The sequence below is a fragment of the Epinephelus lanceolatus genome, chromosome 5 (assembly GCF_041903045.1).
Source record: "Epinephelus lanceolatus isolate andai-2023 chromosome 5, ASM4190304v1, whole genome shotgun sequence".
NCBI lineage: Eukaryota > Metazoa > Chordata > Actinopteri > Perciformes > Serranidae > Epinephelus > Epinephelus lanceolatus.
Window position 1 is genome coordinate 17976072 of NC_135738.1, and position 144179 is coordinate 18120250.

Consider the following 144179-nt stretch of genomic DNA (forward strand, 5'->3'; position numbering starts at 1 on the left):
AAAAAAAAAAACAACAAAAATCAATGTTCAGTCTTTTAATTTTTTTTATCTCCTTTTCCCATCGTGCAAATCCTTCTTTCGTTCCTTCTTCCTGTGTAGGCTGGGCTTTTTTTCTGCCCTGCCCACAGCTGTTCCAGATAAACGAGGAAAAGGAAACAGAACCCAGCACCCCCCTCCCCTCCCCCCCTTAAAAGCATATGAATTAGTAGAAAACGAACAAACAAATGAACAGAACACCACAGTCAACTCATCACAAAAAGAACCCACAGACACACAGAACAGCAAGAACACAGTACTCTTTTTTTTTTTTTTTTGAGCTTCTTCATCACCGTTATTCCTCGTAATGGTCAGTATCGTCGTCGCGGTCTTTCTCCTGGCGTACTGGTTGGCGGCAGTGGAGCGGCCCTCCCTTCTGACGGCTCAGTGGAACTGGGAGGCAACTCTCCAATTGGCTGGTCAGTTCAGCAGTGATATATTATCTCTCAATTTCACAGTGTGGTAGGAAAAGGAGAATGAGGGGAGGGAGGGGGAGTGGCGGGGGAGGTAAGCCAGAGGGAGGTGGGAACAGGAATCATAGGAACCACAGCAACAATTAGAAAACAACTAGAAACCCCGACCATCCATGAAAAAAGTAAACAAAATGGCCGCTTCACTCCTTTCTTCTGAGTTTCTTTCCCGCCGACCCGTGTGGTTGGGAAGGCCTTGATTGGCTGGCGTAAGCTTGATTGGATGGCCTGTGTTTGTGGCAGAAGGTAGGGAGAGATGGGTGAGGGAAGTCTAAGGCTGACTGGAATCCGCTGGTGGATGGGACTCGACAGGGCGATATGTCGTCAGGAGCAAAAGGATGGGCGTGGCGGGTCAATGTGTGGTTGGCAGGTCAGAGGGCGAATCCCTTCTTGGTGGGTTCAGGCACGCTGTTGCAGTGCCCTCCTCTTGCGGCTGTAGTAGTGACGCGCGCCGGTCTGTCGGGCAAAGTTCATCATGTAGTTTTGTTTACGGGTGCTGCGGGGATACAAAGACAGTGAAAGAGGGGGGGGGGGGGGGGGGGAGAGGAGGAGTGTGAACATTAGTGACCGAGTAAAGGGCACTAAGAATCCACACATTCCCATGCGCACACCCGTATCCATGCACGCAAACACATGAATGGTTGAATGCGGCTTTCGTACTCACTCACATCCATGTTCATGCTGGCATTTTTAACCATGTTTCAGCCGTAACCTCAAACACTCAACACCTGTATGGGTCTCATGGCTCGGAGAATGGGTTGCGCTATTCTACACAACTGGATTTGTTTACGTTCTGCACAAATGAGATGCAGCTAGATGGTGAACATGGTGGTAAAACTACACGAATCTAAGACCAAATGTCACAGGACAAAGACATGGGACACAGAGTCTACAAACATACTACCACAGATGCTAAAGGGGGGGACACTCTGACACTGAGTGTTTGAGGTCAGAGTTAACAGCCGTCACTGGGCGAAAAGAAAAATAAGTAAACCAAGGCCATAAAAGTGCAGGATCGTGAGCAGAGAAGGGGTGGTTTTGAAACTAAGAGACACAGAGAAAAGCTGTGGAAGATCGCTCTTGCTTAGCCTGTTCATTGCCTCTTCCATCCAGCAGGGTGGTGCCAGTGAGCCAGGAGTGCAGCCAGGGCAGGCAGGGGCCTCTGCGAAGCGGGGGGGATCAGGAAGGGTGGGGGTGGGAAGGGGATGTGTGTGTGTTTGTGTGTGTGATGGTTGATGCTGTGGAGGTGGAAGTGTGAAAGCAGATGGGAGGAATGGCTGGTAAACTGTATGTGTTTGAGCGTGTGTGTGTGTGAGTGTGTGTGAGCACTTGTTTGTCAGAGTTGTGGTCAGAGGGTAGTGAGGAGGGAGCTCCTGGCTCAGAGTCATGTTGTTGTTGTCCACAGACAGACAGACAGCCATGAGTGAAGAAGGGATGGAGAGCTGTCGCAACAGTCGATCCGTAAAGCCATGCAAGGAGCTGGATGGAGGAGGTTAGTCGGATGAAACTCTCCCACCAAATGGGCCATCATTTGAGATTAATGATGCGAGGTGCCCTGCTGTGCAACTGATGTTGTTAAATGAATGGAAAAAAATAAAAAATAAAAAAAATAAATCAGTGCTTGGGCTGGAGTGTGATCAATGCTGGACCCACAAACAGCAATCTTTCTCAAGTAGGATCGTTGAATGGTGCGTGTCGGCTTGTTAATTAGCAGCGAGGTCGAAAACACTGCAACAGTTTGCAGCAGAGGTAGTAGCAAGAACAAAACAAACAGATATAGGTATAGTGATGGGTTACATCACACATATACACACAAACACATTGACATTTGTGTATGTGAAGTATTAGATTAAAAATGCCTTGAGGACTGTGTGAACTGCACATTCAAAATCAACGCCATCAAAAGGATTTTTTCATCTGGTGACACTGAACCCTTTTGGAGGATGCATTTAAAAAACTGTCGAATAAAAATCTGCCACCACTCAAGATTTAAACGCTATGTTTGTCCCTCTGTTCACTGTGTTGTTGTGAAAATATTTTTGAGCTGTCTCTGTGTGTTGGATCATTTTGTCAGCGAGCCTCCACCTGGAAACTGTGAGCAGCTGGCCTGCTCGTTGACCTGCCTGTGGCCTGAGTTAAGGCGAGGGCATGAAGATGACCGTGGCGATGATGAGGAGGGCTGGGTGTGTCGGTGGAAGTGTGGGAGAGTGTGCACAGTGTAACAGGGGGGAGAAGAGAGGGTCGGGAGGAGGGGTGAGGGAGGGGGCTGCATTCAGGAAGAGGCGGAGAACTTACCTCACACTACAGCCATGCCAGAGGGAGCAGAATACAGAAGAGAGCAGAGGTTAGAGCGCGAGAGGGGAGAAGCAGGAGGAGGGGACTGCTGTCTCGCAGAAAGGTCTGGGGGGGTAGGAGCCCCGGCCTGGGGAGGCAGGGGCCCAAAGCGGGGAGAAGGGAGGAGAGAGAAGAGGCATAAAGATAGTCAGAGGTTAAAGGAGGAAGAAGTGATAGTGGGTGGGAGAGATAGAGAGAGAATGAGGCAGAAAGAGGAATGCAGAGCAGAAGAGTGAAGAGAAATGTAACAAAGATGGAGGGAAAGTGAGAGATAACCACAGGTAGAAGAGAAGACAGAGAGCAAGATATACAGCAGTAATCCATCCGTTGTATGCCAGAATGGGAGGAGGAAAAGGGAAAAAGGGAAAGAGCGAGTTTTGAGGAAGGAAAGGAGGATGTAAGGTAGGATATGATGCGGCACAAGCAGAGGAGGGAGCATGATCAAACACGTCAGTGACATTAAGCAGCAGGGAGGAAAGGCGTGTGGAGCAAAAGAAAAGATTGAGCAGGAGTAGGAGTGAGAGGAAGAATGTGTGAAGGAGTGGTGAACAGAGAGAAATAAACAACAGAGCAAAGTGTGAGGATCACGGTCACTCTTTTCAGCAGACACTGTTGAAAACCGTGCAAGAGCGAGGGAGGGAGTGGGACAGGTCACGACCACGTAGACCAGGGACAGCTCAGGTTAGGCATAAATGTTTGTGTGTGTGTGTGTGTGCAACTTTGCATCAGTTGTACATGAAATATCAGAGTGCCTTACGTGGTTGTTGTATGCAGCATTTGAAATGCATTGGGTACACATCTGAATGAACAATCAGCACCCACATCAGAGGGAACATTGCTCTGATACCCACAGCAACATGCAGAGAATGCATTCGAAATGCTTTATGATATTGCCATGTTGAGAATATGCTAGCTGAGTATAGACCATGTTCATGATATCTTCAGTGCCCTGCAGAATCTCCAGCTTTGCCACTTTGATTTGAAAACTGGCCTTGTCATCCACATTGAGTAAATGTTTACTGATCCTGGTTACAGACTAAAATTCACTATAAATGTAAAAAGGGGAAGAAAGAAAGAGAGAAACAATCAGTAAATCAGTGCAGGGTGTCGGCAAGTTCCATCAAAACAAAAGGAAAAATTTCTACGTTTTTTTGTTCCCAGTAGAATGAAATGCAGGACTATTTTTGCACATGAAATGATGTGAAAATGAAAACAACAATAGACCAGTCAGACTAAAGACCTGTCTGACAATGCTGACTTCACAGCAGGACAAAGACACACTGTCATAGATGTGAAGCCACCTTCACAGTTTCTGTCTTGTGTACAGCATGATCTTGGTTCAGCACCCTGTCATGGCTTATAATTGCTACTGAGGGGCAGGTGGGGTCACTGTGAATGCAGCCCAGTCTCCGGAGGAAAATGCTGGCATTGGACGTTTCTGCAAACCACAGATTCGTTACATATCAACGTTTCTAAGGTAGCATATTTCTGATTATGTGAGATAACTTTGTTTTTGGGAGGTAGAGGAGATGGTGGATGGTGTGACACCTAGATGAGACAGCTGACAAGCTGCAGACCACTGTTCGAGACCAACAGGCAATACAATTGGTTGTTCATTAGGAAGACACTGAGGTGTGTCCACCGCCTTCTGCCACCGAACCTGGGTGTTTTTAGCAACACATTGTGTCATCTCCACTGGATGTAGGTGTTTTTATAACGACCTGTCACTGCATTTCCGGTGGCATTTGTGTCATTGAATGTGGGTGTTTTATAATAAGTCATCACTGCATGTTCACCAGGGTTTGTGCCACCAAATCTGGGTGTTTTTTAGCAACACATGACAGCGTTGCCACTGGCTTTAGTGCCACCAAACGTGGGTGTTTTAAGTAAAAACATACACCACAGTAGGGTTGGGACAGTTCTCGGTAATACCAATTCGGTCCGGTGTTCCATCTTGGACCAGGTTTTATTTTTTGAGACCGACCGGACCGCATACTCGGGCAGAACATACGCGGAGGTCCGCCCGGTAAAAGTGGATGTCCGCAAGCCCTGTGTGTGCAAAGCACGACCGCGTGGACTTCGCTCCGCGCACCAGTGTCACACAAAAGACTGTTTGGCATGTATTTTTCACGACGGGGAGTCGATAATGGCGGACAATTTAGTCTCGAAGAAATCAAGGAATGTGCCACTATGGCAACACTTTGGCTTTGAGCCAGACAAAGGAGGCAACCCTTGTTTGCACTGATTGAGTAAGTTGCAAAATTTATTTGTAAGGAATAAAAGAAACAACTTGTTACTGTCACTCTGTTGTCCTAAGGTCGTTTTTTATTTTAAATGAGTCAATTGCACCCCCAAGTGGCGAAAATCCGGTATTACCGACTTGATGCAGTTTTTTACAAAAACTGGACCGTTTTTTTTTTCTCATACCGACCCAACCCTACACCACAGTGTTGGTGAAACGTAATGAATTGATAGTTTCAAAGTATCTGCAAAATAATAATATACAAATGTAACATACGTGGTTAAAACATACAATGCTGACTTTTATTCTGGCGACAGGGTTGGTAAATTAGTGAATACTGTAAATTATTAATGAATATGTGAATGGGTTCTTCACATCTAAAGAGTGCTTCAGTGCAATACAGAACATTTTATCAATGTTTTAAAAGCCTTCAATTGTTTAATGCATCTATACCTATGACCTTTGAATGTTTTAAGTATACTTCTCAGACTTTTTAGACATGTCATTAAGAAATACATAAATTCTTGAAGAGTTGTTGTTTGTATGGGAGATGCATGGGTTCTACAAGACACTGAAAATATGATGATCTGACAGCAGGAGTTGATCTGTCGTACACAGAACAGCCATCCACAAACAGAACTCTACAGCAAAGCACACTGCAGTCATTTTTCTACTCTGCTTGCCTCACACCAGAAGCCGTGATGAGCATTTTAAACAACTGCTGAGAGGTCGGTTGTAGGTCGTAAGCAGCACACGTGTGGATGTGCTCACAGTATATGTATGTTTGGACTGTATCCCTGTGTTTGTGAGGGGACCGTTTCTACAGGTGAGGCTGAGGCAGAGGTAGAGGCGGGGGCAGATCGGGGCTCTTTTGGGGGCCAGTCTGGGGAGCCGGGGGCCGGCTTGGAATTGGGTACTCACAGAACTACTTCCACATGGTCCAACGCCCACTGGTCATGTCCTGCACCGTCGTGGCGTGGCTGCCACCATCGCAGCATCACCCCTTTAACCCTCGCCTCTCTGGAGAGACCATGGGAAACATTGCAGGGTCAGTGAGGGTATGTCAACAGCTATAGTCCCTTCAAACCAGCCTGATGAAGTTTACCACACTGGTTTAAACAGTACCACTTTCTAATAAGGCACCCTTTAGAAAGGATTCAAAAGTTGAAACTGATGGCTTCATTAATGACGAATAAATCATTTAAAACACTGTACTGATCAGTTATGAACCATCATAAAGGACAACTGAGGTTGTGAAATAGCTCTGGCTGGTGTTAATCCTCCTACCTTGTGACACTTGCACGGTCTATTTAAATTGCTTTTCTTTATATTTATCTTTAAAACTCCTCCAGACGGCTTACCATCTGGAAAACAGCTGCAGTGCAAATCAATTTATTGATGTCTACAAATGCAGATTTGAGGGGGATGTTGTTAAAAATATATTAACAGTGAAAATAAAAGTTTTTAACCTTGTGCATATGGTGTTTTTTATGCTACAAGACATACAATGAGAAAAATAAGTAGTCAGTGTCATAGCTTAGCATTTTCACCTTGGAACTGGAGTGCAATTCATGGCTGAGGGGGTGAGGCTAATATTCATTGATCCATGCATACTAAATGAGGTAGAGGTTGCAGAGTTACATTCAATCAATCTTAAGGCACGAAGAGATGTTTTTTATGGAAAAAAACCTTCTAAATGTGTAATTCTGATGAACAGAGATAGGTTTTTAGGGGGTTAATCAATGACCGGAGAGAAACTTTAATTACTTTTTTTCAATTATAACTGCAGATTACCTACTAGCTGATGGTTTATTAGAAAGTGACTCCATTACCATTAACATTTGTAACAATTATAAAGCATTAGTAAACGATTAAGTGACATTAATAGAGCCATTAGTTACACCTTTATAAATGGTGCCTTATTAGAAGATGTTTAATGTGTTAATGTTTGACCTGAGTGTCTCTGTGTATCACTCACAGTGGAATGTTGTAGGAGACTCTCTGGGCCTTTATGAAGTCTTTGGGCTGGTGCTGGGCGATTACGTGCCAGCTGACTCCGTTGTTGACGCTGTACTGCAGCAGCACGGCCCGGTCGACTGTGTCAGCCTGATCGAGAGCTATGTTACAGCTGTCTGTCTGTGCCACGCTGCCAATCTGCAGCACAAACATGATCTTACTGTAGAGAGACAGAGAGGGACGGAAAAGAGAGAAGGTCGAAGAAAGGGAACATTAAAGGTTGATACTACAAATCCTGATGTGGAGAGAATTCACCTAGCTATGAGGTAGGCAGGTGTACGTTTATTTGATTAGTTTATGTACAGTATGTTTTGCTAGTACCTGTACCTGGCTCTAGTGAGGTCGAGCGGTTTGGTAACTGCCTGCCTCATCTTACAGCCATTGAAGTAAAGTGAGTCTCCGTGGGCATGCGGTGAGAGCTGCCCACAGCCACTGCCCACTCCACCACCCTGGATCAACTGCCAGCTCTCCTGAGACACACTGCCTGACTCAAAGTTGTCCTTGATGGAGCTGGGCAGGTCGCTGCTGGAGAGGGAGCAATCGTCACCTGTTGAGGTGAAAGGAAGCAGAGAGGAGGTGATGAAACCGGAGGAAATAAAGTTGATGGTGGGGCTGACATACAACAGTGCAAGGCCATGTTTTCAGCTTCTGTGATGTATGTGTGTTGAAGACGTTTCTTCAGAAAACCTGTCACATTTTGTTCACTTTTGTTGCAAATTTTTACTTTGTTCACTTGCATCATTGTACTTCACAGAGACACGCTACTTAGGAAATTTCCTCTGAACAGTACAGATGAAAAAGAGCTGTGTATGTATCTAATAGTTTGAATACAATATGCTGTTTGTGGCCCACCATGGTGTCCCTCATCACAGATGCAGACTACTCCATTTGTGCAGTAGCCGTGGCCGCTGCAGAGCCCCGGACAGGCCTCGCCAATGTAAACATGGTCCACTCCCCAGCTCTGCCGCTCTCCTGTCCCCTCCTTTTGAATCCAGCGGAACTGGGTAGCCCTGGAAATATACAACAATTCACAAAAGGCTTATTCAACTGGCAACAGAGAGAACATGGAAACACTTGAATTACACTTGAGGAGCACAGTCCTGCACCGAGGCCAAATGCCCTTTCTTACAATGTGAATAAAAATAGAAATAAAAAAGCTGCACCCTTTCAACAAGTTTCATTAATATCAAGCCAATAGTTTCTCCATTATCTTAGCAACAAACAGACAAACTGAAAACGAAATCTAGCAGAAGGATATTTTGTGAGCTCCTACCCTGAGGAGACGTGGTCTGGCAGCTGGACAGTGACCCTGGTCCACGTTGAGCTGTTGACTGGACTGTAGATTGTGGACTCGTGGAACTGGAAGGGAGAGCAGCCCACATTGTTGACTGAAGAGGGGAGGCACTCTGACTGTACCAGCTGCCACGAGTCAGACCTAAAGGCAGAGAGTAGAATACATTATATGATATAAAAATAAACATTTCAAATAATGTTTAGGTAAATTGTAGTGTAGAGTCAGGCTATGGTTTAGATCATGTCATGGCACTGCCTGCTCTGAGTGTCAAGTGTTGACTGTTGGAATAGGAAAGATACACCATGTGTGAAGGTGTTTTCCTTTATTCCAACCTCTTCTTACCTTGCATCCTTCCTGTACTGCAGCAGGACAGAATGATGGTCTTCACAGGTGTCTGCTTCACAGCCGACAACAATCTGCATCAACAAGAGATATGTACAGTTAGGGACTAAAGCCTGCATGTGAAGGGCAAAGAACAGCTTTTAATATAGCACATTTGTTGCACTACTGCACCTTAAACTGTAGAATATATCCAGGTTGCACTATGAGTTCTCGAGTGGCCAGGATGTTGTGTGTCTTGTCTTGGTTCTTGTTTGGCCAGTACAGGTGGAACGAGGGGTTTCCACAGAAGCCAGCTGTGCGCACAGCGTTAGGGTAGAAACTCCAGCTTTCCTCGTGAGAAACACCCTCTGGTGAAAGGCACAGACATAAAAAGAGAAGAGGAGGAGGAGTCACAGATCTCCAGAGCATGAATTCATTTGTCATGACAGGTGAGCTGTGTTTTCTGGTTACATCAAAACAAACAAACTCACCATCATCAAAGGTGTCAAGCAGAGTGGACGGGTTGATGTCTGACCCTCCCACCAAGATGTTGTCTATGGCCCACTGGGCTCTCTCCAGGCTTGGGGTGGCGAGGCCAGAGGAAATAGTAAATGGCTGCCACCACCGCAGACGAGTAGCATTGGTCAGAGCTCCTTCTGGGAGGACGATGTAATCTCTTCTCACTGACACATACTTCAGATAGTCCATCTCATGCAGCAGTGTCCAGGACACACCTGAAGAACAGATATGGACAGAATAAAAACATGGAAGAAGAGAAGAAATCATAAACAGATTGATGATGAAATAGAAATAAAAAACACAATGCTCAGTATGCACGCATGTTATTAATGCACCTCCATCAGTAGAGTAGTCCAGCAGCACTCCCTCTTTACGACAAGTTGGACGGTGGCACATGGTCATGTTGTCTTCACTTCCAATCCGGGCCCAGTACTCCACAAACCTAGCCACAATAACACAGTTCAAAATGCACTTAGAGCAGCACAATATTAAAAGATAAATAGAAAACTTATTGTTGTAGTTGACAGAAGATGAGTACTAACTTTGCCCCACGGAGATCCAGATCTGCAGTGACAGCCTGTCTGGCATCAGCTCCTCCAAAGTACAGGGCTGTCCCCTCTACCAACACACCACAGTCTGTACAGGGCCTACCACCCTCCAGCACTTGCCACTGAGGGCCTGCTGTCCCCTCCCAGTCAAAACGCTCCTTCAGAGATGCCTACAGAAAAAAAGACAAGCATCTTAATCTGGACCATCTTTAACAGCTAAATTCCACTTGCCAATTTTCTTTTATAATCCGAGATTTTGTTACTGAGTGAGCGCCCGATTCTACCTTCAGGGCAGTGCTGGCGTAGCAGTTTGGTCCAGTGAATCCTGGGTCACAGAGACAGCGCTGATCCAGACAGTCTCCATGTCCCCCGCAGTGGCCGTCACACGCTGGCCCGATGTAAAAGTTTTCCACACCCCACTGGATGTCTGAGTGCTGCTGGAAAAACCTGAACCGCACCGCACTGAGGAGAAGACAAGATAGGTTAGTCAAACAACATGCATCTATTTACATAATTCATATGACAATGCTTTTAATAATTTATACGACAATAATTCGATGTATCAATAATTTAGGCCTTGATGGTACAATTAAATATGAAACAGTACTGTATGTTTTGTCGAAAGCATGTGAAGGTGGATATGAGGTAGGATCTCACGTGTCAGCCAGGCTGTCGGGCAGTGGATAGACTGCTCTCTTCCAGCCTTCGGCAGGGAAGAAGACTGACGGCTGGGAGACTTGACCTCCACATCGGGGGTCAGCAGGCAGGCACTGGGGCACCAGGTACTTCCAGGTCACTCCAAAGTCCACTGAATACTGGACATGAATTTGCCGGTCTGCATGACGCTCCAGCACGCTGCAGCCTACTGCAATCTAAATTAACACACAGATATTAACAAGGTCAAAATCATAGCAAATTCATGGGTTTAAATTCATGCAAAGATGAAATATATTACTGTCATGGAAAAGATGTATTAGACATAGAGAAATTTATGGTGTGTGCATTGGCATGGTGTGGTGTTTTGAGAGACCCCAGAGTCCTTCACAGTTGGCATGCTTTATGTAGGGAGTCTAGTGCCTGAGGTAACAGATAAGACAGGCCCCATGGTACAGTCTGGACCAGACCAAGGGTTACACAACACTGTTTTGCATTCTACCAGTGTTTGTGATTATACATGATTCTGTATGACGTGGTATATGCTGTATACGTTTTTGGTGTATTTGTGTTTATGCCTATGAACTGTGCCAAGATCTACGACTCAACGAGTTATTCTTTCATTCATCAAAGTGAAGTTTGACCTGAAGTACAAATTTTACATATCAAGTTACAGTATGATGAACTTGTTCCACCAATGCAGTGGTTCCCAACTGGTGGGTCACAGGTCCATTCTGAATGGACCGCAAGTGACTTGGGAACATGTCAAGTTTGTGAAAAACACACTTAACTTTTCAAGTACAGTGAATTTCCAGCCCAAACTTTTATTCTAACGTGCCGTGTGAGTGACTAACAGACAGTTACCTAAGTGAGACAGCAAACTAACTCAATGACATGGCCAAACACAATTATGTCACTGAATATATAAAACTTTGTGGACCTTGACCTAATGACAAAGGAGCAATCTGGACTAACAGACATCATGTAACACAAATATGTGTTTATTTTATTATATATTAAGGCTCATTAGTTACCTTGAACTGCATGACCCAGCCCTTGTCTGGAATAATATCGTGTGTGACAGCATACACCTCTCTCCCATCTGCATTGCCACACACCATCACTCCATCAGGGGAGCTGCAGAATCGCTGCACTGAGCAGTCCTCTGAGAACAACCAGTGATCGCTCACTGAGAACAAAGACATGAGGAGAAGCAAAAAGGGCCAAGAAGCTCTGTTTAATAGCGATAGAAACAATATGACATCACTGTAGAGTGTTTGAAGTGGAAACAGAGAGCTTTTTAACTATTCCTGCTAGCATTTCCAAGTGGTATTACTGTTGGCGCCACTGCTGCAAAGACAACTGAATTGCTTTCCATTTTCCTCAAAGCCTAGCAACTACAAACAACACAGGATACACTGCATTTTGTTTTCCACAGTAATGTTGGTTGTTTCATCAACCAGCATTTCCGCTACTGAGGATATTTACTGCAAAGAACAAACAATGATAGTCTCTGGTAACAGAGGATAGCTACTGATAGCTACAACAGAAAAAGAAAAGTGCTATCCTTTTCCTATTTCGCAATGGTTGACGCTTTTCCTTTGAACCGAAAAATGAGCCATGATGGTACTCGAAAGCAGAAACAATTGCATAGTGAAAGCGAGGCTTATAGAAAGCCAAAATATATGCTGATTGTGTCATTAATCTGTGCATTGTGCAATCAAAATTTACTTCATAATGATAAATTAAAGCAAAACTGGTCTATTTCCACTTTAATTGAGGTACTGATTCAGAAATACCTATGGGTGTTTCCTCCTGCTCGCTTAGCTGCCCTATCCTTCCTGAGGTCCCGTCAGCAGGAGCTCTCTCATGGTTGGGCAGTGCCACCCCTCCAAATGTATCAGATATTTGTGCTCGTGGGTCTGAGCCTGCGATGAGGACGTTATCCAGAGCCCAATCACTGTGATCCGCTCCCTCATGCTGTGGCTGCCACCAGCGCACACGCACTCCTTCCTGACGGGCAGCAGGGGGCAGCAGCACATTGACAAACCTGAACACAGACAAAAAGCAGGAGTAAAGTCACAGCTATCCTGCATCTCTCTTCATTTAGTTGCACGCAGGGAGTTATGTGTTCATAATAAAACTCACCCAGGCTTGGTATACAGATCGTAGAAGATCTCTGTCAGCAGGTGCCAGTTGATCCCTCCATTCAAACTGTACTCCAGGAGCACACCCTGGTTACGGTTGCTAGGTGGGATCATGCAGCCGTACATGAAGTAGAACTGGATGAACTCAGCGTTGGTCAGGTTCAGGTCCACTGTCACCAGCTGACGGCTGCAACTCTATGCACGGACACATAAAGAAATGCAGTCTGGGTAAATCAGAGCTCAGCCAGTGTAAGCCTGTGATGGATGGAAGCCTGTTTGTGGGTCTCTCCTTCCATTTCTCTATTTGTCACCCTTCTGTAAAAACAAATCCAACAGGTTAAAACATGTTTGTTATTTTCTATTACAGCGAGCATTCAGGGAGCCAGCAAAATAAAACTGACTTCACTGAAGTTTGAACTTTCATCAAAGCTGTATTTATCTTGATAAAAGCTTAAAGCAGGACCTTTATCGGTTGCTCTTAAGAGGTTTCTCTGGCAGTGTGTCTGTCCACTTTAAGATCAGCCTGTCAATAGGTATCCATTTACAACACTGCTCTAAGTGCCTTGGGAAAACTTAAGCTGGCATAAAGTCTGACAGCTACTTACTCTGTGGTCTTTTATTTAACAGATTGATACTTCAATCAGCATTTTTCAGACACTGTTAGATGTGTCTCTTGTCTAACTATATATTTCTGTCATCTGTTGTTGCTTTAGCAGCCTTTATTGTCTTTCAACCCCTACTTAGCATGAGTGGAAGGTCGGTTACATTTATTTCAATATATAAATACATTTATTTGAATTTATCCTCAGTCAAATTCCTGGTTTGAGAGTATCTCAGGATAGAAAATGTTCTAAGAAAGTAAAAAACAATCAAATAACGAGGGCTGATGTATATTTACCCCACTGAAGTGCAGTGCAGCTCCAGAGGCCACGGCTCCACACACAGTGCTGAGCTTCCCACCAGTCAGTACGTGCCAGTGGCTGAGTGAGGGAGCGCGACTGAAGCTGTCCTTCAGCTGGGAGGGCAGAGGGACCACGGGCTCGTCGCAGTACTCTCCACCCCACTCTGGGTCACACCTGGGGAGGATGGTGGAGTCAGATATAAATAATCAGATTCAAAGACAAGCTGGTCATCAAGTCACTGTAAGTTTAGAAACACATACATACTGTATACTGATACTTAAAAATATAAAGCATTTTTTACACCTTATTGCTCATTACAAGCAGACATTAACTACTACTACTATTCCAGACATGGACATTAAACACTTTGGTGTATTCATGCATGAGGCTGCTGTTACTTACACACAGGAGCTCTGTTGGCAGCGTCCGTGTCCAGAGCACATATCTGGGCAGCCATCTCCAATGTAGAGGTTATCCAGAGCCCATGTCTGCTGCTTGTCAAAGGGAGCCTGCTGGAACCAGCGGAACCTTGTGGCTGGAGACCTAAAGACATAAATCAACATCACAAATACTTCAGACAGTTTAAGTTGAAATACACAGTGGCAAAGAATGAAACTAAATTCTGGCATGGCAATTTCTGATTTTGTATCAGATTGTAATGTTGCCTAACTGTGTTTGAAATGGAGCCGCTTCACCACAGCCACTTATGAGCTTTGTTAGAAAATCAGATCAGAATCATGATATTATAAGCGACACAAGTTTGTCAGTGTGTCTGAGTGAAGTTTAGAGCAGTGCTGACCTGGCATATGATGGGATAGGCAGAGTGATACGGCCCCACTTGTTGTAAGTGTCAGAAACCAGCAGCCTCTGCAGGGTGTACGAGGAGCAGTCGGGGCTTGTAGGCAGACAGTCTCTGACCACAGGCTGCCAGGTCAGACCCAGATCCAGAGAATACTCCAACTCTACGGCTGCAAAGAAAGAAGAGAAACACAACTGTCAACATTATGTATCTTCAAGAAACTGCATTAACAACTTTAAACATAAACAGTTTGACAGTCTAAACAGTAAGTTTAGAATGTCAGGACTTGTTTTAACATCTTTATTTAACTGTATTTCACTAATTATGGCTGTTTTAGTGAAAACAACTAGAAAATTTTGAAATCACAGACATGGGAACTAAACAAATAGTTGAATTTACATGTATTTGATGATTATTTCAGTAATTTTTTAAGCAAAAATGCAACACATATGCTAATTCCAGCCGCTCAAATGTGAGAATTTGATTCTTTTCTTTGTCATTTATAACAGTAAATGACATTTTATGTACAAATTAATGAAATACTTGATTGAAAAAAGGAATCAGTAGTTAAAATAATTGTCAGTTGCAGCCCTTTTCATTATTGATTACTATTTACAGTTAATTCATTATTGCTTACAGTAGCAGGAGTTGGTGACAGAGCAGGAAGCTGAGAAGTCAAACTGGATGAAGGCGTCTTGACCCAAGCTGATGTCAGTGGTAACAGCATAGCGAGTGTTGGACTTCTCTATGAATGCAAAAGCAGGCCCATCTGAGCCACAAACAGGCATTCGAGTTCCTCCAGGGTGGAGGAGCCATGAGCGTCCGTCAATGGAGGAGAAATCATCTTCCAAAGGTCCCCAGCCACTGGCACTGCCCCCTACTACCACCTGGGGAATATAAAATACATGTTTGCAAAGTAAATGTGAAGAAGGAAGAGAAAGTGGATTCATCAGAGAGATGAAAAATGAAAGTCTGGTTGGATAACAGCCATGATGTTTCAACGCTTGAATGAAAATGATCATGAGAGTAATAGATGGATTTATGGTTGGATGGATCCTCACTTACTGTACCTGGTCAATGACCCATGGGCTGTAAAAGTGTCCGTTCTCAGAGGGCTGCCACCAGCGGAGGCGAGTGGAAGGAGTGCGGGCACGCAGCGGGATCTCCAGGGCCACCAGGCGAGCCTGATTACTGCTGTTGCTGAAGAGAAATTCTTGCAGGAGGCCCCAGGTAAGACCTCCGTCCACAGAGAACTGCAGTAACACCGGCTGGGAGCGAGGGTCTGGAGCCGCCTTACCACAGCCAAGACGGAGGAAGAACTGAACAAACCTGCAGGGTGCAGCCATTAACACATGAGGTTATTACTGAAGACTATAAAGTCAACAAGTTTTTTTTGATGGTGTATATGTATATGTATTAAGTTAGTTGGTGCATGTCTTTGTTTGTGTGTGTGGCTGTAGCTATACCTGGCATTTGCCAAGTCCATGTCATTGGTGACCAGCATGCGCAGGCCATCCTCGCTAAAGAACAGGTGGTTCCCGCTCGACATGATACCACACTTTCTGGATGGTTTGCCACCGCTCAGTAGTCTGAAACGCTCAGCATCCACAGCTCCTCCTGGAGACATAAGTGTGTCCACAAACACACACAGAGAAAGCAACAAAACAGTAAACACACAATCATGAATTCATCATATACTGTATAAACAACAAAAGGGAAACTGAAGTCCAAATAGGACCTTTATTTACAGAGCACTAATCAAAATAAGGTGACAAAAAGGTCTTTTGGCATGCAGGAGATCGTCGTCTTAACTCTACTAAAGTATTTAAAAACAAAAATATTTTAAGGGCGTAATAGGTGTGCAAGAATTTAGCCTAAAACTCCAACATCATGCATCACATTCCATTCCAGTCCACATGATAATTCTCAGTGCATTATTACCACAGACTAGGATTTCTCATAACTCTTATACAATAATCCATCAAATGCCCTCAAACACATACATTCTGAATGAACTGCCTACTTCCTAATAGCTTTTTGTGTGCATCTGTATGTTGGCGTACCTTCAAAGTCCTCCTTCAGGAAATCAGGGTTGGGAGTGTCAGGCACAGAGCAGTCAGGTCCAGAGTAGCCAGGGTCACACACACAGTGGCTGCCACCCACACACGCCCCATGACCATTACACATGTCCTGACACTGTGGGCCGATGTAGACGTTGTCTAATGCCCATGTCGGAGGAGCAGAGCCAGTTGAAAAGAAACCCTGATACCAACGGAACCTCACTGATCTGCAGGTGCGTCAGAATGCACGGATTAGAGAGTGAGACAGACAGATAAACAGATATTATCTTGTTAGCGTTAAAAAAAGATTTATGTCCAGTCCTTACCCACAGAGGCGAAGCTTTCCAAAGTGAATGACCTCTCTCCTCCAGCCCTGGGTTGTACCAGGGAAATAAATGCTGGCAGGGTGGAGCTCTGTGGAGCACAGTGAGGAGGGCTGGGGCCCACCGGCACACAGCGGCACTAAAAGGTGCCATGTGGCGCCAAAGTCCCGTGAGAACTCAAGGCGCACTGGGTGGGCGGAGGAGCTGTCAGCTGTGCAGCCCACATTAATCTGCAGAGACATAAATATACATAACATCGGCGAAGATGACGAACCATGATTTATGTTCTGAATGAGTAAGTGTTTTGATTGTTACTTTGGAAAAGAAGTCATCAAGGCTGTGTTTGTGTACCTCAAACTGGATGATAGTGTTCTCATTTACGTCAATGTCCCTGGTGGTAATGGAGTGCTCACCAAGCTCGCTGGAGACAAACACCATGGCTGACTCATCCTCCTCCCTGAACCAATCACACACACCAAGATTAATCAAGGGTATTAACAGCTTTTGCATAAAATCCAAAACACTGTTAAGACAGGATCATTGTCAACATGCAAAACTGTTTCCTTACAGTCCAGTCTTCTGGTAGGGGCAGTAGAGGCCAGTGTTCCCACCAGGGAAGAACAGCCAGTTGGACTCATTGGGACCTTCCTCAAAGCTGTCTATCACCACTGGTGGGTTGTGTAAGGAGCTGCCATCAATGATGAGATCATCTATTACCCACACCTCCTCCTTCTTACCTGAAGGGCATAACAGCGTGAAGATTATTACACACTGATTCTACTGGTTCAGGAGGCATGAAGAATGTGGTAAAGAAACAGACAAGACATGTGAAGAGCATAGACTGTGTGAATTTTAGTGTGAAACAACACACAATGTGTCCACTAACCGCTGTTGTAAGGCTGCCAGAGTCTGAAGCGGGTGGCGTTAGTCTGAGCACTGGCTGGCAGCGGCAAGTGGAGGAACAGAGTGTCAGTGGAAGCTGGGAAGTAGAACTCATCCAACATCAGCCAGCTAATTCCTCCATTCACAGAGTACTGCAGCAGCACTGAATGGGAGCGCTCTGGAACACCTAGAAAAGCCCAAAAGAAAAACTATTTCAACATTATCCTGAGAAAAATGTGTTTTAATCAAAACTACAGTTCAATCAATGTGATCCCATCAACTCCTTTAAATTGTGCTGCTTGAGTCTGGATGGTTCTGGTAATCCATGATTTCTGATTGTCGAATGATTTAACTGTCCACATGTGCCGACCTTAACAAGACGCTTGCACGGTCACTTCTCCTGAACACAGGCAGCGCCGCTCTGCAGCCTCCTTTAAATCATGTAACTTCATAGCAGTGATCCAGGATCAGAACAACACTCTACCTACACACTAGTCCTCATTCACTGCAAAACACCCTCCTCTCACCAGAGTTCTCTACTGTGACATCCTGTTGGAAACTGATGTGGCACAGTGGTAGTTCAGTTTATTTCCAACATCTGTACAAGGAGTAGCAGGATGCTAGCTCAGCTGGTGCACCACAGTCCAACACCAGCCACAAAAAGCACCATCAAGACTTGCAAAATAGACATTTGAGGTTAAATTTAGCACAAATTTAGCAGTGCTTGCATCAACAAACATTAATTACACATCACATGCAGCCGCTTTCTGCCCCGTCTCAAGGCCTGATTCAAAAAAAATACTGCACTAATGATATTACAGCATAAACACACCCACAAAGTTTTGCAGCTGAGTGCAATTTTCTCTTTCTTTGCATGTGATTACAATTACCCACCCATGTGGCAAAGTTATTAATGTTGCCTCTGTGCCAAAAACACAGTGCAGAACACTAGCAGAGAGAGAAAAAGAAAACTAAAATATTCAATCTGTGAGCTACAGGTCCTGGACAACAACATGCAGAGGCATTCCTCAAAACTAGAGGCAGGGAATTTAAAGTTGACAAAGGGAAAGGGTATTTGGGGTCAGTCAGTGCGCTTCAGTTATCATCAACTCTTTGAAGACGGCGCTAATAATTTCACTGTGACTGCATGCGGCCATAAGTGCTGAGCTTTGCAAATTGGACGGTTTTTGCAATTATGCTTATTTGCATAGCAGGAAATTTTGTGCCAAATGTATGCATATTGCCTTTTTTAAATACATGCAATCAGCACAGGATGCTATTTTGTGGGTGTTTTGAGAATGACGAACTTTGTTTTTGTCTCTTTTGTGCAGGTTTAGAGGGAGCAAAATCCTTTTATGAATTTGACTGTGAGTTATGTTTTACCTTTAGTGATGAATTTGAAGGAGAACTGGATGTAGAGAGTGTTGGTGCAGTCCAAATCTCGTGACACTAACATTCGTAGGCCATCCTGCAAACAGATGAGGATTACACTGTTGGTCAGTTATGAAGAGTCAGTCATCTAAACATATCAAGCTGTATCAGTGTGCTTTAATTGTATTATTATTGCTCTGTATGCTCTCTGGATGGTGTTTAGGAGCCCTACCCCTTTGAAGATGAGGGCAGTGCCAGATTTAAGAGGCTCTCCACTCAGAGTTCCCCTCTCTGCTCCGTACACCTCAGGCCACGTCTCCTGCTGCAGGTTCTCATTAAAGTCCTCTCTCAGCACAGATGGCAGTGGGGCCAAAGGCACACAGTGTGCCCCGCCATAACCCTTGTCACACCTGTGTGAGAATGGGAGTAAAAGAAAGGTTAAGTAACATTTACATTTAGGCAGAGGAGTAAAAATGACAGAAGATTAAAACTGATCAGCTGTGCAGAAAATCCTGTTTTACTTACACACAGCGTCCGTTGTCACACAGACCATGTCCAGAGCACATCCAGGGGCAGCCAGGGGCAAGTAACACGTTATCTAGAGCCCATCCTTCTGCCCCTGGGGTGAAGTGGGTCTGGATCCAACGGAACCGAGTTCTGGGTGAACTAACGAATACAATAGCAAGTTATAAAGAAAAATATTGCCACGACTTAATGCGCTTTCCGAGAAAATACCAATACTGTCTACTTATTTTGGGTATAAAAGTTAAAAAATGCGTACTTAGCAGCACTGGGCAGGTAGACAGTGATCCTCCTCCAGTGTTTGTACTGGGTCGAGGTATAAATGGAACTCTGAGTATAACCAGCGCAGCCAATGGCTGGGGGCACACACTCTGGGGTGATGAGAGACCAGTGATGGCCGCAGTCTGTGGAGTACTCCAGTCGCACGCCATGGGAGAAGGATGTGGACTTACTACAGCCCATACTTAGCTCGAACTGCAGAAACGAAGAGCCTGACACCTCGAAGTCCCAGCTCTCTGCATATCTTGGCTTCTCTGCAGACACAGTGTAAAAGCAATGTTTCATTTTGGCATTTACTATAGCCTGATCTTAGTATCCATAATACAATGATATATATATATATATATATATATATATATATATTTCTTAAACAGTGCCTCAACAAGATAACTTTTATGTCTGCTCATATTTTAAAATTTGGTTCAATCAAATTTTATGGCCCCTCCATAGCCCTGACAAAATAGGCTAAGGGCTGTTATGTATGTTCACTCTAAATTCATGTGCTAATTTCCATGTTGTCAATGCAACATGAAATGATGAGTGTACACCAAAAAACAGTCAATACAAGTCCAAATCCAACTACAGCCTTTAAAATAATAGGTATTGTTGAGGTATGTGTGAAATGTGTGCATGTTTCAGAGTATACCAGAAAAGTCATTGATTCCGACAATCAGTGCTTCGAGTGTTCACACAGGGACATGTGAGCTTTAGGTTTCTAAACGTGTTGCCAAATTGATCTGGCTTTGCACGCTTAATGAATGAGACCTGCTGTAATGCAATATTTGTGCAAAGTAAATCTGCTCACAGCTTGATGCGAGCATAAACAACAGGCAGGATGTTCATTCAGGTTTGCTCTCATTAATAATGCAGGACCCACGGCGCCACAGTAAATGGGTGATTCAATTTCAGTCCTTTGTGTGGGTAATACTGTGATGTCACTGCAGAGTCGTTTATGTGGTTTGTTGTGAATTTATGTGTCAGTTGTTTACTGCATGTGCATAAGCATGTATGTTGTATCTGTTTACCATTTTTTTTTATCATGCAAAGTCATCTGTTCAGCTGTTTTACAGGAACATCCTGCTTTACGTTGATTTGAACACATTTACACTGCAGCTTCACTGAAGCTGTTGGGTGTTAAGTGTCTTACACTGGGGCCACTTTACAGTGATTGTTTAGGGAGTTACTCCTTCATCTTCCATGCAGACACTTTCTGAGCCAGTCTAGGAAGTACAATTGACAGCCCTGCAGTTGTAAGCCCTGTTCTCTAAATACACATGTGCAGCAAAACGTTTGTGTGACTCACTGTCAATGGCCTCAGAGTTGAAGGTTAGTGCTGTGTCCAGAGACAAACAGTCCACAGTCACCTCCCCTCCCTGAATGCGGTACCAGTTGTGCCTCAGAGGCGTTGTGCCATCAAACTTGTCATGGAAACCTGTTCTGGAGCTGTCGTTCATACCAATCAAAACATCATCCAAAGCCCACTGTGCTGAGTGTTTCCCTACAAGGATGGAGAGGGAGAGGTAAACATGAGCATTAAAGCTGTGATTTCAAAAAGATATTGTAAAGGCAGTATTGTGCACCTTTATCATGCACTAACCTTGCTGTGGCTGCCACCACCTAAACACTGTGTAGGGGGTTTTGGCTGCAGGTGGCAGCTCGATGGTCACCACCTGGGGCTCCAGGAAGGAACTAAAGTCCAGTTCCCTTATGAACTGCCACTGGACACCATTGTTGGTAGAGAACTGGACAATGACACCTAGAATCACAGAAAACAGTAGAGTTGATAGTACTTCTAAATGGGAAAAACATTTTTTTTACAGACAGAGATACAGACCTAAGTAAATTTAGACAGAAATAAAAACAATACAATATAATGCAGTGGAATCAAACAACAGTCCAGAGGCTCTGATTACTACAGATAAGCTGTTTAGGAGGCTGGCAGTGTTTTATCTGACACTGCAGAAACAATCAGACTGAGCCTTCAGCACTGCTGCAGGCTAAAGACCCACATTCTGCTGATGGGTGAACAGAATAAAACAGACAATACTACACTTTGATTCTCCATTAGAATAAACACGCTGACAATGAGGACCAGATCTGTACCTACACAGCTTTGGCTGAATCACAAGACTGATCAAAGACAAAGCGTGAGAAGGAACAAATGGAGACAAGCCAGTGGTGAACTGATCAGATTAGATGTGGAGCAGCTCTCCACAGACTGCACTGTTGAGGGACAGCCACATGAATGCAGCAGAGGGCCTCAGTGCTGCGTGTGATAATTACCTTCGTTTCGGGAGCGCGGCCTGGTGCAAGTTGGCCCCAAACTCTTGCTGCCGATTCGGATGTAGAACTGAACCAACCTATATGTAAACAGTAACAATTTCATTTCAATTTCACATTGAACAAACAGCTTTAACTGATCTAACAGACAAGAGATTCACAGGTGTGAATTCCACTCACCGTGTGTTGGTAGTGTCTAGAGGCACTGTGCGTGCTTCTCTCCTCCCAGGGCTACTGAAGTAAAGAGCTTTGCCCTCACCGATGATGCCACAGCCGCCTCCAATTTGTCCCCCACTTAGGCTCTGCCAGAGTGGACTCAGCTTCCCCTCAAAGCCCTCTGTAAGTTCTGTGGGACTGGCTACAGATGGGACACAACTGTCCTGCTCCACTATGGGAAAAAACAGGGGCTCATAAGCTATAAAACATAAAGATAGATGAAACATATGATCTTTTGTAATTGTTTTTGGTTTCATCATTGTACCTGTGTATCCCATATCGCAGAAACAGACTCCAGAGATACAATCTCCATGTCCCCCACAGTGGTTTGGACAAGGCTCAGAGATGTAGACTCCGTCTAAGGCGAAAGCTGGGGCATCTCTGTACATGCTGCTCTCCTGGAACCAGCGAAACCTGGTTTTACTGGGAAAATGAGGGGAATGGGATTAGGGAATAACAGAGATACAGCTGACACCTATATTGTACCAGTCAACTACTGTAACTGCATATTCTGCGTCTTAAGAAAACTGATAAATCACTATTACAACTTAGCAGATCCAATTGCATGCCTGTTACTATAGCTACCTGGCCGCAACATTGCGCGGTATGACCACAGTGACCCTGGTCCATTGTTCATAGTCTCCAGTGTTGTATACAGTGGGTTCTCTGAGCTCACGACCACTGCCCTCACAGACACCTGCCCCTGGGGTTCCTGGGTAACAGCCCTCTCTCACCAGTGCCCATGTACGACCAGCATCATGGGAGTACTGCAGCATGACTGGAGCAGAAGCGCTGAAATCTGACTCACAGCCTATGTTCAACTGGTAGAGAAAACAGTGGAGAGAAATGAACCAACAATTTAGGTCTGATAAAGTGGTACTGTGTGTCTGTTTCTCAAAATTACAACAATAGAAATAGAATGGATAAAAAGAACACTGAACTGTCAGACTACTTCAACAGATAATGGCGATTGTTGTTGACAACATGCACACATTGGTAGGGCCCTAAAACGAGTCACACTCACTAGTTTGGGAACACAGTTTAGGTCTAATGCCGCCATAAGTGATCAAATGTAATGACATCTTTGCACAGTGAGTAAATGTTTTTAGAACTGGCATTGTTGGGGGTAACGTGTTACAAAGGAGGTACTCAGATTACTTTATTTATGTCACAGGTAACATAACCCATTGGTTCTGCGATTCAAGTAATTAGTTCTTTAATTACATTTTTGAAAAAAGCAGTCTGCTACTTTTAAAGGTCCCATATTATTCTCATATTCAGGTTCATACTTGTGTTTGGGTTTTAAAGAAAACATGTTGACATGCTTTAATGTTCAAAACACCTTATTTTTCATACTGTGTGCCTGAATATACCAATATACAAAACCTGCTTTATTTTTAAGATAGTCAGTTTGGTGAAAGAAAGAGACTTGTATTGGTGTACAGTTGCATTTTTCTGATTAGAAAGGAAAATTTTATTCTATTTTGTTAATGAAGATACACACACAAGTAGTTAAGTCCCTGCACGGACACAACCCCCAGCCATAACAAGATAATCCTCTCTAGCAGCGAGGCACTGGAGACAGTGCACAAATAACACCTCTCCATGCTTTACACTTCTACACTGCTCGTTTGGTCATTACTGCAAAACCTCACCTCAGTGTGTTTGTGACTTGCCAAAAGTTGGTTTAAATTACATGAAAGTTATACAGAAGTTAGCCCGCTACAAAGGCTGCAATGACAATGGTACATATAAAAATGGCCTCCGTTCTGACCATCCTGCTATGTTAATTTAAATGGGGATTTAGAATTAGAGAGCCTTTTCTGTCATTGTATTATGCAGGAATGAAATGATGACGATGAAATTTGGAGTGCCACTCTTGGTTGGTGGATAAGAGTTAAAAAGAAAAAAGGGCACATAGCATACAATATTAAAAACATTAAGCACACTGCAAAAGCCACATTGCACATAATGTAAAAGAGGTAGCTATAAAGTGCCAAAGCCAATAAATATAAAGTGCCAAAATCAGCACAGTAGTTACTGCACAAGACCCGGTAGTTATTACCATGTGGAAATAAAATATATTGAGTATTGTTGTGAGAGTGCACTATGACTCTTCATTTTGTATGTTGTCTGATAGGAGAGCAAAGAGCTGCTGCGCTCATGTGCACCGCCATCTTGTTACCCTTAGCTCCCATTTTATTTCTATGATTGCAACTTTAAAATAACTTCTGCCTTTCTAGTTTTCACACTTTCCATGTGGGTACCTTGAACTGAAGGGTGTATCCAGGGCGCAGAGCCAGGTCCCTGGTGACAGCTACCCTGTCCCCATCGGAGCGCCCGAACACCATGGCTGAGGGTGTTGGAGCACAGAAGCTGTTGTTACTTTCCCTCTCCATGCCTTCATTACCCAGCATCAGCCACACACTCATCTGGTTCAGAGGGTAGTCGAACGCTGGCTTCTCGTAAAAGTTCTGTAGAGACAGAAGACAGGCGAGCTTTACTGTAGTGTTTGGTGTTAACGGGTGACAGTGTCTGCAGCAGAACATATTTCTCATAAAATAAATGGAAACACTTCTGGAAAGATTCAAGACCTTACAGCTGTTCTTTCTCAGTTCAGCTGACACTTTCCATTACAACAAAAGTGTAGTATCTCAAGATGATGCACGAGGTCAGAGCACAAGTTAAAGGTAGAACAACTCATATTGATTTCTAACCTGTGGTAGAGTTGGATTGGCCATGGGGATGATGTGTTTCTCCCTCTCTGACAAAATTATGACATCATCAATTGCCCACTGGTCATAGCCGTCCCCAGAGTGAAGAGGCTGCCACCAACGAAACCTTGTGGAAGGTGTCTTCGAGGCCAAGGGAAGCTCATAGTGGACAAAGCTGAGAACAAAGGAAGAGGCAGGTCATTGAAGATTCTCTTCCAAAATTTAAAATCATTATAGCCACATCCAAAACTTTTCATCCCCAGGTTTCTTACCGAGGCTTAGTAAAGTCAGTGAAGTACATCTCAGCGATGAGGCCCCAGCTGATGCCTCCATCATTACTGTACTGCAGCAGCACTCCTTCCTCCCTGCTGTCTGCCTGGTTACACTCTGCCCAGTCTCCGCCCACTCGCAGGTAGAACTGTACAAACTCCGCCCATTCAGTGTCCAGGTCCCAGCTCACCAGCTGCCTCAGCCCAGCCTGACAACAACACACACATGTATTTGTACATATTAAGGAAAGGAGGATCAACTAGGAGCTGCACAACATAATGTGGGTAAAGGGTAATATTGTTTGTTGGTATTGTGGGGCAACACACTCTTTAAGTGGAAACTTTGTTTGGCCAATATGTTTGTCAATCCTAGAATAAGTGTTACTGGAATAAAAATGAGAGGCTGTTCCCTGGAAACAGCTGCAACAAGAAGAATTCCAGCTATGCGTACTAAGAGCTGACAGAGCTGACTGAAAATTGCATGTACACATATTCTATAGAGCCATGATGTGATTAAATAAAATCTATACATTTTCAGGGAAGAGGTAATCAGAGGTCAAAGGTCAGCAGTTTTTGGCAGGAAAAACTAGAAAGTAATCAGAGATTGCATACTGTTCCTCTGCCAAGCTTGCACAATCCTCTAAATTAGGTGTTCTGACAACACAAAAATATTTTTACATTTGTAATCTGGATCTGGATTTGCACCAAAACACACAGGGACGATGATCAGATTCATGTGTCTGATTTATGTCTTAGGTGTAAGTGTCATAGTTTACGGAAAAATCTAAAATTGTTAAAAAATGCTGTGTTCTTGCAATATTAAGAAATTGTTTAAAAAGTTCTTGGATCTGCACCTGGATCTAGGTTTTTATCAAAAAGATTAATCATTTCTTTCTTTGCCCGTTGCTTAACTTTCCACCAACTTGACCTCACTCTTTGTTGGATACACTGATACAGTAACTAACAGAAACACAAAGGACCAAAAACATTCTTGAAGAAAGCAATCTGATATTCACTTTACCTTGCTGAAGTACAGGGACGAGCCAGATGAGACCACTCCGCAGCCCATATCAGGGGTGACCACCTCTCCGCCAATCACCTCCTGCCAAGTGGCCAGCAGTGCATCCTGGGACTCAAAGTCAGAGAGTACACTGGAGGAGAGGGGGGAGGAGGGCTGGCAGTCCGTTCCAGAGAAACCATCATCACACCTACAACAGAAGACAGCAGATGAACTTCTTATCTTTGCTCTGGGCTCATCTTTGCTTTAATGAATCCCACAAACATCAATCAAAAGTTATTCATGCACCTCCCTGTTGAGTTATGTTAAAAGTTTTATAAAGTGTGCGGCTGAGTTAAAAAATCCACACAAAGGTGCCATTTAGTACATTAAAACAGTGTGTGAGATATCATTAGCATGTCCAAAACCTTAGTATGAAAGCAAGAGTACGTGAACTGCATATTATTTCCAGTGAAATATTACAGTATGTTAACACTGGACACTACGGCGGCATGAATATCCCACAGTGCAGTGCAGTGGTGACACAGCCTTCATAACAGACAACAGTGGGCAGTGACCAAGGCAGCTCTGTAACATCAAATACGCTTATATCTGAGTGTAAGCATACAATCTCACTTTGTAAGGCATAAAATATTTTTAAAATAAGTTCACACCTTATTATTTTCACAGATCACTGTTAGGTAACATCATTGTATGTAAACCGTTGAGTTACCATGGTTATGTGTCTCCAACTGGCAAGAAGGCTCTCAGGAAGTGAGGTGGTAGTTACAACTTAGTGTGTCCAAAAAAGAACCATACTACTTTTTGTGGATACAAATCTATATTAAGTTATAATAATAACAATATTAATTTAATAGCTTTACTTGTATTGCACTTATCTAAACAAGGTTACAAAGTGCTTCACAAAGAACGTGAAAATAAAATGATAGAAATACAGTTGCAATAATAAAAACAATGTTAAGAGCTAAGGAAAATTTAGGTATTAAAAGGATCACGTCTTCTATAAAACTATGTTTTAAGCAATGATTTAAAAACGGGCAATGTGTTAGTGAGCCTCTTCTGCTTAGGCGGAGAATTCAGCACCTTGGGGCTATGATGGTAAAAGCCTGGTCACCATTGGTAACCAGCCTTGACCTATGGATGACTCGCGAGGGGAGGCTTGAGGACCTCAAGATACAACTTGGAGCATAGGGATAGTGCACATTTTGGGTATGTAGTGTGTGAAAATTGACCTGCAGTGTCCATGATCACACCAGCCATGTCCGTGGCACATGTTGGGACACTGTTGGCCAATGTAGATGTCATCCAGGGCCCACTCGTCCTGTTCTCCGTAGTAGTTCTGGATCCAGCGGAACCGTGTGGCACTGGACCTGAACACAGAAGGTACACACAGACACAGAAATACTTTAACTAGATTCACACTATAGAAGCTAAACAAAATGTAAAGAAATACTGTACCTTAAAACTGATAAAAAAAAAGTAATATAGTGTTAAAGATGCATTACGTGATCTCATAAATCAACAGTTGTTGCTTGCATGACATGTTATGTTATACCCACCAATCTACTTCTCTACAGGGGATAGAGATTTGTAGATGTAGTGTTCTGGCAGGTACAGATTAACCTTATCACATGTGTGCATGCCTATTTTTTTTCCCGCGTGTGTGTGGGTTCTGCAGTTGTGTGAGATGAATGTCAGAGCGAGGGCAATGTCATCATCACATCATCTCTGTTGAAGGTAGGCTGGTGATGTGAATGCATGTGCAGTCAGTCTGGTACATGTTTGTGCATGTGAGTGCCATTCGGTGCTTGCAGTTCAGTGTATGTTCAGCGATGACAAATGGTTGTAGAGGCGTAGATGGTCAGGTATATTGGGAATTTTATAGCAGGGAGGTGTCCTGGCCCACTGATTCGTTGACCCATATCAACTCAGACCACCTCCTGATCATACAGAACTGGCCGCGACTGTTTTATTATCATTTACTGCCATGACCTTGTGACCTCTCATCACACCCTGCAGGAGATTAGACCACTTTTATTTAGGAGCTGGGTGGCAGAATGAAATGGAGGTGAAGGTCATGGTGCTCAGTGTGGAAGGTTTATGTGATTGTTTGAGTTGATGTATGTGTGAGCCAGGGATGTAACAGTACATGTGTTCCCCACGAACTGTTCAGTGTAGGATGACTGGTTCAGTATCAGTCTTGTTTCAGTGCTGTTTGCCCTTTGAACTGAATGATCGCAGTCTTAATTATTAATTAATCTTTATAAGATGTAATAACAGTGCTCGTATTGGCACACACAGAACACAGATTCAAAAGTCTGAGTTCATCCAGCAAAGCTCTGGCAGTGTGTCGGGTGTGGACTCTTAGCAAAAGCATGGTGGTCCGATTATCTCAGCTCACAGAGTGGCTTACATCCCTGATATTTCAAACACAGATGAGAAGCCAGAGCTGGAGGAACCTCCTATATTATCTTACCTTAACATTTAGATTCCATATTTAGGAGAACTATGCTTTTCCAGACAAGAAGTTGCTGTCACTTTGAGCAATTGTAAGCAGTATTCTTGAAGTCACATTTTTTTTTGTATTCAGCACACATTCAGCAGCGATAATATCCATGTAGTATGTATGTCATACTTTTTTATAAATACCTGGTAATAAACCTGTTGTAAAGAAGTAATTTCAGAACTGTGCTAGAAAGTTAAAAAAAAATTACCTCACTCAGACTGTCACAAAGCCCTGTGTCTGCAACATGCATGTGGACAGAGGGCTTTGTGGCAATCTGTGGATATTTGACCATACTTACTTGGCTATAAGGTAACCCCCTGATCCACGTTTCATCACTTTAACCCAAACCATGATCTATCCCTAACCCTAACCAAGTATATTTTGTGTCTAAACCTAACTAAACCTTAACAACAGCGTCATCACACCATAAAGCAGTGAGATAAGAATAGAGTTTCACAAATGTAGGGTTACCATTTAGCCATGACTCATACTCAGATGATTAACAATTGTTTTGCCTGTTCTGCATTCCTTCAAAACTACATTGTTTTGTTACTAAGTTGAAGCAACACTGACACACTGCTTTCTTTTAAATTACCAGATTGACCAGATATTAATCAGTGTTAGTGTTTCTCAAAAATAAATAAAAGGAAATGTTATCTATTGTTTTGCCATCTGCAGCAAAAACATACCAAACCAAGACCCAGAAAATGAAGTAAATATATTAGATGATATCTGTGTGGATGTCTGTGTGTGGGGGGGTTGCAGAAGAAATGTAATTGTTACAGTGCATTAAACCTTGGTGCGTTTTTTTTTTTTTTTTTGCTGAAATAGTGTTGTGCAATATCAACTGTTGAAAGTGCTTGTGAACAAAGCATGCTCCATTTTTTGAGTCAGGCTGAATGTAAAATCATTTGCGCACATCTGTAGCTATGTATGGATGTGTGTGTGAGAGGTGTGTGTCTACATTTTTATGTGTAGACATGACGCTATTAACAATAATAAGTAAGGACGCTTCCCAGTGTCCTCTTTATCAGATTTACGTTACACATCAGACTGTATCTCAGGTGCATTATGCTTCTTAACTGCAAAAGACAGCATGAAAGATCAGATCAGAGGACGTATTATCCCAGAGGGCACTTTGTGAATCTTTTCTTCTGTGTGTACTGTACAGATGTGAGTTACTTACCATGTCTTCTGAGGAAGAGACAAAGTGATGCGTCTCCAGTCTTTGAACTCTGATGGGTGGTAGACACTTGGAGCTGTAAACTCAGAGCAGCTCGGCATGCCAGGCAGACAAGCCTAGGTGAAAGAAACGAGGGCTTTCTTTATAAGACATGATTCATTATACGCCCGTTTGGGCGGAAAAGGCAATGCTGTATGTTGATTACTCAGAATTCGTAAAACAAAGTTTTTAATTCATCACTGTGGATTTTGTTTTGTATCAAAACTCTTCAGAAAGAGCACGATGCACTGCGGACACACCCTGAGGCTGCATTAGCCCCACAATGTATGCATATAAAAGGCTAACGGAGGATTACAGTATCTCTGACCTTGAACACTAGAAGACACGCAAGGATTAACAGTACAGGACATTCACTGAGTTACATTCTGCACTTGCCAGATGACTGCATTTTCATGCACATGGGAGAATTAGAGAAGATTCACTGATGGAGGACTCATTACGCCCTATTCAATTCCAAAGGCAATAAAAATCTTGGCAGATACTTTGGTGCCTTATGAATATTTATGAGCCAGTTGTGATCACAGAAAATCTTTGTTGAATCATGGGAAGATAATCTGCTTGCTGATTCAAGTATTGCCATGTATTTGCTAATAGTAGGATGATAAAAAGTAATTGCGATAATTTCTCATCTGAAACAAAGTGCCACATTTAAAGACTCTCATTATTTACACATTATTACGGAGGCTGTAATGGGTGAATCAATATTCATGATCATGAATAAATGATATGTTTCCTCGTGTCTTTCCAGGATGACTTCTACAAGTTTTTTGTCATAAGTAAAGGTGTGAGACGGGCTGCGAGAACAAAAGGTGTTAACAATGTGAATAATCGCTCAACACGGGAGACAAAGTTGAGAAAGTTTCACGCTCCTTACCTCTTTGACCAGGTGCCAGGTGAGGCCATGATTGGTGGAGAACTCCAGGCGGACCTGAGTGTCGATGTGAGGGGAGGGTTCACGGCCACAGCCCATGACCAGTGAGAACTGCAGACTGTAGGAGGCTCCGATCTGCATTGACTGAGTTTCCACATAACGGATACTGGAGCCAGGGCTGGGCTCACCAGAGAAACTAGAGCAGAACATGGAGGATACCATACGTCATATACTGTGGTACACAATCTTAATACTGTGTGTGGAATTTTTATGTGATTGTAGCATCTTTCAAACTGTTCTGATAGTGTCAAGTTTGGTTTGCAGGAATATAAGGCAATCATGGTGAAAATAAAACCAGAACAATCTGCAAGTAGTAACACATTTTAACTCATGTTCAGACCCAGTGGACAACCTGTCACAACATTAAATACCAATACAGAATGTGTCTCCTACCTGAGGGTCCAGTCATGTTGGCAGTAGGGCTGGACATGACCGAGATAGAAACCAAGACTCTGGGTGACGTCCAGCACGTTGCTGAAGTCCAGACTTATGGTGTTGAACAGCACAGACGTCATGCTGATTTCATCCAGGGCCCACACATCATGACCACGACCTGAATGGTATGGCTGCCACCAGCGGAACTGGACGCCAAACTTACGAGCACCAGCCGGGAGTTCGACTGACACAATCCTGGTTGGGTTGGGGGGGAAAGGGATTAGCAAACTGAGCTTCGCTGACACTTAATGGAAAGTTTGCATGACGTGAGCAGTGCATGTGCCATGGTCACAACCGCAAAACTGTGAGAATAATGACATATATTTGGGGATACGTTCCAAAATGACATTTTGGATGGAATTAATTACACAAGCAACTGTGACTCAGACTGACTTGGATCTAAAGCCTGCATAATCGCAGTCTGCTTGGACAATCTTAAATAGATTCTGACACAATGCAGATGGTCAACATAACCAAGATTTATGAATACAGCATCTTGCATCACTCTTTGGTTTCTTTTAGCCCACTCTTTTGGCCACAGGGACCTATTTTTCTCTTTGTCAAGACTGATTCCTGCATCTTGGTGTTCTGTACAAACATACATGTTGATAGAGTATGAACCTGGACTTACACCTGCAGGTCATGTAGTTGTGTAGACCTTGTCCGTGACTCACTGGCCCCTGTTGACCTTTCTAGTGGTGATGAAGAGCTGTGAGACCCGACCTGTGCAGCTGGAACCCAGCCCACTTTGTCTTCATTACACAAATAGATAGCTCTAACTGACTCAATGGGTCCCAGTGGCTTACACCTCCAGCACGCCATTAGCAGCACAAATGTGTGTGTTAATGGAGTCATAGTGTCTCTGTGGAATCATAAGCATCTAAGCCAGTGTACACACACACCACACGCAGACACACACTAAACATAGGAGGTACCTTGGTTCGTGGAAACCTTGGTAAGCATAGTGCTGCAGCAGCGTCCAGGTGATGCCGTTGTCTGAGGAGTAATGCAGCAGGACGCCCTCTCCTGGCTGGTCCGGGGCAGGACATGAGCTCAGGGTGCTACGGCTGCCCAGGCGAAGCGTAAACTGTAGATACCTGCAGAGGATTAAAGCAAAAGAATGAAAGCAAGACGGAGCAGGGCCAGTTGGAGAAATAAAGGGAGTACAGCAGCAGTTGAGACAGATTAGGTGCAAAAGGAGGAAATGACAGAGAAAGTGAGAAAAGGGCAGGTTGATAAATGAGAAGAAGGAAAAGTAAGGTGACCAAGAGTTCTCGGGAAGGAGAGGTGAGCGAGAAAGGGGTAAAAGGGTAGACAAACAGACAGTCATGCAGAATAGAGAGGTGGGAGGGAGGTGGCAGGATGATGGATGAGATGATTAAATGAATGAGGACAAAATTAGATGAGAGGAGGCGGAGGGAAAGTAAGAGTAAGATAGAGACTGTGAATGAGAGTCAGAGTTCATATCCATGTATTCATGTTAACTGTACATAGCTTGAATGTAGCACGAGTTTTCTTCTTTATGTGTTACTCTATGTACTTACAGACAAATTATCATCTATACTAATGTAATATTTATTCAAATTTCCATCATCTATCTTGGGCTGCCAGTCACCCCCCAGCTCTCTCTGTCCTTGGCTGAGCTTTGCTTTCAAACAGCAGCGCAGTTTCCTCTTTCAGGCAGCTGTTCACTCAATCAGCCAGGAAACTGGCATTAAATATGGCCATCAGGTGGCACATTGAGTGCCGCAACAGGCATAATCAATCTAACACAGATGCCATATCTAACTTCACCGTTCCCTCTCTATCTTCTCTCTCTCACACATTTTCATCCTCTCCTTTCATCTCTTCTCTCATCTGCAGTCCTCCCCATGATCACAATCCATCTCCCAGCTCAGACTATGAGGGAAAGAGAGATTGAGGAAGGAGGAAAGTGGATAGCTGACTGGCTGAAACATTTGCAGTATCAATCAGAGGTAAAGACACCCGATGAAGGCAAGCCATGATTTTACAAAGTAATCTGCTGGTGGCAATATCAGCAAAATCACAATCTGCTTGTGTGCATGCTAAACATGTGCGTGTATGTACAAGAATGTACGTGTGAGTTCCCTCATGTCTCTGCTCGTGTCTGTGTGTGTGAAACAATTTAGTTTTTGTTTGAACATTCACGATCCAGTTCATTTTCATTACCTGGCCTGAGAACTGTCGAGCGGAGCAGTGACTAAGTGTCTTCTGCTGTCCCTGTTGAAGACCAAGGCCTTGCCACTGGCCAGCACCCCACAGCCAAAGCTGACCTCAGCTCCACGAAGGGAGGAGAAGCTGTGGTAGGAGGAGAGGCGTGGGCTGGAGAAGCCCTCTGACAGGAAAGCTGGGAAGGTCTGGGAGGCAAGCTCACACGCTGGACCACTGAAGCCTGGGTCGCATCTGAGAGAAGGAGAGGAGAGAGGAGAGGAGAGGAGAGGAGAGGAGAGGAGAGGAGAAGCACAAAAGGCAGTAGGGGAAGACATGAGACATTAAAGAGAGTGAAGGATATAAATGAGAAAAAGAAGACAGGGATAATGAAAATCCATTAATAAATCATAACCATAACACAATTTGATTAATTTTGAATGGTGATTTGTGCTGTAAGGCATTAGGTGGATAATGAGCAGACTCATTTTGAAGGAGAGACATTGGATTTATTTGATTTAATAAAAAGCAGATCCTTACTTGCAGCCAGTGCGAGAACAATGTCCTCTCCCAGAGCAGAAACGAAGGCAGGCTGGACCAAGATACACTGAGACAAAACACAGGCAATGGAAATTACATTTTCTTTCCTACAAAAAGAGTCATTTTTGCATATTTAGTTGAATTGTAATAAAAATGTTTGTGACCCTTAGCACATCTGTATTCAGCAGGTTGAGAATTTAAAGGAGGAGGTTTTCAGCCTCTTTGTGAGGTCCATCCAAACAAGAAAACTGGCTTTTTATGACACTGAGTGTGTCATGTGACCTGTATGTATAATACTGACCATTGTCTATGGCCCACATGTTGCCCAATCCAGTGCCGGACTGTTTCCAGCGGAACCGTGTAGTCTCTGTCAGAGCAGCGTTTGGCAGAGGGATGGAGATTCTGGTCCATCTGGTGAGACAAAATACAACATATATATATCCATAGTGACCATCTGACAATGATATATGTACATGAGAGGTGTACGAGACATCATTATCTGTATCTGTATCTGTTGAAACAACGAAATTATCTGTTTCTGTATCTGTTTTCGGATAGAGGACCAGGAGTGGGCGTAGGTCACGTTAAATTGGGCAAAAGTTGTATTTTCTAAGCTATCATTTATTGGTAATTAACTTGCTGTGCCTTCAAAGCATCAAATTGATTTAATAATAGCAAATAATTAATCATGAAATTTATTTCTACACCCTCATAATGTAATTTTTAACTCTATTTTCATTTTAACTAAATTGAGTTTTATGAACTTTTTGTATGCCTTCATGCCTATGAAATAAATGAGGAAATAAATATATAAATACATTTTGATATAAATATAACAAGTAAATATAGCTAAAAAAATATATAAATATATATTTTTAAAAGGACGTTAATAAAGTACTGCTTTGCTTATTTCACAGGACTTTTACTGCCTGATGCCACACTTTTTCTCAGCTCTTTTTATTTCTATCTGTTTAAATAACTATTTATAACCAATACAGAATTTGTATCAGACTCCCTATACCTATATAACTATAATATTTGGTAGGCTGTTAATGAAGGCTGTTAATGAACGTTAAGTCCAAAGTCCATGAAACCTACGGCTGATACATACAACATACATCATAAATGGCTGAATAATGAATGAAATACATGGTAAAGGTGTTTTTAATGGAGGGAATCATCACATACAGCTAGAAACTGCAGGTTCTAAGCTTTATTTTGATGTATTATTTGTGGGGGTTTGATGGAAATCCAGCTCAGAATATAGCGATAACTTTTCAATAATGTGTATTAACTGAAACAACTAGTTAGTGAAATCAAAGTCCTATGCTGCAAACAGAATGGACATTTTTATCTTGCGGACAGCCACAATGATATGAATCAATCTGAGGGAACATAATGCACAGACATGTCAGTCCCTTGCATTATTTGTGCCTTCCTGAATGACATATTCAGATACAGGTACATCACTCATATACGTACAAGCACAGTCACACACATGCAGATGTGCAGAATCATTCATACCCGCTGTAGTTGTCTGAGGAGTAGATGGTGCTGTGAGGTAGATGGGGTCCAGCACAGAGCTCTGGCAGACACTCGGTGTGGAGCAGAGACCAGGAGCGACCTCGGTTGGTGGAAAACTCCAGACTCACGCTAATGGAAAATAACAGAGAACGTCTTATCTTAACATTTTAATTTTCAAACTAAAATAGTCTAAAATGACTGAAGTGCTGAGAACTTAGATTAGATAAAAAGTGATGTCTTCTGAGACTCCACTGTAAAGCCTATCCCTTTACTCTTTCTACTCTTTTATTAAAAAGCACTCTGCAATTTAATACATTTGAAGCTTCAAATGACTGCAAGAGCTTGAACCTTGAGGATTGAAATACGCAGAAGAAATGTAACAGGATCTTAGCAAACTCCTTGAACTCATATTTCTTATTCTTAGAGACCAAGTGAGTTCAGATTTCTCTAGATGCTGCTGTTCAGAAGCGTTAAAAAACTGCGCCCTTAAGTTCCCTGTGTGCACCATTTACCATTCTTGACACCAGATAACTGACTGAATCTAGAGTGTCTCACTTGGCATGTGGAGGTCTCCTTTGTTGCAGCCCAATTTCATAATTTTGACTCAAAAAGTGGCAATGTTTTCACATAAAAGCACAGCCTAACCTAGTTTTAAATTGTGTCACACCTGTTGGCAGGCTGGTAGGAGCCACAGCCGAGGTTGATGGAGAACTGAGCAACATGTGTGTGGGTGCCAGGCAGCACAGGGAGCAGCTGCATGAAGTCCACTGCCCATACATGGTGGTTGGCACCACCATGTGACCGCTGCTCCAGGCAGAACTGCGTGACTGGTGTTTGTAGCTCAGTGGGCAGCGCCACCGATACCACCGCAGGAGTCTGAGATAGAAGAAATGGAAGACTGAATGAACATATCAGACCAGAGGGAACATACTAATTAGAAAACAGTGAAAAGCTGCCAAATATTTTACAATCACAATACCCTAAGGCTTAAGATGGTGTCTTGAAATTGCTTGATTTGTTTATCCAAAACCCAAAGATATTCAGTTTACTATCACATACAAAGAGAAGCAGCAAATCCTCACAGATGAGAAGAATAAATAAATGTTCAGCATTTTTGCTTACATTAATCAGCTATCAAAATATCTGAATTACTACTAATCTGTTAATCATCTAATAGTTTCAGTACATCAATAAAATCTAGGAATGCACTTGTTTAGTGAGAAACAAAATGACGGAGGGAAAGTTCAAAAGTTCAAATGTGTTTTACACACAATCAAAAGCTATTCCCAAGTTTTATCTCTTAACTGATTCTATAAATTTCACAACACTGCTGTTGTGATCTAAAATATGTCATCAATAAACAGGGCTTTATAGTTAATCACCTAAAAATCCACCACTATAACATGCTGCCACTTCATTAAAAGTTTGAAAAATTTATATGGTGGGATAGTTGGACTCGGAATAAAATATAACTGTGATGATATCAATAGTAAAAAGCTGGTATGCAGTAAAGTGAGCACTTCAGATTAATTAACTCTTTTGCTTTGATGAAGAGTTCAAATTTTTTTGTGTGTGAATATGCTGTGTATGACTCACCCTGTAAGAAGAGTATGGAAGTGTGTCGAGCATTACACGTTCCCTCCTGCCCTCAGACCTTCCAAACAGAATCACGTCGTTCTCGTGAGACTCTCCTGGATCACATTCGCCACCACCTGAACACAAACACACCTTACTATTGCCGCATTTTTACTGCCTGGTACGACATGGCTCAACTCAACTTGACTCGCTTTTTTTGTTTTTTTTTTCATTAGCAAAAGTTGTGGATAATACCTGGTACTTTTTTGGAATCACCTCAGTTGAGGTTCAGAGCCAGCTGAGCTGATAGTAGAAGGTGGAATTAAAACACTGCAGACTACTGATCGGCCAGAGACACTTGTCACATCAGCAACATGGGACATCCTGCTGTACTACGCAGTACAATTGAGGAAGCGCAGACATTCCATTGTTTCATTGAAGATTAAAGGATTTAAGGAGTGTCACATTGAAGATGATTACATGGAAGTTTCACATGGTGTCGCTATGGCAATCAGCTGTGAATCCTGCCTAAACTGAGGTGGTACTATCTGCAGTGGAAAGGGAAATAAAGAAAACTGCCTGGTACCAAAAGTGAGCTGAGTCGAGTCAAGTCAAGTGGAACCATGTAGTGGAAATGAGGCATCAGTTTCTGGAATTAAATACACATGTGCAAATAATATTGGTGAGGGCACCACAAAGAGACGGGCCGTGTACCCAACAATGTATTAAGTAACACTGCTGCTGTCTAATCCAAATAAATGACAAAGTATTATAGATGGATGGTTTCCATACCCATGGTAAAGTAGAAGCGAAGGTTTCCGTAAGACGTGGTGTCGATGTAGGGGGTGCACACTCTCCTTCGGCCTTCCCTCTCAAACACTAGTGCTGAGCCCGACTCAATCTCTCCACACTGCATCCCATAGACAGCTCCCTCTATGTCCCAGCTGAGTAAAAAACACAGACACAAAGGGCTGGTTTAGTGGGTAAAATAAGTTTCTCAACTGAAATTGTTTATGACAGAATGCTGTATATTCATTTTTTTAAAGTGGAAACAGACAATTTCCCAGGAGATCATACCTGGTGGCAGACAGAGTTGCATAGTGAAAGTGAGGCTTACAGAGAACCAATCTAAACACTATTAGTAACTTTATTTTGAAGCCACTATATTGTGCAATCAACCTTTACTTCATACTGATAAGTTAAAGCAAAAAATGTGTCTGTTTCCACTTTAAAATAAGTTGTACCTGAAATTTATGAGGCAGTATTTCAACCACTTTAATACTTATAAAATCACGCCACACAACATGTATTACTCTTAAAAAAACCTTTAATAATTTCTTCATAGCTTATATTTTTCTTAGTCAGTTGGTTTATGAAAGCAATATATTTGCGAGAGTAAGTTTAGTTAAAGGAGAAAATGTTGACCTCAGGAAGATCAGACATAATCACACTCCTATTTTCATCAGTCGGTTGTTGATAGTTTTAAGTTTCTTGGTTCACACATCTCAGACACCTTCACATGGTCAACAAACACCAACAGCATCCTCAAGAAAGCACAACAGAGACTGCACTTTTTGAGGTGTCTCGAAAGGTTTGGCATGAGCCCAAAAACTCTAGTGAACTTTAATCAAGAGTGTACTAACAGGCTGTATTACTATGTGGCTTGGCAACCTGACTGCTCAGGACTGCAGACGGCTACGGAGACAGCAGGAAAAATCACCGGCACAGAACTATTTACACCATACATTGCAAAAGGAAAGCCTTTCATTAAGGACACCTGCCATCCTGCTTCGGCAGGAACATCATTACCAGAGCATCAATTCACACAGCACCTTTTTCAGTAATAGCTTCTTTGCCTTGGCAGCTATGTTGCTCAACAGTTGACGCATCCGTTCGCAGTGCACATTGTTGCTTGTAGAGCCTATGTACTGTATATTGTGGGTATTGTTATTTATTTGTTGTTGTCTGCGGATGTGTGCCACAGAGCACAAACATTTCAGTGTAATTGTTTACACATGATAATAAACTTGAACTTGAAAAATACGCCTGACATTAACAACATACTGGGAATATATAATTTACAGTTAAGTAAACAGAATTTATTGGGAATTTTAAGCACTTAAAACTTCGCCAAATATTAACCCCAAATGAGACTTTATCAACAGAACAGCACACAGACACAGAAATTATTAGATGCAAAAAACTTGTGTTTATAGCCTGCCTCTTTTGCATCTCCCTCTGGAGTATTACTGAAGTCAGTAAACTGTTGCCATAATTCACAGCTCGCCAGTAAACAAACACACAATGCCAGGAATGTGGCATAAATCACCTGGGAGAGGACTTACACATACAGGACAGACACACACCCACACACCCACACACACACACACACACACGTGCAGACCCATATTTCTGCGCAGTGGAAAGAGGATCCTCATTAGCACTGACAGAAGTTAACTCAGTATGTCAGCCCTCTCCTGTGTTCCTCTACCTCCCCTCCCTCCTTATCGCCCCTTCCATTTCCCCCCTGTTCCTCTTTATTTTCTGCCATGCAGCATATAAGCTACTGCGGCTCTGTCACAGCCAGCATTGGGTTAAATGACACTTAGTGGAGTGTAGCATTAACACAAGCACAAACTCTCCCTGCCTTCCTAACACATGTGTCAGCCCATGACACCTGATGGGTGAGAGCTAGCATGCAGTGTAGCATGCTGGCGTGCTGCGGGAGGCTGCGAGGGTGCAGGCCGGCCGTAGAAATGCCATCCTATTTGAGGTCCTTCTCATTAATATAAAAACGTACTGACAGACCTGGTGCATGAGGCATGCTAATTACTCTCTGGCAGTAACACTATCTATCATCTCACCTCTTTTATCTCTCTGCCTCTTGCGGTGCTCCTGACAGTGTTTCCTTGCTGTCTGCTGTCCAGTGTGTGTGTTTGCAAGCATGCGTGTGTGTGTATGTGTCTTACTCTGAACAGATGGACCGCTGTCTCTGTAGCAGTCAGTGGTATGGCATTCACCTGTGTCAGCCCCCGAGCTTAACTTAAACTTGTGCAACACGCTGCATGTCACATCACTTGACATATGACATGTGACAGGTGTCAAAGCATGTGCATGTATACACACACAGAGAAATGCCACAGCACTGATATGACACCAAAATAATCTTTCTCTGTTTACTCTCTCTTTCCCAGCTAATATATGGCCTGGTGCTAAAATGAATGCATAAATTATCATCCCAAACTGACCCAACATTCACTACAGATGATGTTTTCTTGGGTTATTTTGGTTGTGAATTCAGTTGAAGATGCCTCTTGGTTACTCTGAAACCTTTATGGCTTGGCGCTGTTACATATTTTGATCTTTTGACACCATAAAAAGACTCATCTGTCTCAGGTCTGGCAACCAAATGCAGTTTTACTATATTAGCATCTTGGCTGTGGACCAAACACCCCCTCAGTATCAGGTCAGCTGAGTCAGTGCCACATTTTAAAAAGCTTCTTTATAAGAAAAAAACAACCTGTAAATCTGTATACACTGGCATTTTAATACAGTAGTATTTTTGTTTGTATGATATTTAGTTTTAATTGTCTAGTTCGACCTTTTCCTGGAATTATTTTATTGCATTTGTGGTTTTATGTGCACTTGTGAAGCACTTTGTAACTGCGGTTTGACAGGTGCAATAAAAAAAAAAATTACCCACTTATTTAGTAGATATATTGTGATATAATGGTCACGTAAAGGGGGATGAAATGACACCATCACACTGACTTACTTTGAGGGTGGACTTTCAAAGTCTTCCTCCCAGTAGCTCCTTCCCTCCTCACGATGCAGGTCGATGTCTCTGGTGGAGGCAAAGCTGTGGCCAACTCCTTCACCACCATGGAAATACAGGGCATTGCCCTCGGACTGACAGGCATGCTGGCCAAAGAGATCACAGGTGTTAAAACATACAACAGGTAATCACATTTGCAAAATTGTGTTTTAAAGGAACAGTTCATCCCTTAATGAAAAATACGTATTTTTCCTCTTGCCTTTAGTGCTACTTATTAACCTACATTGTTTTGGTGTGAGTCGCCGAGTTATTGAGTTGGCGATATTGACTTGGAAACGTCTGCTTTCTCTCCAGTATAATAGAACTAGGTGGCACTGCTGAAATGACTTGCTGAAAGCCCCAAGACAATGCATTTGAAAAACTGCTTGAATCAACTTGCTGTTGATTTTTTCAAATGCGTTTTTTGGCGCTTTGAGCACCACAAGCTAAGTGCCATCTAGTTTCATTATACTGGAGAGAAGCCAGACATTTCTACAGATGATATTCCCAACACTCAGCAACTCACACCAAAAAAAATCAAGATTGATAAATAGCACTACAGGTAAGAGGAAAATGTGTCTTTTGGATTTTGGGGTGAACTGTCCCTTTAAAAAAGTTTAAAAAGAAGTTTTAAGTTTAAAAACCTGTCGCAAGTTTCTTTATACATTTGACTGGTTATTATGCTTTCTATCATATTTCCAATCACAGGGCTTTGGTTCATTTGTGAATGAAATGTGTTTCACGGTTATTGCTGTACCTTGACAGTAGCACCAGGGAAGAAGAGCCAGTTGGCAGTGTCTGGAGGGTCCAAGTTGTCCTCCATGAGGGGGGCTCTGTGGGCAGCATTCACCAGCAGCACATTGTCAAGCCCCCAGCAGGACTCATAGCCTTCGGGGCCTTGGGGGGCCTCCTGAGACCAGCGGAGACGAACGCCATCAGCCCTGGAGTGATGTGGCAGGGGAAGCAGGTGGACGACGGTGCTGCTGTTGGTCGGGGCTCTAGAGGTGAGAAATACATACAATGTAAGGGTCTTGGTGAATGTCTGTGTGGCAGCTGTTTTATGTGAGTAAGTGTTACGTATTTATGCATTGAATGATAGTTATTAATGATTAAAATGAGGCTGAAATAGCTGAATATGGAGAGACGCTGCATGCCCTCATGGTGGAGTGAAACTGAGAGAGAAAAGTGGATTTCACAATGAGTTCAAGCGAATAAGCCGTTGATTTATGAGTTGGTTTCTGTGTATACACAAAAGCATAACATACACTTACTGCAGCTAAATATTGTAGTTAGAGGACTGTATCATTACATTACGTCTCTGTTTGTGAGCTGACTAAACAGAGGGAGGCAGGGATAGAGGGATGAAAAATAGGGGGATCACAGAGAAACAAACAGGAGAAGAATGACAAATTGAGAGGGGGAGGTGTCAATGAGGGAAAAAGGAGAGGGCGGGTGTTCATAACAGATGGAGGGACTGTGGGATGGATGAGGAAGAAGAGGAGAGAGAGAAAGACCTGATCTTCTCCAGTGTGATCCAGTCATCTGAGGTGTTGGCGTTGCCACTTAGGCTGTATGACACAGTGATGCTGGGGTCTGAGTAACTGAACCGACAGGAGCCTGAGCCTGGGGAATATAAACACACACAGAGGACAGACATGTAGGACAGTTAAGGGGAGACTTTGATGATTTTCAACCAGCCTTGTATCATAACAATGTGGGCAATATGTATAAATGAAGTGTGGTAAACCTCCCTCCATTCTACCAGCGCCCAGACCTCCCTGCTCATACCTCAGCTAAAATCCACCAGCAGATGAGTTTTACATCTACAGTTGTTGCTCGAACTACAGATTGTACTTCCTCATTTTCATATGCCGCCCACCACCACAGACATAGAGTATAGAAGCATATCAAGAGAGAGGCCCGCCCCTCATTTCTCTCTCAATCTCAGTCTAGGCAGTGCTGAGCAAATGTAAACTAAGAATATATCACTTTGCCTATTTCTCACCTAAAATGTTTCAGAAATACAGTATATTGTCGTGCACTGTTTGGCTGTAATAGCGAGAGTTTGTAGACAAGAAGCAGATGCCATACTGTTTCCTGCATTGTTAAAACAGTCTGAAAATACTAGGATCAAACAGGAAAGCTAGGCAGTGCTGATCAAATATTAACTGAAATTCTGTTACTGCCTACGTCTCACCTCAAATGTTGAAGAAACATATTTCTACCATTTCACAGTAATATGAGAAAATTTGTTACCAGGTGGCCACCATATTGTTTTCTGTGGAAAAATGGCCAAGCCTGCATTAAGCCACCCACAAGCAGGGGCATTTATTGGACAGGTGCAGCACAGTGCATTCTGGTGCTACCTCTTGAGTAAAAGCAAACACCATAGCCCCTTTTCTCTGTTTTCTCTGGTCATGTAGCCCCAAATTCATCAGTATTTGCGTCTTTCTACTGCATAGAAAGAAAAGACGACAGAGGAAATCATTTCTTTGTTTGTCCCTTGAGGGGAAATGCAAATTTTTTTATCTGTTGGTATTTTACAGATTATACACACAGGCCCCAAAAATGGATAAATGCAGACACAATACCTATACGTGTATTACTGGAGACATGTCAGAGTGAATGGACTGCCTATGGACCTCAGCAGTTGAGGGTTTGCTGCCATACTTAAGGAATCCTTGGCAGTGCCCAGGAGCATGAACTGGCACCTCTGCAGCTAGCAGTCCACACACTGTCCATAACTTGAAGTGGGGACCCTCGAGTTCCCAAGGCAAGTACCCTTGGACTGAGATATTGCCTCGTTTTATGAAAAAAAAAAAAAGACCATCTTTTCAGCAGTGAAATACTTCTTTAACACACTTCAATTGAGGAACAGTAAGTGTTAACTATTTTTTTTAAACAACTGAACTTTGTCAGCAGGGCAATGATCCTTAGTTTGCCCTGAGGGGCAGCCATGGTGGCTTTTTCTGAATGGTTGCTCCCACATTCCCCCCTTAGCCAAGTGGAAAATTATGTCTAAATGGTGTCATGGTGGAACTAAGTGATCAGCAGCTTAACAGGGCTGAGTAAAGTTAAGAGGCAGTATGAAGGGGTTGTCCAGAGGTGATCAGAGGAGCTGACACAGTACCAGAGACTCTATAGGTACCAGCAGCAGGACACTGTCTGTATCTGCGTGCCCACATTCTTGTGCATTTCTGCTTGACAAGTTTGAGTGGGATCAGACTGTTTTTGTGACTTTAAAATGCAGGTTTGTATGGGTGCTGTGGGAGCTGGCGGGGTCAAAGGTTGCTAATGGACAAAGCAGGCTAACCCCCACATCCCCACCTTTCCTTTCCCCCTGCACAGGGCCCATGTCCTGTCAGTGTCCTGCCGTGCTGCTCCATCCCCAGTGAATACAGCCATGCATTAACCTGCTACCACTTCATTGCACTGCTCAACTGAACTGCTCCATACACAAGCGTACTGCATAACAAACTCATATTAATGACCTGCAAACAGGAGCTCAGCCAGACAGAATGAGAGAGAGAAAGAAGCATACAGGGTGGGGGGAGGGGGGGGTCGTTACAGCATGTACTCTTATTTCCTCCCAGTCACGTTCCCATGAGAACTGGTGGATGCATGTAATGGACATGAAAAATACAACACCTCTAAAAACTCTGCCATGGCCTTCTGTGTGTCTTTCGAGAATATTGTAAATCATTCAGTATTGTAACAAGAGAGGCAGGGAGACAGAAAGAAACACAGGAATATACTGTGTACCGGTATGCTTACTAACATGTAGCGGAGCAAAGCCTGCCTATTTGTTGAGGATGACAAAGAGATCTATTATCCGAGCTACATAACACTGTTGCATGCAGAGCTAAGATATTTGAACAAGGTTTCAAAGGTCTCACACATAAGCCTGTTATACAGAACTGAATAGTTATTGTTTGCAATGTGTGTGGAGATTTAATACTCACCCAGAGCAAACTGCAGGACTGAGGCTGTGCTTGTGTTGAGAGGTACAGTGGTCTGGGGAAGATATACAAGACAGTTTAGGATATAAACCATACATAATCAAAATCAATATGATTTGTTGCACTGAATTGTTTCTAGCTTAACACCAGGCAGAAAAGCTTTGTTTCACTGATGTTTTCTGGTTTAACATATGAAGTCTGTCGCACTTGTTACCACATCTAACTATGATGTAAAACAGCTTTCACACCACTGCACAGCAGCCGCCCTGACAACCCCTCTGTGACAGAGTTCCCCAAAAAATAAAAGTGCTTTCAAAAGCGGTTTATGTCACTGCCGGATGTGCAAACTAGCTCGGTGTCGTGTAAATCAATAGGCTGCACTCATTGGTTAATACCACATATTGAAGCAAGACAAAGAAAATCATTGAAATGACAAAAGATTTCTACATATCTGGATAATTTACCAGTTATCTGAAGTTGCTGGCATCGCGTTGCACAACTGCGAATATTCAGATATCAAAATTATCAGCTCTTTCAACTTGTCTCCTTTCTGCGTCTGGGATGCCCACTAGAGGTTCAACACAGGGAACTCCAGGCAGCAAAGTCCGTGTATGTTCACCTGGGCAGCAACGGCTTCATACTCATACTGCCACCTCCTCTTCACTGAAATGTGTGAGTCTGAAAGCCCCTTAAAATGTTTTCGATATATTACTACATCATATTGTGATGGCTGACAACTTCAACCACTGGAGAAATATGTTCTGTATTTATGTTTGCCTGTGTGTACATACTGTATATACAACATATATATATATCTGTGTGTGTGTGTGTGTGTGTGTGTGTTTGCGTAAGAGAGACAGAGACTGAGAGAGATGCAAACGATAGGCTGAGTGTACATGAATGTATGTACTCATTGCTGATGATTGTTGTATTTGAAAATATCCGTGTGTAAATGTCTCTGTGTGTCTGGATGTGCACGCTTGCTGCGCTTGACAGAAGCGCTGCCAGGCAGCGGCATCAAACATTTGGAGCAGTGACAGACAAAGCAACTGTTTATCAGAGAAGTAAATAGAATCATGAGGCACTAAACACTTCTCTGCTGTTGACTGGCTTTCATCTCTTAGGGCAGAATAAACACTCTGAAATCAACTTTGTAAAGATAGACAGAGGGCATGAAAAGGTTTGATAGGCAATTATGAGTGGATGTGTATATGTGCCACACTGCATCTCAGACAGTATTCTGATACTACCGTGCTTTAATGTAAAATTAACATTTCATTTCACTTTTAAATGTTACATTATGCATGTCATTCTTAAACTTCTGTGGCGTGCAGGGGTACAAGAAGTCAGTTGTGGCTAAAAATGCTGGAACAAAAACTTGCAGACGCAGCATGATTTTTAGTCTAAGTTGGCAGATGAATGAAGGAAAGCTGTTATAGACAAGTTATTTACTTTTTTTGGTAACCTGTTGACACAGAAGAATGGAAACAGAACAAACATATCATTAGACCCATAGAGTTACTTTTGTAAATGTACACGATCACTTCTTCAGGGTTCTGACACATTTTCATTGGACAACATTTAAAAGTTTTCCATGACTTTTCAAGGACCATAATAAAATGTCCATGACACAAACAGAACTGTATAGTGTACTTTACTCTAAATATTAATTACATATCATAAACAGCCTGCATACACAGAAAAGCAGAGCTCCCAGAGTGGGGAAGTGACAGCTGACCGTGACAGCTTAGTTGGCCTGCTTGTCTATTTGTTTGAAAAGGAAAAAAAAAAGAAAAAAAAAAGAACAACACCAAATTCTCCGTACCTTCGAACTACTAAAGTGTGCACTGGTGCTCTGAGTGACAACTGAATGCACAAGGCTGCCCATGTTAATTGCTCTAACTCAAATATGTGGTACAATTTTAAATCAGTAGTGCGGCAAAGGTTAGAAACTTCACAGCATTATATTTCTTGCCCCACTTGCCTGGTGTTATTCAAACATATCAGATTCAAGCTCTAATCAAACACATGTAGGGAGAGATGGAACACGGGGAGAAAAAGGTACGTGATGGTAAACAAAACGCCCTCTATCAACGTGTAGTTGAGCTCTGTTACGTCAACAGCTACAGAAAATAAATTCGCCACTATACCACATTAGGTTATCCACTGCAGATTACTATAACAATTTTATTACACACCACAAAATTCCATGACTTTTCAAACACTTTCAAAGAGTTGACTAATTCCATGACTTTTCCAGGCCTGGAAATCAAGATTATGTAATTCCATTAAATGTTCAGGTTTGCCATGACTGTGGGAACCCTGCTTCTTCTATTTCCACACTACAATCTTATTTTTGTAGAACTACTTGGTTAAATACATTTATCATTTAGTCACACAAAAATCAAACGCATGTGTGATTTTGTTTCATCTAAGCTTGCTTTTGATGGTTGGATAAACAAAAATGTTTTAGCACGCACTATAAATGGAACAGAGAATAGCAAATCACAAAATGTGTTATTTGTTTTGTTGCTAAATGCATGTTTTTATTTTGAAATCTATTTCCAGAAAATAAAAGACAGGCACCATTTCCAGCCCTTTACCACCATCATACATCACCTCCTTTGTTAGAATGGAAAAGTAGTGTTGAGGCTGGTGGAGAGTTTATAGAGATGCAGATGTTTAAACATGAGACCCCACTGTGGTCACAGCCAGTATGCTGTAATTTACTGTAGCTGTGGTTGTGGCTACTGAGTGGTTGGTTTGGATGTATGGTCAATGGGCCGTAAAATGTACAGCAGTGGCAATGTGGTCAAACATGGCAGTTACCAGCTCTCGTTCTCCAAAAGGCTCACAGAAAGTGACTGCTCTGCCATGCATCAGTACGCCACACTGCTCTCCCACCTCACAGTTACTGCACTCAGACCTGAGAGGAGAGGAGAGGAGAGGAGAGGAGAGGAGAAGAGAGGAGAGAAAACAGAGTTACAACAAAAGCAGAAAGTGTTATCGCAGTTGTAGACAGTGACTGCACCCTAAGACTACAAGAGGAGTTGTAACCTTTTCACCCACCAGATGCTCGGGTCCAGCTCTCCCTGGAGGTTGGAGTCAAAGTCGTCACGCAGCACAGCGTGTTTGCCATGGAGCTCCACTACACAACCACACACACACAATGTGATCCCAGTTAGGCAGTCTGTATGATACCATGTCATTTCATGTTGTGATTAACTGTGTGATTATAATATCTTACTCACCAAGACTAGGTCTCAGTGGGGACTCGGTTGGAGCTGAAACAGACAGAAGAAGACAGTTAGTATTGTGAGTTATACAGTACAGTGGCAACACTTTGCATGTACAATACAGGTAGTTTGATGCTTGTCTCAGACCAGTCCTTGTCCTAACTAGCATTTAGTTTTCCAGGGCAGATGGAGAGCTGTAGAGGGGAATGTATTAATCTTCAAGTTGATATATAAACAAAACTAAATGTTAAAACTACACAGACTTTTCCTATCTGTAGAGTTTTGCATTGTTAATTGCATGGAAAAGTGTGTGTTAGTAAGTGCAGGGCCCGTTCCTAAATCATCTCTGAGTGAAACAAACTTCCTCTGTGTCCTGGCTGGCCATGGCTGCAGTCTCTTGGCTGCTGATGTTAATTCCTTTCAGTAATGAAAGGCCGCGCGGCCATGATTAACGGTTCAATGCCAATTAACCGCCATCCTCCCAGAGGCGCCTGTGTGCTGTAATCTGTGGCCACTGCCTAGCTTACACACTCAACCATCAATCTCTCCCAGGGGATACACAGCTCTGAGGGGAGGAGGGAGGTGAATGAAAGGGGGGTAGTGAATATTAAGACTTAATGAATCAAAAACACTGGCTCTAACTCAATCACTGAGGACACTTTGTAGGATACAGTCTGCATCCATATTCTAGATAATTATCGCAAAGTTGCAGAGTATGGGTGTAACCTTTGTGCTGGAAAAGATGGAGGGGCTAGAACACAGTGAGTTTTAAAGCTTGATAAATCAAATTGAAAACATTTGATAGATTAGTTTGGTGGAAACTATTTCATTAGCTGGTGCACACAGAAAAAACAAGACAATAGAGATGTGACAAATAACGCAGTTTGGCTGATATCATTTACTTAGACTTAGACTTAGACTTAGACTTAGACTTCCTTTATTGTCATTGCACAAAAAAAAAACACAGCAGTGAGATTTTGGCAACGAAATGTCGTTGCTTGGCTTCCGGATTACAACAGAGATGGAATTATGGGGCAGTTTAAAAATTAAAAATATAGTCTATGTAACTAAAAAACAAGAACAAAAATAATAATAATGAGTGCAATAGAGAATAAATAGATAAACAGAATGTAAACAACAGAATAAATAAATAGTGCAAAACAGAATAACCAGTATATAAACAGTGTAAACAGTGTAGTGCAAAACAGAATAACCAGTATATACGCAGTGTAAACCGTGTAGTGCAATAACAGAAACCAGTATATAAACTGTGTAAACAGAGACATTGTAGCAGCTGGGGGGGGGGGTTATTGCACAAATAAGAGGTAATTAATTAATTAATTAATTCTCCTCAGGCCCAGGGTGTGTGGCCCAGTGCTGGGAGACTCCCCTGGGATGAGGAGAATTAATCACCAAAACCATACCTCCATAATAATATTGCACAGAAATATTGTCCATATGAAAAAGTGCACTGAGAAAAAGTTGTCCATCAGAAAGATATTCCGATATTGTCCGTGGGGTGGGTGAGTGGGTGTGGGTGTGTGACAACCAAGTGCGAGTGCATCTCATTTACATCCACCTGGCTGTTGGCACATATGTCTGTCACCATCCTCCTAGAGTGTCGGTGTCGGATGGTGGGTCAATGTTGCTGTGGTGTGTACATCAACTTGAAAAAGTTGAAATGTGAACCGAAGCAGACAGTTGTTGCTATGAAGACAATACACTGTCACGTTTAGTCGTATTGGTGTAAATTGGAAGGTTTTCAGGTTGTTGCAGATTGGCGCATTACACGCAGTTGCAAGTTTAAACTCATTCATCGCAAATGTTTGGTTTGAACATGGCTCTAAACTTGCACTAAAAAAGGGTGCACTAGATGATTATCAACAGTACTGCTGTGTATTTGAGATTCAGCACCTGAGAAGTTAAAGTAAAATATCAGTTGCACACCTGTGTTTCATCTTAAGTAAATTTCCAGAGTTTATGTTGCACGTCCATATTAGAGAATTTGAGTTTAACCTTGTTTCGTGATCAGTCCCTGCTGAGTGGCACAGTGGCTTTAACCTTAGTGAACATGTCACCCTTCAATCCCTTTGAGCTTCTTTACTCTGCTCTGGTAGGTGTTGTTCTTTTTTTTAAGACTGCCTTACTCCAGACAGAAGAGAAGGATAATCTGCCACAGTATTCTCCATCCAGGATGAGCCGGCCCACCTGATAAAACACACTTAGATAACACGGTGAGGACTCATTTCAAAGTTTCATTTCAAGTTACTTAAGACTTTCTTTCAAACCTTACAGCTGTTCTAAAATTTCCTCTGAGAGAGGGGCTTACATTTGAGAAAGCCCACCTAAAACCCCACCATAAACAACGGAACCTGAATCAAGAGAGGAAGGATTATCAAAAAACGGTTCCTTACCATCGTAATGGCTCTGCAAATGTCTTTACTCTGAGCTCAAGCCTCACTTTCGTTAGCTGCCCTAATTTCTTCCTATTGGATCCAAATGCCAGGCACTTAGAAATGGATTTACTATTCACAGAGTGGCGGTAAAGTTTCATGCTGACTGCAGAAGTTGGAGTCTTAGTGGCCTGTGTGACAGAGCTGGGCGGTTCAGTGGCTGCGACTGTTGCTGCCGCTCTCGTGGGCCCCGATGCTCAGCTCCATGGCTGGAGCTTGGGCTCGAAGATGAAGCCCATTAAAAGCAGATCAAAGGGGCCTTTTTCCTCCCATTCCATCTCTCACCCTTCCTCACCCTCTAATCTTCCAGTGTCTGCTGATTCAAAACATGTTTAGACGAGCTATCAATCCCAGCATGTGCAACTCTTTCATGTTTCTTGTACCTTATTAACAGCCTTATTAAACTATAATAAAAATGAAATATGCAATTGTGTGCTCAGTTTACACGTGTTCATCTTACAAATTCAACCTGAAAAGAGCACGTACTGAACCCCAATTCCTGGTAATCCACACTCTGAAACTGACATACAGTAATACATGCTTGGTTGGTATTCCACTCTCTACAGTCTCTCTCTCAAACAAACCCCTCTAAATCGCTCTCAGTCTTTCTAGTGAGGCCATTTGGCTGGAGAAAGGCCCAAAGATTTTTTTTTTTTGGGTGGATAATCCCTTCAAGCTTCCAAAAAGGCCTCATTTACAGTTTTCTTTCTCCATGCTTCATCACGCTCTCCTGCTGTCTCTCTCACTTTCCTTCTATCACAATCTCTCCCTCCTGCCCACCCCTCCATCCGCACCCATTCTGTCTCTCTCTCTGCCTAACCCTCTGCGCATCGGGAGCAGACAGTGGCGCTCATTTCACTTGGATTAATCCCCTCTCACTTTCTTAAAGACTTCAATTACTGCCTCCTCTATTTGCGGCTCATCTCTGTTAATGCCTGTATCTCCCTGGCCAGGGCTTATACTCACAAGCATGCAGAGGGACACACACACGCACACACACATTAATGCACACATACACACAAACAGCTTTTCCTTCCACAGCTGACCCAACCCTCTCTGCTATTTCGCTGCTGTACACATGCACACATATGTGCACTTATAAACAGGAGCAACAGAAAGGAGGGGATTCTCAGTAAACTACACCAGGACTAAAATCGGATGGGTGCTGATGAGCAGGGTTGGGGTGATACAAGGGGGGGGACTAAATGAGCATAAGCTTTGGCAGACTCAGACATCTCGGCACAAAGAGCGCAGGGCACAAGTCATGTTAAATCTTCTCCCCCTCTTCTCTCCATCTTCCAGCTCTAATCTCCTCTCTACTCTTTTTCTCCCCACTCTGTAAACTGCACCCGCTCTTCCAATCTCCCTTGTTCTCCTCGCGTTTGCTCTTTTTCCCTCCGTCTGACTCACATCCTTGACAACGTGAACTGCGTTTGAAGTCGAGCTGCTCCCTGTCTAACTGGCGGTTGCAATTACTGACTCACCAGGACGCAGGATGCTGTTGTTTTTCCTTTTACAATGACTAGAAAGAAATGGTTCTCCAAGGTCAGATTACAGCCACTTCACTCCACTCAGCAAAAACCAGGGCCTTTGTGTGGGCTTCAATTGGCATCATTACAATAATCATAGGTGAGTAGAGAAAAGACCAGCAAAGAACAAGACTCACTAGTATTTTCCAATCTCTGTGTTACCTGTTCTAGGTTTTTAAGTAAAGGTGGAATCTAATGGAAAGAGGAGAAATACTTTTCTTCACAATAGAAGAGTCTAACTGAGAGTCTGAAGACATGAGGACAGGCTTATTTAGCATGCAATTTTTGGCTTTATGTGTTTATCTCTTTGGCAGACAACTCCTGGCTGTCCATGTGTTAGAGATGGGGGGAAACAACACATATTCTTCCACGAATCATCACACCTTGCTTGCTGAAGTCGAGTAATTAAGGTAATTCCAACAAAAATTGCACAACCAAAAATCCAAAAGAGGAAAATTGTACTGTGGGATAACAGAAAAGAAGACTGAAAGGGAAAAAGAAAAAAAAAAAAAAAGGCTAAAGGAGACAGTCAGGATGCAAGAGGGGAAGAGATATAGACCAGACAGCGAGGTCTCAAGGTTTCTTGCTGGTGAGCAATGAAGGATGGCAGTCGAACCGGCGTGCAGCCAGGCAAGCAGGCTGGCTGGCAGACTGGGTGGGTGGCGAGGAGGTGGAAGAGGGGAGGCCACCCGTCCGTTCTCTGTTGCGCTGTGATCAGGCGTCCCTCAGGGAGCAGTGGCCTCTTTGAGTTATATGTCCCTTTAATAATCCATCTGGGGTGCAATGCACTCGGCCAGGCCCATAAAGACCTGATTTATTCCCTCGCTGGAAATGAGAGGACATGGCGATGCTGGGCAGAAAGCAGGGACTGCTGGCCCTGCTGTCAGGAGATAGAGCTGATGGACGGCCTGCAGCGCCATTGAACACCCACAACCACTCCACCCTCTAGCACAGTGCACCCTTTCCTAGCCCACCCCTGCCTCTCCTCATTCCCCGCCTTTGCTCCTCTCATATGGGCTTAATAAGTCTTTTTATGGTCGCTCAGTAGGAGCGGAAATGTTCTTCTGTTTCATCCTCCTGCCCGTCTGTTCCTATACTTGCAGTCGTTTAAAACGGTGGAGGTAATTTGCATTTTGCCGCATCATGCTTTTAAACATCTCTAGGAGCCTGTCCAGACAATTTGGCAATGTGCTGATTGGTGCCACAAACTACTCCGCTGTACTGTGGATTTCATTTGGTTGCAGCAGTATTTGTCTGACTCATATTAGTGTTGTCTTCTAAATCCACAAGTAAGAACAAAATAAGGGGATTTTTGGTGCTGGTTGCTGAGGAAAAAAATGGGATGTCGATGAAAGCAAACTGGGAAGTCGAGGGATGAATTGAACACTGAATGAAGGAATGGGTGAAGAAGGGTGCTGGCACAGCAGACAGGAGCTGCTGGAGCACAGGGGGAGCAGTGTGTCTGGGACCAGGCATCCCCCAACACTGCTAGACAGATAATTTCACCCACATGTACGTACACATGCACACACACACACACACACACACACACACACACACACACACACACACAAATCCAGCCTTGCTTATGTCTCAGCAGGCTTTTAGGGGCACCAGGGTGGAAACATTAAAACAAACACCTGTCTCTGTGAACTTACAGGGAGGCTTTCTGTTACTGAGAGGCCAAGTGCTGTATGTCAGACGTACCAAGGCGAGTTAAGAGCTTATACCCCTCCTCTTCTTTCTTTATCCTTAAATCTCTTATTTATAGAATTTATATCTCCATCGATTTATCATGCTAAGCTCAAATTCACACCCCACTGTTACCTTCTTTTTCTATCTCACTGGCTAATCTGCCCATTTGTTCTTTAAGTCCCTAACCTGGCTGATCACCCCTGATTGCCTTCCCACTTGAGCAGCCTGCCCCTCTCTCTCTCCCTCCATCCCTTCCTTTCTCGTTTCCGCCTTCCCTCCCTCTCCTCCATGGATCATAACCCTGCTTTAGATAGCTTTCATTTCTCCAGCTCTTCAAAGCCAGAGTCTTAAGCATATGAACTTCTGAAGTGGCTTGGCTTGGCCCAGTATCTTTTATTCCACTTTGAATGCTAATGCCTAGATTTGAAGTAACTTTGCTCAGAGCAGCTTGCACTCTCTTTGCCACTCTGCGGATGAATTTGGGACGGTAGCCTATTTGATCCCGTTGGAAGGGAAAACTCTACAGGCCTGTGCCTCACCCACTGGTGAGTCTGACTTTGCCGAGGAAACTAAGACAATAAACATGATTTATTTATAGTTTTTAACCTTGGCAGTTTTATTCTGAGATGGCGTCTGCATTAACACACTCTTTTGACACAGTATTGCCGTTCTGGCTGCACCACAGCACAATTTGTTTAATGTCAAAGTAATTTTCAAGTTTTATTTTTATGTCAAAAGCACTGCACATTCCAGTTTCATGATTTCTATAATCTTCACAGCTCTTTTGAAGTTGCAGGTTTTGGTTTGGAAAGAGGAAGAGGACCTGACCACAGTGAGTTAGATCAGTGGACCAGTAAGAAATGATGCTTGTCTCTGTTTGGACAATCCACAAGAGGCCAGAAATGATCAGACCCATTTCTGTTTCCTCCTTTCTCTCATCTCTCCTTTTGCCTTCTGTTGCCCACGGCATGTTCGTCTCTCATTTGTAATTCAGATTTCCTGGTGTAGTTAGGCAACAGAAAGAGCGTTGCATTATTGGCCATCAAAGGAATTTGCCTACAACAAGGTCGGCCACTTGCTCACATTTACTCTTTCCCCACTTTTCTTTTGTTAACGATGTTTAATCACCTCACCACCTCTCCCCATCACTCAAATCACCTGCAATTTATGACCTTCAAGTTTCTCATTACTACTATCTCTTAATCCCACCACCTTTGTCCTTATATCATCCGATCTGTCCTTCAACAATCAGACAGAAACTGTCATTACAGACACAAGTAATTTATAGCTCTACATTCCTCCCTATCACTGTCACCCCCCTCTCTCCCACCTGTCCTACCTCTCATACCTTTACACTGTCTCTGCAGATTACATGTTTTACCTCGCTGCTAGTTTCTCTGTCTGCTCCCATTCACAACTTGTCCCCTCCAAGGCCTAAGGTCTAAATCTCTGTGTTCCAGCTTGTCTGCTGTGAGTAGTTGTGTATTAGTGTGATACTGCAGGGCCTTGGCACTAAACAACTAAGTGACTGTTGTTGGCTGCAGATATTTTATTTGCAGAGGGAGAAGACTGGGGCAGTGTGTCAGTGGTGGTGAGAGGATGAGCTCTCGGGGCAAGGAGACAGAGGAGAGGAGCCTTGTCGCTCTCTCTCTTACACTCTTCCAGGCTTGTCTGAGGGCCCTGTGCCCCATCTTTTCCAAGTGGCATAGAGCCATAAAGTTGAGCAGTCTCTTCCTGGCATGTGCTACAATTTTCGGTAGCGTCTCCAGCGACCTGCTGAGGGACACACTTGTACTGAAGAGTCCTCAGAGACTTGCCACAGAGGATATTTTTCTAATAAAGACTAAGTATATCTTGCCACTGAAATGTTGTTGTTTTCCCCCTGAAACAGTTAGCAGAAAGACCCCGGCAGCAGTTAGTATACTTCTCCACTTTCAGCATTAAAGTCAAATTTGATCTACAAGGAGGAGTTTTTTGAGTGAGGAGGAGGCTTCTTTCCTGTAAACAAGCAATTATACACACTCAGCATGCAGAGTGGGACTGCACTGTCTGTCAATAGCTACTTAAGGCTGTCACAGAAAGTGGATGTAAGAAGTGTCGGCCATAAAGTGTAAATCTCCAGCAGAGAGAGAGAGAGAGAGGGGAAAAAAAGCTGAGTTTAGCATAAGCTGAAATTAAGCTGGCAATATAGGACATCCAAATATCTCTGGCTCTGACTGCATCATTAGGCAGAAAGAGAGCCAGGAAGTGCTGCAATGCCACTGTCATGAAAAAGCAGCATATCAACCATATTGTGTCATCCATATTCTGACAATCTATGCGTATGATGGACAGTAATGGGAAGTGAGAAGGGGGTATGGTATGTATATATGTCGGCACATGTGTGTTTCAACATATATGTATTTTCACGCATGAATACCTTCCTGCATGTGCAGTGTATGCACGTTTCTGTCATGAAGGGAAAAGAGTATGTGTGTGTGTCGTCCCCTGCTGATGCAACTCACCTCCTTGCTCACAGAGCTGTTGGGCCAGAGCATCCTTGAAAATGATCTGTCCCCGATGTGTTGCTGTGGCTCTGAGGGAAAGAGAAGGAGAAAAAGAGCATTAGCACTAACAGCACTAAAGAGAAAGTTAACTGGTCTGTCCTCAATATATGAAGATCAATCCAGCACAGATGGTATCATTTCCCACTAAACCAAAATGTGTTCAAGCATCCTCCATATAAGAGAACATTTTCTGAAGTTCATTATGATGTGACTTTGAGGTAGAGCAAAGTTGGAAGCCTTGTTAATGTGACTGCATAGAGGACAACTGACATTTTATTATTCAGGTATTGACAGGCATATCTCCTCAACAACAACATTTTCTTGCTCATACAGTATAAAATAGAGTGTGGGCTATCAAATGTCTTCCAATATCATCAGCTCCTACATTATCATACTGCACTCTTGCATGCCAGTGTAAATCTAACTGTATGTTGCGTGCTGAATGTATGGAATGTAATATGAATTTCCTTCCGGTGGCCATGAAATGCATTATTCATTTGAAAATGGAGAGATCTTTAAAAATCTAAGAGGGTGAAATGGCTCAGAGTGCAGCGGGATCTTTTACACAGACACTGAGACATGTTCTGCTGCACTGTAGCCCAGTAGAAACAGATCCGCTGTCATTTGTAATGGCAGAATTCCATTGGTAAAGATGCACAATAACGAGGCTGCTCTCGAGTATAAAACTTTCATCCCTTACAATAATAACCACTTCTGCTACTACTACTACTAAGAATAATACCGCAGTATATGTATGTAAATTGGGGCTGCGTATAGCTTGTCTGCAATCATGCAACTATTATAACACGTGAACTTCAGATGGAGGGAAAGAAAGTAATAAATCTATATGATGTGCGTATTGAAAATAGAGGAATGTGACTACATAAAAGGGCTGGATGATTCTGCAGGCAGCGGGTATCGTCAGGAAATTGAAACTCATGATGATGAGTGATCCATACAAAATGAAGAAAAGTGATTTTTCCTATAACTTAACCGAGCTGCCCGGTGTGGACATGATTGTCGTTAGAAATAACCTCATTCTCTAGACCTCTTAATATTACTAACGTAACACAGCGAGCCAAAGACAGTGTACAAGAGCCTAGTTGACTATAACTACTTTGTGTGCAGTTGGGTCCATGACTGATACATCTGTTGTCTTGTTTTTGGCTAGGTGAGTAAATGTGCTTGAGTATAACAGTCTTTTATATTTCAACTCTGTACATGGACACATTGCTGTCAAGCTAACTTTACTAGGTAACGCAAGCTAACTTTAGCTACTATTTTATACCTACTAGGTCAACTGTTCCCAGAGGTCTGTTGAAAAGCTGTTAAAAATCAGGGTTGTGGATAAAAAAATAAAGAAGTCGTCACACCAAATTGTAATTGCATCCCACTCGAAGCAGGTTTAACACACTGCTATAACGTTTACATCTAACATTAGTTGACTCCGCTCCTCTAGACTGAAGATGAAGGTTTTTGATCCACAACAGCCGTTTCTCTGAGTTTTTTTCCCCACTTCTCCCTTTTAAATTGTGATATTTTCGGGACTTAATGTGGCCCTTGTTTTTTTCCAAATTTGATCAATTGCAACAGGTGTAAACAGAACAAATCATAGGCATTTGTGCAGTGCTGGTAGACTTTATCTCCAGTTACCTGTCCTCCATCTGGACAGTCCACTGATGCATGTATGTTATATGCAAAGAGGCTATTGGCAAGAATCTGGCAACACAATACCTTTAACAATACAGGAGTTGGGATTCAATATATATCCTATACCCTATACTGCAATATAAGCAAGGAGATACATTGCTATTTTTTTTTAAATCCAACTGTAATGGTAAGAACACACACCCATATTCATAAAATCTGAGTAAAAATGTTTAAAAAATCTTATGCAATCAGAACAGTGGGATCTGCATTTGTATTCATCACAGTCCCTGTAACATTCAACATCATAACACTACTTTTTGTGCAATCTGAGCAGAGTAATTTAACATTTGCCTGTATCTGTAAAAAAAAAAATAACTAAATAAAATTAAAGTGCTTGCAGGATTCTGCAGATAAAGAAATTAAGAAAATATAAAAATGTAAACAAAAAAACATTGATACACTGCTTCTCAGACTTGATAGTGTCATAAACCGTAATATTGCAAGACTCAAGTTTATCAATATTTTCTTACACCCCAAAGTATCAGTATTATATATATGTAAAAACAGTGGATAATAGAAATAGAATAAATTGTACATGACAGAAAAATAAAATCCCATAACCTGGACACAGGAGGAGACTGAGGTGGAAGTGAAGAGTATGGAAGAAGCTGCAATTTTCAGAGAGTCCTTGAAATGAGTTATTGGTAAGAAAAATTGTAAAGTTTTACAGCCCTACAGCTCTTTGTAGCTCCTTCTAGTCAGTGGCAGCAGCAAAAATGGGATGTGTAGCGGCCCCATCAAGGAAAGTTCTGTGCAAGGGGAGACAACACTTCATTGTTAGATGGCTAGTAAAAGCTCTACTACACCACTCTGACAGTATAACCTGCATTTTCCCCATATAATGCCCAGAGGGAAGGCAATTTGAGTGGGATTGAGGTCAAAAACATAAAGAGGATGAATATCAAAGCCATGACGTGTTTCCTCACTGACTGCTTGCAGTATTGTCCATCAAGGAGAGACGAGCAACTGGAGTCTTGTCTGGCACTCTGACAAAATTCTAATGTATATGGGCTTTGCTATTAATTATGAACATCATCTATGGCTTGTAAATCGGAGCAACTTCATACTTAAACACACCCTGACACAGAACTATGCGTGCCACCCACATACTGTACAATGAGAAAGTCCCTTCAAGGAGGACTTGTGGAAAGAAAAGGCCTCTTTTCCTGGTCTCTGCCATGTAAGGACACACTTGTGTGCCTCAGACTGTTGTCTCAGTGTTCAGGGTATTCCCAGCATCCACAAGAATTGCACAACATTTCCTTTTATCAAAGTCAAACCAATAAAGCAGAGCTCTGAGTAACTGCACTGTGATTTCAAATACACTATATGTCAAACTCTGTGGAAGCAGTTCAGACAGTTACGTGTGTGTGTGTGTGTGTGTGTGTGTGTGTGTGTGTGTGCTGTGCCACACCCGGTCATGTTACAACACAGACCAAGAGGACAAGGAGAGGAAAGGATTAAAAATAAGCAAAACTTTATGGGGTGTACACAATATGGTGGGTGCCTGAGTCAGTGAGCCCCACATCCATTTCGCAGACTTCTCCTGCATCAACCGCTCTTCACAGCCCCATGTGGATTTTGCCTTGCACCCCCCAACCCTACCCCACTGTGGCCCACCATGCAGACTCAGGCCTTTTATGGGTGCCAAGGCATTTACACGTTCATCTCAGCTCATGAATAATGAATAGGCCCCTCATCAATTAGTAAAGAGCTCTTGTGCCTTTGCAGAGCTGGGGAGAAAACATACTTAATTACACTCATATTTCAGAATTGGGTGAAAACTAATTTGAGTTTGGTATTTATGAATAAAAGATGGCGCGTAACGAACAGCGGGTGGGGATGTAGGAACAAGGCCCTTAAATATTTACTAAACACAGTCGCAGCTCAAATTCACTCAACAGATTCTTTTAAGAGCCGGGGGACAGGGGGCTCTGTCAAAGAGCACATCTGACCCAACACACATCTTTTACACACACTAACCACACACTAGCTACATACACACACATCTATGACAGTAGCCCTTACAAGCCAGGTAGGAGAAAAATGTCACACAGAGCTACTAGTCATACAATGACAGTAATTTAAGTCCTGCATTCCAGTGCAAAAGAATTATAAACAAAATGTCCTTAACGCTGGAGTAGACTGTTCAATTTTTCCATCACGGGGCAAAAATCCTTTAATGAACTTCGAGCATATTGTAATTCAAGTGGTCTGAGAAAATATTACACTTTTTTCAGGCTTTCGAAAGTCTAGCCCTTGACGGAGAGACTCTGGCTGATCACAAGCCATTTTCAGAGAAAGCAATAGTCAATCATGAAAATCACTGCTCATGAATTGTGGTCAAACTGTCTTTCTAGGCAGCACTGATCAAAAATTAATCAAGATTCTGTAACTGCATGGCCTATTTCTTGCGCCAAATGTTTACAGAAATATGCTGTCTCATTTTACAGCTAAACAGTGCACTAAAATATGTTTCTGAAAACATTTGTGCTGTGTTAGACAGCTGACTGGCTGTTTTTGTGATTCTAGCAAGTGCCTTCAGGAGCACTATGACGAGGTGCAGATTTTTTTTCCCACAGATTATCTGCCTCATTTACTACAATCAGGATATAGTGACAATTATGAAATACAACTTTAAGTCATATTTTATTAAAAAAAGATACCGACTGTAACTTGTATCAAAAATGAAAGTACATTTAATGCAGCAGTATGGCCGCTGTCAACCTTATATACCTCTAAATTAGATTATGGGATTCTCATTACAGATGCATAATCGTTTAAGAAACATTTTAATGTTGTAGCTGGTTGAGGTGGAGCAAGTTTGTACTATTTTACACAAAGCATTGGGTTGTTTAATCATAACAATTTATCAGATTTAATAAACTGATAATTTGTTTGACATTTGTTGGTAAAATCTTTATCTGAAAAGCATCTGTTCAATAAATGTAGTGGAGTACAAAGAACACTTAAGTGATTATTTTTTACATCTTTCCTCTTCCTGCAAAACAAGGTACAACAGTTTCAAATGTTTGATGACTCATTCTGCACTCAGGGGAGTTTACAAAAGTCCATTCAACCAAGTGAGACATTGGTTGACAAGCTTGCCACAATGGTCATATAAAATTGCACTTCACCACTTGTAGGCTCGTGGCTAGCATATTAGCTAACAGGGCAATATGGAGAAAGACAGGAAGAGATGTGTGTTTGGATATCAATGGGCAAAACCTTTATTTTCATTTTCACAACAATTTGGCAGAGGTCTAATTCATTTATCTCCCTTTTGACCTCCTTCTGATCTAACAGTGACGGAGGTGTGTGCAGAGCCAACAATACGCTTAGCAGCGGACTCTGCTGTAGCTATGTATTCCAAGCGGCAACCTCTGGGACTGAAAGATAAAGCCAGTGTGGAAGTGCCAAAAACTGCAGTTTCTTGAACGGCCACTTGAGTTCCCATAGACCTCCATGTTAAAATGCCCAACTTTATAGCAGAAATAAATATGTTTACAGCCTGGTACAAAAAAACTATTTTGGTCTCTATAGCTAATTTTCTCTTTCATGACAACTGTAAAGGGGCTGAACTTTTTTTCTAACTCACCTGTTTACATTTTATCAACGCTTAGAATTTTGCATATTTAAGGCTGTGGCTGCTTTGAGTGACAAGCTGTCTGCAGGGTGTCACCACAGTCTCTGAGTCAGATCCACCTCTCGCTCCTCCACAGCTCCAACCACTCATCCAAATTTGGTCACTTCTGGCTCCAAAAAAACAAGATGGCGACGGCTGAAATGCCAAACTCGAGGCTTCAAAATAGGAGTCCACAAACCAATTGGTGACGTCATTGTGACTACCTCCATTATTTTATTCAGTCTGTATTGCACTAAACTCTAAGCCTACCTCTATTTAGTGGTCCAATCCAATACCAAGGTTTTTATTTAAATCTTTCTTGTAACCAGAGTTGGGTAGTACTTTGATTACTTTTTGCAGTAACGAGTAACCTAACACGTTAGTTTGCTGTTTGAGTAATCAAATACTTAAGTACATTTTCAAACAAGACATCAGTTACTTCCGTTACTTTTAGAGCACTGGTCCTTCAGCTCCAAAACAGCAACGGCTGTCGTTTGGTTCTAATAACGGAGATAACGTAAACCTATCAGTCTGAAAGAAGCCAAGCTATCTATGTGGTCGGAGAAATGCTGCCGTTGTCTACGGTGGAGTCTAAATAGGTAGAGTAGGACTCGCTGACAGACATTTCAGACTCAGGACTTGCATTATGCCTGATACACGCTACACGCTGGTACTCACCAATTATCCCCGGTCGTCTTTCACGGCATGTGTGATGTCATCGGGTTATTCTTGTCCTATTTTTATTACTTTCACTATTATTTGAGTCACTGCCAGAACTGTGTCTGTTCATGTGCCAGCCGACATGTTGTTGTAGTCACCTAAAAGCGTCAGCAGATGGCAGGAGCTACATTTGAAGCGACATACGTAAACTGTCAAGCTACTGTATCTTCCACAGGAAGTTCTGACAAATGTTTCAGAATAAAAGCCTATTTAGAAAATGGAGGGATTCTCTCAGCCGAGGTTATAAGGGGCTTTTAATTTGAAACAAGTGTTGAGTTTGAAATGACGGTGCGATATGTTAACTTTATAAAGACAACGGAGCGGATAAAAAGTAAATCTATAAACACACAGAGGGATTAATAAATAACGGACCGTCTATAATGTAGTTTGTTTCAAATGAAGCTGGGAGCCTCTGCAGTTGTGGTGAGTAAAAGCCCCGCCGCTATTTGTTAATGTTATTACTTTATGTCCGACCGTGAGGATGTACCATTGTTTGCTAGCTTGATGCTAATGACAGTAACGTTAACTCAGCGGGTTGACAAAGTGCCTCTGCTGTTTCACACCATCATTTCCCCTTTTTACTCTGTGTGGTAACATCCCTAGAGGAAATATTAAAAAATGCTGGGGTGTTGTTGTCATACAGATGTCTACGGCAGCAGATCGTTCTGTGTTTCTACTGGTCACGGCTGTGATGGGAGAACTGGATCTCAGTGAAGGGCAAGTGGTCCATAACTTTAATTTTGGAGACAAAAAAAAATGTAGGCTTAGAGCCCTGTGGTCCATTGCTCAATAGGAAATGTAGAATACTGAAAAGTATTTTAAAAGTGCTTGAGTTACTTTTCTCAGGGAGTAACGTTGGAAGTACTTTTAAAGTAAATGAGTTACTTTACTCAGGGAGTAACGCAGTAAAGTAACTGGTTACTTTTTTAAAAAGTAACACAGTAACGTACTTTGATTACTTTTAAAATAACCCTTACCCAACGCTGCTTGTAACGGTGAACTGGTTAAATATTTTGTTTCACTGGGAACTACATTACAGAACAGAACCTAAAGCTATAGCTAAAGACACTCAAACTTTAAGTATTTCAGGAAATGTACTTTGTTATACCATACCACTACAATTTGAAAGCTGTGTAGTAATTTGGAGGGAAGTTTTTAAAAACACAATTATGCAGAAGTGTCTTTGAAAATTCAAGAAGCACTTGTCTGTTTCTAACGATGTTGTTTTCTTTGCCTCCAATAAATGCAAAGGCATCTACTAAACAATGACAGAAGAGATCAATTCAGTGGGAAAGAGTAGTTTTCCTTTGAAAGTGTGTGTGGATGTTTGAATGGTCAGACTATGTGTGACTTAATAACGTGTATGTCATTAAAACAGTAGCCAGGAGAGGGCATTTAGTCTGAGCCGGAGAGTGTGTGATCGGCGCAGCGCGACGCCAGCGTCTGTCCTGCCGTCACACTCCAGCAGCTCCTCAGCGTGTCTCTCATTACGGTCTCCACTGTGGGAGCCCCACAGACACACACTCTCTCTCACACAAAGAACAGCACTGATACACACAAAACATTTATTGAACATCTAAATGTTAATTTGACTTTCTTTGGGGGGAAAAAAGCAATTAAGAGCCTAAACGTGTTGGTGTTTTTTTATTTTTTTACTCCTCTCTCCTCTACTCTGATTCAAACGGGGGATCATTCATCTTGTGAAAATAAGTGTCATCCTCTCCCCTCTCATTAGTCTAGAGGAGCAAATCTGAGAGATGGGGAAGAGAGAGGGATTGGGGAAGATGAAGAAAAAGAGGAGGATTGAGTGTGAGATATGGATAAATGGAGGGGGGAAGGGAGAGGAGGGGGGTTGGGATTTGGTCAGTGGAAACAGAGATGGGGTTAGATGGCCTTGTCTTTCAAAGTCCACAATCTGCTGTCAAATAGCGAGGCATGCGAGTAAAGGCAGGGATCCAGTCCACACACACATACACACACACACATGCATACTCCAAGCCACATATGAGCTTTAACATGTATGCAGATGGACAGGCTGTCACTCAAACAGCTCCCAAAAGGGCCTGGAGTGGGTAATTACCAAGCATGTCTTCCATGTTAGATTACATGTTGCTGTCGGCCATAAGTATCCCTCAGGAGCCAGCTTGACAGCTCCCTGCTAACCACACACACACTCACACACAGCGGGATGCACTGACTGCTGGTTTACCCTAAAGCCATATACATGCAGTTAAATATAGTGACTGCAGTCTTAAAGACATAAATATGCACTAAATGATGAACACACAAAGTTTTGTTACGCTTTTTCAACAAGGCCGGTGATTTTTTTACTTCTCTCTCCACACAAACTATTACATCTGAGGTGGAGAACACACACAATGTCTCGCTCCTCTCTTCCTCGTTAGACGACTCACCCATCCCGTTCGCAAATCCCAATTAAAAGCTCATTTTCTCTCCCAGCTCACTAGGCCTGTTGGTAATCATGATTAATATGAAGAGTTTCAGTGGGGTGCAGTTCCAGTCGCCAGCGCTGATTTGGTGCATTTGGACCTAGCCCTTAAAATAATACACCCTAATTGGTTGATTTATCTTCCACGTTGAGGACCAGCTGTGGTTATGGCACAGTAATCAGGGACAACGGGTAAACGGATGGAGAGGAAGGAAGATGGAGAAGTGAAGACAGGACAATGAGAGAAGCGGAATAAGAGAGGAAACAATGCACTGCTTCTCAAAAATTCCCGATCACTAAAACTGCTTTGATAAAATGTAAAGCAGGCTTTCTTGATTTCAATCCAGCCTTTATATTTCTTACCAATTAGGGCCTGAGAAGATGCGACTGGCTTTGTGGGATCACATTATATCGTCTCCCCAACAGCCCCTCCCTCCACCCCTAAATTAATTAATTGAAAAAGGCTCTTGGAGAGCATGCAAATTTAATGAAGCTCCACAGAGGAGGGATTTGGGAGTTGTTTGGCAAATTACCTGCTTGTTAGCACAGGGTCATAGAGAGTTACAGCTCCAAATACAGCCAGAAGAAGCGCAGTTACTGCTCAGTATACAGCCAGGAGAAGAACAATTGACCTTGACTACTGTTAATAATACTGTTGTAATAATTAGGGAGATTAGTAAAACAACAGCAGTTAGGAGTAAATGTGCCAAAAGGAAAAAAAACATGGTTCTAAAAAAGTTGTGGATTTTCTGTTGTTGATTTAGTCCTCGACAACAACTTTTTAAAAAATGATATCTGAGAAAATCAGCCTTTTAAAAATCTCTCCTCACTTTCTCAGCGAGGGTCAGACTAGGACAAGACGGGGAGAAAGAGAAGAATCTGCCGTACTGACACAGAGTCAACAACAGAGAGATGAATCCTTGCAACAATTCATGTCTGTTATTTATCTTGTCAGTCACATCGAAGCACATTTGCAGGAACAGACAGCGCAGAATGTGAACCAATCATTTCTCACAAAATACATCTGGAGCACCCCCCTCTCCCATGAGCATGGTTCATTTTGCTGCATTCATAATCAAGCGCTTTACTTTTTTTTTCTCCAATCTCCGCGCTCTATTTCATCTAGAATTGATAAGGAGGTCAACGTCCCAGTAGGTAGGATGGTGACCTCCTGAGGAGAGTGTGTGATGTCGGTGTAGAACAGATGTGATGCGGACAATTTGTGGCAGTATTGATCAGAGCAGTGATATGTAATATGCACGTATATATGTGTGGGCATGTGTGTCTCTGTGTGCACAGGTGTATGTATATAATTACATGGGTCATGGACCGTCCCTTGGGAAATAAGACAACATCATGGATGTAGAGACCTTTAGGGTAAACAGCAACAGGAGTCCAGGTTGTGATCTGTTGCGGGTTGCCTCTTAAAGTTAATGATTTACTGTGAAACTCTGAAAATCCGACACCTTTTAAAAGGTTAAAAAAGGTTAAGAACATGAATATGAGAGATAAAGGAGTTGCTGTCTTATATGTGAATGTGTGATATATGAAAATTGGAATTATATGGGTGAACTGTGTCAGATTTGCAGCTCTGGTCGGTTTGTGGTGAGAAAAAGTGGATTGGATTTATGTGCTCTGTCATGCTTCACATTTCAACCTCATATTTCTATATCTACAATGCCAAAATGCGATTACCTTGAACCAATCATTCATGTTCCCTGGCCCAGTGTCTCCAGTGAATCTGTCACACAGCCACAGGCTACTGCAGTATGGAGCTTTAATGATGAGGGGAGCTCATTAACCACTGATTTTATGTTAAAACAGACCGAAACATTGACTTGAATAATAGGAAATCAATAGAGGAGACTAATACCAGGAGAATTTAGGTGCTGGCTGAGATGGGTCATCTGTCAGTCTGATGTATGAACTCCGACCTTTGACCTCTGATTAATATCACAGGTTGTCTATCATCCTGCCTGTCAGAATCACCAGACTAGATGAGCTTAGGGACACATTACTGTGATAAAATGGAAAGGTCAGCCCAGGTTTTAACTGATCAATCATGCTCCCAAAAAGGAAATACACATCTGAAGTTTGTGTGAGAGTGTAAATATTTACTGTTTGCAGGGCCCTGAATGATTTCTGGGTGGTGGGCTTTTTAGAAGCACAAATGAAGGCTGTCTGCTTCAGCCATCTGAACACACAATAGATGCTGCTCCACTTTGCATACAGAAGACTCATACCAGACGCTGCAAAAATAAAGCCAAGAGATTTATAACGGATCTCAGCCACCCAGATAACTTCCTTTTCACCCAACTGAGGTCGGGAGGAAGGTACCGGTTACACCAGGCCAGCACTGAGAGGTTTAGGAAGAGCTTCTACCCACAAGTTACAGGGATCCTAGACGAAGACATTTATGATAATTATTATTATTATTTTGTTATTGTTGCAGTGTTTTGAATAAGTATACTGACTGAAGTGACTATTACATTTCGCTGGTCATGTTTGTGATTTCATGTGACAAATACATTAAAACTGACTACTAATAATCAGTTATATTTAACAATTACATATCTAAATGAACAAAGGCCTCTTGTATGTGTAAAACTTTTATTTTTCAAGAAAATCTTCTATCTATCCATGAAGTATAATGAAAGGTTTTGAAATTGCTCTGTGGACATTCAAACAAGTCGGTGTGACAGGTGATACAGTTGTGTAGCACATCATAAGTAACTGACAGTGGATTAAGACGCGAGTAAAGGAAGCAAGTGAGGGAAGCGACACGTTATACATTGCACCCATGGAGTCGAGTTGGCTCAGAGCTGCGCCCTGTCCACAAAAGCAGCCACACCAGGCTGTATTCATATACAGCAGCGGACTCCACCTCGTACGATATACCACCGTAGTGCTTATTTCACAAACTTCATGCTCACACAGACCTGCCTACTTTGAACAGATGGCAGTATCAACAACACAACAACAGCCGGCATAATTACAGCACAGGAGCCATTCCTTTTCAATTACAGCTAACAAGACAAGAGAGTGTTTGAGCGCCCACCTGCCCTTCCTCACTTTATTTCTACTTCGCCTCCTAATTGCTCCTACAAGTGGCTTCAATCAGTCTAGGACTCCAAAGAGGATCTGCAGGTAGCAGAGATGTAGACAAAGAACAAATATAGTGGCCGTAAATAAGTGTTTACAAACAAATGCATATATGCACATACACATGCATATATAAACAGACACATACACAGCACGCTATGACATAAAGGAACAGTGTGCCATTAAATACGCAGAGATCCATCTCCTCGGGGGAACACTTCGGGAAGTGGGCTCACATGCAGTAATTAAAGCATCTCCAACCAGGCTGGGACCCACAGGGAGACAGTACAAAACACTACAGCTCAAACACACACCACACATACCAACACAAGGTATGTTTACGCAGGGCTACATGTGCGCATACAGCACCTAGATACACCCATGTAGCACCCACACACAGGCAAGAGTTATGCACAGAACCAAGAGTGTCTGAAAAAGTTTCTCTGAAGGAAGCTGTTGTTACACGTAAAACTCCATGCACGCTGAGCGCACGCACACACACATACGCATACTGTACTCTGACTGCCTTGAGGCTGTAAGTGAAGCAGAATAAAGGCAAAGAAAGGACGTGACACACCAGTGCATCTTTGGATTCGCCAGAGGAAGCTATTAACCATTCTCACCTCTGCTAAGTGCAGCAAAGCATTCAGTACGTTATGTAGTGGTGTGGACTGTCATGTCTGAGCAGGAAGAATAAAAAGTGGGGCACAACTGTGTTTTATGCAATCATTTAGGCATGGCTTTGTTTGCATTTTGTGTGTAAGAAATGGTTTGCTTACGGCCAACAGTATAGTGTCACTTTGATAAGTGCAGGTATAACTTCTGAGAGTGTATCAAAGTAGCGCTGCAACTACTGATAACTTTTAATTAATGAATTAAGTCTGTAAAATGTCAGAAAATACAAATAAAAATGCCCATTACAATTTCTCAGATGTAAAGGCAACATATTTATATTGCTTGTTTGGTTTGACAGCAACTCAAAAACTGAAATACATTCAATTTACAGCCACATTAAAGAGAAAAGCAGCTTGTTCTTGTATTTATGAAGCTGGAACCAGCAAATGTTTGTTGGCATTTTTGCTGGATAAACAATTGAAATGATCAATCAATTTCAAAACTATTGCTGCTGTGTATGTGTGTGTGTGTGTGTGTGTGTGTGTGTGTGAGTGTGTGTCATCCCAGCTCCTCCACCTCCTCTGCCTCCTCTCCTCCAAGGCCTCCCCTTCTCTTTAGGTGGCAATTTACAGCCACCCAGAAAATGAGTTCTTCTGGATGCCCACGTCACCGCACTCTATCACACTCCTGCTAGTGATCTGTTACCAGAACACTCCCACAATATCGCCCATAAAACAGCTCACAGGCCGCACATTAATGCAGTGGCAGACCGGCTTCAGCCCTGTGAAGGACATGGGATGTCTGTGCTTTTAATTTAAACACTCATGGACACTGCTTGTGGAAAATGGTCCTTGTATCAATCAGGGCAGGGGTACTATGGGCAAGGGCAGGACGTTGCATTATTTACATTTTGTACAGTCGAGACCAATCTGTCTTACACCTACATATTATATTACTTTGTTTGACTTTTAAACTGATTGGAAGTTCTGCCGTAAAACTTCCAGGGTGAGGTAATTTAAAAAAACAAAAAAAACAAGAAGAAAATATGACAGCAAATGAAAGTGACAGTCATCTGAGTAATAATTCTGACAGCTCAGTGCTGGAAAATTATATGGCACCCAAGATGGCCCTGGCTTCGGTCACAAGGGCCTCGCCTGTTGAATTCCTCCCAGAGTCATGCCACTGAACTCAGGGAGGCTCCAGAGATGAGGATATACTGGTGGAGATGGGAGCTGTGAACTGGAACAGGGTGCAGAAAAAAGTGTGTGTGTTTCCGCATGTGTGTGTGTAAGGAGCAGTCTCCAGCCAGCTGGAGTGTGACTGGCTGACTTTGATAAGGTCAGCCGCAGGGGCCCCTATTGTCATACAGCCGTGGCCCCCTGCCAGCCCCACTGTCATCAGCACTGGCACACTGCTGCTCCGTGCTTTACACTCACACGCAGACACACAGCACACGCATGGACACTGCACAAATACTGAGGAAACACACAATCCTCGTAAGCTGACACACGCTCAACAGTAAATGTGTTTGCTGGCAGACAAAAAAGCCAGTAAATCTGTTTGGCTCCGTGGATACTGTCTAAATGGCAGCTCCACTTCAGCAAATTCCCCAGCTGAATCCTTTTCTGTCAGTCTGTCCATAAAAGTGTCTGTCTGATAGTCTATCGTGTCCCTCCAGGAATCCATTGAGGGATTTGTGCGAGTACTGCCAAAATGTTTAATTTAGTTGTGGTTTTTATGAAACACTGATGTGCAATTTGCAATGTCTTTCAAGTTCTGAAAGAGGATGACTGGTAATATAAAAGGAAAAGAAAAAACAAGGGATTAGTTTGCAATTTGATTTGACTATACAATCATTAAAATGATATGACGATAATGGTGTTTTCATTTTTAGAGTTCATTTAAAAAACACATTTGGCTGTTTTTGATGTGAAAGTGTGAGAACTACCAGAGTCAAGTCTTTAAATATTCAAATATCTGTGGGTGAATTTCTCAAAGATCTTTGTAATGTGGTGCTGTGCCGCTGTGACTTTGCATGGGGCAGAGTTACTGGAGTCCTCCCTTTTCCTCTATGCTTCTCCAGCAACAGCTGCTAATTGCATTTTGACTGATTATCAGCATGAGGCTGTAAATCACCAGCCAAGAGAACTGGAGGGAAAGAGAGTTAGAGGATGTTTCCAACAGATAGAGATGAAGAAAATGATGAAGAGCAAGACACAACAGAGGACGGGGGGAATGAAAATGAGAAAAGGGAAAGACCAAGGCTGTTCTCAGATACATAAAGCTCCATCTTTTCCTACTTGGGGCAATCAGACAACATGTAAGCTTCAAGGAAACACAGACAGTAACATGTACACAAACAGACAAACAGAAATCACCTCCACACTGTCTCTGAGCAACGGGTTACTGCCCCAGAGTTTGTTGTGGCATGATAAAAATCCCAGTTAGGCCCCTAATAGAAGCCATCGTCCCCTACTTATGATCATGTGTAATGTCACAGAAGAAGAGCATCATGTGAACCAGAGTTTTTCTATGAAGTGGGTGTGTATGTGTGTCTGTATCACACCCATCCTCAGGGGAAGGGTGGATCTGTTCAACCACTCACAGATTTTCCAATGAGAAGAGGGACCGAGCCCACTGAATGAGAGGATGAAGATATTTCCGTTGATTCTCAGCAGGGTAAACACACACAAACACATTCACACCTGCCACTGCACAGGCCATGTCAAGCAAGGTATTAAGGATATTACCACACATGCACGCACACACACACACATACACTATCTCTGTCCCCAGTTTAACCTCTTTCCAGTCATCATGCATGCTTTCATTAGAGAATGGCCTTTTAACATCCTTTCTGTGGCAATGGAAGAGAAAACACCACCCATGATGTCAGCTGATAAGCCTCACTCAGCCTTACTGGGTCAATGTGCAGCCACAGCATTACAGGATATTATTGTTACAGTTCATGACTTCCATGTCTGGGTTGGACACGTGGCAGCTGTAAAGGTCTTAAAGGGAGAGTTCAGTTTTTTTGAAGGGGGGCTGTATGGGGTACTTAGTTCCTAGATAGTATATGGAGTCGGCAGGTCCCCAGAAAGAGGAAGAGGAGAAGGAGGCTGGAGTCAGCAACAAAAGCCATTCTATCACTCTCTTCAAAGCCAGACTCCATTGAGAAAAACAGTAATTTAACAATGCTGAACACAGGAGTGTTTGGTCTACCACTGCACTGTCCAGTTATTTTGTTTCTGTTGTTGTGTGACTTTTGTGATTAAAAGGAATAGTTCAGATTCACCAAAGTCACACATTCACACAAACAAACTAACTAATCGAAGCAGCTGTAGACCAGGAGCTTTCATGTTCAATGGGGTAAAATTACTGTTTTTCTCAATAGAGTCTGGTGGCTCTGACAAGAGTATAGATGGGGAACTGTAGCTGTTAACGGCTTCTCTGTTGGAATGGTCTGTCTGACAGAAAGGAAAAGCAGTAAAAATATTCTCAATATAGTGAACACTTAAACCGATATTGATTTTTTAGATGGGATTTTTTTTAGGTAGTACAAAAACGTTTTGTTACAGCAGTACATTGCTTTGCGCCCATATCAGACCTGCTTCTCTAAGCTGAGGTTGTGCTGACTGACATCTACTGTATCTAATATACTGTCTTTGAAAAAGTAACCCATTCAACACCACTTCAAAAAAAAGTGAACTATCCCTTTAAGGTCCAGACACACCAATCTGATTTCAGAGAACTAGCGGTGACGAAAACCCCTGCTGTGTCGTCCTTATGTGCCAGACCTCGCCCAAAAGGTTGCACATGAACAGACTGCAAAGACTACTGCTGACAGCCAACCAGCGAGTACGTTCTGCACCTGCCTCAGAGGTATTAGCTTTCAACACCAGCAGACGGCAGTAGTCTGTATTTGTTATTCAAAAAGGGAAACTGGAAGTTAGTCTTGACACTAGTTAGCCAGTTAGCACATTAACAGCTCAATGCAGTGTTGAAAGAACAAATGATATTCAGCATGTTACAGTAAAACAATAACACAAACCACCATAAAGCATTTCTGCAAAGGAGCTCAATGGCGAAAGAAAAATAATCCTCTCTTATGAAACAATTTTGTTTTGATCTCACACCCTCTTGACTTTAGCTGTTTGTCTTCTTTCCTCACTTCCATTTCTCTTCTTGTGCGCTGAGCTGCCAATCAGTGATTTTATTCACTGCCATCCCCATCACAGATTCAACATGCTGAATTGCTCAAAAAAAACCTTAAGGGGGCCAATGAGGGGCAAAGGTGAGGGACACACCGCACCAACTAGGGTGACAGACGCTCATCAATGGCCTTACGTTGACGGCAGACTGCCGGCTTGGGGTGTCAGGACCTTTAGTACGCACCCCAACTGCTTATCTGTCTATTCTCTCTTATGCCTACCATACACTGGAAGACTTTAAGAAGACTTTAATAATACTTTTAAAGACTAGAGTCTGTTGCCCTCCCACTCGAAAGATTATGTGAGATTTTCATCACACACTATGAGATTTTACAAAGACTGGGAATCTTGCAGGGTCACTGTTTGCAAGACTACAACCAGATTCCTTTTGAGATTATTTCCTATCCTGCTCCTTTTGGAGAGTAGCTCTATTTTAGTGGGAGGAGCAGAGAGTGGGAATGAGAGGTCAACCATCTCAAAAATTAAGATTTCACATTAAAATAAGTGTAGGTTGGTGGATCATATACACACCAAAATCAACACTGACTATTGTTGACTCCACAGCTCCTCCTTTTCTACAGCCCAAGAGAACCAAGACTTGCTCACATTCTTGTTGTATCTCCGCAAAGTCCCCTCCATGTTTACTGTCTACCTGGTTTACTGCTTCTTGTGTAGTGCTGGAGAGAGCGCAGCTATTAGTTGTTGACAATTTTCGTGTCACTGAACTTCTGTATTTGCATGAGTCAAGACTAAAAACTTGCACTACTATTAAAAATTTGATTTAAGACAGCTCAGACTGAGTTTTATGACCACCTTAGACAAAACCATCAAGATAAGTTCAGATTCAGATTCAGAATACTTTAATAATACCCGGGGGGAAATTGTTTTTGTTCCAATGCTCCGTGCAAAGTAGAAATAGAAATACAGCATGAATGGAAACAAGAGATAAAGATGAAGATACTAAAATAGACAATGAAATAAATAAAATAAAATATTAAAGTAGACATTAAAATAAAATAAAATAAAATATTAAAGTAGACAATAAAATAAAATAAATAATAAAATAGTAAAGTAGACAATCTGAAATATATACAATATACAATGAAATGGTTGTAGCGTTATAAATGAAATAAGAATGAGTAATTATATTGTATGTTTTGTTTTATAAATAGCCAAATGAGTCCGATCATCAGAGGGAGGAGTTGTATAGTTTAATGGCCACAGGTAAGAATGACTTCCTGTGGCGCTCAGTGGTGCATTTAGGAGCAATCAGTCTCTGGCTGAAGGTGCTCCTCTGTTCGACCAGAGCGTTGTGGAGAGGGTGAGAGCCATGCTGAAGTATACCAACTAAGGTAAAAGTCTCATGATTTTATTCAGTCATTGGAAATGTGTCTGCAACAGTGAAATCGCTTAAACGATCATCTGGTGTAAGGTCAGCAATTTTTTTTTTTTACACACACGCTTTCACATGACTTACAGGAAGTTGACACAGCCGGTGCCGGGTGGTGGTGCGATCCAGACAAAGCTGAAGCTGGTGGAGGGCTGGTGGCTGACGTGAGAAGCGACCACACTGCAAACAAACTGGGTTCCACCAAACTGCCGCTCTGGCATCACACCTGTAGGAGGGAGGACAAGAGAGTGACACCAAAAAGATTAATTAAGAGACAGATAAAGTTAGAGGTCGTAGACTAGATTTGAAATGTTTTGTGACTTCCAATAATTTAATTAGTACCAAACATTTTCCAAAGCCTACTTTAGTCTTTTAGATTTTTTTTGTTACTATTTTCCCTGACCTCCAAGTAGCAGCTGGTTTCCATTTATTTTACTACAGTATTAACTTGCAAAGACATAAAACCTGTATGTTATAGGTTAGACTCATGTCTGCTTTTATCTTTGTAAAAGTTACATTATCACTGTGTGGTAAGCCCATTTACAAGATAGTGATTTTACAGTCTGCCAGTGGTGTGCGTTCATGGGCCTCCTAAACAACACTGCCATCATAAAATGCACTGTCGCATAACCACACCTAAAGACAAACAATTAATAAAACAAGGATGTGGTGTCAATGATTACAGTTATTTTAGGTTGCTAACTCTCACCAGTTTCCAAACAACAGACTTTAAGGTTTATCTGCACTCCACTACATTGGTGCACACTCATAGAGTTACTTTCACAAACGTAAAGCACACAAAAATAACAATGTGCACTGTGATGGATTACCAAGAGTATCTCATCTACTTGCATGCAATTAAACTGCAGCAACAATATTTGGCAAGAGAGTGTACTAGAAGAGTGATACATTATTAAGTAACACTTCTTACAGACAGGTCAGCATAAATCTGAAACTAATGCATAAGGTGACTGGCCACTGATTTCAACCAAAGAGCCACAAGGACCTGCGTGATCTAAGAATATTGTCTCAAGTTTCTCACATGCTGTACATATCCAACTTATCCCCTTCTTTCCGTTTGCTTTTCATTTCTTCCCCTCGCTCGTTTGATCTCGTTCCATTCTTCTGATATTTTTTCCATCCACTGGCATCCTACAGTTTTCTTTTTCTTCTTCACTGCTTCCTGCCTCACACTCACTTCTCATCCACCGTCTCTACTTTGTCCTTTTTTCCTCTCTACTTCTCTCCTTACATCATTTATTTTTTCTCAACCCTCTCCTTCTTTTCTCCCTCCCTGTGAGCTGACACTACACAACGGTGCTCTTATTAATGAGGGGCTGTGTCCGGCTATGATTGCACCGATGGAATGACATCATGTCACACAATCTTTCCTTCATATCACAGAGGGCAAGGGCAGGACGCCGCCGGTCTCATCAATCACTGCGCAGACATACAGAACAGTTTAATAATTTACTGTAACTAAACGGCTTCGTAGTGTTGGTGAAGAGGCGTCTAAACTAATATGAATGCAAACACAACTCCAGTATGGGACCGCGGGGACAAGTGTGCATCTCTGAGACAGATTATCCAAGCATTTGTCACAATTCTACAACACTATGTCAACATAGTGTGGTCCAGTGGTCACAGAGCAAACACTTTCAGCCAGTTCAAAAATTTATGTGATGTCCCATCTGTGTGTGAAGATGTGCTCTGAGCTGCAGCGCTCTGGTGGCTGGCCTCTGCTCTTTATAACCTGCAAACACAATCCTCTCCTCTCCTCTCTCTCTTCTCTCCTCAATCATAACTCAGCTCACTGAAAACATAATCAGCAATGATTAATAACATCGGAGCTTTAATATCCCCCGAATCAATGTGCAAATCAATATGCAAAGATTGTCTGCGCGTGTGTGGGGTGCAAAACTAATTATTTAAAGAGAAATAATTCCGCCCATTTCTGACAGTAATAAATTTGACCTCACAGATTGCATCCATAAATACACACAAAGTCGACAGCACCATAAATGTTTCTGTTTAACTCAGCCAGCTGTTTGTGTGTTTTTGTGTTTGTGTTTCGGCTCTAACGTTACATCAAATTTGTGTGTGTGTGTGTGTGTGTGCCATGGTACAAGCAAATCTAGTTATCATTGCTGTCGGATGAAAAACTAAGAAAAACAAGCTTGTTTTTGAATTGAGCACCACACACTTATTTGTTTACCCTGTGGGGTCTGCAAAGGTTTTCTTGTAAATTTTCTCATCGTGTACAGAGAAATCAAACTCCAAGTTCAAACTGAATAATAATCAAAGCTTTATGATTTAAAAGGTTCCACATGACAACAACATATTGTGTCATTATGTGTGAGAGCATGCAGCGTGTGGGCCTGGTTTGTCAGATTTACAGGGTGTCGAGCAAAGCAGCCTTTTACATTGCTAAGGAGCTGCTGGTGTGTAATAACAGACTGAGATGTAATCACCCACTAATAGCACTGCTGTTCTCCAATCACCTCTCGGCTACAACCTCTCTGTGTAATGACCACGATTTACTCTTAAGCAAACACATACACCCTCACACAGGGACGCACACATAAACACACATAACTGTCTTGGGTTATTGTGATGTTGTTTGCCTGGACAAAATCTCCTCAGCATCCTATCTTTACCGCCGACATACAGAAAAGCAGAAATTGCTTCTGTGCTGTTCTTACGTAGCACTCAGGCAAGCATGCAATGACATACCCATACATCCTTCTCTCTTTTTAACCCCCTCTGACACAAAAGAGTGCCATTTCCAGAACAATTTCCTTGCTGTTATGTGCCAAGCATTTACTACTGCAACCAAGGCTGTTGAGACAACAGTTCTGGCACTAATTGTCCAATTTTGTGGCAGAAGAAGAGAAGGAGAAGCGCTGCGAATCTTTCTCATCACATTGCCACGGTGCAATTTGAGAATCCCTGCAGATGTGCATAATACAAGCTTAGCTCTCGTGGCAATGGAAACACTATCTGGAAAGCTGCAAAGACAAACAGAAAGAGAGTGTGGTGTTGGAGTTGTGCAGCAGACTGAGCAGGGGAGATAGCAGACGGAGAAAGTAGACGGGCTGTGGCTGGCGTGGACAGATGGACAGAAACAATGAATCACTCATTCAAAGGGAGACGGTGCTGTCACTCATCATTGAGTAAAGGAAAAAGGTGGGCAGTGCACCAACAACAACTTCAGTATTGGACAGTGTGGTTTTTCATTTACAGTGATGACAAACTCCTGTAATACAACCCTAATTAATTTACCACAAGCTACTGTAACATGAATAGGAAAATGAACTACAACTGGATCAAGTGAAAACAAACACAGCATTCAATGTCTGAAGCAAAAATTGAGCATAACATTGTGAGAAAATTAGGAAAATAAAGAGACTAGCAGCAGACAGAGACGGGGAGGTAGAGAGAGGGAGGAACTGAGGATATGGCCAAAGAGAAGCAGAGAGCAGTTAGGGTAGGGTGAAGATGAAAAGGCAGACTGATGCACTCCAGGACACAGCAGCGCTGGGACTCGACACTGCTCACAGAATTTCTATTCCCACTTGAAAAATACACTCAGGCGTAAAAATGCAAATAATGAAACTAGTCCCTTTCATGTCCGGGTGTGGAGAGAGAGAGGGAGAAAAAAAATCACTATTATTCAACGAGATCCAAATCCCAAACGTTCCAGTAAAGCAACAAGCTATAGTGAACCTGGATAGAAAAAAAAGAAAGCTCTAACATTCCTGGTTCTTTCCAGGCAAATGAGCGGATGAATAAAAAGAGAGGCTCTTTCGTCATTTTGAAATGAGAATATATAACAAAGCCCTTCCTGTGTCCTCATGTGCTGGGGTCAAACCAACTTTAAAAATTGCTCATTAATTCAGTCATTTGACCTCTGAGTTCTGTTTTTTTTTTTCAACATCTCTGATACCTAACAGATGTGACAGATTTTATCTTTGGTTTATGTGCTTGGTTTGCTTTGTTGATATCTGTATTTTGTTCATCTCCTCTTTTCTTGATCCCCATGAATTCTCTTCAGATTCTCAGCACTTGATGCAGTTGTGTCCAGTGCAAGTTGCTTATAATCAGTAATTAGTTACAGTTACTAGTTACTTCTCTCAAAAGAAATTGAATTTAGGGATGCACAATATATATCAAGTCCCTAAGTTAGAGGAGGAAGACAACACAATTGCGCAAGGGGTCTGATCCCCAACTGCCTGACTCCCCACCAGATCGGCAAACCTCCTGCTGCCATTAAACAGGTTAAACGCAGCACTGAAGGACCGTCTCCAGAGCCATTGTCTCGCCGAAAGGTCAGTTCAGTGTCTGCCTGGTTAACATTAGCACCAGCTTACACAGCAGCAGCAGCAGCAGCAGCTAACATCCAACACCAAGCCTTTGAACTGTCCCAACAGTCTCACACAACAAAAGGCTTGACTCTGAGGTAACGCTAGCTGTGTGATGCTGCAGTTAACCCTGTCAGTGTATGTACTGTCTTCAGCACAGAGCTCACACACCTGCAGCAGTAGTCTTGTGTCTCCGCTGGGAGGTTGAGGGACTTAACTTTCTGTTTCAATTACTTGTGTATAACATGTTGATATGTCTGTCTTAATACATTATGTCAAAGCATTTAATTTCAATTCTTAGGGCAAAATGCTCTAATCAAAATCAAAGTGTGTTTGAGAGTTTTTTGATATACCTTAATAGAAAAAAGAAATAGATATTTAAACAGTCAGAACTGTTTTTGTTTTTTGTTGTTAAAAATAGTGATGTAAGGTAGATTTTTATAGATCAGAGCTCTGGATTATGTAAATCATCCATATTTTCTCACTACATTTTAGCCTTTCTTATCCTCAGGCGTGCACAAACCACAGGTTGTACATTTATAAACTTGTAAAATACAAAAAATGTGGGGTGTTGGTGGCTTAGTGGATAGAGCAGGCACCCCATGTACAAGGCTGTTGCCGCAGCAGCCCAGGTTCGACTCCAGCCTGTGGCCCCTTGCTGCATGTCATTCCCTCTCTCTCTCTCCCTTTCACACTTGACTTTCCTGTCAATTAAAGGCAAAACTGCCCAAAATATATATTTAAAAAAAAATAAAATAAATAAAAAGTGAAATAACTGGTTATCTTACTGGTATCTTCCATGAGAAGCAAGTTTATTATCAGTTACTGGTATCAGCTGAAAAAAAAATCCATATTGTGCACCCCTAACTGAATTATTTCACAGATTATGGCATTTAAAGAGTAATTAGTTACCAGGAAAAGTACTTTTGCATTACCTTTATTTTAGTGTTGCTGTGGAACAGTGGGATAACTGTCAAATTTGATCTTTGATTGTACTCATTAACACTATGATGAAAAGTAAGTAGTACAACAGTAAAACATAACTGATATGTTCTGATTGGCCTATTTTTTGTAGCCTCAACAGGTCTTTGAATCAAGCAACACAAGTCAGTTTTTAATACTCCTGGTAGAGTAAAATGAAATAACATCAGACATTTGACAGTAATATCTTATCACGACAGGCCTGACGAAATGAAAGTGATAAAGTTATTTACAAAAATATATCTGTAAAACTTAACAGTAATTCAAATCCTGCACACAGACCAAAACTTACCACCATAGGCCTAATAATGTTCATATAGTTCCAGGACAGCTCGCTCATGTTTCCTGAACTGTGGGCCACTGTGTACAGTGACAGTCTAATGGTGGTTATTGATTGAATAATTCACACCAGAGTGTTGTGCTGCCGTAAGGTCGATGATTAGTGATGCACTAGCGTTACCAGTCCACCAGCTGTTCCCGCAGCTTACTGAACAACATTATATTATTAATAACTAACAGAAACACAGTGAGCAATAGTACACCTTTCACATTCTCTTCACCTCTCTGTGTCTTTCTAGCCCCTTCTACAAAAAGATCCTTTATGCTGCCTTTGCATTTTCACACAGGACCAAACAACAGCGACATTGTGTGTGATTTTAGACAGCATACTGGCATTGTGGAAGCAAAAGAGGCATGATGGGCGTGACATGTAACACAACAATGTAAGCCTCTAGTGTGACATATAACATACACATCAGCAGTGCTTTCTAAACAATAACACTGGCATTGACATGGCAATAACAATTTTTTACCGTCCCTGTTATATGGCAGCTGACCTTGTCCTCTGCTTAGAGAGTAAGGAGCTCCTGGACCTTATGGTTTTCCCAATTAGCAGAAATGTTCTGCTGCTGTTCTTCTTTGAGTTAGCTGCTAACTGCTATCAGTTACTTTTTAAATCTCCCAAGGTGGGCTGCACGCATGACATGTTGTCAAAACGTCACACCACCAGTGCCGTCCATGATCCCTTTTATGCAGAAGTCATTTCTGGGCTGTTACTTCCCATGATGCCAGCTTTAGGACAAGAAAACTCTGTCTACTCATTCAGCGACTGTACTTTTTATACAGAACGGCGAGGCAGCATAATGCCGTGAAATTCCCATCTTGAAGAGGCAGTGTAAAAGTGGCTTCTCTCTCAAACACACACAAGATGAAGAGACTGCACGCAGCTCAACTGATCTGCGCATCACTACAGATAATGATAAATCATAACAGTGAGTGTGTCAGTGTGTCTTCATCAGAGTCAAAGAGAGCACAGACAAACAGGCACACTCACATACAGTCAACCTACAACAGGTGAGCAGTTCACACTGGATGACTGTGAGCTGAGAAGCACCTGATTTGGCCGCATGCTGTTGGATGATGCAGGAGAAACCTGTTTAAAAAAAACAGGCGGCGTTTGTCTGCTATGATCAAGACAAAAGTAATGAGCAATTAGCCGATTTTAATTTAAGTAATTGTAATTATGTTATTTATTTGAAAAAGTTATTAGTTACATGTCTAGTTACCACCAAAAGTAGTGGAATAACAGTAACATGTCACTTGTGGTGTCTAACAAAACAAACAGTTGTTGGGTGACTGATAGGAGGAACTTACTTATACATTTTGGCGTTTACTCTTTCCACAAAATAAAAGAATCATTTAAAAACGTTTAGCTTTTAGTGGGCACATTTTCCGCTTCATTGACTGTGACTGTTTGTTACTCACATTTGGACTCGTTAGCAAACAATCAGCCGCATGCAGAACTCACCTAATGAGCTGACAATGACAGAAGTTGTAGCTGCAGTACAAATGCCACCGGTGATGCGTTCATGCTGCATGTTAGATAAGTATCAGCAGAGGCCACTTCTAATTCAATAAGCAGCCACGGGGGGATCGTGGAGGACTGTTACAACCACACATCCACAATCAAATGCACACATGCAAATACACGCACGCATGCACGCTCGCACGCACATATGCATACACATGCAGTTCTTTCACATGCAGATTGGCCACTTATGAGCTGTCGACAGTGATTAATGGCAAGGGAAGATGACCTGCTAACTCCCACGGTGTGACTGGGCAGAGCCTGTTTCATAAATATAAACCCACACACACACACACACATACACGCAAATGCCTATACATGCACCCTCGGGCATGCCCACACACAAACTCACTCATATACACAGACACACAGGAAATGGGTGTGTCAGGATTTTAAGGGTCATATGGTGGTTGTAGTGCTGTCACCCTGACATCAATCTCCGCTGGTAATTGTAGTGAATTTTTAAGCGCCTCATAAAAAGGAAGTGGGAAGTTGTCGCCTCTTATGCATTCATATTCAGTCCGCCCATGTCTCCAGTAACAAAGGCTTCTCCACATTTTTCCCCTCCGTCTGGCTTTTCTTCTTTTAAATATGTAAACACTTCAATTCACATCTGTCTGTGTCCTCTTTAACATCTCTCTGTTTGGACACAGCCTTTTTTTATCTGTCGTTATATCTCACTTTGCAAAGCTAATGAGCTTTTCCACAGCCAAGCTCAAAACAAGTCAAATAGATCGAGTGAGAATTCTCCCCGATGGAGCAGATGGGCAATCGGTGGCTCAGCCTGGCAGCGACTTCACACTGTAGGACCAGCAGGAGCCGGTCTAACTGGCATTAGAACTGATAGTTAGGTTTTGTGGCAGTGTTGTGAGGATTCAAGAGGCACCATTCAAATTGATGTGCACATTTACGAGTATCATTCAGAGTTTATACACACCATTTGACATCTGGTCAGTACCAAATAGCTACTAGATTCTGCACTCATTCCACAACTGTCCTTCAGCAACGTCTGGCTTGGGGAGCAACAGAGAACTATTCGTTTGACTTATCTGTCTGTGTGTGTCTGTGACTTGACTGTATCCACTCCTAAATGGTTTCTGGGATGCTTTCGAGATGGTGAAACAGGTTTTTCCTGCTAGATGTCTGATTGACAGATAGGCAGTGAGAAAACACACTTCAGTCCAAAAGGTGAAACAAATCTGTGTGCTTGATGCTTCCTTACAACTAACAGTTAATCTTACAAGCTGCTCCAACCTTTTCTACACTGGAGCAATTGTTATTAATGAATTCATGCTTAATGCTAAAGTGCATACCGCAACACCATAAGCACACATGCACTTCCATGACCCTGTACGCCTGCACACACACATACATAAGCAACCACAAACAGAATATTAAAATGCATGTGTATGCATAGCAATTGGTCTGGAGCGTTAATGAAATGAAATGAATCTCTATGAAGTAGCGTAATGTGCTGTAAGGAGATTAGGTTATTTGATTTTGTCTTAGGGAATTTATATTTGTCTCCACTCACTATATTCTTTTTCATTAAACACAGAAAAGTGGGTCTCATTTCAAGAGCACAGATTAATGTTTATGATGCACATCTTTTGTCCTCCAGGCCTGGTGTGTGTATGTGTGTGTATGTATGTGTGTGTGTCTGTGCACGCTCAGACAGACAGATAATAGACAGTATATGCAGTGATCATTCTCCCACTTGCTCAGACTTAGAAATTCAATGTATACCACCCCAGATAATTTGGAGAGCAGGCCCATTAAAGGCTCATATTTCATGTGGTAATTCTTAAAACCTGTCATAAACCTATTGGACCATTAACATGTGTTATTAAAAGCCTGTGAATGTATGGGAATCTGTCAAAAGCCAGAATAATGCCTCTGTCAACATGTTTCAAGAGAAGGCCACACAATGGCGACATAAATGATACATCACAACAGTACTGACAGCCTGAGTAGGGACCCCATACGCTTTGTGCTCTTGAATGATCCCATGCTATGTGTGTGCGTTTGTGTGCGTCCGTTATGTTTGCATTCAATGCCTTTTCTCAACACCAACCTCAGCTGGTCAGCTGGGCCACTGCAGGGTCTCATGGCGCATGACAACCTGACTCTGATCTGCTATTGGCTGCAACGCACATCCATCTCAGCATCTGCCAATCACACTGCCATGGATACAGGTTGGCAGCGTTGTGGTGATGGCGGGGGTCCGGCACAGCGTTGCCAGGAGGAAGCTGTGTGTTAATATGGGTGGTGAAAGATGCCAGTGGCCAGGGGGAAAGGGGGTAAGAGACTCTGTGGGAAAATTTGAGGGGGAGACGTTTGCCATATGAATGAAAGTGAGTTTAACTGGCAGTAACGGACACCTGGAGGTCTGCTGAGCTGTATGTGTGTGTAGGTGAGCATGCACCAGAGTGTTTATGAGAGGCTTACTGTGCATATGTATATGTTTACATTATTATGTTTTTCCATGTGCGCACAGTTCGTTCAATTGAATGCTCTGTGAAAGAAGCCACTTGTGTACAGATAAAACGTACGTATTCATGCCCTGGCCCTAAGCACCACACCAATTTTTGCCCATATGCATACATTCAACGAACAATTGCTCTTTCATTTAGGCTTCCATTGTATCTCACAGCATCCATCATCCATCATCCATAAAGTCCTGAAGGCAAGGCCACACACACAAACACACCCACACAACACACAAACACACAAAGCTAAGGCTTATTGTAGGAGCTGCCAGTATGGCTCTGAAAGAAAAAAAGTACTGTACACAACAACATATGATCACGCATGAACAATTATCTAATACAAATACTCTATTAATTTAATAATTGTTTATTCCTCTGTAATGTGTCCTATACAGTACATGTTGCCTCTATCAAAACCAACAACTGAATAATAACAAAAAGTATGAAGAAAATAAGCATTTAGCTCGTTGCTTGAGGCTGCTTCCTTTCAATGATCAAGAGCTACAAGCCATACAAGCATGAATGATAAATGGCACACAGGAACACTAGTGGAGCATAATATACCCCCCTGAACTAATGTGTCATAATTGAAATGAATGTTGTTCTAAATCATACAAGTGCTGAGTGTTTTTGGAGCCCCACCCTGTATGATAGATGAGACTTCTACATCTCTGCACAGCCCTGCAATCCATCTCAACGGCACGCTGACATACTCACAAACACACATAGTATACCCAAATACATGTTTCCATTCATATGCACGCACAAAATACGATGTAATAGTAAAAGGAGAATTCAGTTTGTTACAAACTGGGTGTTATTTTCATTGTTTTGGCCTTTAACTCCATCAGTAATGGTGACATTTTACTGCAAGTAATTGGTGAGAAAACCACACTGCATTGCTTGACTAACCAGAGGGTTTATTTAAAATCTGTTTGAACATCAGACTGTTCAAGGTTCTTGGTGAGGAGGACTTATTTTTCGTGATATTGCCACTTTCAGTTAGAAAATAGTTTGAATTGACTTGGATAAGATTTTCCTGATCACGTTTGAATCTCTTCTGGGTCTGGCCCAAGCTACATAGCAGAAATGTTGACCTCATATGAGCCAGGTCGCAGCCTTAAATCCTTCGTTGGGGACCTTCTAGCCATCCCAAAGTCGAGGCTTAAATCTAAAGGTGATTGTGCCTTTGTCAACAGGGCCCCTCAGCTTTGGAACGAACTTCCTGAGAAGATAAGACTCACAGAATCAGTGACTTCCTTTAAATCACTTCCTGAGACCCATCTTCATAGACCTGCTTTTATGAGATGTTGTCTTTTCATTTCTTTTTATTTAATCTTTTTATGAATTCTATGATTTTTTTTTTGTATTTACTTATATTGTCAATTTGCATCCTGCATTTTTTTGTATTCTTGTTTTTATTTCATCTGAACTTAAACCTTAATTTTGTCTCGCTTATGTTTGGCTTTCTGTTGCGAAACTGTCTTCTAAGTATCCTGTGTCTGTTTTTACTTTATCTGTCAAAGCACTTTGTAAACTGTAAATTTCTTATTCTTATTATTACTGATAAGAACAATGGCCAAACTATGAAATTGAGACCCAAGTTATATAACAGCGGAATTCCCGTTTATGTTTTTGATAGATTCAAGCTGAGAAACAGGAGCCTGTTCAAAGCTGGGTTCAGTCCCAGGCTCAAGATGTGTGTATGTGTTATGTAAACCATTAGGGTGAAATGCTGCTGAAAGGCCTAATTGGAGTGACATAGCCGAGTCTGCTGAGTGCTAGTGGTGTGAGGCCTGTGGAGCACCACCCAGTGGAGGACAGCCAGCTATGTGCCCCAGGAGAAGCTTACCATACTGGGTGGCAAAGTCACCGAACTCCCTTTCTCCCCACCCCTCCAGTCCTTGAGGACCCATTTCTTCTTCCACCCCTCTGTCCATCCATACGTCCATCCCTCAGCGAAGCCCATGAGCGGCTGGCTTCTGTGGGTGTGTGTCATTGTAGCTTGGCAGGCACACACCACAGCTTTAACGGCAGGCGCCAGGGCTAATTTGATTTTTAATTCAACACGACTCCTCGGCTAATAGTTTGAGCTGGGGATTAATTAATCTGATTTGACTTGTGCTAATTTCTTGCACCCACGTCCCTGCTCCCCACCCGTCAATGCAGCAAACAAACAAACTGGTGGTCTCGCAGGCTCTGTCCTGACACACATGTTGAGTATGAGAGATAGAGACCTGGGGCGACAGGTGAGGAGCCAGTGGAAAGCTTAGGGAGAGCGAGGCATGGTGCCCGTGCTGCAATTGCATGTGTGTGTATATACAGTATGTGTGTGTGCACCTAGATGTGTATATGGAGGAGGCTGGAGCTGAGCCTGGTCTGACAGTGGAGTGCTGGGAGGCAGTGAACTAATCACGGCAACAGCCTGGCTCTCGTAAGGAGGGCGAAACACAGAGAAGGTCACCAACTATTTTCACTGCCAAAATATGGGTCAGATTGGATCTGGGTGAGTTGTTCACAGATAACTTGTATATAATGTAAAAAAAAAATGGGCCAGGCAGTTGAGCATTCCTGTTCTTCTCTGAGGCTTTTAGAGGGTGCAGGGCCAGATCCAGGCACAGCCCTACAGGGAGAAACCAGTAGAACCACTAAGCTTCCTCATCTCACAGAGTCAGAGAGAGCACTTCCACTTTTTCTAATACGCTCTGCAAGGGAACTTTAAAAATGAATAGACCTCAGAGTGCAGCCCGGATGGCATGCACTTTGTGGAGAACGCTTTGTAAAATCACTTTCTCGCAGTTTGCACACCAAACCCACAGATGCCCACACACTTGCAAGGTGCATATGGAGGTATAGAGTATAAGGTGTTTTATATCACAGCACAACAAAGATAAATTTCAAAGTCAGCTTGCCTCTTTGTTGAAATGATGCAAACCCACTAGTGTTCACAGAAATGTGTCAAACTGAGCAGTCTTTGAGTCAAAGCTCTCTCTGTCTTTATTCTATCTTTATTTCTCTCTCCTCTCTCTCATTCTCTCTGGCATGTAACCAACCTCTCTGCATGGCAGAAAATAACATTGCTCTGCTCAAGAGAGACCACACATGGGAGAAACAGCCTACGCCTGCTGCTCTCTCCTGCAGGATAAAAAATAAAATAAAATAAAATAAAAAAAAACTGGCCAACATCTCACACACCACTTTGAAATCTCTATCACAGTCAGTCCAGCTCCTGCCTTCCCCTATTTCTGCTCTCTTGATCACCCTGGACCTTTTTTTTTTTACCATACATTTGGATGCAGAAAATACAACGAAGAAAGGGAAAAGCACTCAAATGCTCAGCATGTGCAAACAAATACATGTGTGCTCTCACAAAAAACAAATATAAACACACACATATGCACACCTTCACTCACAGATGCACATATGCATGAGCACAGACACACATACTGAACACCACATACAAATGTAAGCACACCTAGTGAAGCCGTGGGAGTTCAAAGAAGGGGCTATGTTTTCCAGGAGAGCTAGTGTACACTAAGTGAACCAGTAAATTCCCAGCAGCAGTGCTCCAGCAGGTCTACTGTATCATCACACCTGAGACACAAGACCTATGCTATTGGGACTTATGGCAAACACTAATGCATTAGTCTGGAGTCTGTTGTGGGTCTAACTTGAATTAATAATGGATTATGTTGTATTCTGTTTAAATCCTTTGAAGGTTGCTTTTTGCGTCTGTGGAGGCTTTACGCATGGAAAGAAGCTACATGACTTGTGATGCATAATCACCCAAGCATTCCTCTGTACTCCGAGAGCACCCAAATGTTTAGCCACCTGTTAGCAGCTTCCAGGCACTGTGAGATTGGTGGAGGAGGACGTGCCAGGCAATGCGAGGGACAGAACAGAGGCTCAGTCTGGGCGCGAGGGTTGGGAAAGTCCTGTGCCAGCAAAGCGTGGAGATTTACAGCGAGCCGACCCGACCGATCTCGAGTCTGATCTAACACTGTGCCGCAGAGAACACAAATCACCTCCCATACATAACCCTGCCCCTGACAACTCATTTCATCTTCTGCACTAATGAATTCATCATTGGGAGGGATCTGCCTTTGGGTGCCACAGCCCTGAGCAGAGAAGGAGTAATGGCTCAGATAAGTCATCATCATCATTATAAACATTATCATCATCACCACCACCACCTTGCCTCTGTTCAGCCCATAGTTCAGAAGCAACAGTTTGAGACTGTGCGATGTCCTTGACAGAGTTGCAACAAGGGAACTTTGGCAGCGTCCAAGGTTATTACAAGGTTGGATGTCAGAGCAAATGTGTCACAGATGTGCATCATAAGTGTGAGAATCAGCACAAGTGTGTGTATGGCAATGGAATTTGAATGTGTTGTGGTATGAGTGGATAAATCAGCGAGTGTGTGAGCTCTTATGGAAGCAAGCAAGTGTAAATGTGTGTGTGTGTGTGTGTGTATCTGTGTGCGTGCATGAAGGAGTCTAAGCGGCACAGTCAGGGAGCTGTCAGCAGAGAGCCAGGGAGCAGGTTGATCACAGGGCTGCAGTGCGTTTGAAGTCTCCTAGGGACTGACAGCTTCTCTCCCCATGGGAACCCCTTCCCTCGCCCCTTCTCTCCTCCCTGCACCACCCTTTCTCTATATCATTCCTCTTTATCCTCCATCTCTCCCTACACAGTATCTCCATCTCAGTTTTTCTCCTCATCCCATTGATGGAAGAGGTATGCGGAAATACACTTGTGCTCTCCTGGGACTGTTAGTGCTTCCAAAACAAGGCTTTGTTCAGTAGGAATCACACCTGTGAGGGTGTCTCTGTAAATACTGACATGATGAGCTGCCATCTCTCATAGTATGACATTCTGGCTGACATTCAATCTGGCTTGGTGGTGGGAGGCCACAGACAGCCGACCTTCAGCCTCGAGATGGATGAGTGTGTGGATATCGGGATTTGAATGCATAATTGTGCATAATGAGAAGGAAAGACCATCATGATTGTGTATTTCCATATGTTTCTATTTTTTGCATGATTCCTGTTAAATGTGTGTATGGTATGATTACACTTTTGGCTGCACACCCTCTCTGGCCCCGCCTCCACAGGTCAAGGTGCAGCAGGATTTCATCTCTAATCGGGCTGTGTGTTAGCATGAGCCCATCCGTCATGGGGACAGAGTGTCGGCTGGATGTCCCTGTCACTAAGCTGTCCATTTTGTCAGACCGCCAGATCCATCATATTGAGATGGGGACTGATCCTTGCTAGTGGAAGCCAACCGCCCCGCAAATACATACAAATATGCAAATTAACGACAAAATAAACATCACCCTGCAAACGAGCCATCCATCAATGACCAGTTTCTCAGCAGCTCAGCATTGGCACAGCAACACCAATCAGCCACTCCGTCAGAGGGAGTGATGGAACGCCATCCTCTCATCTTCTCTCCCTCCTTCCCCCTCCTTATATCATTCACATACTGTCTCCTTTTCATTGGTTCCTCTTTGCCATTTTTCATGCATACTTTCTCCAATTTTCTCCTCTCAATCTCCACTCACACTCATTCCCTTAATCTCAAACACTCTGTCAATTCCATGTTGGCATTTTCGCCTATCCATTTCCCTCTCCTGTCTATTTTCAAAGCTCTCCCCTCCCTTTAAGTGCCTTTTCTTCATCATCGTAATTATAAAATATCTAGAGACATTTAGAATGAATACTTGTTCTGTCTTTGTATTTGAAGGGATAATGATGTGATGGGAAACATTATGCCATTAAGGGAGCAATACAAATCAGACCACATGTGACATTTCTTTCCATACAGGCTCTGGCCTGTGAGGTCCATGCTTCATCTCATCAATGCAGTGCGACACACACGACAGCAAACTGTTCTGATGTAAACCCAGACCAAATAAATCTTCATTATGCCAGTATACAAAAGTTATTGTTTTCATCATAAAAACTCTGTAAACGCCAGTTTGAAGGCTGTGTGAGTTCCTTTCAGAAAGCCAAGAGGCTGGAATGGAAAGAAAGAGCTCTTAATGGAATAAAAGTCAGAGGAGGGAAAAACACGAAGCAGAAGTTGGAATTCTCCTGCAGCTGAGTCAGTCCAGACTCATGTTGCTTTTCTGGCAGTGTGTGTAGACATCCCCTCTGTGCATGTTGTACACATACATACACATTGAGTCTAAAAGTTGTCAAACTATACTACAGAGTATAATGAAATGAATCACCTTACACACTGCATGTTTATTAACTGTGTATTTATGACTGAATGAATACCACCACGACATGTTGAGTCTTTCCTGCCAGGCCCTCACACCTTGAAACAGAATAATTATGGTGGCTGTTAGGGTTGGACAACCCAATTAATCAAACTTATATCAAAATCGCAATAAAAACATGTGCAATATCCAAAGTACAGGAGGCGCAATATTTGGTAATGGTGAATATGTGCCAAAATACCTCTCTGAATTAAGTAGAGTGCTGTAGAAATGTCCCAGCCTACAAATGATATTCTGTGACTTAAGAAATCTTTGTTTGGCACAGATCCTTGCAAAAAAAATAATATCATGATCATTTTAAATGAAAATGAGAATAATGATGCAATTTCCTCCAGTGCCATGAATCATATCACAATTGCACTATCAGTCAAAATAATCACAATTGGATATTTTTACCAAATCGTTCAGCCCTAGTGACTGTGCCTCAGCCAGACTGGTTTATCGGGCCCCTTATGGGCACGTTTATAAAAACCACAGTCAATTTACACTCCTGTGTTTTGCCTCTCTCAAGAGGGCCTGGCTCCCAAACAAAACATTGTTTTTAGCTCCAGTTTGTCTGATTCTGCACTAGCCATAGCAAAGCAATTACAGCATCATAAAGGTTTGTGGTTAGCCACCCGGCGGCTAGTGGGGGACCCCCTGCCTTTAGGCAGCAGAGGAATGAGCTTTGGGCAACGGTGCCGCAGCTCAGCCCAGAAGCTGAAAGTATTGCGTTCCTCAGACAACCCTGATTGCCACCCCAATTGCTCCATCACACTTTAGCTAATTCGACAATGAGTGGGTGTTCTGACAACGCAGTAAAAAGTCAGTCCCTCAAAGCTTCACATTTTTATTACTAATGTAGTGTGAAGTGCTTTGTTATTTAGAGGGAGTGGAAGCCAATAAAATGCTCACTTCTCTGTCTCCATGTCGTGGTGTCTGTTTGTGTGTGAAGGTATCTACATTAGTGCGTAAGACAGACTGAAAACAGAAAAACACAAAAGCCAAAGAAAGAGGAGGGCCAGTGATAGAGCATGTGTATTTGCATTCAGTGTGGTCATGCATCATCTTTATGAGTTTTCTGTAAAAAGTAGTGAAGGGTGACACGGAAGGCCCAAGGGGAATTCTGTCTTTGGAGGCCAGCGTGCAGCCGTCCTGTCTGCTCGCTGCAACAGCTCTGACCACACCAACCACAAGACATCCCTGCACAGAGTGTACAAACACTAACTTCTCTGTCTCCACAGCGTCTTGTCTTTATCTGTTTATTCCGTCTTCACTTCTCTCTGTCTCAAATCATTCATGCTCACTACATTTCCATCTCGTCTTTCTCTGCTCTTTCTCTCCACTGACATCAACCCAGCAGAAATAAAAGATCTACTAACTTAAACGTCTTCCCTCCCCTCTTGCTTAGCTTTATCTTGTGATTTCAAATCTCAAAAACATTCAGCAATCTTGTTTTACCACTGATCCTCTCCCTGTGTGTGCGATCCTGCGGTGGTGGTGCACTGAGGTCTCATTCTTCCCGTGCTGGAGTTCATGTTAGTTCCCGCACTGATACATCTGTCAGCCACATGTTACCCCAGCCAGCCGCCACTCTAGCAGCTGTACGCAGCTGGAGTCTGTGTATGTGCTTTTGAGTGAGAGCTGACGGGTGTTTCTTTATCGAGTTCTATTTGTGTGTATGTACCTATCTGTGTCCCCTGCATGCCTCTATTGAGGAGGATTAGAGCCACACCCTGTCTTAGACCCTCCGAACTAAACACTAGGCTCGTAAAACTCCCTTGTGGAGTTGCGTGACCCTCTTGTCCTCACAGATCCTTTTATATTTGTCACAACAACAATGGACATCAAGTGGTGTCTCATTACATTATTGTTCCACTGAATTATCTTCAAAGAAATTTGCTCAAACACTGGCTCTTTTATGCAAAGCGATGTCACTGGGTTTCCATGAGCTCATTGATGAAGCTCTCTCTCTCTAAGGGAGCATCCCTCTTCAGCCCTCCCAAGGCCGAAGAGCGTTCTCTCCCCAGATGTGACACCCTGCAAAGCTGCAAAGGGTGCGTAGGAAATGGAGGGAGTCTCATTAAAAATCCCATCTACATTATAATTGTGCAGACAAATGATGTAAAGGAGAAGTAAAACTGTAATTTAGACAGCAGCCCCACCATGGGCACTAAGAAGAGGACTATCGTGGCACTGATGAATCATCCTAGTGTTTCCCCTTTATGACAACATTGATTCTGTGTAGCTCCACGGAGGCCGCAGTGGGAGAGGATGCAGGAGTATCAGAGCAGAGAGACACAGAGCAGAGAGCTCCTCAGCTGGGGACAGACCGAGTGACTGGAGCTGTGAAACCTGGATGGCATCGCTGCTGAGCAGATTACACATACTGTAACGGAAGGCTTTGCAGACTTATTTAAACACACACACCATGCAGAAAGTCACAGTTCCACAAGCTGCTGCCTATCAGTCTGTGCAGCCCCTCTCTTAAAACTTTTCAAATTAATGAGAGTGAAGCAAAGGTGACGCAATCCTTGCTTGGATGCCTCCCCAGTAAACAGGGCTGCCAAGAGTGAAGAGCTGCCCTGGCCGGGGTGAAGTCAGTGTCTGAAGAACAGTGGAGTTAGTCAGGATAAGTGAGCCCGCTGGGCAGCAGTTCTGGGCCAGTAGCCCTGTTCTCTGAGGAGTTCTTTATGGCTGATCCATCACCCCGAGAGAGCCCCCACCCCTGCACACAGGGGCTCCATCCGCACACACTTCATCTGAGTCTTAAAATCCTCATTGTACTGTACTTGTCACAACAGTTTAAGGACTAAATTTAACTTTAGATATTACACACAGCTACACACACAGATGATGCAAATAAAATACTGATTAATTTAAGAATTTTTAACTTGTAATTTGTTTTCCAAAACCATTATCCATGGATAATTTCATACTTTTGTAATGATACAGTATAAAATCAAATGCAACTGGACCACTGCACCTTCTCTGCAGCTCAACACCTGACCAGCTGACCTGACATTCATTAATATTCTCTTCTTTGTTATTTGAAGTTTGGTGTTGTCTCTCTGAGGCCTCACATACTTTTCCTACTTTGTTCTCCAGTGTCCTTTCCGCATCTCATATTCAGCATTCTGTTTTTCTTCTCTCGAGCATCAATAAAAAAATGGCCGAACCCATGGTCACATCATCCCCACTCCTCATCCATCACAGCCTGTCACAACAGGAGTGGGGAAGTGGTCTTATGCTCATTCTGGGAACGGATGTGGATCACTGAGCTGGGTCGAGCTCACTGTGATACTCTAAAGCTCCAGTATTAAGATACTATTGAGGGTGGCTGAGAGTTTGTTTGTGCTAGAACGTGAAGCTAAGTTGAACATTTAACGAGGAGCTTGTGTTGGCACGAAGACCATGGGTGAGGAAGCCACTCTAAACAGCCCACAGTGGTATCGTATGAAGACTCACCAAAGCCGAAGGCCGCTGGAGCAGGGATAGGAGCCGACTGGACCGGTGTGGAGGTGTAGAGGCCAGTCACAAGCAGACCATCGAAGGATACACTGGTAGAGATGGTCACTGAAAAGACAGAAAAAAGTTAATTGTTGGTGATACTCTCAATCTGAATTTCACTTAAGTTCCACTTCCAGTTGTTTATGTTGAATACAGTGTTGGGAAGGTTACTTTTGAAAAGTAATAGATTACAGATTAGTCAACATTTCAATTAGCAACAGTTATTTGATTATAATCACATTTATTTTGTAATTTATGTAACTAGTTATATTCACTGGTTGCTCCCCAACACTGGTCACAAAGCAGGAAGGTAAAACATAAATTGTTTCACAAATGTAAACTATGAAACATAATACATTATTGTCACATGTTTTAGTGACCCTTTATTGATAACTCAAGAAAGGACTGGAAGATAAACTATAATATACCACTGATAAGGTGTCAACGATCGCAAGTACTAAGTTACGTTCACACTTCGTTTGCAAGCTACACAGATAATTAGTCAGTGTGATAAACATGCATGTGGACAGGAAGTCTGAAAGTGCATACACACTACAGCTCCCTAACATCCCTCTGCGAATGAGTACAGAGCTCAGGTGTTAGCAAATGGAAATGTAAAGTGACCATTGACTGGGAGGCCGGTGAGACCAAACGCCCTGCAGGAGGAGAGAAGAGCGCACAGATGTGTGAGCAGGTGTTAAAGCAAAATGCAACAATGTCACACACACACACACACACACACAGGAGGCTGCTAAATGGAGGCTCGAGTCACTTTCAAAGTAGTTGAGCGAAAAACAAGACAATCACCTCACCGTCTGTCTCACGGCCAGCGGCTCGAGAATGTAATCTAACTCATCCTGAACAAATCACAGTGCTTTAATCAAAGCCTGTCCCTATTGACAGCCATATTAGAAGAGACTGATGAGCTAATTGGCTGTAACCCTGATAGCCTTGCTAAGCCTCTATTCATCACAGGTCACTGCAAACAGCAGAAAAGCAGAAAACTGCCAGAGGTCTATTATCCAGCTGTACAGATCTACAGCTTAGTGTATCCAGCAGCAAGTTAACTATTGATCTACCCAGTAAACAAAGGCCCTGACTGACGGGACCACAGAGCCAGCTACATCACTGGAGGAAAAGAGCTCAGCCACTGGACTGCTTCCAGCCAGACAGATCAGTGCACAGGGGAACAGTCTGTGGCTCAAAGGAGAACACACTCCCACAAAAATACACATTTACACTTTGAGGAAAACAATCCTTTGCATTGGGGAGAGATGAAGGTATTGTTATATCCTGACCCTGGAATCCCCCCTGCTTTTGGGGGAAAAGTGAATGGGAAAAGGAGGAGTCACCCGCGGCATTGCTGTGTTTTTTGTAAGAATAGCAACATGTCGGTTTGGTCTCGGGGCGTTCATTCTTTTGGGCTTGATGTGTTTTAATGTGGGAATCTGGGCAGAGCAGACTCCTGTGTGGCCCAGTCTCCCTGCCTGCCTGTCTGGGTGACTCCATTAACACGTCCTTACACAAGGCGCCCAGTGTTTGTGTGTGTGTGTGTGTGTGTGTGTGTGTGTGTGTGTGTGTGTGTGTGTCTGAATATGTGTGCTCTGCATGTTTCTGTGTATACTGGATGTGCTACACCCTGTCTTGAGAGCCCAGTTCAGCCCATCTCTCCTCTATATCAAAGCCTCAATAATTCATCCCACGACTCTTGTTATTATATCCAGACATGTCCTCCTCTCTTCTCCTGTTGCAGTTTTTACACAGGAATCCAGCTATAGCACTGATGCTGTATTTAACACACTCTCTGCTCCACTACTGTATACAACAGTAAATGGCATACTTGTTAATGCTGCTTTATATAAATCTTAAAAAAAGCCCACTTACGTGAAAAGATTCAGGCCTATGGTTAAGACTTGCTTCAATAAAACTATGTAGTCTATGTTTTTTTGTTTTAATCATCTACTAAAAACTTGCAAACTTCCAAAACACAAAATTAAACACAATAATAGGATAAACATGCATCAACTACAGTATATGCTCTTTGCTCAACAGCTTCATCTCAAAGGGAAACTTTGTTGATTTTCAACCAGCTCTGTGTCATCTCAGTGTGTGCAGATGAACGGTGTTTGGCCTTCACCCAGTGCCGCTAGTGTCCAAAGCTCCCCACTCATTTGCCGCTGGGTGAGGCAATCAGTTATCGATGGAATGAATGGTGCAAAATGCATCATCTGGTGAACGTTTGAGGGGCTCTGGAAGCACGGGGGGAATACAGACACCGTTCATCTGCATACACTGAGATGACACAGAGCTGGTCAAAATTCGGCAGTTTCCGTTTAACTGTATGCAAAACAGAAGTTTCTTTGTCAGACTAAATAACAGCATTGTACGTTTATGAAAACAACAGATGTGTTGTAGCTCTTGTACGTTACTATGTCGTGCAGTGGTTCCCGACTGGTGGGTTGCGGTCCAAAAGCGAGCCACAAGTCTTTCTGAATGGACTGTAAAGTGCATCTTATTTGGAAGGATGGTCAATTTCCAGCATTGAGCATTTACTCTGAAGTGCTGTATGAATTAATAACGAATAGCTACCTAACAGAGACAGCAAACTAGCTCGACAACATGGTCAAACGCAAGTATAATGCTGATGTCGGTGAAGATTCTCAGTCATCCAGGTCATGGTAACCATAGGTGTTATACTGCAGGCAACTGGACTTGCTTTCGTTTCTTGAAGACATTTTGCCCCTCATCCAAGAAGATTCTTCAGTTTTAAATGATATGAAATATAATGCTGAATGTATTGAACTGTCTGGGTCTTGAACTAATGACTAAGGAGAAACCTAGACCCCCTAGTTGGACCAGTTAGGAACCACTGATGTAGTGGCTATGTTGCAACGTTACATTTTAACAACCCTGTGGTTAACGTGTGGTTATGTTTATCACAAAAACCACTTCATTATGGTTTGGAAAAGATTAAATTTTGGCTTAAATTGCCTGCACAAACTGGAAGCACCGCGATGCATCATTAAAAACACCCAGGTGGCACAAATGCTGCTGCAAATACCACAGTGTGCTTCTAATGAATGACCAGCTTGGTAACCGTCTGGCCTAGGTGTCACACCATCCACCCCCTTCACCTCCTTCACCTCCTTCATCTCCTGGTGACATATTCAGCTCATATACATGTAATCAGATCTACGTCTCTTTGGAAACATTGATATGATACATATGAAAAGTACAAATGTAACATATCACTGTATACATTAACCAGTCAAAAGAGAGACCTGTTTGCAGTTGTTTTTGGTGAATATAAAATGGTCTACAATTGAAATAACAATAATTCTAATAATAATACAAAGTCTCAATTATTTGTAAATATTTCCCTTTTGCATGAATGGCTCTAATAACACTCTGAGAGCAACAAGTAATTTCCCAGAATTCCTTTTTCTTGGCAGCAGTGAGCACTGCCAAATTCTATCAGCATGTACAGCGTGTACAAGAAGCTGTATTGTGAAAAAGACAGATATTTTGCTTGGCAACAGAAACATTATCATATTCAATCCATGTTGCTCAGCGCACCTCTTACACTGCAATACCAACAGAATGCAGGGAAAAGGCCTTCCCATTCAAACAAGCAATTATCATGTTCATGCTGAGCATACATGTGCTCCTCTTCTATGCTATTTTTGCTTCCAAGAATACATTACCTATTCAACAAATCCATTCCAGAGTGTGGTGAGACAGGTTATCAGTGTTTACATGATGTTGTATTGATCCAAGGCCATGGCATGATGCTGTATTTAATGGAGTAATGGACTGGGTTTAATGCACTAAGTTGGACCAGGCTTCACCAGCCTCTGTACACACAATGTGCTCATTTCTGCATTTCTACTGACCTGCATCACCAAGGTTACACACACCCCATTACTCTCCACATACACTTGCATATGAGCTACACACAGACGCACAAAAGATTTTTTCCACCTTCAACATGCTATTTCTCTCTTTATCCACCGCTTACACCTTTCTCCCAGCCTCTCTCCCTCAGCCTCACTCCTGTTTGAGGAATCATGGTAAAAAAATGCTCTCTCCTGCACTTTCCCCATCTACTCCCTTCATGCATCTTCTGCTCCCTTGCAGCAGTGTGCCTGCACTCTGTTTGATGTGGAAGCTGGGGGGAAGAGGAGTGGAGGGGAGGCAAAGCTAGGGGCACAAGGTTACAATCGAAAAACAAGAACAGGGGCGAGGAAGGATGGAGAGATAGGTAGTAGTGGAGTGGCCCACGGAGAGCAGCGCTACCTGATCAATACAAATGCAAGATCTAAATTATTTAGACAGGCCTCTAACACCCCTCTCTCCCTCGCCTGTGGAACGCAACAGACGAATGAGCCAATCAGATGAGATGAGATCAGATCAGATCCAATCACCTGCGGGGGTACTTTACACACACACACTCATACACACACACACACACGGATCTAAAGGAGGAGGCTTGCGGCCTTTGATGGTAGCCTTTAAAATTCTTGTCCATACTTCATTTCTGAGTACTGTTCACTTGGCCAAGGGGGATGAGAAGCCATGAGGAGGGAATGGGGGTGAACTTTATTACCAACACTCTCATCCAACACATTAGCAGGTTCTGTGTGTGTGAGAATGTGTGCACACAGTGGATGTGCACTTCTGTGTGATTTGTTCATGTGTAAACACACCAGGTGTTAGGCTACCGTAGTTCATCCAAACATCTGGACTTAATTTTAGGCTTCTCCTACCATAAGATTTAAAAGAGCTAATAGCTTTACTATGAAACATGAAGGGTGGAAAGAGATTTCTGGATAAAGGAATACATAAAACTGCATTATTGTAAACTGTGTGTGTCTCTGAAATGAGATGTTCTGGATATGGTGCAGAATCTCTGGTGCACACATGCACAAATGCTCTCAAGTACATACTTAAATTATGTGGAAATATATTATAGTCTGTTATCTGTGTCGGTTGTGATTGTCAGGTTAGTAATAGGGGATGGGTTGGGTGGTGGCAAAGTAACATGTGGAGGCTGCAGCTGTTAATGACATGTTGAAGAGTCAAATCCTGCTCTATCTGTCAGGTGCACCTTGGCTACTGACCTACAGGCCCCCTTTGCTCTCGATCACTCCCTCCCACTTCAACTCCACATCAGGACCTCTACATGCTCCTGGACAAGTGTGGTGACTGTAGTTCCAAGTGTACCTAGCTTGGGTCATGAAAAACTGCTCATTACACTTTATGCATAGCACTCACACCCGCATGCACACGCTCACACTTTATACTTGAACACACCACAGAGCACATCCCTTGGCCCTAAGCCGGCATGTAATATTGATGATGCGATGTGGTATGCCTCATTACAGACACACACAACCGTGCTCCTACTCAACTATTGATGGGCCCGGGGCTTTCTTCACTTCTCTGGATCCACCAGGAGTAATGTTAAGGCACAAAGTACCAGCACAGCACACAATGCAACAAAACACACACGCTTTGCTGACAAGTCTCTCAGAGCGCGAGCAGATACACACACACACACAGCGCACACACAGTAACAACTAATCAGTAATGGGAAATTAATCTTCTGTGACAATCTATTGAGCAAAAATAAGATCACAAATAATTGCGAGTAAATTGGAAAGCCTATTTTCCATCTAGGTTTATCCGTGTGCAGAACAGTAAGCTGTTTTTTTGCCCCCCCCCCCCCCCCCCCCCCCCCACTCTTGGTTTGAATTTGTTTGATTAATATTTCAGCTAGGATTTCCAAACTTCCTCTGACCACCTGGTAATCAAGAACGACAGGATTGCATTAGCTCCTGGTATGACCCGAGTGCATCTCCTTATCCCGAATGCTGTAAAAGCATCCCCAACATGGGACAAACAAGGTACTGGAGGAAGACAGGGAATAGATGTTTAAAATTTTATGAGATACTTGAGTACGATTTTACACTAGTCCCAAAGAGGTGTGCTGTTGCCTTTAGAAATGAATGTACCTGAGGTAGACAGAGAGTCTGGTTTTTTTGTCTGGTTGTTACTTTCTTTATTTATAGTGCAAGCAGTGAGGGAGCAGCCAGGATTGATAGGAGGTTCTGGCTGATTCCTCGAACAAGAAGCAGATCTATTAAACAGAGAAAAACACACCAAAGTGTTGCTTACTGGATGCTGGGTCAGCAATCATATTAGGGGCATGAAAAATAGGGCCCAGTGGCATCCTAAAAGCAATGGTAATGTCTCCTCAAGGTACAGCAAAGCATGGTCGGCACTGTGGTTGGCAACGCTTGGTGGCATGAGCTCATTCTTAGAAAACAGCAAGGCGAGGGATTAGGCTCGAGCTGGACAGGACGTCTGGGAGCTCTGAGAGAAGACCTGATTTACGTCGCAGCCTCGTCCACTTGCATTAAAGTCTTCGTATGGTTGGCATGGCCTGAACAGCTCCTTTCTGCTCTTTATGTACAACATCACCCACCCGTCGTACCACACCCACAGTCATAACCTTTACTTTACTTAAACAAGTCTCAGAAAAGAAGTTAGAAAGTCCCCAAGACTGGAAAGACATGGCTACACAAGAAGGTTCTGACAATATTTGATTCAGCTGCACTAAATCATACCACAGACAGAAAATATCACAGTCTGTACTGCTTCATGATTACAGCATTAGGTAGTACAAGCTACGGGTGTTACGGGCCATCAATCTTGATCAATGTATCAATTTAATGATTAACAAACCAACATCATCAATGCAAAGTCAAAACATCAATCCCTCATCTGTAGGATACTCCTTTATTTTCAAAGTCTGTGTCACCCTCAAACAGCGCCAGGCAGATAATGGCAAGCAGTCGAGAAAAAAATGATTTAGATATTTACTCCCCTCTCGGGAATAAATCAGCAGGGTGGGAATATTTCAGATTTCAGAGAAAATACGGCTCCACAGAGAAAGCACGTCAAATGTAAACAATACTGTTATGAGAGAAAATACTCAGGAAACAAAACGTACCTGCCTGGCCAGGCATCTCACTCTGCTAACTTCTCACCACAGCAACATTAGCAGCTCTGTTTTAGTAATGTTAGGCTGAAAGAACATGCATGTAGTCTGAAATTCAATCCTGCCGTTATGTTGGGAGATGCAGTGACCTAAACCAACAGTAATTAAGAAAAAGTATAAATAGTGCATGTAATTTATCAAGCTATGAGAAGAGAAAGAGCCCGCTAGCCGCTAGGCTAATGAATGCAAAGTTAAAGTGGTTAAGCTAAACAAAGGTGACTAGCAAAGATAAATTGTTTTGTCTATTAACCTTGACAGTTGTGACTGAGCTGAATTTTATGTTAAATGATCTTGCTGTTAACCCATGTTTTATGGCTGTTGGGGGGGGGGGGGACTGCCGATTGGTTCAACAGCCCATTGGTTCGACATCCCATTGTTCCGACCATATTAAACTCTTTGTTCCGAAGTCCGTTCCGAAATCATCATGACGCCCTGTGGTTAAGGTCTGGTTAGGTTTAGGCACAAAAACCACTTGGTTAGGGTCAGGAAAAGATCATGGTGTGGGTTAAAATGAAAAAGAAAGTGGCAAACACATAAGCCGTGAGCCTGCTCCGCCTCAAGCCGGTCGCGGCGCACCATACGCCCGCCGTGAGCCGTTCAGCACCGCGGACAGTCGGACTAATGGGATGTCGAACCAATGGGCTGTCGAACCAATGACATGGACCCGTTGGGGGAATATTGCCTTCAGGACTTCAAGCCAGAAGATTTCTTCAAGGAAGGGCTTTCTGACATGGGCTGACTAATCCCATGTGCTGTTTTATGTGTGTTTATGAAGTCAATTTAAAGAAATTTTACTGCACTGATCTGGTTACAATTATTTACAAATATGTATGCGTTGTTTTCTTCTTCCTTTTGTTACCCATTGTGTTAAATAGGCATATGATATCATCTCCTATCAATTGCAGGCCCCTGAATTAAGTCATATTGAAATTGTGTCATGCCAGACTGTGATATGAGCAAATATCACATCATTGTCCAAAGAATGAATTTAATATAGTACTGTGATGAAACTAGTGTTTTACATGTCTAGTACAAGACGCAGCAAGTAATGTGAAATGCGAGACACTGCAACAGGAAGTATTATCAATGAAATCCCCCATTTTTTTTCTCTGAGTAAACCAGGAGGACGCCCTTTTCGTTTCCAAATGGATGGAGGTTTTCCTGGCAACAATCTGGATAAAGATAGCCGACCATCTGACCCATATCCCACTGGCAGACACACACGTGCCCCAGAGAGGACCAGGAAATGGAGGCCAGACCATGGGGAAGCTATAGTTCCATCTGTTTCCATGGCCATGCCAGTGTTGGGGTGCCACTTCACTCTGAGCTTCCTGAAATGGTTCAAACTGTCAGTCACCTGAGCATGACACCATGAAGGATATGCCGCTACTTCCTCTGTTAAGGAAGGGAAAGACTGGTCCTTTACACTGACCACAAGTGCAGGAGGATGCAAACAAACTGAATCTCCTAAGTATGAATGTTTCTTTACAGTTTCAGAAGATTGTGTGGGAAGTGTGTTTCTGCACATATATGTGTCATGTGGTGTTCCAGTCAGGTCTTAGAGGCATCATTCCATTGCGTAACCTTCTGGCACCATTCTGGCCTGCTGGCACTGCCATCTGCTGCTGTGAAACACTACATCACAGACAACCTATCAGCCACTGAGCTTCTACAGGTCTGCTTAACCGCAACATCTACAACATTTTTTTTGCATGAAAGCAATTCATCTCTTGGGACCAGTTTACAGGTCCTTTCATGATCGCTGCCAGAGATTATTATGTGTAGCCTATTCTTGTTCCTGGTCCAATTCGCTCTACTGAGGTTCTACTCTGTTTACCAAAGAGGGGAGCTGAAGCCTTCCTGCCTGCCTAGCTTGGCTTCACCCCTGCAACAGCCGTGGAGAAAAACAGGAGTGAAGAGGCAGTTCTGTCACAAACATCCTGTTCCTCACACATAATCTGCTTCAGAATCACACTTCATTGTGCTGCTCTCATATCATGCAATGTATGCTTGTGGCTGTATACATTCAGATGAGACTGTGTGTCACATGCTTGAGCACGAACAGGCGCAGGTGTAAGTTATTCTACACAAGAAAAGCTGCAGTTTATATATACCTAAATCTCCAGAGTATAGTATTCTTGTTGCCTTGAGGAACATTATCTTTCCTTTTGTTATGATTTCTAGGGTAACATTGTTTGCATATAATCTGCAGGTAATCTACAAGTTATATTATTCTGCACAAAATGTACTATATATGCTTTTCATTCTTAGTGATTTACCAAAAGGTCAACATTTGATTTACAAGGAAGATACAACCCCACTGGGAAGGCATATCCACAAATCAACAAGGCTGAATCATTACTGACGGAACATCTCTAACTGAACATTGCATGTTCAGAGGAAGCACATCAGGCTGTGATCACTCAAAGGCTATTCTCTTTACCTGTGAGGTGCTTTGACAGCAAATCATCTGTCTGGGCTTTTGACATTATTCAGTGGTTCACTGTAGAAAGGCCTCAAACAGCAAGCAGATCTAATCTCTGCCATGACATTCTGAATAGGTTTTGATAAGATACACTTCTCTTATATGGACCCTGTCTTCATCAATCGTGATAAAGTTTGACAGAATGAGAGGAGAAAGGGTAAGAATATGTACTGTACATATAAGACCAAAAAATATTCAATAAGAAAAGATCAGAGATCTGAAGCAACAAGCTACAGAATCCTACATACTCATCTTACAATCAGACATCTTACAATGATTAGATTTTTAAAACATTCAGCATAAAGGGAATATCATTCAGCATAAAATGCATAATTGGTGGTTGCTGTAAAGGGTTACATTGTAATAAGGTTCAGGAACACCATGATTCTTTCCCTCTGTCGCTTGGTGACTGCCAGGACTAGAGAGTGAGCTGTCCTCATGATCAACACCATGTGTTCTGCAGACAGAGAAAAGGCTTCAGCCATCCAGCTCTGACAAGCAAAGCATCTTCCTTTACTTGTCAGAGTCATGCTGAACAAGCTAACACACAATTAAAAGCCCAGGTGTTAAACATGAGAGACACGAACCAAAAAATATAAAGAATTTTAATTTAAAATCAATGCAGGTTACAGAGGAAAGCCACTGCGTACGGCTTCCTGAGGCTGAATCGAAGGAATGTAGGAAAACACTAAAAGCCCAGTCAGCCTCAGAAAGTGGGGTAAGACCCAAACCACAACTCCTTACAAAAGGCAGAGACGCACAACACAGACCCACAAACACACACGATCACACTTAATATATATTATTAAAAATCTATGGCAAGCTCAATGACACTAAACATATCCATCCACAAAGACACATCATCATCACATGCACTTGCACAGCAACACACACTCAGACATGGACAAAAACGCACAACCAACCAGCAGACCAGCTGTAAAATTACACACAGACAAAACTCAGACACTGGACAAGAACCAACACTGTTGCATAACTCCTTTTCCATCTCACCTGCTCCATCGGGAGCTGCCCTGATAGGAAACAGGAAGGAGGTAATGAGGGCCAAGCTGTCAACCACAGCCTATAACCCCTCTGCCTGCCATGTCCCTCTCAGGGACACCAGGCCACTTAGCCTAAGTGACCCCCATCCCCTTCCCACAGCTGGTCTGCCCCCCATCTCCCTCCTCCCAGAACCCCCAGCAGCCCACCCCGAACTGCTCCACAGCTGAGCGACACATGACCGGAAGGCATCTGTCAAAGCAAGGCCTTGAGACTTTGGACAAGGATGGGTAGTGCTTTGCACGAACACTGAAGGACGGAAGATCATGTCAACAAAGTGACACCCTGTCAGTCTAGTTTGACCTACCCGAGCACCTAATGAAAGCAGTTCTTTAACACTGCAAGCAGAGAGAGGATCAGTATGCTTCCTCACAATAACACTGCAGAGCAAATTAATTTAACAATCTTAGCTGGCCAGTGCCAGCGCTAACCTGTTCTCTGCTGCACAATGGCCAAGGTGCTACAGGAATTTCTCTCTGCACTCATGTTTTGGAAATTGGGCCCATGGGCTATAATATCCAATATCTCTTATGAGAGTGAGCACCAAATCACCTCTGTCATTTAGATCTTTGCTCTATCCTGTGTGCATGCTAATAGGTTAATAAAAGAGGCAATGTAAAAGATCCGGAGTAGAAAGGAAGAACCTTTTGTGATAAAAGATTGTTTTTTACTCTTTGACCTGTAAATGCCTCACTTCTTTGTCATAATCAAGTCCATTACAAATCAAAAGCACAACAAAATTTGGCTGGCTTTAATCACCTCCTGTGTAAACCAAGACCACAACCAAGCGGATGCCAAAATCAGAGCTTTGGCAAAATATAAACTGTCCATTTAATGGCATTTTGTAACTTTACATGTATATACTACATGCTAGGAATGAAGTGGTCAAAACCATTAGAAGATAACAGGTGTACAGTACAGGAGAGTACAAACTGAAACCCTGCCCACCTGTACTGGAGTCAAACTATAGTGAAAATCTAGTCCATCACTGTTTTAGTTGAATGATGAGGTGTTTTTGGTGGCACACAACATACACCTCTCCTCACACAGAGGGAGACGAAACAGACCGAACTTAATAACTGTCTGTGTCTTGGAGCTACTCAGTAATGTTTTATTAAAATGACTCACGGTGTTTCTATTGAATTATTTCCAACTGAGAGGAAATAGCCTTAAAAAGTTAATACTTTATTTTCATATTGTGCTTTAAAAATACAATATTTCCCAAAAAATGTCCTTCTTTTTTTTCCAAAAATAATTTTTAATAATTTTTTTTTGTGGTGTTTCCAACGTTGCATATTCCAGGCTCACTTAGGTTTATGAGATGAAAGAGAATAAGTAAGTGAGTTAGCACCAGGTGCAACTGCCCTGCTCTTGCCCATCCTCCTCTTAGCCATCCAGGTCTGACACTTCAAACTGCAGTTTATATCAGAACATCAACCTGGACTTTTGAACTGTTTCAGCCTCATGAAAAGTTAAAGACAATGTACTCACTTTATGTTGGACAGCAATTGTTATTAGCGTTTCAAAAACATCAACTGTTTTCATCAACTACAGAACAATGCCATCTTTTCTTGCGTAAAATGTACATGGATTTTTAACAAATCTGAGTTTTTAGGTAATACAGTCGTGGCTTCTAGGGACCACACAACAGTGAAGCGACAGTGGTATGGTTTTGCATGGATATCATTTCACCAAAAGATAAGCAATGGGAAGAAAATATATCTTTGCATATTTTTAAGCTGACACACAAACTATGTCTGCAAATGAGCCAGTCTACCTGTACCTGTAATATAGAAACATCTGTGCATATTTTCAAATGATCATTGCCCAGAAACATCTGGACACATCTCCCTTTTGCAAAACCAGACAGCTGCTCTGCCTATTAGCGCCAACTACTGTATGTACATGTACATGTGCACACAGGAGGACATGCACACAGCACAGACTCAAGTTCCCAACCAAGTTTCCACTATCACAGATGTAATAGCTTCAATATGACTGATGAAATTTACACAGGTGTGTACTTTGCAGCTCCACTTTGTCTATCCTTTTTAATATCTCTTCCACATCTCTTTTTCATGTTTACACAATAATTCAACATAACAGCACTTGTTTTTATCTACATAGTTAGGAGACTACACATTATAATGTGACCTATCATAAAAAGTCAGGCTCAGTGTAGGACATAAAAGTTTTTTGTGGGATCTTGCTTCTTCCATTCAGAGGAGTAATACATAACATAATCATAAAAACTGTCCATAGATCAGACTTATTCAAAACAATTTAACTGATGTAAAATTATGTAACCCCCCCCCAACACTTTAAAAGATAAATGAGCCATGGACCATTAGTCTCAGCTAGTTTTCCACAGAAAACCTCTACAGGTCTGTCACTGATCCTAAAAATACACAACTGCGCACAGATGTAGTTGAAAGACAACACGATAAATGCTATTCAGCAAGAAAATTTGAATTCAGTCCTCAATCTTAAACTAATCCAAGAGTTTGGCAAATTCTTTAAAGAACTGAAAGACGTCCTGGGAGCTGGAAAGGAAGGCAGGATATTGTGCCTCACTATTTTGCTCTCCGCTCCCCACTCTTTCTTGGCGTGAAAATTACAGATTATGGCCAACTAAGTGAAAAAGTACTGACATTAGTCAAAGTCTGTCCTCCATAGCTTTTGGGTATGAATGTTTGGGTGGAAGGAGAGTGACACAGTGGTGTGGGGTGGGGGGGCTTCATAGAGCAGAGGGGAAAGATTGATTTCTAATTAACAAGCTGGTTGCAGTAATGAAAGACTAGATGGTCTCTACTGGCAGTGGATCAATGGGGAGCGTTTCCCTTGACATCCAGTCTTAATCACACCGGCTCAGCTTGGTAAGAATGCACTCATTGCTGTAATTAACACTGTCACGCTCCCTCCATCACCCCTCTCTCACCCCCACCTCTTTTCTGTGGTAACCTCTACCTCAAACCTCTGCTTTCACTCGATAGCAAGGATCACTCAATGGCCCTATTATTCTATATCCTCTGCTGTCAAGACTAAGTGACGTGTGCACACAAACAAATGTGTTGAGTCACTGACAAAGACATTGGGATGTTCCTGCCTAAACCTTGGCCGGGCCTCATTCACAGCCCCAAGTACACTGACCCAATCACCAGAAAAAATTTTGCCATTGTACGTTTCTGCAAACCATGGATTCATTACATGTGTACGTTATTATGAAGCGGATACGTTGAATCTTTACATTTCAGAACGCTGTGGTTCAAGTGTGGTTCGGTTTAAGCAAAACCACTCAGTTAGGGTTAGGAAAAGATAACGTTTTAGCTTGAAATACCTGGTTTTGTTGTTTGTTGGTCTTGAACAGTGGTCTGTAGCTTGGCATGCGTCTCCCCTCCAGCTCTTAATGACAAAGTCAGCTATTTTACTATGTCACTTTACATGATATGCATAAATCGTGCAGGTGTAGCGTATTTGTGGTTTGCATAAATGTGCATTTCCAACTGCAACTGGCAACAAATGTCCCAGGACCTCGTTATAGATACAATAGTTTTAGGTTTTCTCAATTACTTCTTGGTATTTCTGATATCCATTTCATCTAAAATAAAAAAATTAAAAAAGGATGATTATACAGGTATTTCCCTGATATCTACTGTCCCTCAAATGTGACTGATCTAAAACACTGTATCCTGGCAATTTCACTGAGAGATCAAAAAGGATGTGATAAATAAACATGACTGTCTATCTATGTGTCTATCTATTGCCACTGGTATGGCTGCCAGAGAGGGCTGAGGTAAATGGTGTGATGAGGCGTGATTAAGAGCTGGGCTCATTTCATATTCTTGGTCCCTGTGAAAGTGAGCACTGAGCAGCAGGTGACAGACACATGTTCCCAGCTTTGCGATAATTTTTTTAAGAAAGAGTGAAGCCGAGGACAGACATCAGCCAAAGAGAGAGAGGAACAGTGTCCTTTACAATGGATGGACACTCTCAGTTTCCCTTGAGTACAGTGAGGCAGGAAGGTGAAGTCGCACTTCTTCTTCTTCATTGTTCAGAATTTCAGTTGCCACGCGCTCCCTGACACACAATCAAACACCTGGTTCACTAAGGTGTAAGACATGCTGCTCCTCGGGGTGCTCCTTGGTAGAGGGGGATATTTTTGATTTACTGATGGCAGCAAAGAAAGGCAAAGGTAAGCCTATACTCAGAAATCTTTCTGACAAATCCTAAAAGCAAGATAAACGAGCTAATCGTTATTGAGGTCTACTGGGATATTCTCTGTGGATGTTCTACTCCTGAGTCAGAGCTCACTGATGACACGTAGACCTGTGGGGGCTGGAGGTATGAGGTTTGATATGTGGGATTTCACAACAGAGCATGAGGGGAATTAAGTATTTTCAGGGGCCCTGTAAACACTAACCCCCCTCACCCATGCTGTCACTTTCAGCAGCCATATGTGTGAGCCTGTGCACAGGCACCGATGTGTAATCTGCCTCTGCCAGCCTGCCGTGTCTCTTTGGGCAGAGTGGGCCTGGCTGTTTGAAGGAGGCTGGAGCTGAATGGGGGGTAGAGCTGGGGCTAATCCGCCTGTGCCACGCGCCATGTGCCCAGCACCCAGCCAGTTGCACCATGCCGCCTCCTCTGTAGTGGGTCCATTGGAGCGCTACAAGGCCCTCTGAATGCTATCAGCACAGACGACACACTGCCCCCCAAGCAGGGATTACAGCTCTCTCAATGAAGCCGCCAGGAGGAGGATCCAGAGCAAGAGGAGGAGAAGAGGGAGGAGGAGGTACACAATCCTCCAACAGGAGCTCCATTCTCTAAAAGGAAGAGGCCATCGGCAAAGCTGACACGCTAATCAACAGCGGCTGGGAAACCACCCCATGAGAACAACACGTCCAGCACGCAGGATGGGGAGGAGGGAAGAAAGGTTTAAAAAGGATCCATCACTTTTCAAAATCCGGCTTAGAGCCACTTGGTACTCCTTAAGGAGAATGAACACTGGCCCATTGTTACGAGGTAGATTGGGATAGCAACATTAGCATGAGTTTGCATAGACACACGGAGCCCTTAATGTTGTATGTAGACCTTGTGTTTGTGCTTTCTGTAATAAAAAAAAAACGTAATTATGTTTACAACCTTTTTGTAAGTTGAAAGTAAACATCAAAGAGGCAGAGGCGGAGGAAAGGGGGGGGGGGAGTGTAATGTGCCAATAAAAAATAATTCAAATAGACTGTGGAGGGGTGCTTCCCTTGTGTTTTCTATTGGGAAACTCAGGCAGTAAATACAGCGTGGTTGGGATTCATCCTCACCCTCAGGGTTTAGAGTATGTTGTGTGGGCTCTGTGAGCTGATGTTCTGTTTCTCACTATGATTTACCATAGGGACTGATACATATACAATGACTCAAATACAGAAATCCTCATTAAAGTTCATATTCAGCAACAGCAGGAATCTGAGCAGGTAACCAACAAGAATGCTACCAAATTCTTTGTGCTTCAGGCGAGGAAAAACTCATTATGTCACTGTATTTTTGGGCGGTTTATATGTTGCTAAAGTTGTGCCAGGAGTAGAATCTTTGTTGGTGCTTCCTCTGTCTAAAACTTAAACCTCCAGACACCAGACAGAGACACGAGGGACACACAGCAAGCAAGTACATACTAGGACAGCAGGAGCCCAGCATCTGCACACCCTAGCTTGTATTATCAACAGAAAGGCAATCCAAATCAGGCAAACCCCCAAAAGGCAAGCACACACTCCAACATCCTGAAAATACTTACGCCCACTCGTCTGCCCACTCATGAAAGTTACTGAAAACACAACTCACATTTGCTTGTTAAGAGCTTTCTTGTTTTGGCTAGAAAATGAATCCGCTGAGGAAATTGAAAATAAAAAATGTAAGAGCTCCTTGCCGCTTGCCCAGATAAGACTGGCACAGGCACACACCTCTGCCTGGCGGGCATCCACTCACTGCCTTCATTTTTAGCTCTTTCTACCACACCTGGCACCACGCTGGCATCACTCTGGCACCAGCCTGGCAAAGGCTAACAATGTCACTGTTATCTGAGGCGATTCTCCGTGCTCTGATGCAGTAAATCAATTTTCCACAAATGTAGCGTATAGGTGGCATCTGGGCCATCTCAACTCTCACGGCTTCAAATTCTCCAGAGCTGCTGCAGCTCACTGCCTCTTTATGAGAAACTGCAAAGGTAGAGACAGATCAAACGTGTGTGCAAGTTTCTTGTAACATCATTACGATGTCATACATTTGTATGGTATGATACAATAGCTAGAGCATGCTCCTGTGACAACAACTTGACACAGCCATTTAGCACCTGACAGGAGGGAAATAGTAACCTCCTATTCATGTTATCATGTTACATCCTATTGTAACATTGACACAAGTAAAATTGTAATAGCCCGCTGATCAGGACATTTGTGTTTAGCCAGCGTAACATCTGACCTGTCTCTGTGTCATGATGGATCACCCACTAAGAGCTGAGTGCTGCGTGCATGGCCAAGCGTGCATGTGTGACAAAGAGAAGATTCCCAATGAATATCCATTCTCATTTCTCGCCCATCTGCTCCTTCATATAAAGGAAACTGGCATATCTCGGTGAATACAATGCTCTTTAAATGGTTCATCATTCAATGTCCACAAAGACAGAACACCCAAACACACCCAGCAAGCCCATACAAACAGTAATACACTTGACACACTTCTCTCTACTCAGTGAAGTGACCTATTCAGACAAAGCAGCAGGAGGCAGAGAGGCTGAAGAGCTGGGGAGCTAATGAATGCACAGGTTTGGACCACTTGAAAGTGCTAGTGCTATCTGCATGTTGCTTTTCCTTTGCTCACAAGAGAGCCATATTAAACCATTAGCCCCTATCCCCTGTACTCCTTACCCCCCTTTTCAGTGTCCCGCTTCCCCTAAACTGGATGTCGGCATGAAAACTAGGCCAGTCGTTTGATGGTTCACTGACCAATGCTTGCTGCACCGTAAGAAATACTTAAAGAGTTTTTCTTGGTCCTTTAAGTAGATAAGTATGAAATGCTACGGTTAAGCTGAACAGAGACGTGAGGAGCGCTAGACTGGTGGACAGGAAAAGCAGGGACACCAGCCAAATCTAATCACTTTGTTGGAACAGAACTCCAAGCAATGCAGCACTGACAAGAGGCGGTCAGAGGTCAGAAAGTAGACCCTTAATGGTCCCCTTAGAGGTTAAGTGCTGCAGAAGGCAATGATGGCTTCCCCTGGGCTGCTGACGTCACAGCTGACTGATGCCACTTTGGTATACAATCTAAATCTAAAAATGACTGTGAGTTTGTGAAGACCTTAAAGGGACAGTGCACCCCACAATAAAAAATTGTTAAAGATATTGGTCGAACAAATGTCGGCCTGTTCTCAACTATATTGAAACTTGACTGTACTCAGCTTGTGCTCAAAGCGGCAAAAAATACATCTGAAAGACTCAACAGCAATGTCTGTTTCCAAAAATCATGACCTGGTTACCAAGATAATCCAGGGACCTTGTTTGAGCAGCTTCATATAGGAACTATTTTCTTTCTACCGAACAACACCTGCCAGATGTGCAGTATCACTGCACAGGAGGAAGCATGCTGCCACTGAGTTGGCTAACATTACAGGTCAGCCGAGTAGGACGCCATTAATGATTTAATTTCCCGCTGTCATGAGTATGAGCCACTCATCTACAAGTAGAGTCACGCTTCCTTCTGCGCGGTGATACGGTTGGGGGGTGTAGTTTGGCAGAAAGAAAATAGTTCCTACATGAAACTGCTCGCAACCTGGATTATCTTGAGTAAGTGGGTCATGATTTCTGCAAAGAGACATTGCTGTGGAGTTTTTTTAAATCGATTTTTTGGTGTTTTCAACACCACAAGCTGAGTGCCATCTAGTTCCATTTTATTCAAGAGAAGGCAGACATCTCTACTGCTGATATGGGCAACACTTGGCAATGAACAATGAACAATCTAAAAAGATAAACAGCGCTAGAGGTAACAGGAAAACTATGTCATTTTGATTTGGGGATCAACTTCCCTTTAAGATGAGCCCTGTTTTCATGGTGTCTCACTGTGGCTTTACTGATATGACCTGGCATATGGTAAGATAATGTCAGCTTCCCTACAGCTTTACAGGTTCCGTGTGTCTGTGACCTTCACTTCGACATGACTGACTTGTTGTTCTACAGACATCGGTCAACAGCACAGTCGCAGGAAAAAAAAAAACACCCCCAACCACGACAAGTAATCAACTTTGCAGATAGATAATGGCCTTTTCCCATTGAAAGGCGCATTGAGTTGTTTCTGGTGGTTGGCAGGAGAGCTGCTGAAGTAATTCACAATGTCTAATCTGATAGGTTATCATGGGAAGAGCTGATGGCATTTTGTGGGGATGAATTTATCTCCAAGTTCCCATTAAGAATGTCATTTAGTGGCAACGTCCAAATCTCCTTGAAATGTTGATTGTTTCTTGGGCCTCTTCAATCATTTGCACATGAAAAGGTCCATGGAACAGGGACGGCTGTAGAGACCATTGACAGATTAGCAATGGCCATTTCAGCCTGTACTGTCAACTAGTTCTCTAAGCAGCTCTCTTGTTTCACCCTCTGTCACTTTCCCTCGCACCGCTGTTTCTCCTCCTGTTTTTCTATTGTGGCACTGTGGTAGAGACACACTGCTGAATCCCATTGAATATTGTTTGGCTTTCAATAGTGTGTAGGAACAATGAAAGTAGTGAGAGGGAGAGCCACGTTGCCTACCTGAACCTGCATGCCTCAGTAGGGGCTTGTGTGAGTGGCTCATTCAGTGCTTTACACTGACATCAACAACCCTGCATATAGAAACACACACAAAAACTCCACGCAATATGCAAATACGCATAGTGGGAATACAAGCACTCGCTCAAGCTTTTCAAATACCGTAACATGAAATCAACAGAGTGAGGCTATGTTCACATTGCAAGCAAATGTGGCCCAAATCCGATTTTTTTTGCTCTCTTGTGACACAGATCTTATGTTTTTAGAGTAGTGTGGACACAGAAATCTGATTTTTTTTTCCAATCAGATCTGAGATACTTTCATATAGTCTCCTAAATCCAATACATATCTGATTACTGTCCAGGTGACTATTGTGAGAACAGTGATATTGGATGTCATGTGTGTTCCCACACATCCATGGTTTTTCCATGTCATACTTAACTGCACAGGTGCACATTACCCGCCAAACAGTTTTTAAGCAGTGCGTTGAGAACTAGAGAAGGCTGCCGTAGCCGTACTGCCACTGCAGTAGGCTGCCCCGGTCACCAGCCAACAGAGCTCGACTGCCAGACGCTATCCGACAGGGATAGCTTGCCTACATGCCGCGCCTGTGTTTTTGTGAGGCACCGGTAAAGTATTGGAATATAGCCCTGGACTTCTGAAGGTCTGTAGGTACTGTTCCTTCGTGAAACCCTCCACATCGCGACCCCATCACTCCTGACTTCTCTCCTGGCTGCATCTACACCTCTCAGCAATAGAGCTAGTAGACCAAAAGCCTATTTATACAACAGCCAGTTACCCTGAAAACAAACTGCCATTGCTCTGAAGCGCTACACACTCTCCCAAACAGAAGCTCATGACTAATTAATATAGTGAATGATGGCATCTGATCTTCCTCGTATGGCAATAATTCAGGAGATGAAGCTTGCACCGCTGTGTGATTCATTTTCCCCAAAATGCCTGTTTTGCAAATGTGACGTTTTTATTGTAGTTCCAACGCACAAGTGTGTGACATTATTGGCTGCATGTGGGATGTGTTCACACTGATGTCAGATATAAGCCCCTTCTATCATGAGAACAGTCTGGACAGGAAGAAATAATCTGAATTGCGTACTAAGCCCTGTAACGTGACAACAGACACCAGATGTAACAGTGTGCTCTACACAAACATGCAGTGTGCTTGAGACCACTGTCATGATAAACACAACTGCAGCTTTAATCACAAGTGCACATGCATCATTATGAACTAGGATGAAATCGTCAGAAAGAAATGGTACAAATTCCTCGACACACAAAGGCACTCAATCAATCTCACTGGCCCAATTTCTGCTCATGCACCTCCATTTTTTCTGGCTATTCTCTACTGACTTGCAGAGGACACCGCGCTGCCACACCATTCCCTCACCAATCTTTTCTATTGTGCTTTCTAATCATACTGCATAACACAGTAGATTGATGTCCCCTCTGCTCATGATGTGAATCCAATGTGCTTTACTGGAAAGGCCATGTTTTCTGATACTAAAACAGTCTGTTTGGAGGAATTTTGCCTCTTCCTGTTCTCTCACTGCTGTGTCACCATCCCTTCTTGAATGCTGTTGTTCATCTGTTAAAATGAATACATAATGTTTCCAAAGAAGAGGGACAAGAAACAAGAATGAGAAACAACATGCTCTGATTGACTATGTTTAGAAAGAGGGCTCTGGGTTTTGTGTTCTCATGTTGTTTCCTATAAACATGCGGTTGCTGTATGGGGAACATCTCGAATTCCCACAGCAGTTAAAAGAGGTCAGAAACAAAATAAAAAATGCTCTGACATTATTGAAATAAAGAACCGCTTCCTGAGTGTAGCAAAAGTGGTTCAAAAGGGTTGTTTGATTATCCCAGCGTGACCTTTCTTCTTTTTGCTGCTCTCTCTCTTCTGAAAGATAAGGCTGTATGTGGGCAGTATGTGAGTGTGTGTGAGTGACACTTGGTCTCCATTTGTCTGGTACAAGGATTGACCCTAGAGTCTGAATGCAAGCACATAAATCTTTTCATTTCCCCTCGTTCTGTTTCCCAGCAGTTCAGAGTGTCTCTACAGTATTTCTGTTTCCATTTTGTCCACTATGACCCTGCCAATACACCCACCCTCTCAAACATTTCACACAGAGAGTAACGCAACCTCTCTTGGTCATTTCATTCTGATAGCTAAACACAGTAATCTGTGTCTATAACACACACACATACACAGACACAGAGTACACTGCCCACACATCGTCTTATCACTCAAAAGCAACAGAGAAGCGAGAGGCAGTGAGGTCAGGTCAGAAACCCAATTACCGTACGACAAATCGGCCACACAGAATCTTCTTCTGGCTCAGCACCGAATACTGAGGTGGTTCTTTGAGACACTCACCTTCTGTCTCTTTCATAACGGGTCATCTATCTCCTTTCTTTTTCTAACTTTCCCTCCCTCCACTAACAACCTCTCTCCTTCGCGCTCTTTCTTCAGTTTTCTTTTCTACAGCCCTTCAACAACCACACGGCCAGCATCTCTAATGCTTTCCGCCCACCATTTCCACATGCAGCTCTTTCAGTGGTTAGATCACACGTTGCTTTTAGAAGATTAAACCAAATGTAATCCAAAACTAAAGCCCAGAGAGCACATAGAAAGCAGTGAGAGAAAAAAAACCAATTGAGATCAAACCAAATAAAAGAAGCATGCTGAAATACAAGAGCTCATTCGCAGAAATGGACAAAAAAAAAAAAAAAAAAAGCCACAAACACTTCCTTTGCCATTTTCCTTCACATCACAAGAAGATGTGATTTACAGTTTTTTCCTTTCTATGTTTTTCTCTCTTTCTGATTTCAGCAGAACAGGCAGAAACATGTCCACCCTCGAATCTAACACCTGTATATTGCACTCTCAAAACACCCAATTCCTGCAATAATGAGCCTGGCTGCGACTGTGGTAGGAACACGTAAAGATGGATCTAACTATCAATGTTTGAGAAGATGAGAGAGAGGTGGAGAAGAGAGACAGAGAATGGGATTGCTCCTGATTGCACAACTAAGCACACAGCCAGCCACGTTTCACTTGCTCACTTGCCATTTATCCTTCCATCCCCATGCAAACTCAGTCAATACCCCAGAAATTTAACAATGAGGTGCCATCATGTGCCAAAACATGGGACGGAGAAAAAAAGTGAGCAGCTTGGAACCCTGTCATTTTTCCGTGCAAGCCCCGCTGCTGGTATCTTATCTGCTCAATCCTCTCATCGTCATTTAAATCTCCCCCTACTCCATCCGATCACAGCCGTGGCCCTATTTAAATCTCTCCCTCCTCCCAGTCCACCACATTTCTAATGCTAATTATTTAAACCTCTCCGTGCGCTCTATCCCTCCTATCCACCAGCTAGTTATTCAAATCTCTCCCCGCCTGCTCTCCCTACAAGCCCGGCCCCAGTTAAAAGGTGCTTGACTGAAGGGTTGATCCGGGCTGTTATTTTCAGACAGAGGATAATACTGCTTCTTCCAGACTCCTCTCCTTTCCTGCTCTGTTTTCCTGGCCTTCTCATATCCCTTTCTTTCTATATACAATTACACAAACTCCGCTGCACGTATCCTTCTGGAATCAAGAGGTTTATTTGCCATGATAATAGTCTGCAGTTGTGAACAGCGCAAGTGCAGTGCAATAAATCCACATCGCCATATCGAATTAGGTGAACCACAACAAAGACAGGGTTGGGAAAAGATGTGGGTAATGTGCATGTGTATATTAAGGAAGTTAGATATAATCAGTAATATACATTCAATGTGTATACATCCAGCTCTTAGTGAAGAAAACAGCTGCATGGGAATGTGACCTTAGTGGGTCTGTGGTAGCCTGTGCGGGTCACTGTCCCCAGTGTTAAGTGAGTGGCAAGAGTGAGTGACTGAGCAATGATGAGACAGTTTGGGAGGTCAGAGGGGATCATTTTTCCAGAACCAGGTGCCAGCACATCAGTGTGGGAAAGGGGACATTAATCTCCGTCTCCTCTTACGCGCTACGCATGGTTTACTGATTTATAAGTCTTTATTTCTATCAGTCAGAGCTTTCTGTGGTGCCTCGTTTGTCCATTCGCACTTGCAGTTTTTGCACTCTCTCTCTCTCTCTCTCTCTCTCTCTCTCTCTCTCTCTCTCTCTCATTCAGTTGAAGGGATCTCGCTGTTAGTCCTGTGGAGAAGCCACCTACACATGGAGCATCAGGATCACAGCTCAGTAAAACACCAAAGCTGCTCACGGCACTGAACAGGAGTCCCACTCAGCATCACTACTTATTACAGTTACATAAATGCTGGTTTCCAACAACAGCCACCCAACACAAACTGCACACTCCCATATGCACACACCACAGCGGTGCCTCATGTGTGAGGCAAAACACCTGCAAGTAAAATGTATTTGTTGTACACGTGTGTGTGTGTAGAATCCTTGATCATGAAATAGTTTTTATATCTTTAATGTGAAATGTATTTTATGCATAATAACAATTTCAGCAACGCGTATTCATCAAGAACACATCTACAATATCAAAGAGAATTTCTGTCACAAGACGAAAACTAATAATACAAAATACGTTGTATTTTCACAACCAGGTCAAAACATTTCTTTTTTGTGAGATTCAACACTGATATGAACAATTTTCTAAAACAATAGATCCCATTCTCGTCAACATGCAGCAAAAACAAGTGGACACCGTAGTGGGTGTGCTCACCTTGATACTCCTGTCCAGGGGTGTAGGTGGTGGGGCTGCCCGTAATTTGGAGGGTGAGTAGCACCTCTCCCCCACCCTCTGCCACCCCAGTTCCTTCCAGCTCCCCGTGGTGGGTACACAGGAAGAAGAAGGGGTTGAAACGGGGGTAGAAGCTTGCAGGGGGCGCCCCGAAATCCACGCTGCTGCTCCCCAAGACTAGGGCCAGCAGGGCACAGCCTAAGGCGCCCCCGAGAGAGGCCCGCACCATGGCCATCTGCCCTCACCAAGCGAGGGGCTGAGGGAGTGACAGTGGGTGAAGAGTTGAGGAGAGTGATGAGTGGGAGCGAGAAAGGCACAGGTAGAGTTCCAGAGGACCGCTTTTGGAGTCCACCAAAAATGAGTCGAAAGTCCAAAAGTGCTTGCGTGAGAGCGTGTGGGTCTGTGTGTGTTTCTATGTGCAATATTTATATGTGTGTGAGAGTGTGTGGGCTTGGCCGTCAGGAAAACTGTAGAGCTCTGTTCTTCTGCTTCCTCTCCCTGTCCTACCTTCACTCTCGGGGAGTTCAGAGCTTCGCCTGTGCTGTCCTGCTCCGGCGTTTAAATACCTTACCCCCTCCCTCTGTTTCCCTCTCTCCTCCCACCCTCCCTCCCTCCCTCTCTCTGTCTCTCTTTCGCTCTAACACCAGCTCCACGCGTGCTGTATGCGCTCTACGAGACGGCCTCCCTCCTCTCTCTCATCCAGCTCTTCTCTCCTCCCTTTTCTCTGCCAGTCTATCACTCTGCCTTTTTCCTTAATCTCTTCCTCCCCCCCTCTCCTCTCTCCTTCCCTTTACCTCTTACTAAACCACTGTGTTACTCCACATTGCACTCTTGTATCCCTCTCCTGAGACCTTGGCTGTCTTATCTCTATGCATCTGTTAGTTTCTTCATCCCTAACCAGCCCACTGACATATCCCTTTCACTCTCCTCTCTTTCCTTTGTCTTTTTGCCCGTCCACCAGACTGTCTCCTCCTCTCCCACCCACTATCACACCTCCTTTTCCCTCCCTCTTCCGCTCTCTTCACCTCCCTCTTCTTCCCTGTGTCTCTCTGCTGCTCTCCCACTTCGTCCCCCTCCCCTCTTTCGATCTCCCTCTTTTTTCCAACCCTGTACCTCTCTGTCTCTCCTCTCGTCCTCAGCAGCACTCAGATTTGTTTTTCTTCTTCTCTACTGTTGCTTTTTTTCATGGGTTTTCCATCAGAATCTCCTTTTCCACAGGATTCTCCAACTTTTTTCTCCCTGTCAGAGCAGCGTGCGCCGCCTCTCTGCTCTAGATTAACCCACCACTACGATGCAGACACCAGCCATAATGCTGCTTTCTCTCCCCCACCAGCCTCTGCTCCAGCTCACAAAATGATGGATAAGTATTTCTCTAACACCCAGTACACACCCCCCATCTCGTGCTCTCCTTTTTCATCCGGGAATAAATACAAACAACATGAATCTGCACCCCTCACACTTTTCAGCCACGCACTCCTTCCATGTCTCTCTCTCTCATCCATCTCTTGCTCTGTGTGTAAGTGATACACTATGCCCCCCCTCAAATATTCTCTCAGCAGACAAAGTCTGCTGTATAATGTGGTTCTGCAGAGAAAACCACATTAAATAAATTATAACTGTAAAGGGGGGAACTTAAAGAACTTGCTGTTAACACTGCTGAATGTCTCCTCTGGCGTTTCTCTTTAGCTGCCTGCTGGGTTTGTGTGGTTAAGTGCCTATTACAGACATAAACACTCCCAAGCCAGCGAGCTGCACACACACTCACAGCCACTTCATGTCCAAACAGCCTGACTGACCCACAGCAGGAGCACACAGCCAGGCCGGCATGGCCAGATGCTTTCACAGTCTAAATCACACAGTCACACAAACACATGTGCACATACACATCATCCCTGCACACATGTCCATATACAATTCATGGATGATGAGAATACACGCAAGAGCAGAATGCATGTGTACCATGTAATGTCTCTGCCTGTATCTTGTTTCTCTCTGCTTTGGTTAGGATGGTTTTAGAGTGATTTTTATTTTAGTGAAGTCATTCACCTGCTAGGACAGCTGCTGCACCCAGGCCAGCTCCAGTCAGCATGTTTATCCACATAGCAGTCCAGACCAAGACGGCTGGACAAAGGCAAATATTATGCAACTTTAAAGAGCTTCCCAGCCTCAGCTTGCGGATTTTTATTATGGTGGTCAGTATGATCTATATTAACTTACAAATTAATGTCAGAACTGTAAGAAAAGCCCGCTAAGTGGAAATTACACAGCCTTAAAATTCTTCAAATAGTTACTTGCAGTTTGATTTTGAAGAAAAACTGAGCTCAACACGTTATTCTGTCAGATCAGATTTTGAAAAAAAAAAAAAAAAAAAAGCACCTCCTCTCTCCAATAAAAGCCTGCTCTGTGCTCTCCTTGTTATATTGACTCTTTCACAATTCAGTCTCTACTGAGAACACTTTCTGCCTGATGAGATCATGTGTTTGAGTTGTAGTTTTCTTTTTTCATCCATGGACATGACATACAGTACTGCAATAACTCTTCCAGAAACTCAAAAACATTCAAGAACTAAGTCATCACAGTTGCTCAAATGAGCAAAGCACTTCTTTTTCCCAAATAGAGTCCACTGTACTACTGAGGCCAGACCCCTGCTGCTTCTGCTGCCCATGGGACAACACAACATCTGAAGGCTAAATAAAGTGATGTGGAAAGTGTGACAGCTGCTTCACAAGGACCAGGTGTGTTGTAATGTTTGTTTTAGTATGCCAATTTAAGACAATGTCAAGGGGTGTGCACTATAGCACTGTGAGAACAGCAGTGGAAAAGAAAGTACAGTAAAGAAATAGTGCGCAGTCCAACTGAAGGCAGTAACTTTTCAGACACGCTGTGCGTCCTCCACAGCTGCTCTACGAGGTCAGCTAGGTGGACGACTCTGCTGAGACCGGAGAGTGAGGTCAGGGGTTATCTCAGTCCTCCTCTGTTGTTCCTCTCAACCAGCCACCCGCCAGCTCCTCAATGCCTTAATTAAGTACTTTTAATTAATCTAACTGCATTAACTCACCGGTGAGACTTCTTAAAGAGCTTAAGTCCTTACAGTATGTGCAGCTTCGATAGCATTCTTCTCTGTAAATGTTACCAAACTGTAGTTACAGCTTTGAGCCCGCACTGAAATAAACATACCTCTTAACTTTAAAGTTCTGACTTGGATTCAAGATTAAACTGTTGTACACTTGTTATTAAAAGTTTTCTATAACAAGTGAACAAGAGGGGACTTTTGGGTCCAATGAAAGCAAGAGGTGTCTTTGGGAAAAGATATTCTAACACAAGTTGAACAAGCTAACGTAACTTTTCTGAAAATCACAATGTCTATAGTCCAGGCTCTAAGTCGGGGACCAAATAATCCTCTTCACTAGCTGTTTGGCGGTACACAAATGCGCTGCATTTTCTGTTTTCACAGGTAAAAACAAGGTGAAGGAAGTGAAATACAATTACAAGAATTCACCTGAAGCACATCTTCACTGCATTCCCATGCCAGGTATTAATAAGCCAGATAAACCATAGAATATACAATATATCTGACTTAAACACTAGTTTCAGGGTGGCATAGGGCAGTGAAATATGCAATATCTGCTTTGATGTGCTGTTAGCACCATATTTTAGGGCCATATTTTATGTGACAATTCTGATGTGGTTGTGCTCTGAATAGTCCACTGACTGTGTGACAGGTTTTTATTACATTACACTAAAAAAACACCTGCCAAATCTCTCCACCTCTGTTTGGAGAACCTCCAGATAGGGAACACAGAGGTGTAAAACAAAATAAGCTTGCAGACAGGTTATTACATCAATAAAATGGTGAGATAGTTCCTGTGCTATGATACCATATGAGAACTCATTAGCCAGGTCTCCATCTAAATGCAGGTCAAATTCCAACCAAATTTTAAAAAGTTAGCAAAGAAAATTCAAATGCATGCACCTGTCAATCCACTACTGTTCTGTGAATATGTGGAGTTGGTTTAACACGGTAAGAGTAGCTGGCACTAACTCCTATCAGGTGCCATTAAACCATTACTGAAGAGGAGGGCACAACAAGATGATGAATTAAAGAAATGTTGATCAACCAAATGGTAGAATAAAATGAAAAAACATGATGTAAATATGGTATTTATGTTTGTTTTGTGTATTAATCAATTTGAGGAAGGTTACAGTCTCCTCATCGCTTAACACAGATCGCTTCCTTCATCCATCATTAATTTTTTTGCCAGTGGAGCTGAAGCCTTAGTGGACATCACATGCTTTATTTACGTCATGATTAAGTCTGTCTCCTCTCTAATTTTGTTTTTTATTAATGCACCAACTTTTCCATCTCAGCCAAGGGTAAAAAACTTTTATTGCGATATTTTGAATTTTTAAGGTTGTGCTTTTCCGTGGAAATTAAAAATGCACATGAAAAAAGATGCACCTATTGTTGAGTAGCTACAAAAAAACTTGTAATAAAATTAAGAAGAGAAGCTGATGCTGAGCTGTGTGATGCTGATCCCTTCCACTTAAAAAAAAAGAAAAAAAAGAAAAGAAACTACAGTCCTTTTTTGCACTCCCCTCCATGCAGTACAGAGACAGAGTGCAACAAGTCATACTCTGAAAACCATGCCCACTGGACTGGAAAAACTATCGGCGCCACAGTTTGCAACCAAGGGCTGAAATGCTAACAAAATGCCTGTAGCTCCAATCCAATCCCCTTTATTTATATAGCACATTTTACAAATCACAGGGATTAGCAAAGTGCTGTACAGAACAAAATAAGTGCACAAAAATAGCTAAAAACATAAACACAGAAACACAATCGTCCAGCCAGAAAAGACTGGGCAAAAGACCACAAAACTCTCAGTATGAATTAAAAGCCAAGGTTAGCTAGCTAAAAACATTCAATATAAGCATGTCAAAGGACTATTTTAGCACCTTGTGTCTACCAGAGAGGAAGAGTTGCATTGACAAACTCAATATTGTCGGTCTATCTCAGTGTCCCTTCTCCTTACCTTGCTTACCTTGGAGAAATTATCCTACTAAATGGCTAGTTGTGAAACACTTTGATATTTACAACTATTTGTTCTAATCGCCAGCTAAGATCATCATTGAATTAACAAAGATCAAAACCAGGCATTATATAATTTAGTTAGCTTAGACCTCTACAGTTTGGCCAAATTAGCCAAATTCTTGCTGCATCATTCTTGCTGGCTTCGGGATCAGGATCCCAGTTTTCTCATATCTTCCCGCTGATGCCTCATGTCTTATTGCTTCAAAGCTCAGTCTTGGTTCAGCAGCTTGTAAATACTAAGTTATGGATCCTTATGGAAGTGCATCCAACCACATAGCAGCTTTTAGGCATTTTTGCGTTGTCTGCTAGCATACGTAACTGACGAGGTATCTTCGAGCAATACAAAGTCTATGGAGAAGGGAGAATTGTTTTCCCCTTCGATGGGGATGGGACTTAAATGCTCTCTGTCTCCACAGCATAGGCATAAAACCCAAAACAGTCCAACAATGTTTCCACATTGTTCAGCTTTCAACATTTCAGGGCAAATCTCTCCCACGATTGGCCTGTTGCCAGTTTCGAGGTCTTTAACAACCTTTGTGGCCTCTGCCAGTAGGTTTACAGTCCACAGAGGGTGTGTCAGTCAGGAGCTTGCTACTGTTCCTTCTGCTGTCTGACAACATCCCAACTAGAGGTCAGCAGTTCTCTACTGATAACAGTTAATAGCTTAGCCTCAGCTCCCTGTTGAGCACCACTTTACTGGTAGTTTGGTCCTGAAATTGAAAGGCCCATTCTAGGGGGGGATTTCTCCTGCAAGGAGATTGGGAACTTGGAATCTGAAAGACCATGTTCAAAGCTCCCATTACAACGAAAACTACTTGAAGTGGTGGTCAGAAGGTCTTTGGTGCCCGTCATGGTAGCAGCTGAAGAACCTGCTGGGTAACATCAGCAGTAGATGACGAAACAGGCTTTTCAGGTGTGGATAACCCAGGGACCTTGCTAATCAGTAGAAGGCAACCAAAAGGGACTGAATCATCTAAAGTTGCAAAAGTAAAAACTCAAGTCTAGAAAGGAATTAGTCTAGGAAAAGTTTCAGTAAAGAATCGATGAGTCACAATGGGATAAACACATTCACCAGATTTTTTTTTTTTAATTCTTATTTTTTAAATCTGACAACACTTCTCAACAACCTGCCCAGTATGGTGCTAGCCTCTAACTATAAAGTTCATCATGTGAAATTTCTGTATTTAGTTCATATAAAAACATGTTTCTATCCTGGATTGACAACACAAGTGGATAATCATTATTTCTACAGGATAGTTTACATGGCTGGTACACCGACAACCCACGCAGCTCATTATTTTTAATTAGCCCCACTTATTTAGACAAAAGCCATGTGTCAAAGCCTCTTTATTCATTTCACTGAAACCACTGAATTGACACAACGGGTTTGCAGACGCATGGAACTCCAGCTAAAAACTCAAACACAAAAAAGATCCTGGCTAAATTTGTGCCACTGTCCAGTCCACAGTCACATTGGACTGGTCAACTGAATATGTGCAAGCACATATTTAGAATAACTGAAAATGACATTTGTCTGTTAATGCCAGTTTTACAGATATGACTTCTACATGTCAACAGTAGCATTACTAATTGCATTTTATGCTACTGCCCTCCAACTAGAGGCCTATATCTGAACAGGGCCATAAGGTGGCATCAGATTAGTAGGAATGTGAGTCTGTGTGACACACCGACACAACTGCAACCTTATAATAGCAAAAATGTGCTATCTATAGGCCACCAAATATTATAGTTATGTCATTGTTCATCATTAGATAACGTGTGTGTACACACATGCACAAATGTGTGTTTGTGTGCGACCTTCTAGAGCCTTCTCTGACCGGAGCTGCTAGCAGAGATCGGTCACAGCACAGTGTCCGCCGTCTGTTCCACACACCCCTGCTGAATACACATGCTCACAGTGCTCAAACACACACAAATACATTTGCCCAAAATGAGGACCCTTGACACAGTGAGCAAGATCCCAGCACTCTAAGACAGAGTGAACGCCAGCACAAGTGTTTCTGATGCGCATGAAGCAGAAAGAGAGAGAAGCAGTGTGTGCCAATAGAGCCATCTGTTTTACCTGTAGCAGTCTTTATTAACAGCAACACACCTCCCTGTACCTGATGGCCTCCTTGTTTTCTTCATGTAGGTCCTGTCCTACATCCATCCACACTACACCATGGCCGTTCTGCAGCCCCTTCCCCTATCTGCACACACACACACAGACACTAACACACACTTAGACGCACACACATAGTGTGCGACTGGGGGCTATCGTTCTCCATTATGAAAACTAGGTCGGGGAGGCGTGGGTGAGCAGAGTGGGGCAGTAATTATTTTTATCATTATTAATTTCCACCTCAAGGTTGCGCCAGGGCTTTTTTGTCCGCTTCAATCTTCATTTCAGACCCCCTGCATCCACACACACAGACACACACACACGGCCACCATCACTACCACTGTCTTTGAAAAGGCTGCGTGCCAAACAAGGCAGAACAGAGGGTGGGGGCACAAAAGAGGAAAGAGCTCAAAGGGATGGAAAGAGTGCGATGGCAAGGGAGAGAGGGGAAAGCAGAAGCAGAGGAGGCAGGAGGGGTTGGATGTGTCGCTTCATCACTCACTGGACCCTAATTTACACTAACAGGTTGTTTACTCGATATGGCAAATGATAATAAAAGCCTGGGTGTTGGAGGAGGGGAGAAGGCAAGAAAAGAGAAAAAGAGAAAGAGAGGCCCTGCGGGAGCACTTCAGCTGTGATGGCTTGCACACTCCAATTAGTCCTATGAAAAGCTTGTCCCCCCTGAAAGGAGTAAAAGGAGGGGTGCATTACTCAATGTGTAAATAAAACCAGCCAGGATAACCCCAAAAAACTCAATGCCCTGTCACAGAGGGTGGGCTGCAGTCACAAACATCAAGGCTCTCTCTGGGCCAGCACACATGGGACAACTGTGACGATCTCAGCAGTGGGCACACAAAGTGACACAGATGAAAAAGACACCCTTGAGTCCACAAATGACACAGACATGTTTTTTACTGTATGCGCTGGTTTAGTTACTGTACTAACACAGACTGTATTTCTCTCTACAGTACACATTAACCAGGGACTGGGCAGACACCAAAAACCAAAAGTTTTTCCAGACTTTCTAATTACAAATATAAGATTTGACTGAACACACAGGACCCAAGAAAAGTAAGATATAGTTATTATGAGTAAGATTGCTGACACACAAGTCCATGTCTGTGTTTTTCCATTGTAACCTTGCCCCACTTTAAGTCACTACACATAGGAGAGCTCTTTTTCCATGTGCACTGCTGCCACAGAAAAAATAAATAAATGCCACTATGCCAGAGGACAAACATTGTATTTTGAGTCCTACAGACTACTACTACTACAAAAAAATGGAAACAAAGTGTGGAATGGCACCAATTTGCTCTTTGTACCAGAACCTCTCTCAAAAATGGTTCAAAGTCAAATACAGAGAAGACAAACAAGTCTAGACAAGTCTTCCACATTAATTAAAGTCTTAATCCACTTCTGCTCCCACTGTACATAAAAAACTGTATCCAGCTATTCGTGGTTCCAAATGGGTTCAAGGGTGTGAGCAGGGTCCTTTTCTTCGGGTTCATTTAAGCTCTGCTCCAGTTGGTCTATGTTTATTTCTTCAGTGCATGAATCCATTTTCAGCACAAACCACCTGATGTTTTGAAAATGTTTCACTTAATTTGTAATGTATTTAGATTTGTTAGTTTTTGATGCAACTGCTGAGATAATTACAATTACAATCATGGTAATCGTCCGTAATTGAGTGATCCATGATTGCAGTTGGAACGAGTGATCTAATTATACTTAGCAGTTACCAAAAATAGTGAAAGGCACACATGACAAAGTGATCACAGAACACAGTTGTACTGTTTTGACTTCAGATACTTGACGTTTTTACATTTTATGCAGGTGATAAGTGGTCCCTGTTCTGTCTCTCGTACCTTCAGGATTAGGCAGAGAACCCCTGGAAGTGGCTCCACTGACACCTTGACAAATAAAGCTGTCCTGTAGATCAAGTGGAGTATCATCCTTTGAAAAACAGTAGGATCAACATTCCCCACATACTGTGGTCCTCCTCTCTCTCACATAAACAACTGACCACCAGACTCAAATCTGTTGTTTGGACAAGGTAATATAAACTGTCTGAGTGCTAAGTTGATGGGTAGTTAACTTGTCTTAGTGAAACCGCCGCTTCTGGAAAAGTTGGCAGACACAATTAGATAACGATTAGGCAGTAAAGTCAATGTGACTGTGTGTCTGAGAATTCAGCAGGGCAGAATTAATCTTGAAAAAATAACAAGTGAGTCACTTGTTCTTTCTCTCGGTTTCAGACCACATTAAACTGCAGAACACACTTGAAAAACTGCAGACATTATGTTAATGTAAACTAAGTGAAGCCCCTTAAAGAACAAAAATATTTAAGATGTTGTTTCATTACTCAATATAGAGCCACAGACATCAGTGTATGCAAACTATAGTATGTGTTGTTTTAAGATTTGTGTCTTCCAGTGGAGTTTTCTGTGCCCAAACTAATTATGTCTTCAAATAAAAATTCCTTATTAAGCTCAAACTGGTCACGAGTATTGTTTAGCTGTCACTAGCCAGAAAACTGAAGAGTGTACTTGAGTTGAGCAGCGTGCCAAGACCATTTGTTACTTACGTGAGTTATACTCTCCAGCTCGCTGCTTGGCACGGATCAATTCTTTTTGCACTGCATGACTAAAATCATGTTGATAAAACACACAAGTATTGGATTTACATAGAGAAAAATGTGATGGCTGATGATTCTGTCTCTAACACAGTTTTTCAGCCTTTCACTGCCCACAATTTTAAAGGAACACCTGTCATGGCCAATCAGATTCAGGACTGGCCTTTGCCACCCCTGGCCCTTTTCTGTTTTAGCTTAAAGTTCACTTTTAAAAGAAATGCCAGGTCATGGTATAACTAATCAATCATACAGGCAGTACTCATTTTTATCACACAGCCCATGGCCTTCTGCCGTGTATAATAGCAAATCCAATATTTCAATGTAAACATCAACCTTGAAAACATTATTGTTACTATACTAGTTTCATAACGTTTAGTAGCTTTGTCAGACAGGTTTTCAAGTTTCTGTAAGTAAGAATAGTTTCAAAAACCAACCAACTGTTCCACTGTGACAGACTAGAATTACAGCCTTGCAGTTGTTTGCCTCCACCAACCAGTCAAGTTGCAGTTTATATCGACGTTTCCCTAATCTCTATAAACAGATACCAGCATAGAAATGCAGAATCTGAAGGCAACAGGACAAAATTTAGTATCGTGAGTATCGTTCTGGTATCCGCTTGTGGTTCATTTTACAGTCCAAGTAGTATTGACCAATCACGTTTGAGCAGGTTCTGGTTGCATGTAGGTAAAGAGTCCATGTGCAGAGCGGTACGCATTGGCCGAAATGCAATTTCAGAACTAGGGCTGCCATGATTAGTCAACTAATCGATGACTAATCGACTATTAAAATAATCGGTGACTATTTTAGTAGTTGACTAATCGGTTTGAGTCATTTTTCATAGAAAAGCACTATAAAAGTACCCCAAAATACTGTTACTGCAGCTTCTTACATTCAGATATTGGCAGCTTTACACACTCTCCCGTGACAGTGAACTAAAACCCTTTGGCGTGAGTATGAAACAAGACATTAGATGACGTAATTTTGGGGTTTGGCCGAGACAGACCGACATTTTTCAACATTTTAACACATTTTTCGATGAAATGATTAGTCGACTAATCGAAGAAATAATCGACAGATTAGTCGACAATGAAAATAATCGTTAGTGGCAGCCCTATTCAGAACACATCAGCTACCGTCTGACCACAATTTAGTTTTTTATTAGCTTCTTGTTTAAGTTATTTGTATTCATGTGCAACTCCAAATCCAAATCCATTCTTGCATCTCAAGTCTCTAATTGGACTGTAAACATCGACAGGCGCACTTAAGGGGAAGTCCTGGCCCAGATATCCGTAATCCCGATCTCCACTGTCTACACTGGACCCAGAGCTTGGCTATAGCCCCCGGAGGCTAAGTCATCGTCAGACCGATAGCCAGTGGGTTTCGAGATGATAAAATATCGTTCCGTCTCTTCTATCTAAATTACTGTAATATCATATTTCTTCTCTTTCAAAAAATTACAACATACAGCACAGTAATTACTGGTTTACTGTACCCTAAGCTGGCTGAGTTTTCACGTTTGAAATCAAAATTAGAGTTTTAATTGACATCAGTGATCATTATAATTTCCTAGCAGTCAAAAAAGAAAGACATGTTATATTTTCATGTATTAGCTGGCAAGCAGTTCATTGTTATAAAAGGTACATGAAGCAATGATAAGTGTGTGAAAAACAAGTGGGACACAGCTACAGTATGTTATGTAAGTAAAGTACACACTTTAGAATAGTTCATGTACAATCATTGTCATTACAATCCCTGTCGTCTTCCTCGCCAGACAGAATTGCATTTTTTTTGGCGTTCACTGCAGGGGCGCCGTTCCACTGAACACACACAGAAATAAGTGGAGGTTAAATGAGTACAGGTGCACATTGTTGTCCTGATGGACTGGTCCTAACTCTGTCTGCCTTGTGAGCCACACTTTATTCCACAATGGCGAAACCATGAATTACAAATGCTGGGGCTCAAACAGACATCATTGTCTGCGGTGGCTACAGCAGTGTCTGTATATGTCTGTGGGTTTAAATGGTAGAGGCACATGGCCTGGCACAATTTAAGTGTGATGCATTTTTCAATAGCTGTGAGTCATAGTTCTTTCTGAGTTCTGAGCATGGCGAAGTGCGTTGCTCAGGGCTGCCTGTGTCCACAGACTGCTGGCCTCGTACTTCTTTAGCATTTGCTAGACATTAAATCTGTTCTCCAAACTCCACGTTTTCAGTTCATCTCCCAGTTCACTGTCATCACAGCAACTCCCCTCCCATCCTGCAGTCATGGTAACGGAGCTGTGAAAGAACAAGCTGAGGAATATGAGACATGGGAGATGACAGACACATGGCCACATTGTGACAGAGACAGACGGAGTGAGTGCTGAGTGGTTTGACACCACAGACAGCCATTTCCCCATCCTAACATCCAGCATACAAGCAATTAGGGAGGACAGGAGGCAGAAGTTATGTGGGACCCAGCAGAGTCAAGAAGAACAGTATTGCTAGTGTTTGAGTGGCACTGGAGAGTAGAGTGAGTGGAAGTAATCACTGAAAACATGTTTTATTGTTTAAAGGTACATACATGTCTTTTTGGTCCTGGGGTATCATTTTCTGAGCTGACATGGGACTAGTTTTCTGTATAAAGAGATCAATGTGCTGACCTACTGACATGAACTTTTCAACATTCTAGCTCCAATTCCCTTCTGTTACCCTTTCTGCATTCAAGAGCACAGCTATGAATGTGTCTGAAAATCAATGAGATAAATGATAGAGAAATGTCCTAACATCTAAAAATCCTACACGCACACTCAAAAAAAAAAAAAAAAAAAAGTACAAAAGAAAAAAACCCTCTGCGTTCACAGAAAACTCTTATAGCCTAATAGATACAATATTGATTTTAGTGTGGTTGGTGCAAATGTCCATGAACTTGTACGAAAAATAAATAAGACAAAACAGCTCTTGTTCTCACTCCGCTGTGTCCTGCATAATCTGAACTGTTTTCAGGCACTGTGCTCAGCAACAGCCTGGGAGAGGTTGCTTTTCTTGTGTGTGCAATAGATGCCCAGCATGTCTGGCACACACATAATAAAACAGATCTATCCCAAAAGATACCATTCATCCCTAGACATCAGCTCAGGCTCTCACTTCATACAAGATAGAGGGTGCATAAACACACATGCAGTGGTAGCAGCAATATAATGCTCGCACACACTCATAAACACTGTTGAGATTCACACAAACTCTCACTCACACGGTGCTAACACACACAGACGCACTTGGAAAAACAGGCAGTTGTAGTAGAGGTGTAAATGTGCATGCACACACGCACATATTTGCACTTGTAGATACACACATTAAAAACACAGAAGGAGGAGGGGGAAGGGGGCACTGAGGCCATGGAACATACAACAAAAAGCAAGCAGACAGCCTTGAGCTATGAGCTCAGCTAAATAAATAAATAAATAAGTGAAAATCTCATTTTAACCCAGTAGCTTCACACCCCCTCTTGGAGCCCACTCCTCCTCCCTGCTCTCCTCCTTCTCCTCCTCCCCATATCCCTGATCAAGGTTTCATTCTGGAGAAGCACAAAGACTGGCTGCCCAGCATTCATCTCTTCAACTCCATCCATCCCACCTACCTTGGGGCCTCCAGAGATGTGGACCAGGAGCACTGCACTGACTGTGTTTTCTACCTTTCTTTATTCCCAGGAGGAATTCCAGCAGTACCAGACCACCACAGATCTGACACCTGGCAATCAAACCTGCAGAGGGGGCAGGGTCCAGACTGTATGTGTTTGTGTGAATCTACTGTAGCAAATTCAATTGGCTCCATTTCATATTCCATAGTTTACTATGAACTGTGAGGCTGGTAGGATGATACCAATTAGAGGAAGACATGGATGTCATGAAAGCTTATAAATTCCACATCGAAGACCACAGTCGGCACACAACCTTCTTACTTACAGTCTAGGTTTAGCCTTCTGTAACTCCACGGGCTAAATGCTGCAACCCACCACCTCATTTAAGCCGAGCTGTAGCTGCATCCATATTGTGCTACATTGTGTAAACAAGCAGGGACAAGTAGTGGCTGTGGGCATGTGGATTTCTGTGGGTGTGGATGCTGGGGAGACGCGGAGGATCACGGCTGTTTTGGCATGTAAACCCCACACAGATGGATGAACATCCTGCCCTGGGCTGGGGAAACCAAATGGATTTGTACAGACGTGACACATCAACTCAAACTGAGCACACAATCAGACTCTGAAAAACCACCAACAACAGAGGAAGAAGAGGTACGGACAAGGAAGGGGGGCACCAAGTGAGACAGATGATATAGATGATAATGTGCCCTTCATCTCTGTGGCTACCAATAGAAGGAGGGAGGCCTTTGCCCTTAATTATATGGGTCAGTGGACCAGGAGCTGGTGGTCCCACATGGAGGGGATCAACAAGTCAAACAAATGCGCAGACACACACAGACATCGAGTTGATTTAAAGGGAGTCAATCAATCCTGAGGCCCTGCTTAATAAAGTGAAACCTACCGAAATGCAAATCCAGCACACACAGTTGTGTTCCGTGATATGTTTATGGGCATTTGAAGAGAAAAAATGAGCACAGCAAAGAGATGACGACAGAGTAAAAGAGAGCATCTCAGTGGAATTTGTTCCCTGACTTTATATTCAGTCATCTATAAAAAGGACGCTGTGCACTTGCATGTTCAATCATACAAACCAAGGACAATAGCTGTTCCACTACAGTGTACCAATGACAAAGAGAGCAAAGCCTCATGCACACCTGCTCCACCATCATCATGATGGCTAGAGACTGTAATTAACAGCGAGGTTCAGACACATTGCCAGGAACACATACGTGCAGACAAACACGGCCACACCTTTACACAAAATGAAATGGCCTGCTGAAACCTTCACTGTAGGTCCTTCAGCACAGTGCTCCATGCACTCATTGATTCAATTACAGGTCAGAGGTCACAAGACAGTCCCATCCTGCCACAATATACAATAGGACCTCCCCCACTCACTTCTCCCCATCCTCCCAGCATTTCCCTCATTCATTTATCCTGCTCTCTTCACACCCTTCTGCTCAGCTGTCATCTCTCACTTCGTCTCCCCTAAATGGCTATTGACTGCGCTCACAGAGCTTTCGTTCTTTGTCTGTCTCCATCACAAATGTGTCTGCCAATCACAGGCTTATGTTCTTTGTATATTCACATCCCTGCTCTGACCAATCCTATATCTAAGAGAAACAGCCAAGTTGTGTGCCATCTTTTTTTTTTTTTAAATCTAAAACATATTTCCATGAGTTTGCTCTCCTCTTCTGGTATTCCATACCCTTCCAAGTGTTGCTGCTGCAGTTTCTCAACTAATCTATTTTCTTTGTGGTTGCCCTTTTCTCAGTCATTGCCCTCTCTCCAAGCTTTCTCTCCTACGCTCATCCAGTGTTACTCACTCAGTCTCTCTCCTACTCTCTCCTTTATTCTTTCCTTATTCCCTCTCCCCTTCACATGGTAAGTCTCTAGCTCTTGCCCTGAGGGAAGCTCTCCCTTCCAACTCCCTGGACCTGCAGAGAACAAAAATCTATTCCTCTCCCTCTGTGTCACGGCTCCGTGTTTGTCTTTGGTAGCAGGCCAGGGGAGTCTATCCTGCGTGTGGCAGTCACTGTGTTACTGTGTCACTGTGTCAACATATGGTTGGCTTTGTGATGCTGGGCACAGTAACGTTAAGCTTCAGTTATGCTTTCTGACCAGAGAGGCATGAGCTGATGTGAAAATATGATGAGGAAATGCTTAGATCTTTTATAAGCTGCAAGGGTTTCTCCTAATGGCAAAACTCTCCAAAACTGTAGGGGGCGGTGTATAGCAAACTCACATTTTATAGCATGATTTCTCCATTTTGTTGGCCCATCTGTGGCTGCGAAGATAGAAAATGTCAAAACCCACTGGGCAGAGCCCCACAAAAGCTGCGTCTGATAATGTGACGTCGCTTTGGCGGTGGGGACACTCACAACCCTCGTGGATTCATCAACCATAAATCAAGCATTACTCATCTTCACTTACATATTTGCTGGTCATTAATAAGTTTTGTTTATAATGGTATGGGGCAAAGTATTAAGTATTTTTGAGTTTATACAAAATCTACTTAATTATACAGTATACGTACTTATTATTAGGGCTGGGTGATATGGAGAAAAATCAAATCTCACAACATGTTTGGCCAAGCACAAATACATTTTTGCAATGATCCTGTAGAGTTGACTATTTGCTTTGACACAAATACTTAAACAATGAGGTTTTTGATAAATAATTATCAGTAATGTGAAATAATGACTAAGTGGATAAAGGCAAAAAATAGAGCAGCTAGAACAGTCCGGTAAGGTCAGAAAATTACATCACTTTACTGTAATGCAGCCTTTAAAACCTGGAAAATGATATGACTATATCCAAAACAACAGTCTCATATAATGATATCCATATAATATTGATATATTGCACAGCCCCACATACAACTGTTAAAACATAACCCCCAAATTAAAAACAAAGTCAAAATGTGTGTGTATACACACACACACACACACACACACACACACACGCCATACCCCCCATACAGACAACTATACACCCCACACAGACAAGGCCATGCCTCATTAATCTATCACTCCAACAAGCACCCCCTCACACCCTCGCTCCTCTCCTCCACCATGCATTTGCTACTTGTCCTGCTTGAGCGCGTCAGATTTACTACCTCTCTGCTCTACGGCTGAGGTTAGGTTGATATACAGTGAGTAGTGAAAGAGAAAAAAAGGAGAGAATTGAAAAAGAGGAAGAGATGAAAAGTGAGATTTTAGCACTCCATGCCCTCAGCACCTCTGCTGATGAGTTTTGCTCTCCTGGCATCAGTCTAGTAAGAGCACGAAAACTCATCACCTCTCTGGGCAACAGCAAAGGTAATTATGACTAATGAAGTGCAGACTTTTACAGCCAAACATGGGCCTAACTGCATTTTGTGCTGCTCATAATGGCATACAGAGAGACACACTCTGCTGCACTGCATAAACATTACCCAGACGCAGAATCAAGGTCACCTCAGCAGATTAGCACAGCCTGTAAATGAGTTCAATTAAACAAGTTGCTAATGACTGCCAGCTAATGACCAAGTCCTACACTGGCAGCTTACACAAAGCAAAGCCTCTGTATAACCTACATTGTATGACAATCAGCCCATCTACAGGTACATTTATGGACTGTTAGTGTTTCTAAAAATAAATTACAAATGTCTATCTGCTCAGAGATTTTATCCATTAAAATAATTCGAACGGATCATTTACCTGACATGCTTTGTAGTGCTTAACTAATCCTAGGGGATTAATGAGAAGAGATTTTGTAAAGGAAAATAATATTCAGCTAAAATGAAATCAATCATTGAAGTGGTAAAACATACAATGGAGTAATTTCACTCTTCACAATGAAAAGAAGAGGACACATTTTGATCAGCCAAAAATCTAGTTGCAATAATTAAACATGAGTAATGAGCTCCTCCATAATTAACCTGCTCCCCAAGCTACACTCTTCTCTATTAGAGAGAAGATCAAGAGAACACCAGAGACGGAGAGATAAGGGTGGGATATGAAATGTTCACACAACAGTGAGTGAGATCAAACCCATTTGCTGGGACCAGGGTGGAAACTTTCCATGCAATTAAATGGCAATTCCAATCATGAATTGGGAGAGGGGATCTCATCATCAGCAGAAGCTGATGGATTATGGTTATGAGCCTGAGCGTTGCTGTCACAGGGCCAAGCTAGGCTCACTCACCTCCACCACCCCTCCGCTCACCATCATTTACGCCAAGCTATTTAACAAGCCATTATGCCATCTCGTTACATTTGACGTCACAGTAGGTTGTTTGACCCCAAGCAGCACATGGGCAGCGAGGTCAGGAAGAGCCCAGCGGCAATTAAAGAATCACAATCATCTTCTGCCTCTGAAGCAAAACATAAACACATTACAGAAGCGCTCAAGCGGAGAGAGTATTTTGTTTTAAGAGAGATAAGAAGGTGAAATAATGTGTTCACATATTAATCAGCAAGACCCTGCACAACCAGAAATAAAACCTCATAATACACAAGGGAAACAACCACATAATGAGGAGCTAAAGGTCAATCGCGACCCTAGAACAGAGGAGGGCAACTTCCAGCTTCTCTTCAATCTGGTCCTCTGCCAGGATGATTTGAATCTTATATTTTCTTATATTTTCCCTTGTTGGCATATTTTAGGCATATTTTAAAAAATCTACTCTAGGTATTATAAAACAAATATAAAGTAAATTCAAATCCCAGCCAAAACCTAAGGCCCTGACACACAAAGCTGATGGTTGGCTGTTGGTCCAAGTCGGGCCATTGGTGAGCATCTGTTGCCCTAGTTTTGGTGGTGTCCTGAACTGTTAGTTGGTCCTTGTCAGCTTTTTCATCTGATTCAGCATGATGAAACTGTGTCAAACCCAGCAGAGCCCATCAGTGAATGAAATGACTCTAATTTTAGTTCAGCTCAGGACATGTGAAAAGAAACAGAGGTAAGGAAGGCAACAGAGGGCTCAAGTCAAGAGGACATGAGATCATAACAAACTTGTTATATTAGGTAAGTTATGTTTTAAGTCATTGAGCTCTTTAGCAGAAATGGTTTGTGATCGTTTGTGTTATTGTTCGCGAAGCACATGGTAAATATCCTTTGTTCTTTCAACATCAGCTTGTGTTGTTACTGTGCTAACTGGCTAACTAGCGTCTTGAATCCATCCTGTTGGTCTTCTGGTTAACTTTTCACAGTAACAAATAGAGACTACAGCCACCTGCTGGAATGGAAAATCATTTCCTCTCACAAAGGCGCAGAATACTAGTTGGCCGTTAGTCCAGGTGCAACTTTTTGGCCAAGACACAGTTAACGTGAGATGACTCAACAGTCAATCTTCGTCGCAACTAGTTCTTTGATGTCGGTTTGATGTGTCTGGGCCTTAAAGTCTCAATAAATTGAAGAGACTTGCAGTGAAGCTATGTCAAGAAGAATTCAAACATCAAACAAATGGTTCCATAAACCCATCTATTTTGTTTCCAAACCCATTTAAAAAGCATTAATAAAAATGAAATGAATCAAGATACACAGGCCTGCATCTCGGCTATACCTGTATCTCCCCCCCTATCAACAGCGGTTCAATATAGGCTGACTGATAACCGTTGTCCTAGAAAATCACGATGGTGTTTCACATCTCTTCTTCCCAGTCAGTCCACTGTGGTAGCAGACGGACTTATCCACACAGTTTCTGTTTCATGGCTGTTGTGGTGCCAGGTTTCAACAATATACTCCTTCAGGGAGATAAAAAGTAGTCCACTGGCTCAGCGAGGAAACTCTCTATGTGGAGTTTTGGGTCTCAGCCAACACTATACCCCTACTGGAGGTCTAACTCTATAAACAGCTGGCCTCCTTCCCTCGAAAGACAAACCACCACAGTCTCAAAGTCCCTCTCATGGGGAAAATGTTTTGTGGGAATTTTAAATGGAAACCACAATTCCAACTTAGTGTATCTGTACAAGTCAAGAAGACTCACAAGAAACAGAAAAGACAAATATAAACTAGCATAGGTAGAGTTTTTTTGGTGAACTCTCAATGACTGAAGCAGAAATGGACTGTATTTTGGAGGGACAGGAAGAGTCACCCTGTGCTCTTGTCCTCTATGCTTCCTTCCTTGGTTGCTTATTGAGGCCAAGGCAGGGTTGCTGTACACTGGCTCAGCGGCGAGCCTCTCAGAAGGCGCAGTAAAACTAACCACCAGTGGGAGGTTAAGCTACTCCAGTGTCACTCTGACAACCCACAGTGATGCCGACACACTTCCTCTGCCAAGTTCTGTGGCTGGATCCTGACAAGGACAAAAATGTTTCCCAACTCGTCCGTTGGGGTCCGAGTCTCACGCCATGGATGAACAAGCTGAATAAATCATACAAGTATGCCTGAAAGTGTAGAGCCAGAAAGCCTGAAGGAACAACAGAGTGGATTCTGAGCTTCTTTCATATTAGCAGACTGCCGGCCGCATGGCTGGGGGAGCTGAGCCCTTCGAAGCGCAGGCTGTTGTGAGAGAAACACTGAATTATGCATCTGAGAAGGGAGGGGAGATTGGCTGCTGGCTCCAATACCACCCCCTCCTCCTTTACCTCCTTTCCCATTCACTGACAGATAGATGAGGGCATCTAGATGAAGTTTCACAGGAGGTCAGCGCTGCGGACTCAGGATTGATAGACACTGTGGGGCGTGTCCCTCTTTCTCCTGTTTTCTGCACCATTTCACAGAATTGGGGGAAATGCCACTCTCCGCCCTCTCATCCGACAGGGGGGCGGGTGGGGAAGGTCCTGTCGCCTCTGGCGAAGACGTATGCTCGATGACATATTGATGACACATTTGGGCCTCTGAAATCGGCAGAGGGTGGTTATGAGGCCTGCTGCATCGATTCTCAAGGATGAGGATGTGGTCTCCTGCCACACCTACAATGAGCAATGGGGTCAGAAGGTCACAATTTTAACTGCCTTCACCAAAAATCAATTCCTTATTAGAACTTCATCGCCATCGGAGAGGGAATGGAAGGGCGATAGAATGAAGACAGAAGACATTCACCTTTGTCACATATGATTATAGATGCTCTCTGGGTTCCCTCCTGTTGTTATGGAGGAATTTCAGTGGTTCAGTCCCTCTTTCATTAGCTGGGCCTATACTGTTCCTCCTCCTCATTTGAACCTTTTTGCTCCTTGTCTCCTGACAGTTCATTGCCAGGCTGTTGGTTCTATTTCTGTCCATCGCCGCAGGCTATACATTCTGCATATTGTGCATGTACAGATGAAACCCACATATGAAACACCTGCTTTCCACGCACACTGTAAAATACTACATCCAGTATGAGGGTTTTTTCCCACAGCGATTTTGTATGCGGTTTCTTGGCAATGGGGAGAAGAAATCGTTTCTACAGCCTGGTGAATTAATGACAGGGTAAAATAACCTGCTGGTGTTGCTCAAAGACACCTGTGATTGCTTTCCTGCCTTAATTGATCATTGTTTGTCCACCCAGATGCCTTGCAAAAAACACGGTGTAAATCTCATTCCTGATGTCCTTCAATGCTGCTGTTTGTGAGAAAAGTACCTCTGGCTAAATGGGGTTCACAGCGAGACGGTGTTATAGATGAGGGCAGGTCCCTTAATGGCTTCTCCTGACTGTCATAACCACCCAAGGCCTGTGGCAGAAACATCCTCCTGCTGTCAATTTGGCTCCTGAAACTGGAGCAGCGGGCCCCTCCCTGTCCCTGTCCTCTAGACTACCTCTCTACCCCTGACGAATGGCTGTCAGTCAGTGATAAGATGACCAAGGCTACTAGAGACTGCAAACATGTAATAAAAGCAACCAGCATTACAGAGACAAATAACAGTATAGACTCCATCAACACATATGCACAGCTTCACATACAAAGATACAAAAATTATGAAAAGTTGATGAAACTGATGAAAAGCACAACTCTCTGCTTCAGTATAGAACATCTTACACAATTATCAAGACAATTCCCTCAAAGCCGTCCCACTGCATTCATTTTAAAAATATAACAATGGAAATGGTGACTGATCACACATTAATTCATGCCTATATTGATCCATCAAATCTTTCATTCGTACTGTATACGTGTACATAGGCATTAACCTCCCATTTGAGATTATGCAAGGTCGTAAAGGAGGGGCATCAGGGTACTATACGTTACATCAATTTGCCTGATTATTTATGAGCTACTACAAGCTGTGGCCAATCTGCAGACACAAACAACTAAATGAGTGCATAAATATAGATGACATGCTCCAGGCTTATGGCAGGAATATACGACCCCCTCGGGCTATAGGTCCGTTTCTGCTTCTCCCCCCACCTTGAGCTCCGAGACGTGTATATGTATGGAACAGGGATGGAGGGGGGAGGCAGTGAAGCTATTTTTTCAGAGAGTCAGATTTATGATCTGGATAACTAGATGAGGGCAGATCAGCCTGTCGCATCCACACTAGTACGGTACATTTTTCAGAAAGCTTACCGCACGGTAGCTGTAAAATGCATTACCTGAATCCTACTTTCCTTGCCTCATGTAGCTCATCTCTTGTCTGACATACAATAGCGTCAGCTGATACATGGCGTGCAGTCATCATGAAAATATGTTCTGTAATTTTCAGCATCTTGCTGGGGCATAAATCATCCCCTATAGCTCATGGTAAGAAACATCAAAGAAAGGGTGCAAAAACAGAGAGAGAGATGGATCTAAGCATGCAAACATACACAGAAATACACTCTACTTCCCCCTCTCTTTTCTGCCTCATGACATACACACTCCCACTCTCCACCTGCTTTTCCCTGTCTCCTGTCACAGTACACGTCTTCCTGGTTGCCAGAGCCCTGATAAATCCCATCATATGCAGGGATATGTGGTCCAGTCTTTCTTGACAAAGGTCGTTACCATTTCACAACACTGACCTTGACCTGGCGGCTGTTTGAAGAGCTGTGGAGCATGCTCTGTGGCTCAGGTGAGAGAGGAGGGGAGAGTGGGTGGTGGGTTAGATGACTGGAGGGGTTTCTAACAGGTTTTCCTGATGTATAAGCAACTCCCACAAGGCTAGCTACTATAAAGTACCGTCCAGCAAAACCTTTGGGATTCAAACAATTCCAGATATTCACTGAATATGATTATCTCCTCATGCTTGAGATGAAACCTTTCCAGTAACCATCTGCATCAATCTGACTCGCTCATTCTGTCTACCTCATTTTTTATGCTCCTTTTCATTTTTTTTCTAGTTTTCTCCAACGTATGCATTTTAAAGATGGTTCTGTTCGATGATGCATTCTAAGAGCACCTCACCTTGTCACTTTCCTGTCATATTTCACTCCATATTTCCCCATCTCCTTTTGTCCTCCACCCATGCCCTTCCCCACCTCTCCATATCACAGGCCACGGGGCTTTTCTCTCCTTTTCTGTCCTTGTCTCGCATCATCTCGTGACTTGGGGTGTTGTGTCCTGCTAAAAGTTTACCAGTTCGTATCGTTGAGAAATGACTGATGCTACATTTTTCATGCGGGGCATTAAAAATTCAAAAGATCCGTTCCCCTTCTTCATTCTGAGACTCAAGGAAAAAAAACAAGTCTCAATAATGGATGAGAGAAAGGTTTGCTAAGAAAAGAGAGCCGGTGTGGTGCGATTGAGCTGAGGGGAGAGAGAGAGAGGGAGTGAGAAGGGGGATGGAGGGGATGATGTATGGATGGACACGGCGAGAAAGATGGAGAGGGATAGAGGGAAAAGGGAGTTGTTGACCAGTGGTTTTGATAGACAAGGAGAGGAAGAAGGAGTGTCAAAATATGTCGAAGGTGATCTGACCTATGGTGAAACATTTCTCTTCCACGTGCAGCCTTTGTCCATGGGTGTACACAGCTGGCTGCTCCTGGTGTTCTGCTCTTAGTCAGTCACGCACAGCAAACGCAGCCTGTTCTGTCTCACAATGCCAAACATTCAAAACACACATTTGTACAAACACACACAGAAACACACAGAGTTCTCATCAGCTTGCTGCTACAGGGTAGATATTTGTTACTATAAAACAGCATTCATTGTCCAAGAGCCTATTTGTCACAGGAAAATGTTAACCCGGCTGAAATTTCTCATTTTTAACATTCCTGAAGGCTCAACGCTGCTATTGTAAGAGCCTCGTTGGACAGTGGTAACAAGTTGAGAGTGAAGACACTTAACTACACACCATGTAGAAGACTGACTAACCATAAAAGATGTTTCACAGGATTTCACGCCTGTGGAAGCTCAGTTTATCACCAGCAACATTTGACATGCAATAAAATATCAGTAGTACAAACACAAAACATCTGCCATGAAGGTTTTAGGTGCCATGTCCAATTCTCTTCACTCTCAAAAAGAAAATGCACATGTAGGCTTCATGGGCATTTTGATTTTCCAATGTCTAGACGTTATCAGGGTTGCATCAACAATGAAAGAATAACTCCCAATCATGTTGTGCATTGACAGGCAAAGTAAAAAATGATGCACAAGAGGTGAAGGAACAAAAAGGCAATATTAGACTCATACATTAAGCTGTCACAAAAAGGCCTAAAGTGCATCAGAAATATTAGGACAGTTTAAGGCACATATAAAATCCATGCCTATGGATATAAGCATTATTTTATAATGTCCCTCTTGTACTCTGCCAACAAAACAGAGCCGCTGGGGTGACAAGGCCTCTCTCAGGATGCCATCTAGTGGTATATCATAAGACACACACTTTGTACTTATTTCAAAAGAAATTTAAGGAGCTGCACCTTCCAAGATATTAAACCAGCTTTCCTGACAGGGAATTTATGTGTAGTGTCATGATGCTTATTTTCTGTGCCACTTGAAAGCTCTTATCCAGTAATAAATGGCATCAAAGTCCTGAGGGTAGGTCAATTAAAAACCAAGTTGGTGTTTTCTTATATATGTCCTACACAAAGATGTGTCCTTGTACAAGAGTGGATTATAATGTCAGCCAGCAGCAGTAAGAAATCAGTGATTTCACCTCAACACCAATGTAACTTCTTTTCTGAGACATACAAATGCATGCTTCAAAATAAAATCGGCATCAAAATAATCACGCTCACACTTGTACAACCAAACTGCACTCTCACAGGCGCACACACTCAAATGTTACAAAGCTCATTAGTATGTTGCAGGGCGTTATCAGTCTAATGAGTGCAGTATAAACATGTCGATCAGAGGGAGACAGTAGAGCGTCAGAACTGTGAAGGCAGAGACAGAACAGACTTCCCATGCTGTCAAAACAATCACAGAAGATAGTGTAGAAGATTGCAGACCCATCAACACATTGCACACTGGTACATGTCATGATTTTCAGTCTAATAAAGGGCACAAGCTCAAACCCATTCTTACCAAAAGACTATCTTTAATAGTAGATGACAAATATAAACTCATAACTTATTTTACAGCTGTGCGCTGTAATTTACTCAAGCAGTGGTAAACAGTGTAGATGTGTTGGAGAATATTTTCAGCGGTGGATTTGGGGCTTTCACACTAAAACCACACCAAGTAGTGGCCAAGTGCAGCTCACCACAATAATTACATTTTTCTGCAGTTGAGATGTGTGTTCATATGTTTTAGACAGAAAGAAAATTTTGCAACACAAGTCAACATATCACAGAAGTCACAGGACTATCCCAAACTTTGCTGCAGAATGAAACGGCCACAGTTTGGAGCGGCCACCACAGCTGTCCATAGCCAATGCATGGCAGCTTGCCACATGCCGCACTTCACCACTGCTTGGTGTGTTTTCGTCATAGTGCCAGTTTCTATTTGCATTGTTTATACTGCCTGACATGCACCATCTCAGAAATGTAACAACACGTCACGGCACTGCAGATTGAAAAACAATTGTGGTCAGCTTGGTAGCATCACATTCTCCTTTTCCGTGAACATGGCCCCTATCAAGGAGAGGTTAACTAAAGAAGTCTGTAAATATGTAAATTCGTATGAGTCTACGTCGCCACATTAACTGTTGTTCAACATTTATTAGCTTCAACTCAAACATGATCCGCTCAGTTTTTGTCGCCTTTTTTGATGTACACAAAGAAACTCAAAACAGTGGCACACAGACCCCATAGCAGCATACAAGTAAAAATGTTCACAACTAGGGTTGGGAAATATGACATAATACGATGATACTGAAGGGTCACCTATTGGTGTTTTCATAAAATATTAACACAATGATATTTTTGATAGATAATCATCAGTAATGTGGATATGATGACTAAATGAGTCGGGCAAGTTCAGAACATTGCATCACTGTACTAATGAAGCCTTTAAACCAGAAACAGACAGCATTAATGATATTGTGATATCAGAAATCTAAGCCAATATATAGTGTCATTTAATAATAATGATAATATTATATATATATATTGCCCAGCCCTACTCACAACTGCATAGATAACTTCCATAGGCTACATCATAGGCTCTACGTAGAACTTGCATAAGACTATAAGTCAGCCTTTAGTGAGTATTCAGCAGACAGTGTATGTGGGATCAACTCAAAAAGCCTACAGCTCTCGTGCTCATCATAATGAGGACCATGTCAGCCATGTGATGTGATGATATGGTTTGGACAATAATGGAGCTCTGTGGCACAGAAGAATAAGCTATATAAGGCTTAGAATTGTTGCTTTTGATAGGATTTATGCAATATGGAAAATATAAAATATTACCAGACATACACTATAATATCATGAGTAGCAAAAAGGTGAAATTAATAATACTGAATTTCTCATTTTGCCAACAAATGCCAAGACTTTTAAACAACTATTTTTCTAAAACAGATGCTAACTAGCCTGTTGGTCAGGTCATGCTTTATAAACATTGCTGGTCATTCTACTAAACCGTAAATACACACAGAATTTGAGAGACATTAGCACACACACACACACACACACA

At 42.7% G+C, this 144179-nt stretch overlaps 1 protein-coding gene across 4 annotated transcripts; it reads right to left on the bottom strand.

Annotated features, from left to right (window-relative positions):
* Positions 1–296: 296 nt before the first annotated feature.
* Positions 297–118335, bottom strand: reln (reelin). 4 transcript variants are annotated; one of them, XM_078167802.1, is made up of 65 exons: positions 117784–118335; positions 93622–93729; positions 74281–74419; positions 56330–56400; positions 48164–48196; positions 47982–48060; positions 47742–47838; positions 44916–44967; positions 42468–42576; positions 41711–41951; positions 40915–41060; positions 37932–38083; positions 37161–37276; positions 36232–36440; positions 35565–35693; positions 34342–34451; positions 34041–34107; positions 33522–33755; positions 32267–32428; positions 31290–31526; positions 30840–31032; positions 29909–30021; positions 27449–27586; positions 26220–26406; positions 25202–25407; positions 24933–25104; positions 24483–24689; positions 22801–23036; positions 22481–22638; positions 22180–22387; positions 22003–22079; positions 21317–21475; positions 21023–21217; positions 19700–19973; positions 19444–19584; positions 19151–19328; positions 18931–19015; positions 17552–17734; positions 17234–17402; positions 17017–17122; positions 16669–16895; positions 16346–16569; positions 15749–15899; positions 15353–15611; positions 14920–15169; positions 14283–14451; positions 13886–14026; positions 13480–13657; positions 12583–12776; positions 12234–12484; positions 11469–11623; positions 10438–10652; positions 10065–10242; positions 9775–9950; positions 9568–9674; positions 9205–9447; positions 8906–9081; positions 8735–8808; positions 8372–8533; positions 7951–8108; positions 7426–7645; positions 7061–7258; positions 6004–6102; positions 2802–2928; positions 297–1002 (listed from the first exon to the last, which is right to left on the bottom strand). In XM_078167802.1, exons 1-64 carry the CDS (start codon positions 118034–118036, stop codon positions 2808–2810), a joined length of 10455 nt encoding a protein of 3484 aa, XP_078023928.1. In that variant the 5' UTR covers positions 118037–118335; the 3' UTR covers positions 297–1002; positions 2802–2807. The 4 variants fall into 4 exon arrangements, with proteins under 4 accessions (XP_078023928.1, XP_078023927.1, XP_033490550.2 ...); XM_078167801.1 differs by having other exon boundaries at positions 7420–7645; XM_033634659.2 differs by lacking the exon at positions 2802–2928.
* Positions 118336–144179: the final 25844 nt, after the last annotated feature.

Bases quoted from the DNA above. Each gene is read 5' to 3' on its own strand.
- reln (XM_078167801.1), bottom strand. From the start codon at position 118,036: ATGGCCATGGTGCGGGCCTCTCTCGGGGGCGCCTTAGGCTGTGCCCTG. The intron at 25,408-26,219 runs GTAAAGTGAATA...TGTTGTTGTCAG, and splicing joins CGTCCCTGTACTTCAGCAAG to GCTGGGCTGAGGCAGCTGGT. The intron at 8,534-8,734 runs GTAAGAAGAGGT...CTCTGCCTTTAG, and splicing joins CAGTACAGGAAGGATGCAAG to GTCTGACTCGTGGCAGCTGG.